This window comes from Amphibalanus amphitrite, unplaced genomic scaffold (genome assembly GCF_019059575.1).
Source record: "Amphibalanus amphitrite isolate SeventyFive unplaced genomic scaffold, NRLGWU_Aamphi_draft 001058F_arrow, whole genome shotgun sequence".
NCBI lineage: Eukaryota > Metazoa > Arthropoda > Thecostraca > Balanomorpha > Balanidae > Amphibalanus > Amphibalanus amphitrite.
This window is the reverse complement of record NW_024882552.1, coordinates 1-119,581: the sequence shown is the minus strand read 5'-3', so window position 1 is coordinate 119,581 and position 119,581 is coordinate 1. Positions and strand designations below refer to the sequence as shown.

General features: G+C 48.8%; 2 protein-coding genes and 1 long non-coding RNA gene across 6 annotated transcripts; all 3 read left to right on the top strand.

Moving 5' to 3' along the window:
- The first annotated feature begins 22,091 nt into the window (after window positions 1-22,091).
- LOC122369648 lies at window positions 22,092-24,073 on the top strand. Its single transcript, XR_006254439.1, has 2 exons — window positions 22,092-22,208; window positions 22,963-24,073. It is a non-coding gene; the product is annotated as an uncharacterized LOC122369648 (long non-coding RNA).
- A 2,708-nt stretch (window positions 24,074-26,781) lies between these two features.
- LOC122369646 (prominin-like protein) lies at window positions 26,782-97,269 on the top strand. Of its 4 annotated transcripts, XM_043344542.1 has the most exons (23): window positions 26,782-27,021; window positions 39,130-39,671; window positions 73,626-73,784; window positions 74,607-74,736; window positions 75,702-75,822; window positions 80,183-80,249; window positions 80,482-80,591; window positions 81,695-81,871; window positions 82,581-82,607; window positions 83,644-83,809; window positions 85,058-85,178; window positions 85,550-85,702; window positions 86,123-86,338; window positions 86,649-86,781; window positions 87,225-87,329; window positions 87,994-88,173; window positions 88,579-88,713; window positions 89,150-89,308; window positions 89,753-89,874; window positions 90,334-90,384; window positions 91,528-91,740; window positions 92,154-92,246; window positions 96,185-97,269. In XM_043344542.1, exons 2-23 carry the CDS (start codon window positions 39,386-39,388, stop codon window positions 96,198-96,200), a joined length of 2,940 nt encoding a protein of 979 aa, XP_043200477.1. In that variant the 5' UTR covers window positions 26,782-27,021; window positions 39,130-39,385; the 3' UTR covers window positions 96,201-97,269. The 4 variants fall into 4 exon arrangements, with proteins under 4 accessions (XP_043200477.1, XP_043200478.1, XP_043200479.1 ...); XM_043344543.1 differs by lacking the exon at window positions 82,581-82,607; XM_043344544.1 differs by lacking the exons at window positions 26,782-27,021; window positions 90,334-90,384 and having other exon boundaries at window positions 39,173-39,671.
- A 9,704-nt stretch (window positions 97,270-106,973) lies between these two features.
- LOC122369641 (structural maintenance of chromosomes protein 6-like) lies at window positions 106,974-119,556 on the top strand (the record flags this gene model as incomplete). Its single annotated transcript, XM_043344536.1, has 17 exons — window positions 106,974-107,047; window positions 108,839-108,956; window positions 109,313-109,508; window positions 109,776-109,934; window positions 110,601-110,775; window positions 112,428-112,480; window positions 113,142-113,266; window positions 113,508-113,630; window positions 115,502-115,621; window positions 115,976-116,094; window positions 116,420-116,623; window positions 116,893-117,089; window positions 117,496-117,642; window positions 118,061-118,251; window positions 118,609-118,925; window positions 119,129-119,342; window positions 119,483-119,556. Coding segments are annotated over exons 1-17 (2,606 nt in total), but the record flags the coding sequence as incomplete, so codon positions are not given.
- Between the last annotated feature and the right edge of the window lie 25 nt (window positions 119,557-119,581).

Below are 119,581 nucleotides of genomic sequence, written 5' to 3'. Positions count from 1 at the left end.
GGGAGACCTGGAACTGGTAGCGGATCTGGCAAACCTGGAACTGGTGGAGGATCCGGAGGCCCTGGAACAGGAGCTGGATCTGGAGGGCCTAGAGGTGGCGACGGACCTGGATCACCTGGTACTGGTGGGCGGCCTGGATCGCCTGGTACTGGTGGGCGGCCTGGATCGCCTGATACTGGTGGGCGGCCTGGAAGTTCCGGCAGTCTTGGAAGACCTGGCATAGTTGGAACGGCAGGAAGACCCGGAACAGGAGGAACACGCGGAAGACCTGGAACAGGTGGAACTGCAGGAAGACCTGGAACAGGATCTGGAAGACCAGGAGTTGCTGGTGGATCTGGAGGAGTTGGGGGACAGAGAGGCAGCAGCGGACCGGACGGTGGAGTAGGACCTGATGGTGGATTCCCCCAGGGAAGCCGGGGTCCAGACGGATCGCGAACTTCACCAACATATCCATCTGGCCCGTCAAGTCCCCAACGCAGACCTTTTGGATCAAGGACACCTAGCCGCAAACCTGAATCAGGAGTGGACAGAGATCCAGGAAGTCCAGGAACGGGTTCTGTTTCTGGAACACCGGGGATTGGAGGAAGTTCTAGAAGACCTGGGCTGGGTGATGACTTTGGCAGACCAGGATCAGGTGGCGGAACTGGAGCGCCTGGAACTGGTGGCGGATCTGGGAGAGGTAGCGGATCTGGCAGACCTGGAACTGGTGGCGGATCTGGAGGCCCTGGAACAGGAACTGGAGTTAGAGGGCCTGAAGGTGGCGACGGACCAGGATCATCAGGTACTGGTGAGAAGCCACAATCACCAGGTACTGGTGGACGGCCGGGATCACCAGGTACTGGTGACCGGCCTGGATCACAGGGTACTGGTGGGCGGCCTGGATCATCGGATACTGGTGGGCGGCCTGGATCGCAAGGTACTAGTAGGCGGCCTGGAAGACCTGGCAGCGCCGGCACTCTGGGAAGACCAGGGACAGGAGGAACACGCGGAAGACCTGGAACAGGTGGAACTGCAGGAAGACCCGGAATAGGAGGAACACGTGGAAGACCTGGAACAGGTGGAGTTGCAGGAAGACCTGGAACAGGGTCTGGAAGACCGGGAGCCGCTGGTGGATCTGGAGGAGTTGGAGGACAGAGAGGCACCAGCGGACCGGACGGTGGAGTAGGACCTGATAGTGGATTTCCTCAAGGAAGCCGGGGTCCAGATGGATCGCGAATTTCACCAACATATCCATCAGGTCCATCAAGCCCCCGACCTAGACCTTTCGGAGCAAGGGTTCCAAGCAGTAAACTTGAATCTGGCAGTGAAGAAGCTGACGAGGTTTCCGGAAAGCCAAGTTCTGAAGACCCCGAAAGTGGCATTGGATCTGATGCTGGGTCTGGAAGGCCTGGAACAGGCACAGGGTCAGGAAGACCTAGAACAAGCACAGGGTCTGGAAGACCTGGAACCGGAGCAGGATCTGGAAGACCTGGAATCGGTGGAGGATCTGGAAGACCTGGAGCAGGTGAAGGGTCTAGAAAGCCCGGCACAGGTGGAGGGTCTGGTAGGCCTGGAGGAAGTGGCGGAACTGGGGCATCAGGAAGCCCAGGCTCAGGCGGAAGAGTTCGAAAGCCCGGATCTGGAAGCGGATCAGGAAGGCCTGGAGTTGGTGGTGGCGTTGGGGGGCCAGGATCCGGAGGAGGATCGGGCAGACTCGGTTCCGGCGGCGGATTTGGAAGACCAGGCGCCGGGGGCGGATCTGGGAGACCGGGAGGCGCTGGTGGATCTGGAGGAGTTGGGGGACAGAGAGGCAGCAGCGGACCGGACGGTGGAGTAGGACCTGATGGTGGATTCCCCCAGGGAAGCCGGGGTCCAGACGGATCGCGAACTTCACCAACATATCCATCTGGCCCATCAAGCCCCCAACGCAGACCTTTCGGTTCTAGGCAGCCGTCAACTTCAACTTCACCGGATAGATTTGGCAGCAGCAGGCCCGACCGTGTTCGCCCCGCGGTTCGCAGACCCGACGGACTGGACCCGGACGCTTTCCAGGTCTTCGGTGGCTCACCCGGCTCTCAACTTCCTGGTTTTACCAGGCCCAACGAACCGACAGATGAGCCAGGAGTGCGGCGGCCTGGGTCTGAAAGACCTGGGAGAATAGGCGGACCTGGTCGACCTGGCAGCGGAACTGGAGCTGGTGGTCCTGGAGGGTCTGGTGCATCCGGAAGGCCTGGAGGATCTGGAAGACCAGGAGTGGGCGGATCTGGCGGGCCCAGAGGATCTGGTGGATCTGGAAAGCCTGGAAGTGGAACTGGGTCTGGTGGTCCTGGAGGCGGTGGTGGATTTGGCAGGCCAGGAGTAGGCGGGTCTGGAAGGCCTGAGAGTGGCAGCGGAGCTGGTAGTCCTGGAGGGTCTGGTAAATCTGGAAGACCTAGAGGATCTGGTAGACCTGGAAGCGGAACAGGAGCAGGTGGTCCTGGAGGACCTGGTGGGCCAGGAGGAGCAGGTGGATCTGGAAGACCAGGAGGGTCTATTGGATCTGGAAGACCTGGAACTGGAGCAGGTGGTCCTGGAAGGCCTGGAGGAGTACGCGGATCTGGAAGACCTGGAAGTGGAACTGAAGCCGGTGGTCCCGGAGGAGTAGGCGGATTTGGAAGGCCTGAAAGTGGAGCCGGAGCTGGCGGTCCTGGAGAGTCTGGTGGATCTGGAAGACCTGGAGGATCTAGTAGACCTGGAGGATCTGGTAGACCTGGAGGATCTGGCAGACCTGGAGGATCTGGCAGACCTGGAGGATCTGGCAGACCTGGAAGCGGAATAGGATCTGGTGGTCCTGGAGGATCTGGCAGGCCTGGAGGATTAGGCGGATCTGGCAGGCCTGAAAGCGGTAGCGGAGATGGTGGTCCAGGAGGGTCTGTTGTATCCGGAAGACCTGGAGGATCTAGCAGACCTGGAACCGGAACCGGAGCAGCTGGTCCTGGAGGAGTACGTGGATCTGGAAGTGGAATACCTGGAAGTGACACCGGAGCCGGTGGTCCTGGAGGGCCAGGAGGACCTGGAACTGGTACTGGAGCAGGTGGCCCTGGGGGATCTGGGAGGCCAGGAGGATCTGGTGGACCTGGAAGTGGAACAGGAGCTGGTGGTCCTGGAGGTTCTGGCAGACCTGGAGGAGTAGGCGGATCTGGCAGACTTGGAAGCGGTAGCGGAGCTGGTGGTACGGGAGGGTCTGGTGGATCTGGAAGGCCTGGAACTGGAACCGGGACAGGTGGGCCTGGGGGATCTGGTGGATCTGGTAGGCCAGGAGTGAGAGGATCTGGCAGACCTGGAAGCGGAACCGGAGCTGGCGGTCCTGGAGCATCCGGACGACCTGGGGGAAGACCTCAAGGCGGGTCTGGTGCTGTAAGACCCGGAAGCGGATCTGAGTCTGGACGACCTGGAGCGGTGAGAGGGTCGGGCCGACCGACTCCCGTATCTGGGGCTGGAAGACCGCGTCCAGTCTCCGGAGCCGGTAGACCGAAACCAGTCTCCGGCGGTCCCACATCCGGTGGGCCCGGCTCTGGCGCCGGCTCCGGCGCAGGGGTCCGCGTACCGCCCTCGAAACCGACCATCAAACGCCCGGAGGCTGGTCTGAAGATCAGCAGCGCACCGGTGGATGGTCTGATTGACCGTGACCGGGAGCCGACTCCTCCCGGAAAGCTGCTAGACTTCCTCCGCCAACATCTGTTCGGCCCGGGAGGTATCAAACGCAAGGAGGGCGAGATTGGACCGGAAATCTGCGAGAGAGCAGGTCAGTGAATCTGATGGGGTTCCGGGAAACTTTGCGATTATTTGGGATTGTTTCGACGAGTGAAAGTTCATGTGGCATGAGACCATCCTATGATTTGTGCTTGCCACCGTTTCTTTGGGTTGGTAATGTGTCATGAAACTTTCTTGACTGTGTGGGTTATGTGCATCTGGGTAAGACGCACCGGGAAAATATGGACATAACCGAAACGAATCAGCCACATCCCCGAACCATCACCAAGGCGATGAATAATTGATCACTTCCGTGGCTTTCGCAGGCATGTTCCGTCACCCGACCAACTGCAACAAGTTCTACGAGTGCTACTGGGATCCGTGGTCGGAAAAGTTCACACTGCACGTATTCAACTGCGCCGTCAGGTAAACATTGGCACGGTTGAGATTAGAGAGCTACCACGAAGTCAGGGTGCGCTTCTATGGTTGAGACTAGAGACTAGAGAGTCACCACGAAGTCAACGTGGCGCAATGCATAACTTACCATATTTCACCGCACACTAGCTATCTCTAACCCCCATTCTTTCTCTTCCACAGGCTGGTCTACGACGAACAGATCGCGGCATGCAACTGGGCCTACAGCCGAGCCGACTGCACCGATCGACCTGACGCCGAGCTGGAGAAACTGCTCCGCGAGGCCGACCGAACCCAGTTCCCCGAGGGACTTCTCAACGGGTACCCGGAAGTCCGCGACTTCCTCGGCCTCTGAGCGGCTGACGTCATTGGGCACCGATGACGTCATCTGGGTCAAATAGTCGGTGGATGGGTTGATCGGTTGGTGGTGCGCGTGGTTTGATTTTACGTCGCTGAAACGTGCATTCAGTTTTTACGACACGGAAAGACTAGCAAGAGATTTATGTTCTGAACAAAACTGAGCAGATGTCATACAATGTCAAAGGTTATCAAAAGTTTCTATTTAGCAATTATATCTTTTGCCTGTCTTGTTTTGGTTCCAAAGATACGACATCGAGCCACCCGCACGACCGACGGGCGAGTTTTGTGATAGCCGCGAAGGGCGTATTGTGGGTTGTACTGGTGTGAGGTGTGAGATGTCAGCGGGTGAGCTGGGCTCACCTGGTGTGAGCGACAAGAGTATGGTAATGTTACCAGTCGCTGGAGTGGGGGTGGGCGATGGGCGAGGTGAAGCGACGCGAGATGAACACATGTTCTTTGTTCCGCCGCTTGTGAGGGAAAGGTGGCATGTCGTGCTGTCCTCTCGTGCCTGTAAGCGACTAAAGGGTGATATGTGCGAGCACACTGTGGCCTTAGTGGACCAAATAGATACTGCCTTCATTCTATGCGAGCATGACTGCGTGGGATTCTAGACCGTCTGGAAAAAGGGTCGATATCATCCCTCATCTGCATGACAATATCGTTCCACATCTTCAGATGAATATAGCATAAGTTACATTTCTACATTCTGCGATTGTAGAAACATAGAATAATCAATATATATATCGAATTATAACAACAAAAAATCAAGATTCCTCCCTAGCGTAAGCAAACGCATTCCCTCGTAAGGTTGATCGGCAAAGATATTACTTTACTAACATCTAAGATAAGCAAGTCCATTTTCTTTTCTTGGTAAGCCAAGTATGGACAATGACGTGAAGGCTGAGACTCCTTTAAATTCGGAGATCCACGCTACAGGTATAGATTAACCTCTATTCGATGCCCGACCTCAATGATTAGATTGTAAATGACCATAGATAATCATAGAACAATTCCACAATCAGTTTCCGAAATACATCAGGCTGATTCTTAAAACTGTTTGCGATCAGAACCGAAAACTAAAACTAGAGGAGGTGATTTCCAAACCAAAGCGAGCCACACACACAAATCGACACACTGATACGTTTTCTTCACCAGCTGTATTCATGACTCTGATGATACGACTTCCATTTTATCGGCCCCCTTCACCCCATCACCCCTCGTGGAATCCTTCCCCGCTCCATCCGTCGTCGCATCCTCCGGCTCTGTCTTCCCCTCTGCCTCCTCCGTCCTCTCTCTTTTCACAGACTCTTCGGGTGGAGGGGAGGGAGCCGAGCCATCCCTTCGCTTCCTCTTCTTGCCTTGGTTTCGACTCTGTTTCGCCTGCATCGCCTCGTGTGAGATGCTGAAAGGATATAATAGCTCACGACGATGCACCGAGGTAACGATCTGTGTGGATAGTAGCGGCCCTGCAGGAAGTAGGAACTGTTTAAGCTCGGTCCCAGTTTGACATGATCGTTCAGGGATGAAAGAATAATCACCATCTAGAGAAATGCAACGCCAAATCGAAACCTGGCAGGGAGGCAAGATACACTGACTCGTAAAGAGAGATGCGTGACAGGACTGAAAGCGAAGGAACGAATAAAATCACCTTTCCTTGCTTGGTATGGGGTATACGTTACGCATTCCAACCGATATTAGGATACGCCAAACAAGGATCCATGCCAGCGTAGAACGAAATCAGACCATCGTTCAGGATCATCGGGCCATCAGCTAAAGCCATGAGAAGGGTTGCTACCAACCATGAGAACATGCCAAAAAAGCTAGCTGGAGCGTCAAAAAAAAACTGACCGATCACGAGTTCAAATATTAGTAACCCTACCACTAATACATGACGAATCAACAAAATGACCAGCCGTTTGATTGTTTTTTGTTTCATTCCTTCCCTCACATTTCTCGCAGCTTGTTTTCCATTAGTGGTAAGTTCCTCAGAATTTCATAATAGTAATAGTTTCAAAAAAGTGCTTCTTAAATGCAGGCACGAGATGAGCAAACACCACAGGCATGCCCCTCATGGCATCCAGACTGCCCATCTCCTACCTCCCTCTCCCAGCACCCCAAGTCCCCGATCCTCACCTGGTCTTGGCGCGCGCCTTGGGTCCCCAGTGCGGCTCGGGGTTCTGTTGAAACCTCCTCAGCTGCAGCTCGCGCGACTTGGGGTTCGCCTCAGGATGTCGGACGAAGCTCACGCCCTCTGGGGGAGGCTTGGCCAGCAGAGCCGCCGCCGGGCTGCCTGCGGGAATGTTCTCTCGCTTGGCGGGGTGGAGCACCTCCCAAGCGCGGATCACAGACCACACAAACTCGGCCGGCGCGTCTGTCTTGATGGCGGAGGCGTTGCAGTGGGAGCCCGAGACGCGGTGGCCGGCGTTCAGCAGAGCAGACCTGGCGGAGAAATGTGGGTCAGTTGGTCATTATATCGACCTGAAGACGATATAGTCAATATCTTTTTATCAGAATATATAACAGAAAATATTTGCTCTAGGTACGAGATAACCTAAAGAAAGTGAATTTGTACGTTACCCGGCAAAATGCTATCTATTATGTGTTCACGGAACCATTTGCCCTTCCAGTCTTATGGCCCGTCCCCATTTTTTTTTTTTCTGAGGTACAGCCCCACTCTCACATGAGGTCTACGCAGTATCCACTATCCAGTCTCACCTGAGGTCCAGCATGGGCGGCACGGAGAGTCGACACGTACTGGCCAGTCGGCCCGCGTCATAGTACAGAGGCACGTCCGGCAACTCCTCGCGGATCTGGCAACAGATGATGGCGTGGTGACGATTTTTAGAGAGAACGCACCGGCAGCCAAGAAACCGTATTGCAAAGAATGCTTTTGATTGTGAACAGGGAAAGACAGCATTTCCTTTCCTTGGCAGACATACCCTTATATAGAACTTTAGAGGTCGACGCCTAAAAAATTCAACATACCAAATAACTCGCATTACTTTAAAACACAGCACGACCAAAACATAATCATCTGCACCAGCCTTCTTGCTTGCTGGAATTTAGGGCATAGCGACGGCGAGGTCATTTCACGGCTATAACCGCACCAGCCTGCAACAGCTGCACTCACCACAGATAGGACGCCGACCATGCGTTTGTAGGTGTTAAGCTCGCCTTCCTTCAGCGACTCCAGCAGCTCGGTCACGAAGCCGACGTCGTGTAGCGGCGCGCTCCACAGCGGTCCACACAGCTGAAATAGTAGGATGGGAAGGGGTGAGATCCGGCAAGACAAAGGCCACACTCGGGATTAATTGTCTAAATTCATGATACAACGATCGCATACTGAGAACCACGCTAATATAGTACACACTACTACACATACATCCTACTACCTATCTAGGTCTGTTGAATAGTTATGGGATACAAAGCAAATTCGTTTGTTTTTACTAATGCCACACAACTTTATAATCAACATACATACAGAGGAAATACACATGATGGAAGAAAACAAATGCATGACTCAAAAAACGTAAAACGCTAACTTCGCAATCGCGCACAGTTAGCACGACCATTCTCACTAACTCACATGCGTGGCGAAGCCGCAGTGCGGACACTTGTCGCCGTCCGCCAGCGGCACGGGCAGCGAGTACTTGGCGTTGGGACCGTTCCACGTCACCCGACAGAGCGGCTGGAGACGCCACGAGTCGCAGCCGGAGCACACCAGACAGTTGGAGAGCTTACTGAAATAAGTAACGAAAATAGTTCATTGGGGAGGGCAGATCGGGTGACACTTCACTGCAAAGGAAATGAGCGAAACGGGACTGTTATCGGAGAACAAATGCAGGCGAAGCTTGCTTGGGAGTAGAACTTTGGTCGTGGGACAAGAAAGGGAGACAAACATTTGCTCAGGCTTGGCAACAAAAGGGTGAAAAATTAGGATATGCTAGCCCAAGCATAGAGCCGCATCTGTCAATACCCACCGAAAAGTAAGACACAGATGAACACACGTTCATCAATCATCATAAGTATTATCAATGAAGCAATAGATGTAACTTCACATGTTGAGTGAGTAAAAGCCTTTCAACCGTTTCAACCAAGCATTCTTCCAACCACCTCAGGGCTCTGACTCACCTGGCGGACAGCTTGACTTTGGCGGCCGACGTGTGTATCCTGACAAACAGTCTGATGTAGAAGTCGGCACTGACTGACAGCAGCGGCTCTATGTAGCGTCCGTACCGGTTGGCGTGGCTCTCCACACACTGCAGGGCGATACGCAGCGCCTGGTGGATGGAATGGACAGGAGGGTCAGGGTTGAAGCGTTGTGACTCCACACTGCAGCGCGATACGCAGCGCCTGGTGGACGAACGGGGGGGGGGGGGGGGACTCAGTCGGTACCTAGTGGCTGAGAAAGGAAAGAGGCACAAGAAGCAGTTGTTCATAGAAGGTACAAAACAGACAGGTCCAATAAAATTGCATTAACACAGATGATTATTGATCAGTTACGATTACACATAGCAATTTCAACGTCGCACTCCGAAAAGTTTCAAAACTAATGTGTAAATGATATGCCACAACAAAATGCAGCTTTCAGTTTAACCTTTGTCATCACTCACTGTTTCAAAAAATCTACCGACAGTAACAGCCAACCAAAATAGATCTTTCTCAAACAAATCGACGATAAAAAGCTACGAACGGCAATATAGAGAGCACGGTTGTCGGTTGTAGTTGGCTCTAAATTCCGTGCTCGGCCCGTCTCGGGCCCCCACTGACCAGTTCGTGGCACATTTTGCTGCGCACCGACATGGCTCCGTACTTCGCGTGGCACGTCTCCGGTGCGTTCCCACACAGGATGGCCAGGTCTGTGCACGTGACCTGAAGAACGCCGCCTGAGGGGAACAGACAGGGTGAAGTTAGACATTGATAATTCGGTAGAGTGTTAGAGGATGAGGTACTAGAGGATGAGGTGGTTATTTATTGAGACAGTGGTATAAGTCGATAAAAAGGCAAAAATTGTTCCGGAAGAAGCCCAGAAAACTGGAAAGCAGCAGAGGGCTTCATGCATGATGGAAATAATCGAAAGGTTCGCAGCCAGACAATCATAATACCTAACCACTGCTGAAACATCGAAACAAAGACAATCCGGCATATCAAGGTAATACAATGTTCATTTTATCTACCATCCCAAACGCAAGCACTCCAAAGGATAATAATTTCATAACACTGAACTCCATCTAACTTCAAGTCAACCCCCCCCCCCCCCCTCCGAATCCATACCATCAGCCACCGCCTGGACGGCTGAGTCGAGGAAGATAGCCGGCGATCCGTACGGGTCCAGGTCAATGACGTCGAACCGCTCCTTCCGCGCCCCGTACATCAACATACTGAAACATGAGTGAAGTGAAGGTCAGATCAGAAGTCAGATCTTCTTACGATTGCAGAAACTGAGAAGGACAAAAAGGAGAGGTACTTGCACTCATAGAAAACGGGTAAATATCACAAAACCGCAGAAGAAAATACTCGTGGCAGGCAGGCAGTCTGCTCCAACTCTTGCCCTTTTCCGCCCTCAATCCTTACTAACTGTGCTTTGCGATCATACCTCCTTCATATATCCCACCAATCTTCCTCTTTCCACGACCACATCCCATCGAACTTCAGTAATGATTCGCCTCTATACCTTACTTGTATGCAATCCTATTCCCGTCCCTTTCCGACATTTGATCCATTTCTCCTGCCATCCATTCTTTCCCCTCCTCTCCTCACCTGGCATCGCCCTGGTGCGGTTCCACCAGCTCCTGGACGTCATTATGTTCCACGTTCCTTCTCATCGACTCCACGGCGGCGGCGGACAGATCGTTGGCCACCACCTGACGGAGACCGCCAACCTCGCGGGCAAACCGGCAGGAGCGGAGACCGGAGGCGGCCAGGGCCTCCAGGACTCGCAGACCGCTCTGGGGGGGGGGGGGGGGCGGGGGAGGTGTTCGCTCACTGTTCATAACCTGGGCTAATGTATGACCGAAACATGAGATTAAGCATAGGTACATGAAGAGATGGATGTTGCTGAAGTGCCGAGGCTTGAATGTAGATGATTGTTTCCTTAAATACCTATTCGAATTTGCTCAAATGACTATCGAAAAATAAAAATGCTGAACGAGCAGCGTTTTTATAAAGATTAAGTCGCAATTCATGATTAGGTGGCTCTAGGCCCAAACGGAGCTTCTCACGTACTTCTATCACGGAGCTACTATCCAAGGAAAATCACGAACCCCGTTCATCGGTACGACTTCGAGCCACATGTTAGCTTGGGGTAAGAAGTTAGAAAAAAGTGAAATGCTTAATATAGATTTTACGGTTCGAACACGCAACTATTGCAAAATTCAGCAATATTTCTTCAGCAAAATCATACAATTTTCAGCAATACAATACTTATCATACAAAACAATAATACAATCCAGGAAGATCATACAAAAAAGATCATAAACGCAGCAGTGCAGCAAGAGCTCGCTACCCACCTCACATTTCACTCCCGGCTTTAGCTCCTCCGCACCGTTCTCCTGAGGACCACCATCCGCAGGACGTGCCTCCTTATCCTGACTCTCTCCTGACTCCTTCAGCTCCTCTTTTCCCACTCGTTCCTTGGCCTGCTGATCCTCAGCTGTTTTATTGGCATTTTCGGCGAGCTTTGCTTCCTTGGCTTGCCGTTTCGCTTTCTTTTCCCGAAGATTGCGCTGGTGTTGTTTAGCGAGAATTCGGATCACAGAGACACTGGAGATAATGAAAAGAGTGAAAAACCATCAGAAAGCAGGCAGTTACAATTTATAAGTTCCATCTCATGGTAAAAATTGCTATTGCATCACACCGGAAAATTGTCATGAGTGGCTCATCAAAAACGAGTGATTTCATATTATTCAAATACATCTAGCTGGAAAGTTTTCATGGATGATCTGAAAGAGACGGAGCACACGCTAAGCTTAGCTTGTAGCGTAGACCCCGCCTCTTACCGTCCGATCGGTCGATTCCGATTGAATCGGGAGACTTTGACTGCCAAAGTTCAGCATGGGTACCCATTAGACACGGACGCAGCCCGACCCACTAAGCTCCCTTTAGCTACCTGCAGCCCATCCCACAAACCGCACACCATCAACATCCCACCTGAGATCCCGGTTGAACTCCTGTACTGGGTTGTAGAACACGTCCTTCGAGCTGGGGAACAGCACCTCTGCCTGCCCCTCCTTCACCACAGTGTAGGCGTTCCTGTCCAGAACCATTTCAGAGCGGCTCACTGTGTTGGAGGCCTGCAAAAAAAGGAATGGAAATAATGCCAGCTAGCATTCTGAAGATGCTTGAAAAAGTGGGATCCATGCAAGACCATACTAGAATGATAGCAAAAAGCCTGGCAAACTCAAAAATGATATTGATTATATTCTATGAGGGTTATATGTCTGCAAGATATCATGATAAATGGCAACATTTTGGTTATTTTCTCACCTGATATGAATTTGACCATTTAGATATTCCAGCATGAAACCATCTCATAAACACTCTGGCAAAAGTGCACATGATACAAGGACACTTGAATGTCATAGCCAAGGTCGATGTAGTCTGTAATGCAGAGCGCATAATGTTCCTCAGATTCTAAGCCCTAAATTTTCTGTAAATACTTACAACAAGTCCAATTCACTTTTCAAGCAAAGATATTGCACATTCTTTATTCTTACATTACTTGACATCCTGAATCCAACTATGATACTTATATGTGACACAAATGTAAGAAAAAGAAACAATCTAGTGGCTAACCTGATCTAACCTTACCTTTTTACCTACTAACCTAAAACCTACCAACCAACAACCTACCAGCCTACAACCTACCAGCCTCAAACCAACCAGCCTGCAACCTACAACCTACCAAGGCCCTAAAATACAGCCTACAACCTACAATTTCTGCCATTGCATATCCGTGGCAACTGCACCACAATTGACAATCTGAGTTCTGACCTTTTGTAAACATGTGCCAACTTTCAAGAGAGGGACCATTTTGAGGAACACAAAAGGTAATTTAGCTTAGCTAAAAAAGGGAATTCATTAATGTAAGTGCTCCAAAAAAGGCAAAAACAGGCAACATTTAACCTCTGAAAAGATGATAAGCACAGAGTTAAGGTACTGATAGATAGGCGCATAAATTCTCAAAAGGTCCCTTGGTTTATCCAATGATGGTTTATGATTATTGGTTGTATACATGATGGTTCATTGGTTTATCAATGATCAAATGAACAAAACAATTAAAATGAATTTGTTTTTAATTGTGCATGACTAGTACTACCTGCCATGTCTGCCAGTAGCTGTGGAACACCTTCAATTAGAGGGAGGGGGGGGGGGGGCACTGCCAACTTTTGGTCCCATTCTTTCCATGCAATGCCCATAGGACTAATGTTAAAATACCACAATCAAAGGGGGGCACAGTGCTCTAGTGCCCTACCCATTCCGCCGCCTATGATGTCTGCAGTCAAACATTTGGAGTATGTCCCAGAATTGTCCCAGCATGGTGATGGTACAAAATCAGACAGTGCACACACCTTCAGCTTATCCTCTGAAGTGATGTCAGAAGCATCAGTGGTTTGTAAAACCACAGCATTCTTGCTCTGACCATCTGCGTCATCTCTGGAGTTAGCCATTCCAATTCCTGACTGCAAACCCAAAAATGCGAATGATATTCATATATAATTTATAAATATATACATTATTGTCATAGACAGTGCCAGACAACTGGTATATGATTACTGAAATGAATAATTACTAATTACTCATTGAACCAAAGAAAATGAGTAATTATTCATTTCGTAATTTCAATGAGTAATTACTCATTACTCATTGAATCAAAGAAAATGACATATTCGGCAAGTAACCCACCATATCACACAAGACACCCGCAAAACCCTGAGGGAATGTTGTTGTTGTTCTGGGTTAGGGCGCGTAGCAGCTTGGCTCTTGCGTCCAACTTCTTTTGATGGCAGTCTTTCTTCTTCTTTTCTTCTTAATGAGAAAAGGGAACTAAGCAGGGTGACTAAGCAGGGTTACGGATTTAGGATAGGTATAGCCGTGGTGTGGACTTGCTTTGGGAGGGTGTAGACATGAAGGTCTCTGCCGGAGGCAGAAACGGTTAGTTTTCGGCCGTAGTTGTGGCATCCTGGTTACACTACTGGGGTTTCAGCTAGGCTACATAGACCAAAGAGGTGGTCTGGATACGGTAGATTCTAGAACAACTACTTGGGAGAGAAAACTGACTATTGTCTAACTAAACTACAGACACAATCAATACAGAGCATCGATAACACGCACTCTAATTAGTTCACCAATAAGTCACAGCAGTGTTGGACATCACAAAATCACAGTGCTTATCACATCGTCTCACAATCTCTGAGCAACACCGCATTCAGTAAGATATGCAAACACAGCATCAGTGATCAAGGGAAATTCATTTCCCAGTAGAGATCCCACATTCATCTGGACATTGGATATGAGACATTCTATTTCCAGGTTCCGTCTTTCGGCACAGAATTTCCGACAATGCAGCAAGATGTGCGGAACGTCAAGTGCACATCGGCAACGGTCACATATCGGTGGAGGTTCGCGATCAAGAATGTGTCTGTGAGTAAGAAGAGTGTGGCCTAATCGCATCCTCGTCAGTATGATTTCTTCTCTACGATTACTGCGAGAACTCGACATCCATTGGCCGACATTTGGCTTAACCTCTTTAAGGAGCGTCGGGCGGTAATCGTGCCATATCTCAGCGAACTTATCTTTGGTACTCTTGCGTACCATGGGCAGAAACTCTCTGTACCCTGCATTAACATGTGTGACATTCGGTTTCTGGTGAGACATTCTGGCCCAATGATCGGCTCTTACATTGCCTGCTACACCACTGTGTCCTGGTATCCACAGAAAGATACATTGGCGTCGATCACGTGAGAGCTGGTAAAGAATCTCAGAAATCTCTATGACAATGCAATGTTCTCGATTGTGAGACGCTATAGCACGTATCGCGGATTGCGAGTCCGAGCAGATCATTGCTTTGTCAACCCGATGATCCGAAATGTAACGAAGCGCTTCGCGTATGGCCACCAACTCCGCAGTAAACACAGACATCCATGGCTCCAGTTTGTGGGAAAAGAAAGCATTATTCACTGTAAAAGCGCAACCAGTCGATCCATCAATCTTAGAACCGTCAGTGTAGAATCTCCGGAAACCTGGATATTGTGCAAGCACATCTTGGAACGCTAAATGTATGTCCGTTTCTGTCATGTGTCTCGTGCCATTGAGTAACATCATCGTGGTAACGTCAGGTAAGAGCCAGGGGGGTATTAGTCCACGTGGGTTCACCGTGTTTCGTGGTAATCGGAGACCAAGTTCCCTGCACATGGTGGACAACCTATGTGAAACAGGAAATCCAGAGATCCTTCTCATATAATGTTCCGACAAACCTTCATACACGTGTTGGTTGCTCTCCATATCAACCACTTTGCGACATGGATGTCGAATGTCTCCCTGTACCTTGAGATAATATCTTAGGGATAGGTCTTGCCTCCTGAGGCTAAGAGGAACCACGTTGGTTTCAACCTGCAATGATCGTACAGGGCTGGTTCGTAGTGCTCCAGTCGCAATACGTAGTGCTGTGTTCTGTACACACTCAAGTGAATCAATAATGCGACTGCCCGGCCCATCTAGTAGCACTGCAGCATAATCGAGAATAGGACGAATTAGAGCTTTATACATTCGAAGGAGAATCACTCGATCAGCGCCAAAGGATTTGCCTGATACACATTTGAGAAGAGCGATTCGTTTCTGTGCCCTCGCTTTCGTATACTCTACATGCGCTCTAAGGTTTAGTTTGCTGTCTAGCAAAACTCCCAGGTATCTAACCTGTTCAGCAAAAGGAATGGTTGCATTGTTGATCACAAGGGTGGGGTAAGACCCCAGGTCAACATGTCTTAATCCACGTCTGAACATGACCGCTGTTGATTTTTCTGCTGAGAATGAAAATCCATTGTTAAGCGCCCATTCACCAACTTTGTGCAGAGCCTGTTGACATGTGTGAAACAGTTCAGGTAGGCGTCTACCCTGTGTCCAAATCGTGCAATCATCAGCATAGATGGCATAGGAGACACCGCGAGGGATATCATTAAACATCGAGTTAATAGCAATGTTAAAAAGCATTGGCGATAACACCCCACCCTGCACAAGTCCGTATTCTTGAGAGAATGTGTCCGATAGCACACCACATCGAACCTGAAACGTTCGTCGACTTAGGTACGATTGGACAAAGTACATCAAGTGTCCTCGAAAACCCATATCATAAAGACGATGCATGAGCATAGTAGGAGACACCATGTTGTATGCCGATTTTAAATCGAGAAAAATTCCAATTGTAGTGCTATGATGGAGGAATCCATCTCGAATCTGGGACTCCAGTCGTAGCAAGTGGTCCATTGTGCTCCTGTTCTCCCGAAAGGCACACTGGAACCTAGATAGCAGGCAAAACCTCTCTAGATACCAGCTCAGTCTCTTCCCGATCATTCTTTCCATCAGTTTGCACAAAACAGAAGTTAACTGAATAGGTCGATATGATTTGACTTTGTTACAGTCCTTGCCCGGCTTCAATATAGGAACAACATACGAATGTTTCCATGTTTGTGGGAAAACATTATTTAGCCACAAAAAGTTGAAAAGTGCCAACAGTTCTCGCAATTGCCCTTCATCCATGTGCTTGAAAAATTCATAGTGCACTTTATCCGGCCCAACTGAAGTCGAACCTGATCTAGATATTGCATTAGTCAGTTCACGGAACGAAAACTCTTTATTATAGTCTTCGGTGTTCTCACTCCCAAAGTCCGGCATGGAATCAACAAGTGTCCGTTCTCGTTGTAAAAATACATCAGAGTACATAGAACGTCCACTCAGACCAGCAAAGAAACGTCCAAACGTGTTAGCCACCTCAAGAGGATCATCGATTGTTGCATCATTTTCAAACAGTACCGGGTATTGTCGGGATATGCGACCTTTGTAGTTAAATTTCCGAAGCGTCTCCCATAGCTTATTCATTGGTGTTCGGTGGTTAAACATCGATATGAGCTCCCTCCATGAAGTTACCTTTGCCTCACGGATTGTGCGATGAGCCTTTGCTTTGGCTCGACGATATTCAATTCGCAGAAACTCAGAGTGTGGGTCTCTCCTCATTCGATTCTGAGCACGCCTTCTCTCCCTAATGGCATTTCGGCATTGGTCATTCCACCATGGACATTTGTATCTAGTGTTACAGTTTCGGGTGGGAATAAATTGGGTGGCCGTTTCCAGCATCGCTGCCACCATGTTGTCACAATTCTCAACACCATTTCTGCTATCAAACTTAAAAGAAAAGTGCCTCTGAAACTCAGTCCAATCTGCTCGCTTAATATTCCAACCTGAAAATAAAGGTGGAACATTTGGTGGTGGTGTTCCTGTATCAGAACCCATTCTAATGTGTATGGGGAAATGGTCACTTGAATGGAGGTCCTTGTCAGTATTCCATTCCATCAGGGGAGCAATGTCGCTTGTTGTGACAGTTAAGTCAATTATCGGGGTTACATGAGCACAGTAAATACGTATTTAGCCGCTAATTCGAATTAGGAACGCCTTACCGACTCATGTAGCCACCTGCTAGTGCGAATCGGCGATCCGATCCGCGGTTACATGAGCAAAGCAAATACGTATCACGATCGGATTCACCGCTAATGCGAATCAGGAGCGTACTATCGACTCATGTATCCACCTGCTAATACGAATCGGCGGTCCGAACAAAATCCGCTGAGAAAGAGGCTTAGAAGCGAATAGGACCAAGATACGTATTACAGGAACTATTTCTTCGCAAAAAGAAACATTAAAATGCAAAATAATAGGTATTTTTTCATTTTCTTCTTTTGAAATAATATTTAAAAAAATATGTCGGTATTTTGCCAAGTTTTCAACAATAAATATAGTGAAAACCAAATAGTAAATATCCACATAATTTCAGTTGAAACATTTTCTGACAGCACTACAGACGAATCAAGAGAGGCAATTGCCCAATGAGTCAAAGCAAGACAACTTTATGTTCAACTTTTTTTTTGTTAAGTTAATTGAGAATGTTTTGAGCAGATTAAATGCAAAAAAGACATAAGATAATAAACTTTTAATTTAGTCACCTCTATTGCTACGGAAGTGCGCCACATTTGTATGCTATTCCGTTTGTAATGCGCATCGGGCCGAGAGCCAAACTAGATCCGTTTGACGTCACTGATACGAATTTGCTCATGTAGTCGGTGCACTGAATGCGTTCTTGGGGAGCTGATGCGAATTAGCTTAGTGCGTATTTGGAACGGATCGCTCATGTAACCGAAACGTCCGAGGCACACGATTCGGGCCGTATTTCACAAGAACTATTCTTTGCTGACTGGAAGCGTCAAAATGCAAAATACTTAACAATTTTTTTATTGGCTGCCTCGTAGAAAATAGCAAAAAAATGTTGGTATTTTGGTTTAGTCTTTGCATGTGAAATAAAATGAATGAAATATTTTGATAGATAATTTTTTCTGACCACCCTGCTGTCGCTGCATGGCGAATCAGTGCCCACTGACTTAAAACAAGAAAACTTTGTTTTCATTTTTTGATTTCATGTTAATTTTAAATGTTTTTGAGCCTATCAAATGATATAAGTATTTAAAATTTAGCTCAGTCGTCCCGGTAAATGCCGCAACTGCGCCATGACTGTACGCTAATCCTATTCCGTTTGTGATGCGAATTACCGGCCGTCGAGGAGTCAGCCCGGGTGAGCCAAACAAGATCCGTTTGACGTAGATAAAACGAATTAGTCTCATGTAACCGGTGCCGTAGATCCGTTTGTGGGGAGCTGATGCGCATTAGCGTAGTGCGTATTTGGAACGGATCGCTCATGTAACCCCGGTAAATAAATGACTCGTGGCCTGTAAAGTCGTCAATTCTAGTTGGTTGACCATCGTTCAACACGCACAAAGTATTCAAGTTGATCACATCCATCCAGATATTGCCTCGAGTGTCATTTATTTGGCTACCCCACATCATATGTTTGCTGTTGGCATCCGTGCAAATGACAAAGGGCTTAGGAAGCTCTTTGATCAACTGGTCCATCTCAGTAAAAGAGAAGGTCTCATTCGGTGGAAGATACAATGAACAGATCGCAATTCGTCTGTTTTGGACCCTTATCGAACATACCACTGCCTGTAATGTAGTGTGTACCTGTACCTGGAAGTGTGACAAGTTGTTAGACACATATATAGACACTCCTCCACCCCGTCCTCCTTGACGTGAGTATTCATGATACGCAGAAAATCCAGGTAATCGGAAAGTATACCTGTCATTCATCATGAAATGAGTCTCTTGAATACATATGAGGCTGAAGTTACCATGCATGAACATGGGTTTTGCCTCGGCCCATTTGCCAATGAGCCCTCGTGCATTCCATTGTAGGATGCTAAGACCCATTGAAAAAACTAAAGGTGTAACTTATCATCAAATAAATACATACCACTTCAAACCAAAGCTTCCACAATGGGAACATATATGCATTGTGCACACTATCTGTGTGATGTATGTAACATTCAGTGCAATGTGCACTGTCAACCAAGACACAATTCAACACTAAAAACTTGTTGATGCTCTGCACTATATACAGCCTTTCTACTGCCTGGCCTTCTACTAGGTGGGTGGGGTGCCCATCCTAGTGAGACTGGGCATTCGTTTCTTCGTCCTCTGTTCAGTGAGGGGTTCCTGTTTTCCTCTAGTCTCTTCTTGAGACGATGGATGCATTTGGGATGTTGGATGTTTGCCTTTTCCTCCACCTCTATTCCTATCTCTACTATGACGGTCCACTTTGGTCCAGTGTACTCCCTTTTTGCCAATCTCTTGGCTTTCCCCATCCTCCATGTCATCAGAGGTGTCAGTCTCTACATCGACCTGGGCATTTTGACAACTCCCATTTCCACTACCTGGAGTAGGATTGTCCTCAGCCATGCTGTCTCCCACCTCACGTGGTAGTTGTGCAGGGGTTGGGACACAGTCTCTCAGTTCAGGTTCTCGGTTTGGGATCTGGAGTGTCTCATCAGAGGTGTTAACCCCTGCCTGACTCACCAGTTTGTTGAGAAGGGACAGCATCTTATCCACCTTTGTTTCCAGTACATCAACCCGCTCCCTCAGAGAAGTATCCAGGTGGTTCTGTTGCTGTGTGGTCGGTGATGTCTGAAGTATAGTGGAATATGCCGGTGTTGTGGGTCTTTGGTGCTTTTTCTCATACTCCCTCCGAGCATGAGCGTATGAAATATCCTGTGTTACTTTGATTTCACACACCTCCTTTTCCTTTCTCCAGACTGGGCAGTCGTGGGAGTAACAAGGATGTCTGTCATCAGAAGTACAGTTAATGCATTTGGGGGAGCAGTCCCCTTCATGTTTCTCACCCCCACACTTCAGACATAAGGCAACACTTTTGCACTTGGCTTGAACATGACCATATTTGCCACACTGATTGCAGAGCAGAGGGTTAGGAATGTACCTTCGCACCTCATAGGACACATAATCAAAATGTAGTTGTGTTGGGCACGTTGGCTTGTCAAATGTCAAGATGAGCAGAGGGGTGTTTTCCCTGTGGGTTCCCACCCTCCTTGTCACCCGTTTCGCTCCAACCACTCCAAACTCCTGGAGCCATCCCACTACCTCCTGTTCGGTAAGTTCAGTCAGGTCAAAGGCATAGATAGTGCCTTTGCTCGTGTTAAGTTTCTCTGCTTTCTGAACACTGCACTCCTCACTTCCGAACATTGTCGCTTTCAGCAGTCTGTCAGATTGCCTTTCATTTTTTGTTTTCAGCAACAGACTCCCATCATTCTGAAATGTCGCCTTTGATACTCGGTCTTGTCCTCCTAAGATGCCCCTAATGCAAGTCTGAACCCAAGGCCAGCCTTTACCCTTGATCGGACTCCCTGACTTCAGGGTGACACTCAGGTATAACCCCGAGTCCTCATCACCCCAAAAGGTCTCTCTCATGTTATCTACTCTAGACCTCTTTGTAGCTCTGGGTGTCCCCATCATTTACACACCAGCCTACACTTCCGCAATGGATCCCAATCACTCATTGAGGCGATTGTGACTCACCACGTGGCCGAGCTTCTACCCGACAATTAATCAAAACGAAATGGAAGAAAAAGAAAAATGGATGCTTCTCCAAAAGAATTGAATAAACAAAAACAAATTGGACTTAAAAAGTCCTCTTCCTTCTTCCCGGCCTCGCCGATCACAATCAAGAGCTTTCCGATCACACGTCCTTCCGCTCCCGTAACTGCGAACGATCTGAAAAAAAAAAAAAGATCCTCTTCTTACACCTCGAACCCTGAGGGAAGCTGAAGGGGAAAAGTAAAAACAAACGTAGAGCGAATAACTAGCATACATTTAGTATACTGATACAGCACAGCATTTACCTACTTCACATTATATTTAGGACCTATTTATTTATAATGAAACGATTATGATCACCCAAAAACCAATCAAAATAATTTAACCCAAAAATTAACAGAATTATGCAAGGAATTATGCACGGGTGCAAAATCACATGGCGATTCTGCTTCGATTCTGCTGTAAAAGGGCCTAGACTAATGATCACGTGACTTTACAATCAGCCAGCTTTTTTCGTCAATTTTTATTTCAAAAAATTACATTTACTTATTCTGATAAGATATTTTATGTTTTTTGAACTATTATATGATACTTGAATCAATTTTATAAATTGATTCGTAGAAAAAGCAATGAAATCCGAATCAAAAGTCAGCACACTTTTAAACGCAGTTCACACATGACCGTCAGTCTGTCGGTGTCGGGCCCGTCACCGTCGACCTGACGGCCTGCAGCCCGTCAAACGAAAGTTGAGATTTGGTAGCTCCCATTGGCTGCCATATGTTGTTACAGAAATGGCGCACCATTTTCGAGATGGACGCAGATGGGGGAAGGGGAGGGGGGAGAATAGAGGCCGAGAAGTTAGAAATATTCTTTTAATTACAGAAATAAAATACCACGCTTTTACATTTTTATGTCAAATAATGCTGCAATTTTATTTTAATGAAAGACACATCGGTTCGCTGACTTAAATCAGGGATCGAATCTCAAGATATCGTGCCGTAATAAACACTTTCATCTCAACAAATGGATAGAAAATGATATAAGTTATCTTAAAAATGCATTTAAGCTTCATGCTGCATGATAACGTTCCTTTTCCTCTTCCTCCAACACGCAGATATTCAAACCGACGGGCCCGTCACCGTCAAAAGTTGAACATTGCTGAACTTTCCAAAGCGACGGCCGTCAGGTCCGGCGCCGGCGCAGTCAGCTGTTGCCGGCCGTCAAACGCTGCCGGTTCACACATGCCCGTCGACCTGACGGCCGTCGCTCCGTCGGTTTCGGCCGTTTTGACGGTGTCGGGCCCGTCACCGGCAGACCTTACGGGCAAGTGTGAACTGCGTTTTACACATGGGCCAGACAGTTATGCCTGGTTATGCCTCTTCTGCGCCGCAATCGTCTACCCCGTCTACAATAATGGCCTACACCAGTGGGCATTATTTCATTTTTTGTGCTACATTGGCGTTACAGTCATACAGTCATTATATCTTTAATACAATTTTGCGTGACAATTTTGTCAAAAGGTATTTAGCACATAATCTTGTGAATGAAAGCAATATCATTATCTGTACATTATCTGATTATGGCCTAGACAGCATGCTGAATGGATGTCTATAGAAGAGTTCATAGATAATTTTTTCATATTTTTCACTATTTTACATCCTGAATCCAAAAATGATACTCATATGTCTCGCAAATAAAAGAATAAAACATAATCAAACCTGACCTAACCTTACCTACTTACCTATAACCTACCAACCTACAACCTACAAACCTACCCTAACCTAACCTAACCTACAGACCTACCTACCTACAACCTAAAACCTACAAACCTACAACCTAACCTAACCTAAAACCTAAAATTTTTGCTGTTTCATATTCGTATCAACAGCGTCACAATTGTAGTTAGGACCTAAACTTGACATATACCATGCCTACTTTGACTTGTGATAGCCGATAGGCGATAGGTACCAATATATTTTATTCACAGCTCTTAGTAAGTGAAATAATGGAATATGTTATTCCGTAATATCAGCAATATATCATTCACCCCTGTGGGCTTTGAAAATTTTATATTGTAGTTTACTTTTGATCAGTAGGTCATCTGCTATTATGAATTATCTTTGCATGAATGACAGTCTATTTAGAGCTTTAACAGTTTTTAGAGCATAAAATTCAATGAATATTTATGCTATACATAGATTCTGCTTGCCAGCATTGGAAGTTAGAGGTATGACAGATTAGGTATGATGTCAACATCCATGACCCTGCTTCCAGTGTGAGCATCTGCATGGATCTACTTGGACTTGGACTGCCTTGAGTTGTCTATGACATTACCACATAGCGACTTTGACTATAAACATCAGGTGTGAATTTCACAGCATTTTTGGCCAAGCTATAAGTGGGCTGCTGGCATGAGTTCGCCTCTTGGTTCACCTGGTGCTGCCGCCTGGCGGCTAGAAGCCGAAGCTGTAGTCGCCGACATCGCGCCGCATGTGGCATTCGCGGCACCCTCTTCTCTTCCCGGCGACTCGTCGGGAACTTACCTCAACATCACCACACTAGAAGGCCGTCAGATGACTGTACGTGTCTCCGCGGGAGGCTTCTCCATCTGCGGTGACGGACACGATTCCTGCGGCGGAACGAGCGAGGGAGACACCCCCCTCTCTTCTCAGGATGGAGGAGTGGACGGCAAGGTGTACGAGACGCCGTACGCGCTGCTGAATGACGTCAGTCCGGCTTACACTGCAGCGTTCAGCCGAGCGCTGGTGGAGAGACTAGGTCAGCTGGCGGAGAACGGGAGTGATGATGAAGAGAGAGAGGAAGAGCGCGGGAAAGAGCAGAATGACGGTGGGGAGAGGAGTGGTGAAGTGAAAGATGGAGGGATGAACAGTGCGAAGGAGGATGGACTCACGAATATGAACAGTTCAGAAACACCTTGATATTAAGTATTGCTAGCGACAAGGCTATGCTAGCGAAGTGTTACACGTGCTTTTGGTGATGCTAAGAGCAGTGAGCGGTTTGTAATTGTAACGCTGGTTATGGAAAAAGCGTTGTCTGCGTACTTCACGTCGGCTCATTGATGTGCTCAGACTTCGGGTGTTTCATTGCTATTAAAATAGCCTGCTGAAGAAGACCAAACGAAACAGTCTTACGTACTTGAGCGCTGCACTTGCATTTGCAGTCGCTTATTGGGGTGTCTTTCTGTTGGCATGATGCGGGCCGAGTTTTTATCTAGTCATCAGCGGCTCGACATTGACATCTTTTGTTGTGTAACAGGACCATCAGTCACGTTAATTTTCCACAGCATTGTAAATAAAACAAAGCACCTTACAGAGAGGATCTGTCGGCGCTGTAGATTTGTAATACATGAAGTGCCTAATGCATAGATCTGTAAGGTGTGTGCCTCTCATTAGTACATGTTTTTCAATTCCCGGTGCCACCTATGTAACCTGTTTCCGGTTTCGTTATATCAATCACTAGTGACGTTACCTGCGTGGCGGCAATAGGTACGCTTTAGGTTTCATACAATTAATACTATTTCAACTCTGCCGAGCACGCAGTTCAGCTCCACAGTACGTCCCAACCCGCGCCTCAAGGCCGTATAGAGACCGCGCCTGGCCGGCGATGCGTCGTTTGTTATTTATGCCGCTCCACTCTCACCACTCAGCGGCCGGCGCCAGGACACTCAGCGGCCGGAGCCGGCGCTCTCTGAACATCTCAACACACGCATACCCCTCTAGGAACACTTTTAGCCCGCTAAATGTCCACTAATGGTTTTGACGTGTTTCTTGGAACTCTCCGGCGCCGGACACCTTCAGCCACGAGACCAGCGCGTGACACTAGCTACCCACGTGGCACCTCACTTCTAGAAGTCTCCAGTACGTTCGAGATACTGTGACGTACTAACGACCAATCACAAGCACTCAATTCTTGTTTAAAAAGTCTTAAGCCAATAGTAAGCCGCCACGCAGAGTGAAGGGCCACCGCCCTACAGTAGGAACTGGGCCGAAGGGAGTCGAGCTCTACCTTGGCTCTACCCGCCCGAGAGGGAGTGAGCTCAGAAGACCCCCCGGCCGTCACCGAGACCGGACGTGTTCCACCTAACAGTCTGTAATCGTGTGACCAGTGAATGCTGGTTTCTCTGTGCCGAGAAACCAGCATCTGGCGAGGGCCAACACCTGCCCGCCGTGCCCCAGCCCTGGGCCCGAGAACAGCGGCGTGCTACACTGGTGCCGCTGACCGGGATCGAGCCTGCTGCCGTAGAAGCTGTCTTCTCTTCCATCTGCTTCTTCGTACAACTCTCTGCTGCCGAAACTACGATCAGCCAGTGGTATGCCATTCCACGAATTACTGGCCGGCCTCCGTATTCACCTAGACGTGCCTATCGACCCAAAGATATATTCAAGAGACTGCATCTGCTGGCGCCTACTGGAACCAGTCTCTACATTCAGGGCCAATCTTCACGACGTGCTGCCGCGCCACTGCGGATATCACAAAGCTTTCATCCAGACCAGAATCAACGCGCCTGTCTGCCGCGACTCGTGTGATTGCCAGGACAATAGTCAGCGCAATTTCTGCCCAGAGTGCGGATTTTGTCATCGCTGTGGCAGTGATCTGTGCACCGTCTCTACAAACAGGATCCATCCGTGCAGCTGCACGCTGTGCCTGGAGCGCTGCTGCCGCCTTGAAGACGCCAACCCGGACCAGTTCAAAACCACCCAGCTGAAGCACCTCCTGCTCCGCCGGCGCCAGCTGCCGCAGCGGAGGCGCTGCTACGGGCCCATACCGCGAGCCGAGTCGCAGAGCCTGGAGGAGCTGCCACCCCTCCGTGGTTTGACACCACTTCTAGAAGTCTCCAGTACGTTCGAGATACTGTGAAGTGTGACGTACTGACGACCAATCACAAGCGTTCGATTCTTGTTAAAAAAGTCTTAAGCCAATAGTAAGCCGCCACGCAGGGTAAAGGGCCACCGCCCTACAGTAGGAACTGGGCCGAGGGGAGTCGAGCTCTGCCCACCCGAGAGGGAGTGAGCTCGGAAGACCCCCGGCTGTCACCGAGACCGGACGTGTTCTACCTAGTATGTAATCGTGTCGTGTGACCAGTGAATACATCTGTGCCGAGAAACCAGCATCTCGCGAGGGTCAACAGTCAACACCTGCCCGCCGTGCCCCAGCCCTGGGCCCAAGAACAACGGCGTGCTACAGATCAAGCTAGCATGTGGGCGTGGGTATCTTTTTTGCTGCGTGAAGGTAATACGACCAGTAGTCTAGGCATTCTTTATTCGAAAGAGAAGATTTGTATGATCGAAAATCTTGTTCCAGCGCTGACTGAAGCTTGCTAAATTGACGCCCTATCTCGAAATCCTTTGAAGCCTGACGCGAATTTGAGCCCAACTGACACATTTTCCCGCCTAGCGCCTTTGGAGAAAAAGTCGTCCGATCCTTCGTCGCATTACTCTGTTTCGCGTGAACGAAGACAGCGCGTTTCTGCTGACAGGGTACATTTTCTGGCACGTCTGACGGTCTCGGTGTGGTGCGGGGCGCCAACTTGGCATCGTGGGGGCGGACAACGCCTCGGGCGGGACACGGGAGGGGGATTGCATGGGGGGGGGGCAGGGTATTAGCGGGAAGTACGGCCGCACGGCAGTTGATACGGAACACGACCGGACATAGGGATTCACTTGGTGGGTGATATTGCGGAAAACAGATGGTTTGATTCATTCAGGAATGTTTTTACAGTGGTATGATGAATAAAGCAGCGGTTCAGTTCAGCATGAATACCCATCCACTGACTGGGTATTAGCTCATAACGTCCGAAATAGGCATCCATTTGAAGCAAAAGTTTGTCGTTAAAAGCTAGAGATCAACGTTCAGAATGTGTTTAGAAAATGGCATTCTCGTTTCCGTCTCATTGGTCAATTTTCTACGAACCCAGACACCCAGACATTATCGATGCCTCTTTACGCCAGCTTCGAACCCCGCTGCCCCAATCAAACCATGTGCCCTCCCCTCCCCTCCCCTCTTTCCTCCGCTCTGACCCTCCGATTCCCTCACCTTCCATGTCTCACACCTGTATCTTTCCGTCTGTTCCAGCTCTTCCTCACGCCGATGTCATCCGTCAACATTCGGCGCATCCTCTCCGTAAACTCCACGTCTTCATCGCCCGCCGTCGGTTTGACGACCCCCGGTCGTCGGTTTGAGAGCCACTGGCGACTCTGCGTACAATCGATGCGTCGTAGCCGACGACCGCTCGGGGCGGTGCGACGTTTGGTCGTCAGTAGTGGTGGAGCCGTGGAGAGGGCGACTACGCTCGACACAGCGCCTTGCACAAAGGTACGACTGTGCGGGCGGACGGAGGAGCTTCCTGAGTCAGGTGAGGTTACGTCAAAGGTGCGAGGGTTAGAAATCGCTGGGTTGGTTATGTGATGTGTGTTATGGTGGGGCACAGTGGGTGAGGTGGTGCGTATTGATTCGGTGATTGAAGTGCCACTTGATGCTCCCGGCGAATGCTGGGTCAGAGCTTCGGTCTCTGATGGCGATAACGCAGTCAGCTGGGATTTGATGGTGCGCGATGCGCGTGGAAAACTGTTGCATGTTTTCTGAGGGTATAACTGGGATGTGGGATTTGTATGTTTCAGTTAGGCATTGCATCTATCACCTTACTGCTACATGACTGCCCAGCTGCGTCTCAGCACGCACTTCTGTGAACATATAGTCTGAAGCAATTACCGGTAACAAGCAATTTACGCAGTCATTGATTAAATACAATTCTGTAACAATCAGATTGTACCTGAGATTATAATCTCAGGTAAGATATTAAAATTTTGAATAAAATCTCATAAAACAATGAATGAACACCCAGTATGTCCGTGCCTTCTGTAGTGCGAAAAATAATTACCGAAAACTGAGCGTCATACCGATGCCCCTGGCCCGTCATAATGCTAAGCCCGAGGGAAAAGAAATGCCCTTGTATCGATTTTTACGTGCATACGGGTACGTTGACGACGTCGGTGATATAGGACACAGCCCCAAGATCCCGACTCGAATGACGTCGGAGTTCCTGTTATTGATGGAGACGGCTTATTGCTGCTAGCGATAACGGTTCACCGGCCAATAATCAGCCTCGTCTGCGGTCCGCGGCGACGCGCAAAGGTCGCTGCTGCGGTCCTGTTTGATTAGTGGTAGCTGTAGGTATATGGGACCGGTGCGTCTTACCGGACTGTGTCCCAAGACCGAGCCGTTTTTTAGCGTCAGAAGACGAGAGGCAAGAGGATCTCCAGTCTCCACTCTCCCCTACAGAGCACTAGAAGGAATGACACATCTTCATTCATCCTCATCCTTGATGCGTTTTTTTTTTTTAAAGAGTTCAGGACCAGGGCACTAAGTCTTGATCTCTTCCATATCATCGACGACTAAATCCCTTTAGATGGAAATTAGCATGCCCTTTGTGATCTGTTTTGACGCCGTGTTTTATTAGCAAACTGCCACTTGGCCAGTTAGCTGTTTTTTCCGGCTTTTTATTAGCGGAAGAGGCCGAGAAAAGCCCGCAAGTAACTTCCACATATGGGAAAACTGGCAGCATGCTGATAAAAAGCGACACCGAACAGCAGCGCTCCGGATAGCCACCGTTCTTTCAGCCCGCCGGAAGCTTCCCTTCCACTTTAATCTCCAATCCGATTCAATCTTAATTACTTTCACCTCCACCTCCTGGGTCTAATCCCACACTTCGCTGCAGCGAACCGCTTCTCTCTCTCTCTCTCTCTCTCTCTCTCTCTCTCTCTCTCTCTCTCTCTCTCTCTCTCTCTCTCTCTCTCTCTCTCTCTCTCTCTCTCTCTCTCTCTCTCTCTCTCTCTCTCTCTCTCTCTCTCTCTCTCTCTCGCTCTCTCTCGCTCTCTCTCTCTCTCGCTCTCTCTCGCTCTCTCTCTCTCTCTCTCTCTCTCTCTCTCTCTCTCTCTCTCTCTCTCTCTCTCTCTCTCTCTCTCTCTCTCTCTCTCTCTCTCTCTCTCTCTCTCTCTCTCTCTCTCTCTCTCCCCCCTCCTTTCCCCCGGATCAGTCGCTTCATCGGCTTTCTTCTCGTGTCGCCCTTGAACTCGGGCCAAGCTGGGCATTAGCCACGAGCTTTGTGTCGCCTCGCACCTGGGAAGTGTTGTTTTGGAGTCTTGTGTCGTGTTAAGTCTCAGAGAAAGAGAAAGGCAAGGTTGACCTCTCAAATTATGGTGTTTGGGGGTGCGGTCACCTGTATGTGGTGTCCTGTTTCTCTAGTAACATAACGGGCGAGTATAGCTTTGCTGTGTTGTGTACATACATATATTCGTCCAAGATATCAGACTCCCGCGCCAGCTTGCTTCTTCATCCATTGATTCCTAGCTTTCTAGTGATACCCATTCCATGCACAATTCGGACAAACTTTTTATCATTTTGACGCCAAAATTCACTCCTTGCCCTCCCTCCATTCCTTACTTCCTCCGACTTCCCCGTATTTTCTCTATCTCCTGGCCTTGGTCGCTGATTTTTACGCGCCTCGCTGGCCGCTGCCGATCCATTACCCAAACTACAGCATCGATCGCCCTTCGGTATCGCCTCTGCATCTTGCCGCCCGCGCCACGGCATCTCGCCTCCTTTGTTTACGTCCTCACACGAAGCCAGAGCGGATCCCTTCACTACTTTCCCGGGTGGCAGAGTTTTTTATGTGTCGGCAAAGTGCCAGCTGCTTGGAGTGCTGGCATCGAAACGCTCACTTCCGAAATGTTTGCGCTTTTGAGGATCATGTTCTGCGATTTTGCTGATCTAGATATTGGCGACGAGATGGGTCAACTTTGACGGGATCATGATGGGGATCGTGATCGATATAAAATGCGGTTTAGATGTGGCGATGAAAGGGGTCACTGCTCACCTACGGCGCCTTTGTCGTAGCTTCGTAGTTCCGGTACTGGCTCTTCTTTCCACCGGTCTAATAATCAGTTATCTAAGACGTCTTTACAGGTCATCATACATTTTGTCAGTCACTTATCAATCCACCGTGGCAAAACGAGGAGAGGAGCATCTAATGAGATGACACTAATGACAGCGTTGAATCAAAGCAGAGCCAGGTGGTGATTTTGTCACCTAGCCACTTCTCGGGAGATCAATGTCATTTATCATATTTTATCTTCCCTGTCCATCCAGTCATTAGTTCAACATAATTCGTCAAACCTATCTCAGCGTTCGGCGTTGAGGTAGGTTTGACTCGGGGGCCCGTCGAGCGAAGGTATCGATTCCAGTTTCATCGGCGCCAAACCGGCAGTTTGCCGGGTAGACAACAGTCATGCCCCTCTGTGAGTCATGCTATGACATCAATGCTACCCGGTGATATTATTGACGATCAATATAACGTAGGGGACGGTGAAGGGCGCCACAAAGTCGATTGGTTGTGCTTCTGTGAATAAGTTGATGACTTAGTCACTACACAAAACAGAAGTACGGGTTCTATTCAGGCCCACAGTGTAAATGTAAACAGATGTTTTCAGGGGCTATTTTCATGACGCAATGTCGCTTGGTGTCGTCATGTTTGCGGTTTTGTGTTGACGAGTTGTAGTGATATATGGCGATTAATAACCACCCTCGACGGGATGATAGCATGGTCCTTCGCAGCCATACCACTTATCTATGATTAAATTTTTGCTTCCATTGTTGATTTGTGTTTGTTAATGACCGATACAGAAGGTTTAATTTTCACTGACATTTTGCCCCAACTCGATGCTAGTGTGATTTGCCTTCTGCATCCATCCTAGAATGGTGCTAAAAGTCGGTGCTTTTATTTACGTATGTAGTAAATGATTGAGAGATGGTTTCCATTGCCTCGTTTGTGTATGTTCATCTGTGTTATTAGACATGTTAAACATGCGACCTCGTTCTTGCTGTCTTCTATGACTTTATGTTCCAGACAGTATCGCAGTCGGAAACATTTTCCCTGAACTATCAGCACCCACAATCTTGTTTGAGTTTTGTTCATGACGCGGCATCCCGATCTTATTCTTCCCAGAATAACTTTCTTGCCGGGATAACGCGTTCTGAGATGAATCATTACCTTCGTTCATGTCATTTCAATGTTTGCTTTATCGGCGGTTTGTTCTTTTACACGCTCGAAATACGCCCTGGGACGGAAAAGCAGCTTCGAGGAGCACACCATCGCCTCGGTTCGGAATCGGCTCTTACAATGACGGGTGGCATCTGGAGCGCACAATGATCTGCCGACCGATCGGCCGGCCAGTGTGGCCCAGTAAAACCCTCCCCAAACGGCCGAGGGAAGCCAGAATGGGAACAAATCTGACGACTGGCAGACATTTCATGGAGAGCGTCGCAGTTACGACTGGGATAAATCTCGGGTTTGTCTCTGCATGGGAATGGCTGTGACGCGTATCGTCACAGACTGTCACCACGGCTTAATGCGTAAAATTATTTTTTGAGTGGCCTAGTGCGTAGATATTACGAAGGATAAAGCAAAGTTGGACGTGTTTTAGCCGACTTATTGGCATTTCGGACGCGTTTTCATGTCAGATGTGACGGGGTTTTGGGAAAAATAAATGCTACTGAAGCGACGTTAATGTAGCCTATGATGCTCAATGTAGAAAAGCTGACATTCAAGTGATCTTATAAAGATGATTATGCAATATGCATGCTCCTCTGTTTTAGAGTTTCCAGTCAGCTCTCTGATGGACATACGACTTGGCTGTGTCCATAATGATCAGCCTTCTGTAAGCGAATTTCGAGCTGGGCAATTCTACTCTGTCGGCTGTATCTTATATTACGAATTATGTATCGAGTTTTGTCCTTATATATCCAATTGACATACATCAGCTGAAGCATTTTATAACATCTTCATTCGACTTGCCGTTGTATTATTCAAAATGGCTCTTTTTTTGTTTTATAAATCAGATGTCATCCGACATGATTCAAAATCAACATGGGCTCATCGCTGACCGAACGTTCATTTTGTATGCTTGAGGGCTGAAGCATTGTGTAACTCTCCTGGCTGACTGTCAGGAAAAATAAAGTAAGCCATTTACGTGCATCGGGCATTAAGTTTTTTATAGCAGTTATAGGTATCCAGTAAATAACAGAATTGACCTGAGAAACTTAGCAGAGTTTGTCACAACTAAGGCGCTAAGATGTATAACGGCTACATCTCTTGCCTGGGCCATCTCTTTCAAATCACCCAACATATTTCTTCAGCTATTTTATATAAAGTGACAAAACTGACCCCGCCCTTTCAATCTTTGAGGCGCGTCGCTGCTAAATAACTAGTCGTAACCTCTGCACTTGCCTGTTTTCTTTAGCGAACTTTGTGCAAGAGTTCCAGTTCAAGCCAGGAGGATCGTTAGAGGGTGACTACTGAGCGTGTTTGTTCCAAGTATTCCAACTTGCGCAGCTGTTCAAACTGAGGGGAAAGTCATACCAAAACTTATCGAATCAGGTGCCGCACTCCCCACTAAGTTTGGAACAGATTGCGCAAGTTCTAAGTGTTCTTGGGGAGGGGGGAGGGTGTTAAAGGGGCGTCGTGGGTTAAATACAGCCCTGCTCTAACATTGTTTACATGTCTTTTGTGACCAAACATGCTTTCGGTATCGTTTTCTCCTTTTGGTTGAAATGTACTGAAGTCTTTTTGACTTTTCCTGCGATGTAGTTGAATGCTGTCAAGCAAACTCTGAATTTATTTATTTACCTAAAACAATGCCTATCAATATGGATGTTAGCGATGTTTTGCATTGCGCAAGACAAAAGGAAAGCGAATCAAGTGCGATTATGTTAAAACATGTTTAGTATCAGCTTACTATCCGTTGCGCTGCTATCAGCTGAGACCGCCACCCTTGCCTACCGCATGATCGCAACTTCATTGACTTACTCACCACTGGTCCTGCCCCGTGTCAGTCCCACCATTCCCCAATCACGGCACTGCTCGACCAGGCCATTCCCAGCTCAAACCAGGGCTCTGGCGGCTCCAGCGGCCCAGTCTCTAACTGAGACCGCCACTTAGCCCCCAGGTAACGGCTCTCGACACGGCTCGAGTCGTGCCGCGAGGGCGGTCCTGTGGGGCTGGTGTGGAAATTCTCCGGGGAGGGAAGGGAGATGATTGGGAAAATGATCGAGATGGGCGGATATTGGGCAGAGATTGCGGGACGGCAGACGGGGAGAAGAAGCGAATGAGAAGAAAGGAGTGACTCGATTGTTTGTTGGTATAATTAGTAAGAATGCATTGTAAGATTGTGAGAATAGAATGAAACATCCTTAGTAATGCCGTTACTATTACCTTAGGGAGAGGGTTGACGCCAATAGTCCTCTTACAAGCTACAAACCATTTCCATTTGCGAGTTTTTAGGCCTCAAGCTCCTAGTCCTAACCCTCATACTGACCTTACCTGATAGATGCATTACCCGAGCGTCATACATAACCTTTCTCTCTGTATTTTTCTTTTCTGCGCGACGACCAAGACCTCTAAAGAACCGTCGGCCCGCCTTTCGATGGGCCTCTGTAACGTGTCTGTTTGTCTCGGACGAGGGCTGGTGCCAACAACCAGAGCCTCTGAGAGACGTCGGGATATTTGGCACCCGTGGCCGAGAATGAGGGTGGAGAGAGAGAGAGAGAGAGAGAGAGAGAGAGAGAGAGAGAGAGAGAGAGAGAGAGAGAGAGAGAGAGAGAGAGAGAGAGAGAGAGAGAGAGAGAGAGAGATAGAGAGAGAGAGAGAGAGGGAGAGGGAGAGGGAGGGAGGGAGGGAGGGAGAGAGAGGGTGCTTTGGGGGATGAAAGGAGGGGTTGAACACTATGAAATGAAGATATACCTACCCGAAACAAACATCTCATCTTGTTATTTTAAGAACTGTTCAACGACTTGGGCTGGGGGGATCCATGTGATCGCAAGGCACCTCGCAGTTGCGATCAAACGTAAGTTGAATCGGAACAGATATTGGAGGGATCCATCACATCGTAGGCTAAGTAGATACGCAAGTTGTATCGCAAATGGTGAAGATACGAACTAACTTTACGAATCTTCTCGGTCGATCGGAAGGCCGATCGTAGCGAAGCTTTACCTCTTTCTCAAGAGAAAAATATAAGAAATTTTCAAAATTTTCACAAAACCGAAATATATGTTAAACAAATATGGTTGATGAACACGTGTGCAAAATTTGAAGTCGATTTCTTCAAAAATGGCTGCGCTAGAGCGTTTTAAATTTACACGTTGAAAACGGTCACTTTCACGTCATTTTTGTAATTATTTTTTTTTTCAATTTTGAAATTTACAAAATGTTTTGAGCAATTTTTCGCGTTAATTGCGAAAATCTGACCAAAACATGTATCGCACCATCAATGATCCGATACGCCATCAGAGGCCGCGCCGCGGACAGGTGGGCGCGGCGATACCTAGGCCGCGTCAGGGGTTACACTGGTGTTCGGGAAGGGCTATGTCAACGCGAGGCAGGCCGCGGGGGAGCCGGTCCGTATTTGTCGGCGCCTAGCAGTGCAGCGGTGCGTTTATGGCGGAGGGAGGGGAAGCGGTGTAGTGTCGGCAAGGCCACACACAGGAGAGGGCACACGGGCCTCCCCCCCATTCGAGTTGGGGCCCCTAATCTTTAGACCGCCGAAGACCATGTAAAATGAACTGAAATAATGATTAAAAAGACCGGGAGGGCCCATCTCGTTCCCCAGCAGGCCCATACGAGTCCATAAATGCCCAGTAGCGCAGCCAGGGGTATTGTGGTGAAGTTTCAATGGCCCTCAAAAGACCTCAAAGGGCCCACAGATGGGTTCACCGGGTCCTCAGATGGTCTCGAAGGGCCCTCGGTTAGCGTCAAATGGCCCTCATCTGGTGTCAAAGGGCCCTCAGATGGCCAAATGAAGGGCCACAAGATGGCCTCAAAGGGCCCTCAGATGGGTTCAAAGGGCTCTCAGCCAACGTTAAACCTACCTCAGAAGACCTTAAAGGGCGTCAAAGGGCCCTAAACCTGCGTCAGAGGGCCCTGAGCTTGCGTCAAACGACCCTCCGAAGGCCTTAAAGAGTCCTTAGCTTGTGTCAGAGGGCCCCCAGCTGGTGTCAGTGAGCCCTCCTCAGCTGGCGCCAAAAGTCCATCTGAAGGCCTCAAACGGTCGTCAGCTGGAGTACAACGGTCCTCAGATGCCGTCACGCGGCCCTCAAAAGCCTCAAGGAGCCCTTATAAGGTCTCAAAGGGCCCTCATTTGGCCTCAAAAGGCCCTCCGCTAGCGTTAACCGGACTTCAGAAGGCCTTAAAGGGCCCTTATCTGGTGTCAGAGGGCCCCCAGCTAGTGTCAGAGGGCCCCCAGCTAGTGTCAGAGGGTCCCCAGCTAGTGTCAGAGGGCCCCCAGCTAGTGTCAGAGGGCCCCCGGCCCTCAGTTGGCGCAAAATGGACATCAGAAGGCCTCAAACGGTCCGTAACTGGAGTCCAACCGCAACGGTCCTCAGGTGGCGTCAAGCGGCCCTCAAAAAGCCTCAAAGGCCGCTTAGAAGGCAGCAAAGGGCCCTCATATGACCCCAAAGGGTCCTCTGCTGGCGTCAAACGGACCTCAGAAGGTCTCAAAGGGCGTCAAAGGGCCCTGAGCTCGTGTCAAATATAAAAGCGCCCTTAGCTGGTGTCAGGAGGCCCCCAGTTGGTGTCAGCGTGCCCTCAGCTGGTGTCAGAGAGCCCTCAGTTGGCATCTACTGGCCATCAGAAGGCCCCAAACGGTCCTCAGATGGCGTCCAACGGTCCTCAGCTGACGTTAAGAGGCCCTCAAAAAGGCCTCAAAGACCCCTCGGCTGCTGAAGAGGCCCTTAGCCTCAAAGGAAACTCAAGAGACGTTAAACGGCCCTAAAAAGGCTTGAAAGGGCCCTCTGCTGGTGGCAAAGGGCTCGCATATGGCATCAATAACAGCTTTGTCAAAAACGGACCTGAGAGACCTTGCCGGTCCCTGGTTATAAGGGACTCCTGTCTCTTGCAGTAACCTGAGTGGCCCACGTATACTGAGGGGCCCCTGGTTATTGAAGGAGTCCCTGGTTACTGGAAGGACCCCTGGTTATCAGAGGGTTCCCTGGTCACCTGGTGGGTCCCTGATCAATTGAGACCTCCCGATCATCTGAGCGCCCCCTGATTGCCTTGGTCTTGGCGTTGGCGTACAGTTTAAAGTCGTCGGCACACTGCGGCCTCCTCTTTCTCAACAAGTCCCTCTATTTCTTCTGCAGCGAGGGCGATTTCGTCAAAATACTCCTCCATCGCGAAGCCTCGTGCGCAGACGCAGTCTTCGGGGCGCTCGCTGCGCCAACTCTTGACGCCAACTGACGGGCTCCAAATGGAACAGATTGACTCCGAAACGAACGTGGGAATGCCGACACATGATCCCTCCAAATTTACAGAGGAGGAGATGTCCCTGACAGCCTATTTGCAATAGGGGTCACTTTTACACTATAGACGTATGGGGAATTCGACCTTATCGACATGGTACTACGAGGTCAGCTGATCTGCTTGGCATTTAAATCGTAGTAAAACTGGCATTTAAACGCTGCGAAACAACTTACGTACGACGTAGCTCCGATTTGCCGCTCTTTCTTTTTCATCCCTCCGATTTTCTTCCGATCAAGAGAAGTTTCGTACCGAGAGAAGTTTCGCAGCCACGTCCGATATAACTTACGATAGCACGGATCCCCCCAGCCTTGATCTTGCATCACACCACATAAATAGTTTCACTGTCACATACAAACACCACATCATGTGGCATATGCCACAATTATCTTCTCAGAAAACTCGCTGGCCAGCACGATCGCCTCCGCGACATTTTATCAACTCGCTCTCTTTCTCTTACGGCGTCCGTAACGTATGGCAGCTTGTGACACTTTATCATTATGTTACACCTAATTTTTGACCAGATTTTACGGGCGTAACGTTCTGCCGTGACCTCGTGATCCCGTGACGCTTCTTCGTGATGGTTTCGTGACTGGCTGTAGTTAGGTCACGAAGGCGTCGCTAGCGGCCTGAGGATCACGGCTGCAAATTTATGAGGTCGTGATCTGCGAACAAATGACAGAGTGCTCGCAAAAGAGAATGATTTGTAAATCGTGAGCCCGTTTAACCCTCGCACGACCAGGCCATTTCTCATAACACGAACGACCAGGGGGGGGGGTTGTTACGACCCCCCCCTTGGCGTTTCGAAACGGAAGGTCGTAGAGCTTAGCGGAAAAAACCAACGGATTGCTCTCAACGAGATCTCGCGATTGGTGGTATATTTTTTGGTCCTAGGTCAACATTTGACCTACTTTTGACCGGTCAAAAGTCAAATTTTCGGAAAAATAGACTTTTTTCAACTTTCAGCGACGATTGCGGCAAAACGGTGGGAAATATCGACTTGAAACCTTCACTATCGTGTTCCTTGATCAATTCTCTATCGTTTGGTATGTATTTCGTTTCCCTAGCTCTAAAAATGGCGCGTTGGGAGCGCCGGAAGTCGGCAAGGTCACAGTCGGCGGCAGAAATTCGAAAAATCAAAATTTAAATTTTTGAAATCTGATTGTATTTTTGGATTTGGGAGGTCCATTTGCTCCCTATAGAAGCTAATATTGCTGCATATTCCCATTGAGGTGACAAGAATTAGCAAAATAGTGGTTCGGGCGCTTTTCAAAAATAGTACCGGACGCTGTTCCTCTTGTGACGTCATAGCTCCGTGACCTGACCTGACCCGGTCAAATTTCTTATACCATATGATAGCCAATACTTGCCCCAACATGCATGGGAAGTTTCATCACGATCCATCAACCGATGTCCGTACCACCGGCAGGAAACCTCGGGCGTTGGCACTCAGTTTGTGAAAATCCGGCCGGAGGCTGTACCTCTTATGACGTCATAACTCCGTGACCTGACATGACCCGATCAATTTTTTTTCGGCAAAAGATGCGCAAAGGTTGCCCCAGAGGGTATGGAAAATTTCAGCCCGCTACGCCAAGCCGTTTAGCGTGCATTTCGAAAAAACCTCAGGGGGGGGGGTTGATACAACCCCCCCCCCTAGGCGTTCTAGGGTTAATATTCTTCAAGGCTTGTATCCATTTATCATGAAGAAAACGGAGATACATTTGTGTTACGACTTGTGGCACGCACCCGATCTCCCAGCAGCTTAATTAAGGCTTTGACATTCGAGCAACAGCCCTGTGACATGACATTCAAATATTTCAAGGAATCCGTGAGTTTTGCCAGACTGCACCTATTGGTGTTGCGTTGTTTAGTGTAAATAAAAATTCCTTTCTCCCTGATTACGTAACCTGTGACATCCGTGAGTGAGCCAAAGATTGGTAACCGGTAAACGGTACCTATTTAACCCGGCAGTTGCTGGGGTATTTCGCCACCCACTGTTTGCTGGGGGGGGGGCGTTAAACGCCCCCAGCCGATAACTCGAGAACCAATAGGTGCAGCGAAACGCACGAGGCGGCAAACGAAAGAACGCGACGAGACGCTTCAGATGAGTACTTTTAAAGTTGAATTTTGAGGTCACAGGTCGGGTCAAGGTCAGGTCAAACACCTGAAATCGGGCTTTCAGTAGCATGGACTTCAGGACTTCGCAATGGGCGCCTCTCGTCATAAACTCTGTCAAAACGGTGCACAATCCATCATATAAGGTCTACAAGAGTGTCAGCTCCATGTAGGGGTCAGTCAAGCATTGGTCAGGGTCAAGGTCAGGTCAACCGGGTAGGCACATATCCCCGAAAATCAAAACTGATATTCGTAGCCCGTGACACATGTTTAATGGGTAATTTGGGGCGTAGAACACGATGGTGGCATTCATTTTATCATATGTGTACGTGTTTGGCTCAAAAAGTTCAAATTAAGAAATGCATGTATCATGGTCGTGAAGTAGTCACGAGAAATTGCCAAGATGCAGTTCAAGATTTTGGAAAATGCGGAACGATAATCAATAATCGAAGATAGCCATTTGATTGTTCATGGTATTGGCAGTCTAATGGCGTTTACTGCATGTCTGTATCATGTTTGTCTGTTCTGTGATTTTATATGATTTTTTGAACATATGCCGTTTTTGGTCGAAAACTCAGAAATCATGACGTCACTAAAACCTCGATATCTCAAAATTTTTCGGACCGATTTTTTTGAAACTGTCACAATAAACTCCAATAAATTCCCTACAGGTACCCAAAATTTGGCGCGCCTGCCGCGCGCCGTTTTTATGCTATGGCCCGGCGAAAAAAGTGGGGGCGTTTAACGCCCCCCCCCCCCCCCAGCAACTCGCGGGTTAAATGGCCACCTTTATAATAACGAATGTTTTTCAGATTTTCACAATAATCTCCGAGTATTCTTGATCGGTGACTAGCTCCAGGCCCTATATTTGCTTAACTTTTCCATTTTCAGCTACCACCCTGCCTTCTAGTTCTCCATCCCACCACCAGATCCCACTAACATCGCCATTTACCTACCCACAGCCTCTGCGGCCAGCCGGCCGGCTGGATCACTGTGACGTCACATCTAGTGGCGATGACGTCACATAACCGGCGGCGGCGGCGGCGGCGGTGACGTCACGAGCACCGAGGTTCAACGCTCGGGCGCCGGGCGGCGGCGGCGGCCGGCGGCGGCAGCGGCGGGCTCGCTTCGTCCAGTCCCGTCCGCTGTGGCGGCAGGCGGCAGTCCGCGCTTAGCCTCCAGCAAGGGAGGTCCGCGTTGGTGCAGTGTTCCTCCATAATGGAGGCTAGTGCGAGACTCTTCTCCAAACCGCAAGTGGTGTCGGGATTGGTGACTATGACGCCTGTGGTGGTGGTGGTGTTGGTGCTGAGTGGTGCAGCGCTCGCCCAGGATGGGGTGGAAACCCGCAGCGTGCTACCGTTCGAACCAGTGAGATATTCGTCACCGAAACTGAACGCCAGTTACCGGTCTTCGGATGAGTTCGACCCCAAGGGCATGGAGCATCTCTACTATGTGACAAATTTCTTCCTGGATCTCATTCAACGAGACGACAGTGCGGCGCTGGGTAAGTGTGAGAGCTCGCGCTAGCTTTGAACGGAGCGAGAGAGAACGAATGTGATGAGAATAACTGATGATGGGTGGATGAACCGAGAATCGCAGTCAGCAGAGCTCTTTGTTCTCCAAGTCGTCGGAAATCAAACTGTGACCATAGTCTCGCGTTACGTAATTTGCAATCTGCAATTGGTGAGTCAAACGAAGATACGCACAGAGGGAGTCCCCAGAAATGCTTACGTAAGCATCGTAAAAACCAAACAACGTCATACGTGACGAGTCCCAGTTCCCGACCTAAACATTTCCAATTTTCTGCCCACGACCTATATCCTAATCCTTACTCATCACGGTCTGCAAAGTTCGCGTCCTCCTTCGTCCCCTGCAGCAAAGTATACAGTACACGTGACCTGTATTCCCCCTCCCGACCCCCCCCCCCCGCCCGTCACCCCCCCCCCCCCCACTGGTGACCGCTCCAGCTTACCAAACAGGTGGTACCGTAACCGGTATCCCCCCTAGGGGAGGGGTAGCGGGAGGAACAGCGCCTCGCTGTGTGGGAGGCGAATCCTGCTGCCGCTAAGCCGCTATCCGCTTTCCCGCTATTCGCTGCCGCTGTGTCGCTTTAGCGACCCGCTTTGGCTACCCACCAGCTAGTCGCCGGGTCCGGCTCTTTACGAGGTTGAGCTCACCAGGCGGACTGCCGCTGGCTTGCCTACCTGCGGTGTTACGTGATGGCGCTTCGTATGGTGTTCGTGCCTGCGAAGGTTATACAACACGAAACGATGAGCGGGGCGGTCTAGCTAAACATGCGATCGGGCGATATTTTGATTTGCGGGGCTGGTTATGGGATTGTATTCCATCGTAGGTTCGTGCTGCGAGCGTTTTAGTGCATTCGACAAGTGGTCTGATTTACGGTGGGTTTAAGGTTATTTGCAGGTTACAAGTCGTGGTTTGATGGTCTGAAAGCATGGAAGTCGGAACAAACCGTGGTAATGTGTTGACCGAGCAGGCATGACGAAAAACGCCCTTTTGTCTTCCTATTTCGCTTCTTTCCGATTTCCCGTTTGTGTCAAGCATAACTGATACTCGGTTATGCTGCAATTATCTTCCGTTCATCCGAGACCGAAATTAGCATCTCTTCTTCCAAAGCCACTTTCTAGAGTCCATCTGTCTTCATCGTTGACTGAGACGGATGAACTTTGTCACGTGACGGAACCCGGCGGGCCTCAGGTCAGAGTTGGGCTGACAGGTCGGAAAAGGTCAGGTTTCGCTCGAGGCGAGCTGACGCCTGACCTCTTGTCGGAGTCGACTTCCTGATGTGGTATTTAAGAAGACGGTGGCTTGGGGTTTCCTGGAATATTGTCACGTTGAATGAACCCCGGAATATCATCTTTGCGCAGTTATATGCCATTTTTATTGTAGTTGGAGAGTAACTGTTCAAACTATTTAAAGCAACTTAGTTTTAAATGCTCGTCTTGATTGGTATTTGAACTCGCATTTCCTGTCTCCGAAGTTGAATGCGTAGTTGCTATCGCAACAAATGGCTAGGGCATTGGTAGGTATTCCTAGAATTATCGGTATCATCGCTATGTGATAATCAGTATTTACCTTACTCTCTATAGGTTTAGGTTTAGGTTTAGGTTTTACTAGTGGGCTTGGGTAGACCGGGTCTATTCAGGGCCCACATCCGGATAAGGTCAGAAATGACTCAGTGAGGATTCCTTGTGGCCCAGTGGTGGTCCAACCGGTTTTTAAAACTGTTCGTAGTCAGTGCCGATATAACTTCCTCTGGCAGAGCATTCCAGGGGGACACCACACGTTGAGAAAAGAACATCATCCTTGCATGGTGGGTCACTCGTTTCTTGGTCAGCTTGAGGCAGTGTCCTCTGGTTCTCCCCTCCTGGCTCTGCTGGAAGAAGTGCTCCGGCTTCAGCTTCGTCTTCCCCGTCAATATCTTGTAGGTCTCGATAAGGTCTCCTCTCCGTAGGCGCTGTTCTACACTTGTCATACCAAGATTGATGAGTCTCTGCTTGTATGGTACGTTCTTCATCCCCTTCACCATCTTTGTCGCCCTTCTCTGAACTTTCTCCAACGCTTTGAAGTTTTGCGCCATGTACGGTCCAACCGCTTGGGCACAGTACTCGATGTGGGGTCGGACATCTCCTTGTACTGGAACAGCAATAGATCCTGGACCGATTCATAAAACATAGCAGCATCAGAGTCATCCGGCCCCCTTACTAGTCCTGCTTCCCAATCTATTTGCCCATAGTTAAAATCTACCATCAGTAGTATACTTGAAGCTGGAAACCTTCTAGCACGCCCAACAAGGTCAATCAGTCTCTCATTGTTGTCAAATGTACTTGCCGGACTTCTGTAACATAAGCCGACAAGGATCCTGACTGCCCTTGTTGGCTTCACTATACACCAAACTGATTCTTTGTATGGCATTTCGTTAAGTTCCATACACTCAGAGACCGTTAGGCTGTCCCGAACCAACAACATGACGCCTCCTCCGAGTTGATCATCAGGTCGGTCCTTTCTAAGCAGTCCATGTGTCATCACATCTGGCAACTCTCTTCTGGCTCCTTTCCATCGCATAAATCCGTACTTCCCAGCCGCCACCCTCCGGGAATCACGCTGATACTCACCCTGGGAATCACTCACCTCCCAACTCTCCCTCCCATGGCCCGGACATCCGGTGCGGACCCGCGGGCAGCTCGTCACTGCCGTGAGAACACAGGAAGACGCTGAGCTGACGAGCCAGCGTCACCGTTCACTCGACGTTAGACCGCTTTCCTTCTGGGTGATGAACGGGAGAAAGGGCTGTTCAGGCAAACAAGTCATTGTGGGAGCTTTCTTTGCATGGCGATGAGCTGTATGTTAGTGAATGAGGGCATGGTTAATCATGGTGTATTAGGCTGGGCGACGAGATGGTAAGCAACAGGGAATATGATGGGGTTGTCTTATATAACAAATAATGAGAAACATGGAAAATGTCTTATTTCGAACTGTGCCTTGCTTTTGTGTAACATTGGGTGGGCGAAGATGTTGTTTTTCTTCAGCCGCTTTACAAATCGTTTAAACCCCAGGAATTTAACGTTATCGTGATATTTGGAAAGAAGGGAAACAAGTCCCGAAAGTTTGTGGAGATAAATCGTATTATCAGCTTCACCCTTGTCCCACGAGCTACGACTCAAACGCAAACAAGCGGCCAAGGCACATAAGATAAGCACTTGCGATAAGATAGCATTGCGTTTACTTTTCAAACAAAACCCCCTGAAATCCAGCGCCGCTCAAATTTCGTGTCAGCGACCCACAATTCTCCATTCGCCTGCGGCTGCTGGTTACAGCTTCACACAATTCTCAGCTCAGCCCGCGGTGGCCCGATTTCCGTGAGAATCACGTCAGTGCGAGGAGGCACACCGTGAGTGTGAGGCAGCTGGCGTGAGCCGTGACAGTTCGCTCGGTGCCAGGAGTGGTTCGGTGGGTGTGGGGCGCGGCCAAAGATGGCTGTGGAGATCGGTCTCACTCCTCTGTAGTTTAGGATGGGGGACGAGACTGAACTCGGGTCATTTATTTTTAGACGCTGGTGGATCCAGAAAGAGGGATGCACTGCATTGGAGGCGACGGATGTGATAGGATCTAACTATGCGATACAATGGATGATTTTTGGCGCGCTTAGTTTGATAGGATTTCTAAGTCTCCCCTCTCCCTAAAAACCGTGTATTTGACATTTCTCCAGAAACGGAAAATGCAATCGGCTAATGAGCAAGATTGCGGTCTTGGAAATGAGATTTCAAGGAACACGTTTTTATTTCAATTGCCTGAATCGCTTGACCTTAGGGATAAGCATATTTCCTACTGTTTTCCTTCCTTTGCAGACTCTTCCGTTTTAAGCCCCCATTTGGCTCCGATCCTGGATCAGCCTGTGAGGATGCTTGTCTCGTATCGAAGACGCACTTTGAAAGTCAAATGTTGTCCGTGACGAAGGCCAACTTCCCTCAATCGCCTGCTGATGGCATCGGGGCTTCCTCCTCGAGAATGTTCCGTAAATAAAGTCCGGTATCAAGAGAAATGTCGGTGCCCTCAGTCCCTTATGTTGAGACGCGGAACATGGCGTCGCTGGGTGCTACACTGGTGGTGTTCTGTCAGGGCACGGTTTGCATTATGCTGTGGAATATTAGATATTCAGATGAACGATACATCTCAGAACCTCACTTGTCGTCACCAGTTGCCAAGGCGACTGGCGACATCATTTATGTTTAGCGACTCTCTTGTGCGTATTCGTCGCGGCCATGCCGACTTTATTCCCTTCTGGTCGAAGCGATCTTGAGATGATTTCAATGCAGAGCTCAGTCCTCTCCAGTTTCCTTGCGTTGACGTTTGTCCTGAAACTGGAGCGAGCGAGTCGGTCGGTCCACAGCTCAGTGTCTCGCCATGTTAGGGAAATTGAGGACCATATCGGCCGATTTGATCTGGAGACAACTGTCCAGAACTGGAGCTGGCGGCACCGGAGAGTTGGTTTGACAGTTGTCTGGCTCGACCTGAAGTGGGTGGTGCTTTGAACGCGTGGTCACGAGCGTTAGGCGTTGCTCGCTCTCTGGACTTTCCTCTTGTCCGTTTGCAGAGTTGGTGCAGAGACAGGGAAGGTTACACCAAGGCGATCTAACTGGGCCTAACTGTTGATTTTGAGAGTATTGTGCTGGATAAACATTGATCCATTTCATCATTTCGTATAATAATCCCTAAGTAACGGACAACATTTGATCGAAGAGATTGCTTGTTATTGTGTCAACAACAGGTCCCTTTCCGTTCACGATCCCACGAATAGGTCCAAAAGCCGTTGCCTCGGTATAAAGCTAGAGGAAAGTTTGGTCATGTTCATGGTCACTGGTCAGTGGTCTGGTCTCCTGTCCATCTTGCCCACCATCACCTGCCTACTTAGTAGTTGCCCACCTTCACCTGTCACCCAATCATTTCGTCCCATTCCGTCCCTGACCCTATCCTTTATGTCCCTTCTCCCTACCCGTCTCTATCCCGTCCAGTCATCCCAGGTCGCCCTGTGGCCGGTACCGGTCCGTACCACCGCCCAGAGCCCAGTCACCTCTCGGTATGAATCACCGGCCTCCACCGGCCTCTTGAGAGGCCAGAGCACACCGCCTCCGGGCGAGTTCCGCTCCGGGTCCGGAGTTCCCGGAGTTCCGGACCACTCACCTGAACTCCGGGTCTCCGGGGCGGTCGGGTGACCTACCTAGAACGGTGGAATGACCCGTCGGAAACAGTGGGCCGAGCTCTTGAGGGTAGCAGCTTGACCTGTCGAAAACATAAATCTACTGAAAACAGCGACCTCTGGTGAACAGTGGATTGGTCTCTCAGCAATCTACACTTTCTGCTGAAAGTGGTCGAGACAGCAGACGGTAGAGGTCTGCACCGGCCGGCTGCAGCCGCGGCTGGCTGCAGCCCCACGGCTGTGGGCCGGGGCGGCTGCAAATATCTCCAAGAACACGGCTACGGCTGTGGCCACGGCTGTGAGATTTCAAGCTCAATCTTAAGTACTCAAATATGAAATTTTAAATCCTTAATCTTACATTCTGATAAGCAGTCTAGCCTGTAAAAATCATGCAAAGGATGCCCAGCAACATTGAAAGTGGTGAAGCCTTTGAAAACCTGTAATGGTTTTACCATTTGCTGTAGGGGAGTTTGCACTCTGGTACAGAATACTGATTATAGGTACCAATTGTTCCTTCATCATCAAGAGCTTGTTGTTGTTGTTGTTGAAGAGTTAGGGCGCGCATCATCAAGAGCTTGACAGTTTCAGAAAAAGCAACATGTTGCATTGTCACATCCCTCTCAAATCAATCTCACCTGGTCATTAGTTAGGAGAGCACCTTACAGCTATTGAAGACGAGCGTTCAATAATTCTTTCAGGTAATAGAAAAAGAAATCACGCCTAGGTAAAGGCAGGTAAAGGCTTCCTAAAATATTATCTAAAATAACACTCTTAGATGTATTTCTGGATTTTCGGCAAGTCCAATTACATAATATAAAACTGGCGCTTTATGTTCTAACTGGTGTGTGAGTGACCGCTAACAGAAAATGCTGATCAACGAAGCCAATGGAATTAGATTATAAGTGAGCATGAACCTTACTTACGGTTAATTCACATGATGGTGAAAACCCTGAACACGTAATTCACATGACGGTGAAAACCCTGAACACAACATTTCTTACGCGAGCTGTTGACTTTACTAATAAAATGACGTCTTCTTCTGAAAATGTTAAAATTTGATACTTAATCTTTGTTTGAGAGCAATTTTTAAACTGTAGAGCATTATTGTTTATTATTTATAGTTTTCATGGCTGTTAATGGTGACACAAAACAATTTATTGCCACTTTTTTGCTATTGACGTCATTAAAACTCAAGTAAAATTTTTGATTGAAAGAGGCAAATGTGGCTTGCACGTCCTTGGGGATTTGAGCGAAGATCATTATTTGGAAAAATCAAAATAGATGAATGTTTTTCTTTCTTGGATGCTCACTAGTGTTTTGATGCCTTGCATATCAAAATAGTTTGAGACTTGCTCAGAAGGCTGCTTCAAGCCTGGCATATCACACCCCAGAAAATATGCAAGGTAAGAAAGAAGCAAGAGGTTTGACTAGACAATCACTTTTTGACAGTCCATCAACTTCAGTTTCATTTTCCACACCTAACATTGATAATGAAAAGCATCAGGGTCTGTTGTTCTGTCCCACAACCATGCTTCAGGATTTGGCATTAGATGTCTACACTGCTAGTGCTTCTATTCTGGTTCGTTGTTTGTGTTTTCTGATGATGTAGGTACCTACCTATCCATCTTTCTTAACCCCTTGCAAGGGCTTGTGGAGGCATGCGTTGCGCATCAGGCTTCAGGCCTTCGGCCTAAAGCCAGATACACAACCACTTAACCTATGATGCTTCATGAGCTTGAGAATCTATAGCCCATTGCAATGTGCTTTTGGCTATATGTTTCAACTAAAAAACAACTTATTATATACTATTTGGTTGCATTTCATTGAAAGTATCCACGGCCGGCTGACGGCTGGCTGCCCACAGTTTGCCACGGCTGTGGGCGGCTGTGGCTGTGGAGCCACGGCTGCGGGGCGGCTAGGCTGTGGAAAATTGCAGCCGTGCAGAACTCTAGCAGACGGGCAACCGTATCCCGGTGTATGCTATATCCTGGTGTAATGGAACATCGGTTGAGCTGCGACTTGAACCACCATTGCGGATGTCTAATAGACCCTCGAGCCTGGGGAAGTAGCCAACGAGCGCTCCTCTTCCTGCTCTCAAGTTTTATAGCCGCGCTAATATTACTGAGGTGGCGAACGAGCCACTGAACAAACCGGCCCACGTCGAGCGCACAGCCCGCGCGGTCAACTAGTTTCAGAGGTCGCCGCTGCCGGGATGAGGGCAGCACCAGCGGCCCGGTTGGGTTGCCTCGGGCCGGCCGCGTCGGCAGCCATCGCTGCGTTTTGTTCCGTGTTGCACCTCGCTTTGGAGTTTGGACGCTATCGCCTACGTTGTTACATTCGCTGCGCTGAATAGATAGAGCGTGAGTCAAGAGAAGGAAGGAGAGAAGAGAGGGGGATGACTCCTGCCTGCCGACTCTGGCGCTCATTCATCCCTCCCTCCTCTCCTCTCTCCTCTCCTCTCTCCTCTCCTCTCTCCCTCTGTGGCTGCTGCCACCGCTCGCTAGTTGATCGATGTAATCCGGCGGACAACAAGGCTGCTTTTACCATCGATCTGGACGGCGGATGGACCTTACCGCCTCGGTGCTGCTCCCCTCGGTGGCTCGTGCTGCTCAAAGGAGCTCATGAGCAACAAAGACGGCTACGACATGGTGTGGGTGGAATAGGCGGGACGTTGTGGCCGTGCCGCATGCGATGGGTGCTGGGTGCATGGGTGCAGTTAGGTACTCTGGGGTTCATGACGGCACGGCATTTTCACTCTGCAGGGGGTTTTGATAAGGCGTGGTCGTAACAATGAAACCAACTGGCAATAATGGCATGTCATCGCTTTACTGAAGTTGAGCTGAAACTTTCTTTGAATTGTTCGGTAAATGCAACTGGTGTTATTCTGAATTATTTGTCTTCGTCTTTCCGTGTATATATGTTAACTTTAAAGTATCCTCTTTTTGATTCAGTAATGGACCAATAAGCTGGATGAATTCCAAGAATGCCTTTTTATGTTCTTCCGGGTTCGTGCCCCCACTCCCCCTTCCGACCCACAGCTTTTACCACCACCTGTATCCATTCCCGCCCCAAACAATGCTGCCAAATGCCCCCGGGGCATGACACGTGACTCAGGTGGTCGGCAAACAGACAGAAATCGATGCCAGCCACCGGCCGGCAGTGCAGCTCATGTAGAATGTATGCACGCCGAATAGTGGACAGACGCCTGTTGGGACAAACGGACATGGCTAGGAGAGGGGGGGGGAGCACGCTTTATGGTGGTAGTTTTGGGGAAATGTGATTGCCAATCCTCATTATGGATATGGGTCGCTGCCTAAACTGCTCAATTCTGATAAAGCCATTGCTAAAAGACGCCGGGAATGAGCAGTGAATAAAGGATGAAGGTAATATTTGTCCCTGTAATCTCGGTTTTGTCTAAGCTTCCTAAGGTCTTGAGGCATATTTTGGAGTCTCACTCTAAAATTCAAACGGGATAGTCGCGCAAATCACACAACTTTTATTGATTGACGTTTAATTACGGAGCGAGCGAAGCGAGCGGAGTCTCATACTGAATTAAGGGAAAATCCTGAGTATGAGCGGCCGGCCGGCCGTGGGGACGCTCTTCAAAAGCTAATATCTTAGGAACGGGACATCCGATTGACAAGCGGTCTTCTTTACTGAATGTCACTTGGACGTAAAAGTTCTGTGGTGTGATGGCCACCATGCGTTCTTGCCAACCACCGCACGTGGCGCGTGGTAAAGTTGGACATTTTTTAAGAACCCCCAAAATTGCAACCTCAATAACGGCACAACGACTGGGCCGATTGAATTGAAACTCGGTACACAGTTAGGTCTCCATCAGATAATTCATCTGCATGTGTTAAGGTTGGTGTCTTTAGATTTGATACAAAATATCAACTGGCTGCTCATTACCGCCATGAATTGGCCAAATTCACGGTCCACTGGTGCCAGACCTTGTGAAAACACTTGCAAGAAAATGTCCAAAAAATGACCTACGGGAATCAGGCAAATCTGTTGACGCTCAACGGTTTGCAGCAGATGCAATGTGCATTACAACAATGCCTCGTTTGTTTAAATCGGTACATTTTTACCGAAGATACAGCCTGCTAAACTTTGTCTCAATTTTTAGTGAACACCCTGTATGTTAACTTTAAAGTATCCTCTTTTTGATTCAGTAATGGACCAATAAGCTGGATGAATTCCAAGAATGCCTTTTTATGTTCTTCCGGGTTCGTGCCCCCACTCCCCCTTCCGACCCACAGCTTTTACCACCACCTGTATCCATTCCCGCCCCAAACAATGCTGCCAAATGCCCCCGGGGCATGACACGTGACTCAGGTGGTCGGCAAACAGACAGAAATCGATGCCAGCCACCGGCCGGCAGTGCAGCTCATGTAGAATGTATGCACGCCGAATAGTGGACAGACGCCTGTTGGGACAAACGGACATGGCTAGGAGAGGGGGGGGGGAGCACGCTTTATGGTGGTAGTTTTGGGGAAATGTGATTGCCAATCCTCATTATGGATATGGGTCGCTGCCTAAACTGCTCAATTCTGATAAAGCCATTGCTAAAAGACGCCGGGAATGAGCAGTGAATAAAGGATGAAGGTAATATTTGTCCCTGTAATCTCGGTTTTGTCTAAGCTTCCTAAGGTCTTGAGGCATATTTTGGAGTCTCACTCTAAAATTCAAACGGGATAGTCGCGCAAATCACACAACTTTTATTGATTGACGTTTAATTACGGAGCGAGCGAAGCGAGCGGAGTCTCATACTGAATTAAGGGAAAATCCTGAGTATGAGCGGCCGGCCGGCCGGCCGGCCGGCCGGCCGTGGGGACGCTCTTCAAAAGCTAATATCTTAGGAACGGGACATCCGATTGACAAGCGGTCTTCTTTACTGAATGTCACTTGGACGTAAAAGTTCTGTGGTGTGATGGCCACCATGCGTTCTTGCCAACCACCGCACGTGGCGCGTGGTAAAGTTGGACATTTTTTAAGAACCCCCAAAATTGCAACCTCAATAACGGCACAACGACTGGGCCGATTGAATTGAAACTCGGTACACAGTTAGGTCTCCATCAGATAATTCATCTGCATGTGTTAAGGTTGGGGTGCTGCTGCACGTGCGCACGTGCAGGGGTCGTTTCCAGATCTCGAGAACGGCTGGACCGATGGCGCTCAAATTTGGTACACGGTTAGGGACCAGTTAGTAGGGTGCCGTGCACAAGTCAGTTGGGACCCATTTTGCACGTGCGCACGTGCAGGGTGCCGCTTCCAGATCTCGAGAACGGCTGGGCCGATTGTGCTCAAATTTGGCACATCGCTAGAGACCGGTTAGTAGGGTGCCGTGCACAAGTCAGTTGGAGGTACCCCCTCGAAATTTCGCACGTGCAAGGCCCACCCTCTCGCTCGCTCCGTTAGTCGCCCCATAAGGCGTTATACTGGTCTTAGCTTTATTTATAAGTTCACGACTCTCGACTCTACAGTCTACAGTCTCCAATATCCAGACGCCGCGATTCTAGTTCGCTCGCCGTTCAGGTTCTCCTCTCTCGAGCATCCCTCTCGCGTGCACCCTCATCCCGTCTGACGCTCTGAGGCGCCGGGCACTGCGCGCTGTCAGTGTCGTTCTTGCCATGTCACTGAATTGAGGTCAGTGCGCCGGCGACGACCACACAGAAACTTCAAACTGTCACGTACCGCATGCTAGAGAGACTGTGCGAAACTGCGTGAATAGACTTGTGATTGCTGGTTCCCGGCAGATGGCTTTACTGCCAACTGACCGCTATCCTTGTTTAAAGTAACCGTTGTTGTCTCTCTTAAAGTGACTGCTGTCCTTTTCTAAAGTGACTGTTGTCTTCTCAAAATGCTGCTGTCCTCTCCTAGATGAACCGTTGTATTCTCTGCTGGTAGCTGCTCGTATCTCTGTCTGTCTTCTTTTCATTGGACTGCTTTCCCCTGCTCTTCAGTTGGTTTCTGTCCTCCCTCAGTTGTCCTCTCAGCTATATTTTGCCTTGCTCTCAGCCTTCCTCTCTTAACCCTCGCCCTGGCAGGGGGGGGGGTTGATGCGACCCCCCCCCCCCTAAGGTTTTTCGAAGATAGCGTAAAAACGGCGGCGCGCAGCGCCGCCAAATTTGGCACAGCTTATGGGGCAACCTTTTTACACATGACCTGAAAATTTCAGGTCCGGGTGACCTTGGGTCAGGTCACCAGGTCAGAAAAACCGGTACAAGGTCATGGTCAAATTTCAACTTTCTTTATGCACCTGTCCAGCTCACAGTTTTGGACTGATTTCCTTCAAACTTTCAGGGTGTGCTAAGTTCACCGAGTTGTATAACATATAGTTCGGGTTTTTTGAGGTCACTGACCTGAGGTCAGTTAGAGGTCATTACGTCGTAATGTTAAGCCTATGGGAAAATACTAAATTCGGAAAATACTGGAGATATCCGCTTCGTTCTATCACTTTTGTGCTTTGAAACCACAGTGCTTAACAGCAGGTCACTTGGTGCTTCTTTGTTTGGTGTACTTATCCATGGGTCAGGTCAAATGAGGTCAACTGAGGTCAAATGACGTTTTTGCCAATAACTTGGCACATAATGACGCTAGAGCTTAAAAATGGTGTCATTGTGTTCCTGGTGATCAGCCGAATCGAATGATATGCGATATGATGCAATTTGGTTAAGTTGAACTTAATTGATTAATTAAAGTTTACTTAAAAATTAAGAAAAACTTTAAGTACACTTAAGCAAGCTAAAAAGTATATCATTCGACGCGCCTTGACGTGCTGAGTTCACTGGTGCTTTTCTTTTTGCTCTATCTTAATTAGATCAAAAGTTATAAGCGAAAAACTTTTGACCTGTTTTTAGCGAAATTTTTACATTTATACCCCCCAAAACCCCCCTAAATATTGACCTAGAGCAACAAAATTTGCACAGGGGCGAGAACTCCGGGGGGCCCACCTACCTACCAAATTTGGTGTTTCTAGGTGCCATAGGAGCCAATCGCGAGGGGGGGTCGCATCGACCCCCCCTGCCAGGCCGTGTTATGAAAAATGCCCTGCCAGGGCGAGGGTTAAATTGACTACCGTCCTCTATACGCAACCGAAGCGTGACGTCATGACTGGTGGCTGGGGCATAATCAGCTGACGGCCCTGTGTTAAAGCAATGGGACGAAATTTTATCGGTATTTTTAGAAAAAAACTGGGCCCAGTTAGATAGTTTGGGGGCCAGTTTCTAAGTAAACTGAATATATTCTATTTTTCTACGCCCAAAAAATGCTATGTTTTTAAGCGGAAAGGGCCGAACTTCGCGAATTTGTTACGGGCGGCGAACTTGACGCACCAAATACATGACCTTGAAGACGCGAACTGCGACCACGTTGTAGGATTTTGATGCGAAAGGTTTGACAGATCTGAGTTTGAGCTGGTTAAATATTTTTCATTTGTAAAAAACAAAGGAGAAAACTTACCGTATTAGTAATTTCGTAAATATTTTTTATTTTTTATTTATGATTTTAAACCTCTTGATCGGAAATGTTTTGTATTTCTGCGTCAACTTCGCCGCAAATTAGGTTTTCACCAAATTTTGTGCTTTGCGTTCTTAGATTTTGCAATATTTCTCCATAGAAAAATAGACCATACATCGTTGTCCTAAATCCAGCTACTAAAACTATCTAACTAGGTCCAGTTTTTTTTTAGGAAAGATCGGCAAAGTATTGCCCCATTGCCTTAACACGGGGCCGTCAGCTGATTATGCCCCAGTCACTTATCGTGACGTCACGACTTCGGTTGCGTATAGCCAACAGGTCTCTTGCATCCTCTCCTTGGCTAACTCCGTATAACTCCTTAGTAGGCACTGTCCTCAGTTGAGGACAATACCAAGCTCATCAGCTGGCCTCCATCCTTCAGCTGGTGATACCGCCTGTCAGCCGATAGAACGGCCCCGCCACCTAATAGATGTTTTTGACTGCTATTCGGGTCCCTTGTTGATCGAGCTGACAGTCCAATTTGATCAGATTGCCGGGAACCATCACTATCCCGACTCGCACTCGGCCGCTTTTTGTCCCCTCCACCCCCTCGTCACCCCCCCCCCCCCCGTCCGCCCGTCGTCACAACACATTTGGCTGGTGTCAGCGGCCCGTCAAATCGCTCACGAGGGTGGAGCGTCACGTCGCCTTGCGCGATACTGCGAGGTCGAGCGGACTGCGTAGGGCCTCTACGCTAATCATTATTGAAATGAAAAAAGAAACACAATTCAGTGTTCGGACTTCGCATATTCGCATAAACGCATATTCAGATTTGAATATCACCTTTAACCTAACTTTTTTGGTTTTTATTTTAAGTTTGTCGATATTTTTTGTGCTTGAAAATGACTTCATTGGCTGGCTTAATTTTGCGTGTAACGAAGTGTTCAAGAACGCTTATGGTAATGTAAAAAATAACGAAAAAGAACGCACCAAACTGGGGTAACTCGTGCAGCGCTGCGGTGCGGATTCTCGCAAGGCCGATTCTCGCACCGTTGCGCGTGCGCGGCCGGTCGATGCTTCTTCTTCCTTGAGCGCGCCTCAGCACGTCTGTTCGCTCCGTTACGTTCGTTAACACACCATTGCGCGTCGGTGGTTCGCCTCACTGGCTGCCCCGTTAGCGTTACACCCGGCTCACTGGCTTCCCTGACAGGGTTTCCGCCGGCCGACTGGCTCATGAGCTAGTGGCCTGGTGTCAGTAGCTCGTGGGTTGGTGTTCTGGTGGTTTCAGTTGTTCACGAGCTAACATTATCGGTTGTGGCACGGTGGTTAGCGAGATCTATCATATTGGCGGGTTCGCCGGCTTACTTTGGAGGCTTTCGCGTGGATCCAATGGTTCATGATTTATAGTTTTCAGTGGTTTGTCCAAGGGCTAGAATATTCAGGGTATTGATATTTCTTCGGTGAACTGGTGCGGAGGTTGATTCTAAGCTCGTACCCATGGCAAATATTCAAGTAGACATCGGCAAATTGCAACTTTTACATAACCTACTTCGACTTGCAGGGGCCAAAATATGCAGATGTTCGATCTCACGTCCACGAACTTTAAGCAATAAGCCAACTCAAGATTGCTGTACCCAAACTAAGTTACGAGCCTCGATGAGTTTTCGTAAGGTGTCTTCATCATCCAAAGAAAACATCTCGAAACTGGATTAGCGGCACTTAACAGATCTGACCTGATTGCCGGGACAACTGGAACACTGCTCTGCAAACAGAGCGTATTTTCTGACATGTTTCCGAACACCTGCCCCTCATCGGTGCCTAACATCGCCAGCTCAGCAGTACATTCTCGCTAATCATTCCCACCTCCCCTCCCTCTCCTCCTAGCCATCTGGTGCCTGTTCCTCCTCACACGCCCGTTCCTTGTTCTTGCGTCACGGGGTCTGCGTAGTATCGTGTAGGCGGGCAGTCACCTCGGTTTGGTCTAGCGCGTGGTGTAGCTACACACGTGTATGCAGTTCATGTTAACTTACTAGCTGCAAAGACCTTACAGCACCAGATAATTTGTCTTTATCGGAGGATTTAAACAAAACTCAACTTGGCGTGAACTTCGCCATAGGGCTTGCACAGAGCGTTAGACTTTGCCATATATAGTGCAAGGAAACGGATGACAAGTCTGCGGAAGTGCCTGCGGCTATGACGAGATGACTTGGGTCTGGTCTATGGCTCTGCTCAGTGTCTTGCATAGGAGACGGATTTGTGGCTATTTATCATATCCGTGGCGTCATCTGTATACGCAATGACATCAGGGGTAACTACCGCGAAACCGCAGCGTCTGTTTTCGCAAATATCAAGTCGAGACTTCAGTCTTTATCGAAAAGTCAGAAATGCTGTAGCAATGCTTAGGAAGGCGATAGTGGTAGAGATAGAAGCGGTAGCGGTAGAAGCGCTAACGATAGTGGTTGTAGGAGGAAGGAAGTAGCGAAGTTGATGGAAACGGATGCGGTAGAAAGATCTTTGTCTGACCCTTATCATGGAATAGGTGTCCGGCCTACTGACGTCCATCCTCGAAATGGGTCTTACCGTCTTAGTGTGAGGAATTCCCTGAATGTTCTCTGTTCGCTCCGGAAGCACCGTGAGTTGGACCATGGCTAAATCTCACTCTGCTTCTCTGTCTGTGTCTTTCCCTAAAGGGGTGCTCCGACAGACTGTCGCATTAAGTCAGCTCCTCATTTCTACCCCGTGGACCCCACAAAGACCTCGCGAAACTGTCACTGCGAAGACGTCGTTTGGTTTGAGGTGGTGCCGTTTCGCAGCGTGGCCCATCGCGAGAACCTAAGCTGCCAGTGTGGCCAAGCGTTCGCCGGCAGTGGCCGAGCAGTGACATTATGCAAACCGCCGTCTCTTGTTCAGTCTGTCCAACTTCAGGCCCTCGCTGCAGCACGAAAACGCACTCAACGACTTGGCTGCCGTATGGTTCTGTAAGTTGATACGGTGTCGTAGATTTTGGACACACTGAGGAGTCTGTATCTGTCCCACGTTGTGGACATAGAAGCTTCGTCGCTCTGTCGAGCAGTCTCTCCGGCCAGAACCGGACCGGAACGTGGCCGAAACGTGACGTCATCGAGTGAATAATGACGTCACAAACCGGTACTGGGAGCCACCACAACAGGCAGTGGTCTTAGTCCAGCCATTTGGAGCGCAACAGACTCATACTGGCTTATGAATAGTGGTTTTCCATTGTGATGCATCCACGCATCCATTATGTAACCACCTATTTCGGATTCATCTGGGTGAGGAGGGAAAATGCCGGGGCTTTTTCACAAACCTTGGCAAGCAGCTCCTCCAGTCCGCTGTTACGAAACGGCATTTGACGTCATCAATGACTCACATGCGACCTGTTCCTTTTCAGCTTCGGACTGTTTGGACGGGAACTTCTTTGTGCGCTGTCTGAGGATTCAGCGTTATTCATTTTAGCATTGCATATTGCATTAGTTCGCTAGTGGTTCCCTAGGTTTTAAGCTTTACCTAGTTTTTTTTTAGCAATGCCAACACATCACCATGGAAACAAGACGTCGTTTGTGCTCAACAAACAATAAGCATGGCTATCATTTTCCTCTTTTGGTTCGCATAGTTTATCTTGCGTCACCATCATTACATAAAGCGTAGGGGAGAGCGGGGAGAGTTGTATCATGTCCAAGTTGTATCAGGGCGAATTGTGCCAAACTTATCCAATGGATGGCGCTCGCGACACGACCAGCCGACGAGGTTTCCCGGGCGCCATCTTTCCCTGTTCTGTCTTGTGACTGAGTGGACGCGTCTCGAGGTGAGAGCCGATTTTATGTTTTTTTAATGTCATTCTGAAAAAATAAGTTGCAAGAAAATGTGTGTTTTGGGCATTTAGATGTGCACGAATTTGAAAGATCTCCGTAGCGGTGGTGAGGATAGGTTCTAAGGCTGCGTGAGTGAAAACGGATTTCTCCAGCTGTCCGCTGTTTTTTTAGCACGAGGATGTTTTTCCAAGATGGCGGCTAGGTACATGTTGTATCAGAGCCGGGTGGGGTATGTTGTAACATGTATGTATGTATGTATGTATGGGTATGTTGCTTTTGATCGCGAAAGCTAAGCCCTGGCTCGCGTTTGTAGGTAGCTAGTCAATGCTCGTTCCATTTCGGCACAATGTGTTGGCTTCTTTGCTCTTAACGGGCCACTTTTGCGTCTAGTCTGTTGATGTTTCGTTCGGATTGCATTGACCTAAGTTTGGTCTAATAAAGTGAAGCCTTTGAGCATACCTATACATTGTATTAACCCCATTTAATGTTGCTGTTATGTTCAAAACCAGTAGCAAGCACACTCCCTGAAACGTGAAATAGTGATACAAATTACCCCACCATGTAATACAACTCACCCAAGCCATGGGGCAAGTTGTATCAAAAACATTGTTCTATTCGGCAGACCGTAGAAGAAAAACTGGTAGAGGTAGCGGAAAAGTTACTTTGCACAAAAAAAGCAGAAGAATCAAGGAAGGGGACAGTATGGAAATAATGAGTTTATCACGGATAGTTACGAGTTTATGGGTCTCGGAGTAAAAACTGATACAACCCACCCCACTCTCCCCTATCGCCGCATTGCCATTGTTCAATGCCGATACCCAGCCACGACATGGCCTGGCTTATTCATACCATCGAAAATAACGATCCACCCTGTATCGTCCGTCCTGGCTGTGGCAGCGAAGAACATGTCACGCAATGCGGTTCGGTAAAAACTGCTCACGGTCGGCGACCAGACGACATTCTGTCACGCCATTGTGCTGCCTGTTGTTGGCGAAGAGAACGTAGGAGCGTGGATAGTCGAGTAATTCCTTCTGGCAGACCATCGCTGTCCAGTTGCTGTGACGCACTTGATCGATATCATCACCACGCATTATCATGCAAGTGTGAAATAAAATTTCCCGGTGATTCATATTTTTGCGTTGCATTTTTACATTTCATTTATCCAAACTATGAAGCGTAGATAAGTCCATCGTCACTTTCAACCAAGTGTGGTAGTTTCCGTGTGGCTATATTACGGAAGCTGGGAATTCACGTTCCAGCAGTGTGTTTTGCGTCGCCCTCGGATAATCTTCAGGGCGGTTCTTCCTCGTGCGTACGCCATGCCAGCATCCCGTCGGCTCGACCTTGAAGCCCTAATCTGCTGCACTCAACGACCAGCGCGCCGGTCCAGTGCGAGAGTGGCCTCCCCTCCCCTCTCCCCACCACTGCAGGGCAGCCGCACCCTTCTGGTTCCGACCCCTCCCCTCCGCACTCCTCACCGCGTACTGCGCCCCTCCGCCCACGGGCAGGCAACCGCTGCCCACCTGTCGGTCTATACCTGTCCGGATAATTATGTAACGCCATGCGATGCGGCTTTGTGAATGGATGAAGTGGAGGAAATACATAATGCTGATGCGAACTTTGAAGACGTTGAAGAAAGTTATGGTTTATGCATTGTGTGTTGCGTTTGAAATTGTTTGGTAATAATTTCGCTTATCAGCCTGAGATAAGATAAAGAAAATTCATAAATCCATTAGACTATCTGGGCTCTGGCAATATATTAGTAGCTGTGAATGCTGTTGTAAAACGGATCAACCTTCTAAGCTGATTTATTCCTGGGCGTGGCCCCATTGACTCGACTGACCTGAAGATCAGCACCAGATGTAACGGAGCGGCCTCATGTTGATCACGCGAGGCTTAGAAGAGGCCTTGGGTGGGCCTGTGCGCGGCACCAACCAAAACTATCTCCCTATACGGCGATTCTGGCGCGGATGCGACGAATGTGACGATTGCGACGAGCCTGGCGGATGTGCCCGAACTCCGTCATGGGAAAGTCGACCGACCATCAGCGTCACATCCTGCTTAGGACGAGGCGTCCTTGTCGGGTTTCGTGGATGAGATCGGTTGGAACGCCCCTCGGTTCTGGTTTCGGGCAGGATAGAGGGTGTGGTTCTGTCATTTGGGTATTGGGTATGGGTGCCTGGGATGGTTATTGCTTATTAGATTATCAGCTGACTGTTCAATGATATTGTAGTATCACCCATGTGGTAGCAGGAGTTCATTGAATTACTTACTCAGGACATGCGTGCCTAATGTAATCACCGTAGTTATTTATCTACGTGATGACATGCGGTGGGGGCACAATATACTTCTAATCATACCATATTATACTTTTGGGCATAATTGTTCTACTAATCGCAGAACCATAGGAATGCGTCGAGGGATACCAGTGCAGCGATACCATAATGCACCTCCGTTTTCGCCGTGCTGTCTGGAATCACAAAGTCGTGACCTGCTCTCCATTCGGCTGTCTGTGACCCCCAACCCTTGACCTGTGGAGGTCGCAAGCACCGCAGGGCGGTGCCTTAGCCTGCACATCCGTTCAACCTCACCACGGGAGGTGGCAGCTCAGGGGAAAGAAAGCCACGATCATGACATAGGGTCGGTTTGAGGATTGAAGAGATGTAAAGATCGAGAGAGGTGTCAACGGTGTTCAACTCTCGAGCGTTTGGCGTTGATTTCTTTCTGAGTAGCAATGTTGCTTCAGTGTTTCGTCACATTATTTCATACCCGAAGTGAATTGTCAAAAATGTTTGAATAGGGCGTTTGATGTGTCACGTGCCGAGCCGTCCAAAGGCTCTTTCACAGAGAAATGACGTAACTGAATTTCGTGTATTCCTGGACGCCTGTTTCTATCCGCCAGACCTTCATGCTTTTCAAACCGAAACATCGTTTCAGAATGCATTGGTATGTGCCAATCTGCGCTAATGGCCAAACCCTTTCGAGTTCTCTGATTTCTCGGTGTAAATTGTCATTACCAGCTCGTTAAGCTGACGGCCTGACCTCTGACGTGTCTACTCACGAGGACATGGTTTCTTCGCGCTGTATTATCGTCACGACTTGCACATGACTTTGCGAACTTGGCCGTGCGAACTTGTGTTCGCTTGCAGCCCAACCGAGAACCACCCAATCGTGGCAGCCATTGTACTTTCAGCACGGTCGCCGTACAATGTATCAAAGTGGCCCCAGCCGTAACAGTCGAAGCGGACCGACCGAGTCCTAGAGTGACATTCAAGGACCGATTCTAGGTCCGCCATTGTTCGCTGGTGTTGCGGTGTCAGCATAGCGGTGTGTTAGACGGACGTCGCCCGGCCGGAGATTCAACACTACCACCGGTCCGGTAAGGTCAAAGGTCACCCTTACTTACTGGTCTTACTGGTCGAGCGGCAGCGTCGTTAGCCGGCGGAGGCCCAATAGTTGGCCCCAAGCAGCCTCTGCTCCTCCTAGCTGGAACACCCTGGTCAGCGCCGCTCGGGAGAGAGTACCAGTGGCCAGCTGGCACATCGTGTGGGCAGCGCGGCCACGGGAGGTGGATTTCGCCGCCCAACCCCGCTGCAGGCCTCTCTCGCTCATCCTCCCCTCCTCCCACGACCCGTCGTCGCGGCTGCTCAGCTGTCGATCCCGTATGATGAGTTGGATGTCCTGCGTCCCGAGCTCCAGGTAGTCGGAAGCAGAACCGCTGCCAGCCAGGTGATCGGCTCTGTCGTTCAGTTGGACTCCGGCGTGCCCTGGGCAGTATACCCAGACGACTTGTTGAGGGAGGTCGTGCCACTCCGGAGGAGCCGATCCGCTCTCTAGTTTGCGCAGGAGAGACTGAGAGTCGGTGCAGATGATGCACGCGGCTAGATCAGGGTGGGCGCTTCTGGCAAGATCCAGACCGCGGAAGATGGCCTCCAGCTCAGCCCTCATGCTAGAGAGGCGAAGGTTACAGCCTCCACGGTGGGTCTGCAGGCTGCCGTCTGACTCCCTCATCACACACCCCCATCCCGATCTTGGGGTGCTTGTGGTGACAGAACCGTCAGTGGCCAGGACGACGAGGGGCTGTGGGAGCTCACTGCTGGTGTCGGCCAGGACCTCCTCAAACATGGCGTTCACTACGTGTGGTGGTAGCTCACGGTCGGTGCGGCTGAAGAGGTCGATCTTGAAGGTCCATCGGCATCTGGTGGCGGGAGGCGTCGCAGACCACAGGTGAGATCTGCGGATCTTGTGCCGACCGCAGAGACCGCGCAGAGCTTTGGTCCCATCGCGCAGCCAGCCCGTGCGCTGCAGACGTGCCAGTGGAGCGCGTGCCAGGGCTTGGTCGACGAAGTCGTGCAAGGGATGGCCGCAGTCGGAGGCGACGATGCACACCGCTCTGGCTCGTAGGACTTCGTGTAGGTCGACGATGGAGGGCAGGTCAAACATGTACCTCAGCGCAGTGACCGGCGTCTGTCTGGGGCACCCGGTGGCGAGTCGGAGAGCGCTGTTCTGGATCCGCTCGAGCTTGTCCATCGTTGTCTTCAGCGGATTGATGATCTCGAGTCCGTAGGTGATTCGAGAGAGGACAAGCGAGCGATAGAGATGACTGATCCGTCTCAAGTCAACTCCCCTGCTGTAGGCCGCTTTCAGCGTTGACAGAGCGCGAACGCATCTGCTGCGCACTGAGTCGGCGTGGGCGTTAAAGGTGAGAGCCGGGTCCAGCGTCACGCCCAGCAGCTTTACTTGATCAGAGTAGGAGATGGGTTCACCCCCGTAGACCACCGCTTCCAACGGTTGGGTGGGGCGGCGCTTTCCAAAGACAGTGACGGATGCCTTCTGAGGGTTGATGACCTCAGACCTCAGAACCTCGGTGTCCCCGTCGGGAGGTGCTCGCTCCACAGAGACACGTGCTGAGACTTCAAAGTTTGATCTGCAGTTGGAATCTAAGCCCACGGAGTCTCCGTTCGCAGCTTTGAAGTCGTGGTCTCGTGTGGCCCATGGGCGAATCTGGGAGCTATTTTATCACGGGTTGAGCCCATGAGGCCCTGGTGTGAGCTTGTTGCTTGCCAAGTGTACACATAGGTACCACACGGTTTGGCTTTGTTCACATGTGACCTTGTGGTGATCAATGATCATGCTGGCAATTCAGTGGCAGTGCGACTTTAATTCCTTTGTGTTTGTTTTTCGCTTCTCAATGGAACCGTTTCCAGTTGCATCGACAATATTGTTAGCCACAGTTTGCCCGGTCCAGTACCGTTTGAATCCATTCCAAACGTTGACAATTGCTGTCCATATTTTCCTTTTGCAGTGCCTAGCATCCGCATCACACCGTTTGATTTATCATCCTGCATTTTTGTGATGGCTATTGGAGCAAAGCATAAGCAGCTGTGTCTGATCTGATGCCTTTGTAGTCGGGCGTATTTCCGGATGGGAAAACAGTTCGCCGGCTGACTGGCTTAGTGACAGCACCAGGTGACGGTTGCACCTGCTGGCTGATGTCATTTGCACCGACCCGCATGCCACGAATTAATGCGACATTGGTCGTGAAATCATTGGAATACAAAATGACGTGATCAAAGAAGCGCTACACTGGAGCGTCTGAAAAGAGTGCGTGAAACTTTTGGAAGCAATCTACATGAGCTATGTTTTATTTGCTTCACTTGATAATGTGCGTTCCTATGATCGATTACATAACAAAAGGGTTTCCATTCACGCACATTTCTCGAATATTTTCGCCATCAATGTAAACTAAAAACGTTTTCATCCTTTCGAATCTTTTCGATGCACTCTTGTTCGACCCGGAGCTGGCCTCGCTGGTCAGACCATATTTCTCGGCCGTCCCTGCATCATTAATACCGCCCGGACAGCCCCCATCTCTGCTGGACGTTTGAGATGGACTCTGACAGATTCAACGGTAAATAACCGACGCTCTCTGAGGAACTTTGACCAGTCCCTCCAGCCGACCGCCGCCAGTCCCAACTGCCCCGTCAGGCCCTCAGGACTGACAGTGATCAGTGGAAAGAGGAACGACCGTGCCGGCCCGAGCCGCTTTGTCTGGAATTCAGGGGCTTCGGATTTCGGGCTTCGCTGGATCGTGTTAACTTGATGCCGCGACAGCTTTTCGTGGAAGCTGCGAAAGCTTTTGCTGGAAACTGCGAAAGCTTTTGGTGCAATGCGCTTAAAAGTGGTCTCATTGAAGTGGACAATGCGCGCTAAAAAGGCGGCTCGCTACTTTATTAGTTAATTTTCACACCCCCAACTGTCCAGAGATGTGCTCCTCTTTTCCAGTTTCAAACATCTATGTGCAGCAACTAACCAAGTGAGTCTATTCGATGAATTCACCACGGTTGACCCCACACCCCTTCAGGGAAGTACCCTCATCTTCCCCTCCTCATTGCCAATGAGACGTTTCACCGTGATTCAGCTGTTAGCCGTGTCTGAACTTGGGACTCTTGTGACTCACCGTCCCCGAATCACCCCTGGTTAAGGCTGCACCACGTTAGGGTGACCATCGAACCGTGGCAACCCTCCCAGGCGAACCATGGCTCCCTTCCAGTGGTGTCACGCAATGTAACTCGCGTGGGAAGAAGGAGTTTTGCTTCATTGTTGCTGGAGTCTTCGTTGCTGTGTGACACAGGATTCATTTCATGCATTGTTAGGCATGTACGGTCGCTGTTTTGGTGTTTTCCAAGACAATGCTTGTCGCAGCTCGCATGAAAATTGGTTGGAAGAAACAGCGTATGATATTATGCAACTTTTTGCACTTGCATGTGTCATTGAAGCTTTCATATAAGTAACTGAATTTTATGCTTTGTGGCTATCTTCACCCATCTTCACGACCTGACTACCCTCATTCGACTAGCTGTCAGTTGTCCACTTTACTGCCCGCCCATGTTCTGTAGATGGTCTCGCTGATTCTGGCCAGAAAACTGCACAAATAAAACACACTAAACCCCGCTCAATGTCATTCTCACCTCCTAGAATCCCACTATCGCGTCCCGGCTGGAACTGTTCGACTCCCACACCCCATTGAAGGTCTTAGTGCTGGAGTGGCAATGGTGTGAAGTGGTGATTGCTGGCTATTAGTGGCGATAACTGCCGCCCTTTACCAGCCGTTTCCGATCGCGTTACCATTGATGACAAATCTGGTCAATGCCGGCTTGCTGCTGCCTTTGGTAATTAGCAGTGTTATGTTACCATTGAAAACTGTCACCGGTATTTCCTGGTCATAAGGTGTTCTTTATGGGAACTCTCAGCCGCTGATATCACCACTGATATATGGGCTGTTTCACTGATTGCTAAGCTAGTTACGCCTCTGTCAGCTGACATCATCCTTTATCTTCCACGAGTGCCAGTAGTCAACAGCGGGTATTCCCGTCCAATTTCGCCACTGGCCTGCCCCAGTGACCGGTGTCGACCCGTGCCCTACCGCTCTGAACTCGGAGCGGCACCGACCGACCCGGGAAGTCGGAACGGCACCAGGCCGACCCGTGTCGACCGCTAGTCGTTACCGACGATGGCCTCGTCGGCGGCGACGATTGTGGTCTGGCGGTGGCTGGAAAGGCCGTTTATGTGACTGTTTCAGCATTGCTTTCATTGCAATTGTGATCTTTTAATTCATGTGCTTGATAGGTCTTCGCTAAAGGCATATTGGAAGTATTTGATGGTCTTGTTTTCCGGATGATGATGATCATTTGTGATCTTGATGTTTTCATACATAATCGCTCATTCCATAAGTGTTCCTCTTTACAAGTCTGTGGTTTTCGCGGAGGCACTCGTGTTACTAGTTTTATGAAACCCAGGAAGCTCTTTGTTTAAAAAGCCGCCTTCTCAGTCATAACCATGAAGTGATATTGGCCCCGTCTGTGAGGCGGCATACATATTACATATCACGGAGATGGAAATGGCTGCTGGCTGAGGCTGTGACTCAATTACTCTGCCTTTGCCGAGAAATTTCCTCTCCTCTCTCTCTCTCTCTCTCTCTCTCTCTCTCTCTCTCTCTCTCTCTCTCTCTCTCTCTCTCTCTCTCTCTCTCTCTCTCTCTCTCTCTCTCTCTCTCTCTCTCTCTCTTTCGCTGCTCATCTGTGTGCACCTTGCACCTCGCTCGGTCTGTGATCGGCCTCCCACGTTCTCCCTCCCCCACCGGACTCATGCCTATTTTCGTCCCCTCCTCTCTGCCCATCGAAGAGTCACGGTGAACGCCGACTGCCGAGCCAGGAGAGCAGGAGAGAGGGGGGAGTGATACACTGCGGGAGGAACAGCTGACGAACAGCTGATTCTGACCCTCTGGGAGATGTGAAGTCACTGAGACACGTCTCAGCAAAGAGGAACATCACTCAGTAAAGAGGAACACTTGTATACGATATCGAGCTTATGAAATAATGTACCAGATGATTGATGTATTCTTATGCTTAGAACGGCCTTGTAACAAGCGGAAACAAAATGTTGTTTTTTCACCTTTGTTTGAAACGTGAATTTGAATGATATGAAACGTTTGAAATTCAATTTTAAATGTAATGCCGACCTATTTATCAGTAATGCGACACATAACACGCAGATGTGCCCGGCTGATCCCAGCTGATTCTGCTATATCCCCCGGCTCACTTTCTCTCTCCCCTCTCCCCACAGTATAGTGGGTGTGGCTCCCCTCTGCCATTTCCGGGGTGGGAGAGAGGGGGAGGGAGATAATACTCTACACTGCTACCCTCCTCCGGGGGGGGGGGGGCTGCACCGCCAGGCACGGCCAGACGAGGGGGAGAGAGCTACGCTGTCGGGAGATGATTCCTGATCATTGGTGGCAATCAGCCGTCAGCCTTGGTAGAGATCAGATGACGTCATCGGCTGCAAGTTTTGATGACGGCATAGGTGCGAAAAGGATAGGTAACGTGATACGATGCAGTGTTCTATGTGTTTCATGTCGTTTTGGGGGGCATTCCTGATAACGTCCTAACACACATATTATGCAATACTTTGCTCTGTAGGTACTTACGAAACGGCCATTAGCTGATTGCAGCCATGTCCGATGTCGAAGATCACCATCGCTTATAGCTTAGTTCATATTGTGAGATCAACTATTACACCAATTTTATTCATATCCGAGCAGTGCTGTGGCGTCGATGGATTTTCAGTTACTCTATCTTCAACCTCTGCTTCTAAAAATCGACTCTGACTCCGGTCAAAACTGTCGACTCCGACCGACTCCGACTCCGACTCTGCAGCCCTGTATCCGGATGCGGATCGCCCGACCTCGCTCTTTTTCAGACACTCCCCCGTGGTCGTTGTATCAGCCAACACATAGATTGAGAGGCCTCGTGGGCCCTCTTCGGACCACCCCACTCCCTAACCTTGGCGCGAGGAGTCGTGTGAGCGAATCTATCGATCTGGGGGAGGTCACGGGGTTCTTGGGGAGGGGGCTGATGGCCTCCCATCAGGGCCATCTCTTCTGGAGGGCGACGGGGTTCGGCAGGCGCCGTCCGGGAGACTGGGCGAATGAGAAGCCACAAGTCTGCTAGTTCTCTCTTCTCGGAAAATATGGACGACGGGGGACGAAAGGGTGGTTGAGGTTATGGATAAACTGTGGTCGCTTTTATGTGGTGTAGTTTGAAAAAATGATGCATTAGTAGATGCACAATGCACATATAGCTTGACTAACCTTATATTAGATAGAAGTGTGGTGGCTGGTGGGTAGTTATATAATCTCTTGTATCATCGTTATATAAGAATGATCGCATCAGTGCACATAAGGGTGGGTTGGCTATAATGACAATATGGTTGGAACTATAATGGTGCAGATCATATTATATCATGTGACAAAACTCTGACTGCCATCTGCACCCTGAGGTGGTCAGCGTAACGGCACCCGTCCGTCACGTTCCGTCACCTGTCCGTCACGGTGAGCGTCACGGTGAGCGTCACGCCCCATGTGACTACGCTACGAGCTCTGACTCATCAACTGGGTGGTAACCAGTGGCCCTGCACTGTCCCGTCGCATGAGCTGGGGTCATTGTCATTGGGTAGATGGGTGATGGGTGTGGGCTGTGTGGCCTTGACCGGTCAAGGTCATAGAGTGCACAAATTACAAACACGCTGTAGCAATTGAGTTGGAAGTAATTGCCAATGAAAAGTCCGTACCTTTGGTGACGTAGCGTTTTAATCAGGGACTTTGAACCCTGTGAGGCTTAGATGACGCATTGTCCACCAACCGCATTCCCACAAACAATGGTAAATACGGAACTGGTCTTTTAAACCTCCTCAACCGCGACCGCTGCCGGCGGTAGCCACCAAGGTCGCCACCTGCCTCCGGCCCCTCCCTCCTTCCCCTCCCCTCCTGGGTCAGCGACCCTGAGGTCAGGCGCCAGCTGTATGTAGCCCCCCCCCCCGCCCCGCCTCGGTTGGTGGTTACCCCTCCCCTCTCTGTGCGCACTACATGGATAGAGGAGGGGTGGTGGGTCATGCCCCGTTGGTCACGGGCTCGCGCGCGGACTCGTGATGTCTTGATGCGGGCAGGCGGTGCGCTCAGGGGAATGACCGCCCACTTCGCGGTAGGTGGCTGTGAGTCATTAGATGGAGATGGAAATTTGTGGGAGGTTACCCTTGGTGGAGATGGTAATGAAGGGGAAATATTTATTTTTTAGGTGAACAAGTTTTGCCCATGACTGTCAGTAAAAACATGTGAAAGTTATTTTTTCCTTTTTGTACCAAACAGGATTTTTAAAAGCTTGTGGCACATGCTTAGATCACATCACAATGGTTTTCATCTCAGTTGACTCATAATGCCTCCAGGTAGCATAAATGGGCTGCAAGCGCTGCAAAACATGCAATGTCATGCCTAGCTGTTCAAACAGAATGACACAGAAATTAAGAATGGCGTGGTGTTTTTATTCAGCCATGGGTCATTGCTCGGTACGACGCAGTCCCTAGGGCAGGTGTGAAAGGCTGATGCGTCTTCTTCTCGCTCTTATCGCTTCTCCTTGACTTTTGCATTTCACATGCGTGTTTAAAACACGAGAAGTACGATTCGATTATTGAGGCTGCTCGTAGTTTTGCTTCGATATATACGATCATTCGTCCCATGTTATGTCGATGTGAAAAGTTAGGTAGTATGGTTTTCAGAAGTGAATGAGGTTCAACTCTGTTCTCGGGTCCATATTTCATCGATAGCCATTCGTTCATGTCACTTTTCAATGGCTCCAACGTGGGAAACCGTCCAGACTCCGCCAACCTAATGGCGTGAAATAGCCAGCTGTGGACGCATCGGCGCGTCAGCTGGCCTTCGAAATATGACGTCAGTGGTTCACATAATGGATCGGGTGGTTAGAGTGAAACAGAGAGAGACTGAGGGTTTTTGCCCACCATGGTTCGTGTTATTTGGTCTGGGAAGAGTTTTCAATGGAATGAGCGCCTCTACGCTTAAAAAGTCTAAAAAGAATAGTTGTGTCGCTCTTTAATAAGTGAAACTGCATTCGTTTTTGAATAAACATTACCTACGATAGGTATAATTTGCTTTATTGGTGTATCGACTTCCTGTTTGGTTTACGGTTGAGCTTCGACTACTGGTAGAAAAACGTTCCCAGCCTTCACTCCGAACTTCACCCACAACTTCAGCTGTTGGTTCTTCTTTCTGTCCGTTATGGCTAAGTTTGCTTGACCCTTATTTTTCCGTCTCCACGCCATGTCTGTGCCTCTCCCGTTTCAGCCTTTAATTCCGTTGCCGGTGCTTCCTATTGTTGCAGCGACATCGTCTTTGTCGCGGGCTATGTTTAGTCTCGTGCCTGATGCTGAGTTGACGGGATTGTGGTTTGATACCGGCTATCGTATGGACCCGGGCGACTAGACATAATATCCTCTGTGGCTTTCAGTGGTGACCTTGGTTCCTTGTGGGCTCGTACCAAACACAAAGTGTTTGGTCTGCTGTGTGAAGGCCTCATTCGTTTAGTCTTTGGTAGTTAGTCTACGACAGTAAATTCATCTATCACTCGACCAACATCTCCATATCCAACGCTACGTCATTTTTCTTTGACCACTGCAGACAGATTCCCCTATCAGTGAGCCAGATTTCCCCGTAAACTGGCGCGGACGAGATATTTCCTCGATGTGATGTGTGACGTAGTGAAGTACATCAGCTGACCACACTCACACGAAACCGGAAGCGGACCGGACGTCGTAATCTCCGGCCCGCGATCAGCGTGGATGCGAAGAGACCGCATTTCCGAGACGATGAATCTTGTGGAAGAAATGACGCGCGATGCTACTAAAGCGGTCAGTCGTGTGTAGGTATATCACAGGCGTGAATTTATTGAAGGGCCTAAGGAACACATTTGTTCTCAATAATGAATTATATATTCTTATTATCCCGCGAGTTGCTGGGGGGGGGGGGGGGGGCGTTAAACGCCCCCACTTTTTTCGCCGGGCCATAGCATAAAAACGGCGCGCCAAATTTTGGGTACCTGTAGGGAATTGATTGAAGTTTATTGTGACAACGTTTCAAAAAAATCGGTCGGAAAATTTTTGAGATATCGAGGTTTTAGTGACGTCATGATTTCTGAGTTTTCGACCAAAAACGGCATATGTTCAAAAAATCATATAAAATCACAGGATAGACATATAGACATGCCGTAAACGCCATTAGACTGCCAATACCATGAAGAATCAAATGGCTATCTTCGATTATTGATTATCGTTCCGCATTTTCCAAAATCTTGATCTGAATCTTGGCAATTTCTCGTGACTACTTCACGACCATGATACATGAATTTCTTAAATTGAACTTTTTTAGCCAAACACGTACACATATGATAAAATGAATGTCACCATCGTGTTCTACGCCCCAAATTACCCATAAAACATGTGTCACAGGCTGCGAATATCAGTTTTTATTTTCGGGGATATGTGCCTGCCCGGTTGACCTGACCTTGACCCTGACCTATGCTTGACTGACCCCTGCATGGAGCTGACACTCTTGTAGGCCTTATATGATGGATTGTGCACCGTTTTGACAGAGTTTATGACGAGAGGCGCCCATTGCGAAGTCCTGAAGTCCATGCTACTGAAAGCCCGATTTCAGGTGTTTGACCTGACCTTGACCTGACCTGTGACCTCAAAATTCAACTTTAAAGTACTCATCTGAAGCGTCTCGTCGCGTTCTTTCGTTTGCCGCCTCGTGCGTTTCGCTGCGCCTATTGGTTCTCGAGTTATCGGCTGGGGGCGTTTAACGCCCCCCCCCCCCCCAAGCAAACGGTGGGTGGCGAAATACCCCAGCAACTGCCGGGTTATAAGATAGGTCTCATTTCCTGCCCTTCTAATGCTCTCATCTCTTCCGTTCCCTGTTCTCATTTCTCCCTTTCATCAGTGTGCGGCTATGGGCAATCCCAGCGGTCATCTGAGGCCACGGCTGCCGCTGATTGCCAGCCGAGGTACGGTATTGTTCCTCTCGCTCGATAGTGCTGGCACGTGGCGGAAGCCGCGTAGATACTCGCTTGTAGCGGCTTTCGTGAGTTAGAGTGACCAAGGGGACCTTTTAAATAATCGAGGCGCAATGCATGCGTTTGACGTCTGTCGTTCAGCACCAAATATCATACAATTTTCCGAATTCGACAAAAGATTGTCAAGGCCCAAACTTTACAATAACTCAGCATCAATTGATCGAGAAACGATAAACTGCTTCTACGCAGTCCTTCCGGTTTCGACCTCGCAGCCTCCGCTATTTCATCACTTCTGTGTCGTCGTTGTCTTTGTGTCAACTTTGCCGGCGTCTTTGCTCTTCAGTAAACCACGCGTCGCCGTTATCTTGGACGCACCACGCGCTGCCCGCCCCCACAGGGCTCGAGCACCGCCAGAGAAGGAGCGCCTTTGTTCCCTCTTCGACCGGCGCGTGGTGGTAACAGCTGGTCCGGTGGGTCCCCGGGGAAGGGAGGGGAAGGGGAGGGGAAGTTATGTCGGCGGTGAGCTGGTAGAACACCATGTGCCGAACACACGTGCACTGAACGTTGGGGGAGGATGGGGGAAGAGCAGGGTCTGCATCTGAATGGGAGGGGTGCTGTTTAGGGGGTGGTCACACTGGAGGAACACATTGGGCTTTACGGAGTCATGATGAACACAAAGGAAATGCGCGTGCACGTTTTGCCTGATGATCTAAGATTCTTCTTATATTGGCTTTCAAAACATTATTTTAATGGTAGCATGAAATCGATTGTATATGTTGTTCACCCAGGTGCTATTTGTTTTAAAATTACAAATATCTTTCACTATTGTTTAATTTTGCCTGCTGAATGGCATCGTCGTATGGCTAATGGCGCTGAACATCTATTTTTGATCCTCGATCTGTCTGAATTCCAGATATTGTCTTCTCAAATTCCGTCCACTTTGCGTTATTTGGAACTAGAACAGCATTGTATAACAAATCTCATCGCCTAATTTGTGTTCCAGTTGGATTGCTTTATTAGCATCGATTGAGCCTCTCGAATGGACAAATGATAGCTATTCGGATGCTCCTGCATTCGGTCTAGTTGGGCAATTTATCACAATTTGCAGCTCTATTTCGGTCTCACCAACGGCATTGGTTTTGCTATCGGATGGCTGTGACGCACGCGAAAAGGTAATTGCATTACAGAGCTCACCTGTTCTCGGCATTGTTTGCTGAAGTGCATTAACATGTTGCCAACACACTGCCTTGTCGATGTGAAACTTGAGCGGATGTCTACGTTCGAAGGATATTTGCAGGCATGTTATTCGTGTTGGTTCATCTTGTTATGCTCCGCAGTTATTTCTGTCTATGGATCTGACTTTTCTGGTCACGGATCTGACTCATTAGTACACGGATATGGTTGACCAGTTGTAGCTGATTCATAAGGCTACGCAGGTATCTGAATTCATGTGGTCACGGATTATCTCGTGATCACGGCCGATTCGCGTTTTCTGATCACGAAGTGGTCATGAGCTCCACTTCCCACTCCGTCAGTATTCATGGACCCCCAACGGGAGATCGCTCCGCTGACCTGCAGAGGTCAGCTCGTGACCCTGTCGATCAGATGGTGACCTCTGCGGACCAGGGCGTGACCTCGCAACCTCCTAGGCGTGGCGTCGAGCACCTGTTTATGCTAATGTATTCAGCTCGGCTGGGTTCGTTTCCTGGTCGTGCCGGCGGAGGTTAAACCGAGCTCAGTCAGCGCCTGCTTAAACATTCAATGGAGTTTTGAAGCTAAGACGCACTCTGTCGTTCTGAATTATACGGTATTGTGTGGAAAATGGCGGGGAAATAAATCCTTTTGACCCGGGAAATTGCACTGGAAGTGAGCTCACTGAGGGACTAATGAAATAGTCTCCGTCAACCGTCACTGCTCAGGTTTAATGAATGACGATGGTCTGCGAATGTTGTAGCTTGCGAATGATATCCGCCTTATTAATATACCCTTTCCGTTTCCACCTTTTCAAGAAATGAGTTAGTTATTTTATCAGTGAATTTATTCACTTTTTGGGATATAAAGTAACGGCAACTTTGCTATGACTGTCTAGGGAAGAATTCACTTTGGGCAGCTGAGCAGAGGACAGCTAACATTCATGAGTCTGTCTTTGTTCCGATCCTCCCTAACTATACAGAACTTGTGTTCGGATTTGGGCGGGCCGGTCGAGAATATGTGGGAAGCCACAGTCCAAACCCAGCCCTGTCGACCCGGTACGGCTTTACCCTCGTTTTTATCACCGTTCTTTTGGGCGGATCAGTTGACTGTTCCGCCGTCCGACTCTGGGGAGAGGGGGAGAGGGAGGGTCAGAGAGGAAGGGAGCGGAGAAACCGGAGGTCATGGAAGGAGGTGACGGATGACAGTCGGATATGAATGATTCTGCCACTTGTCGATTGTGGGTGGCTGCCTCGGGCCCTTGCCATGTCCCTGGACTCGGGCCCAGCCGATGCCAGTTTTTTTCACGGCGTATCTTAGATCAGCGAGCTCTATGTAAAGACGCTGTGCTTGTCTGGGCTTTGAATGTTGGTGCTGCTCTTACAAGCGAAACACCGTTGTGATCCGATCTGTGTGGATATGATTTGAATTCCACAGGCCTCTAGCTTAGGGTAAAGTACATGTTCTGAAGGTATCGGACGTCGGTCATGAAATGTCTGCTTTTCGTACGAATATCCAAATGGGATTCGGAAGCTCTTTGAATATATTTCGTTAGTTTGCTTTCATGTACCTAACCTTTTTATGTTACATCCATAGATTCTGTCTATGAACTGCCTAACATCCCTCTGGCATGGAGGCAGCTTTGGCACTCATTTGATCCCGGATCTATCCGTATACTTACATCCCGATATCTAATTTTCCACACAGACCGCGTAGGCGGTCCCATGATCCAATGGAAAGGTCGCCGGCTCGACATCCACTAATTAGTAATTACCATTGATTGGTGGATAAGCTCGGTAATTTGGTCCGTAATGGCACTCCAATTGTTTCGCATGGCTGACTCAATAGCATCAGGGCAGTCTTGACGTGAAGACTGGGTATTAGCGTTATACGGGAACGATGATTCGCTGTTTCTGCTACTATGATAAGTAACCACTTGATGTAATCATGGTGGCTTTGTGAAGATTGCCTCAAAAGACGGCTTCCATTATTGGCTGTTTGTTACATTGAATAAGTGAAAGCAGTAATAGCTAACCATCCCCAGATCTTTGAGGCAGCTGTGTTTTTCGTATTTTAGCTTCTCTTAATTATGTTTTCCTTCTTGCTCCATTTCTCGTCTTTTAATCTTCCTCCTATCTCTCCCTCCCTCCATCCCTCTCTCTCCCCTCTCTCTCTCTCTCTCACTCTCTCTCTCTCTCTCTCTCTCTCTCTCTCTCTCTCTCTCTCTCTCTCTCTCTCTCTCTCTCTCTCTCTCTCTCTCTCTCTCTCTCTCTCTCTTCTTTTGGATGTCTGCCAGTTGGGAAGCCCCCCGCGACCGTCAGTTCCCATAGCCGACGATTGAATTGTGTTGGCTGTCTGTTCCGATCGCCCAAATGGACTTGGAAATGGAAGAAAATTGAACAGGACGCTGGAGAGATATATCGAATGGAAGTTGTTTCTGATCGCCTTGTTGCTGAGTGTGTGTGAGAGAAACTGACGGGCAGTGTAATCCCTGTCTTAATCCTTCACAGAAGGTTTCTTACAGTGACCAGTGACCTTTCAGGAAGATGCCGTTCTTAAGAAACTGTCGTTGATACGGAGTTATTAACATTTGCAAATGGCTAGTGATTGTAACCTTTATGAAGCGCCACACCTGTCCTTCAACCCAATTGATCGTTAAGTATGCTGCGTTTACGAACTATCCAATGCTTAATAGCGTCCTTACAAAAGATTTACAACGCAAATTTTTATTTTTCATGTTACCGTCCACTTCTTGCATTGCTGTTTTCCACCACAAACTGTCGCTAACCACACGAGTCTGCCTCTCGCATCTCTAACCCTCTCCCTTTCTCTTCCACCAGATCGCCATCAGCTCGAGGTAGCGCGGAAGGCCAACAACCTAACGGAGACGTTCGTCCAGCTGGGTCTGCGTGACTGGCCGACACTGCTGAATCATCATCTGGGGTTCGCCATCCTGGCCGCGCTGGGTATCCTGGTGGCAGTACTCACACCGTTTGTTGGTGAGTGACGCTGGGAGGGGTTGGTGGGAGGTGAAGTTGTATGTTGGAGTTGGATACCGGATATTGGATGTTGGGTCAGATATTGGATATGAGCTATTGATGGAAGGGCTCGTAAGTTGCAGTCTTTTAATGGTGTTTGTTTTACATACATTTCATATTTCACATACACTTCGCCGGTTTCACATGGCGTACCATTTACAGTGGATATCAGTATGTTTTAGACGTCATATTAGAAGAATGTAATCGTGCATTTCTTCCCAACTTGCTGATGGCGCCTGGTGGAATCCATTAAAGTTATAATCTAATGAAATGTGCTGCCTAGCCTTGTGGCTATGGCAGTAGGCCAAGCTTAAATTATGTTGAGTTTTAGGCGGATGTGATGTTTTGGCGATTTCTCGAACTCGGCCGGATGTGTGAATCAATTAACAGGAGGTGTCTGTGTGGCCCGGCGGGTCTTTGATATTATCGGTTTGTTTATTTATGCGTGGATTATGCAAGGCTTGATTTTTTGGCCCTGTCATCTCCGTCTAGACCACGTTTGGATTCCTCTAATGACGACTGACCGCGGGCTTTCCTTCTAACCCCGCCCGTTTTTTGAAACTATCATCACCTGTGTGGTCCCTATTTGGTCTCTACATGTATTTCCCCTTGAACTGGCCCTTTGAATCCATGTCGCCTCCTATACTCCCCCGTCTGACCATGGGTGGCCCCTGTCTCTCATCATATCCCTCTTCTGGCAGTCTGCGTTCTCTGTATGACCTCTTTATTCCCCTGTCCAACCCTATATGACCCATTATTGACCCCGCTCGATATCTTTCTCAGGAATGATAGTCTGTTGCTGTCGGTGTGCCGGACGGTGTGGGGGCCGAACAGACCCCTACGAAAAGAAGAGGGACAAATGCAAACGGATATGTAACGGCGTGTTCCTGAGCCTGTTGGTGCTGCTAGTGCTGTGAGTATGACGCCACCGGGGCGTGCTTTTAACGTCACGGGAGCTCGAGTATAACTTCATGCGTTTTTTTCTGGGGTCAGCATTACGAGCTGCTTGGTTGGGTTTCGTGGGTCGTGTTGACTATGCGTAGGCTTAGGCCATAAGGTTTTAGGAACTACAGTGCATCTGTCAAGTGGCTATTGAGTTGTGATATTCTCTTGTCACCAGAATTTATGTCTAAGATGGTTGTATGTATTTTATGTTGCAATGCATGAACAAAATTATTTTGTAATCTCGCCCAATTTCTGTCATATGAGCTAACATTTCCATGACAAGCGTACATCCATTTGTTTGTTTTTGCCTCATTACGTAGCAGATTCTTTGCATAAAACAGAAATCCTTCCCCTGCCGACCGTGAAGAAAATAAATTATTCAAATTCGATAAACGGAGGAATGTTGTTTACGATCACCCGCCACTTTGAACACTGGCGTTCGCAAAGTATTACATCTTTGATGCTGTATTTTTGTTTCTGCGCCATTGCAAATGCGAGTGATTTCTTCGCAGTCCTATAGTTTGCATGTGCTTTATTTCGTTTCATTATCTGCCGAGATCGTTGATGGAAGGCCATATTGAGAGACGAAGTCATCATGTAAAATCTTTAACAGGTCGTAACTCTCGTCATAACTTTGAGCTAGTTGAATATATTGAGAAATGGGGTCAAGTAGCGTGCGTCTCGACCAAGTGTGAGAGGTCTCGGATGCGGAAAATCCATGATAGGATAGCATCTATTTAGATCACTTTGTTTCATTTGAATGTACGTGAGTCATGTGTCGTCATCTTCGATATATTTTTTTTTTTTACGCGACAATCACGATCTCAGGCATGCACGCGCTCACACGCTCGCCGAGGCTCCTCTGCTCCGGCGAACTTACTCACCCTGACCCGCCCTGATCTGACCTGACCTGGCGTTTTGTGACCTTCCCAGGTTTGGTCTGGTGGCGTCGTTCGTCGTGAACGAGTACATTGAACAGGGTGTCAAGGAGGTTCCGTCCCGGCTGAACCTGGCTGTCGACGATGTGGAACTCTACGCCCAGAACACCAAGAAGGTGGGTTAATCGGGATTATGGGTGTAGATATACACTCGTAAACGGAGTTTGCAGTAGTTAGGACGTTCGGCTTACACTTGAAGGCTCCTTGCCATTTGAAGACGAAGTTAAGCTGAAGTTTGATAAGCTCACGCAATTCAGCTATGCTATTTCTCTGGTGTCAGAACGTGTTAGCATATCATGCCGCTCGTTTCCAACGCAGGCACTGATCACTTGTCTGACCTTTTCACACATTGACGTTGACACAACCGTAGCGTCTCCACACCAATTCTTTTTACGGGTCTGCCGTCATAATTTTCACTCGTCCACCGAACTATGGACACTTGTTGGAAACGGTGCCAAAACTGCTCTTAGTTTCGGGTCGCTTGGCTGACAGTGACATTAAAGAGCTCTGTGGAGGAGTTAGACGGTGTTCTTATGGCTTGTTCACGTATTATTGAGTTGAGTTATCTGTACTAAAGGACAGTGCTGGTTTACGATTCGCTTCTCACAGAAGTGTCACTTCTTAGATATAGTATCTACCACAGTACCGATGGTTCTGACAAGCTTAGTGAAGCCACAGTGTATATAAATACAGTGGCGGCAAATGCGCTTGGTCACGTGACCAAATCTGCACGTGCGGTTGTGGCGAGGGCACTTCCCGAAACTCTGGTGCCAACGGCCTCGCGGCGCCCATAGAGAATACATGGGACCTTTTCTTTTCAGACCTATCGTGTCTAAACCAAGCCATTTAGTGCAAGGATACGTCTGGTTTGAGATTCAGTAGTCTTTTGGCTACAAGTTGGCATAAGAAACGTATTTTTATCGGCAAAATTCGCGAAGTACCAGGTGGTTTTCCGATACCCTGCACGCCTCCTTACCCCCGGCGGCCGACCGGAGGAGTCCGTAGCGCTCCACTCACGACTTTTGGCGATAGCTCAAAACACCTTACAGTTAGAGGGCTGCTATTTGGCACACCTTATCTTTGCTTCCATACGCATCTTTGGAAACCAATTGCATTTCCGTCTCAGGTCAGGTCACTGACTTATGACGTCACACGTGAACCTCTGCAATAGTCCCAAAATACCGAAATTTCGCAACGCCCTCGGTGCCAGAGGAGCTGTTACAGCGAGATGATACTTACAGGACCTAGTATCCTCTAGGAGTCTCAAAACTTGTATATCTCAGATTTCTCCTAGAGGTCACATGAGGTCAGGCCGATCGCGCGACGTCACCATTACAAGTCAATGGGGAAAATATGGAAACTGCAATTTTGACGCCGAGAATGATCTAAACTTAGCTCAAGCACATGGAATCGCAATTTCATGCAATTCTTGCAATGTCCAATGCTTCACTTTTGCATCTTTAACCTCGCGTGACGTCATTCATGACGTCACAAATGTCACAAGTTTTTTCGTCAATAACTCCTGATAAAATTGAGCTGGCAAGTCGGAAAAGTCGCCAATAGACTCGGGAAGACCTATACCGAATCGAATGATATGCGATATAACCTCCTCCGACCAAGTTCGTGACCTGAGTGCCTCTGACCTGGCTTTGATCCGATGTGAACACCTTATGTTGACCCCACCCAAACAAAAGTGTACCATTTTGACGCACCGGAGCATGACAAACATGATGGTACTAAAATAGCGACTCTGCGCCGTTTTTTTTTTGACAAAGTTATTTTTCAAAACCCGAAATCGTATTTGGCCCTCGGGGCACTTGACCTGACCCTCAGAGGGCATCAGTTGACCTGAGACTTTTAAACCGTGCATCAATCGCTGCGTCCCCGGTCCCGTAGGCCGTAACGGCACACATGCTCGTTTTTCCCGCGAGGCTAGCTCAATTATAAGGCGAGGGAGTCGTACCCGCCCACTCTCGCGGCTGGGGCGTAGGTATGTAAAAAAAAACAAAAAAACTAAGAAGCCTGGTGATGATTGATGCAAGATTCTTACAGATAATGGTAGATGAAGGTAGGGCATCAGTTATTAAAGATAGGTAAAAAACAAATTTGCAGCCCTCAGTAGCATTGATTTATGCATTAAGAGTTATAGAACCATAGGCGGCGGAACGGGGAGGGCACCGGGGCACCGTGCCCCCTATAATTTTGGCATTTTAACATTAGCCCTATGGGCGTTGCATGGAAAGAATCGGACCGAAAGTCGGCAGTGCCCCCCCCCCCCTTAATTGAAGGTGTTTCGCCGCTACTGTATAGAACAACTGTAAGCTGCAGGCTCAGCTTTTCAGTTTCTACCTATGCCTGCAAACACAATAAAATCAACGGAAGAGTAATAATAGATTAATTGCATTTTATTGATGCTATTCAAGTATGAATGGTTGAACTATGTCACCGATGATTCAATATTATTTGCACGGTATCATTTACCACCACACGCCTAAATATTTAGTATCTAAAATAATGCAGTAAAATAAGCTGCGCCACGTCTGTCGACAAAATCTGGTGCCAACTCAAGGTCACACGGAAAATGTGGTCACGTGACCAATGTCCGGCAGCTGAGTGAAGCTATCGGCTCTTCCTTTCATATCCAAACCATCCATATTCGCCCATTGTCGCTGTTCTAACCTTTGAGTAGCCAGCGCCACTCCTATCAATATGGATTTTCATCCAGCACACTAGCCAGTTCTGCAGTATTTAGTAGCCTCACAATGGGTCCAGCTGTCGCTGGTGCTCAGTGTAATGGGTGTCCGTCCGTTACCAACGTGTGCAACCATCGACCGTCGCGTAATTATCGCCGCCAATCAGGCATAATTGTCCACCGTTGACCGTGCGCCGCCGGTGGTGGGGCTGTTTGATCAATATGGTGCTATCTCCATGGAGCGTTGCGTAATTTTAGACGTGCTTTTTGTGAGGTATCCATGACACTATGACAGGTGGAACGAACGTATGAAAAGTATTAAGATTGTTTTTAATACGGGCGTTAATATCCACCCAAACGTGATAAGTATAAATCCAAAATTGTGCGGCATTGTCATGTTTTATTGCATTTTTCATCTTGTTTAAATACTTATACAGTATACGGAAAACGGACTAACAAATATAAATATGTCTATAAACCTAATTCTTTTGAAGTTTATATAACCATGGATGACTGATGGCCGCGTGTAGCTTCTACCGATGCCTGAAGGATTGATGTGAATCACTAGAAGTGATCGCGATTGTGAGAAGAACAACAGCCCGCGCGGTGGAGCAACACTGAATCACGTTCCAATAACAAACATGTGTGTCTTTCTGTCTGTTATGTTTGTTTATAAAGCAGCCCGTAATCTGCGCGAGATGATTTGGTTGGCCATGAATTTAAAGCCTCGTGGTTCATCCAGGCAGATCTCTCCGAGCTAGTTAAATACGCTGAAGAATTGGGTCGAGTGGCTCACGTATCGAGCTAGCTTTGTGTTTGATTTATCTGATGCGGGCGCCTTGCATTCGCCATGACGACTTTGTGCTGCTTAGTCTGGCATCTCCATGAGATCATCCCTATTCGGAAAATCTTTGTTGAAAACTTTACAATAGCCGATGTCCTTTGCGTTTTATCTACGCCATCACAAACGAATCCGTGCATCTACGCTTTGCACTCTGCTTTGTACTGTGCAATGTGCAATTCGTGCATGCAACATTTCAACACATCCTTTGTTTACACCCATGTCAGTATCCATGACACGACCTTCATGATGGAGCGCCATCGTATAACGGTACCCGTCTCACCAACCTCGGCGCACCGGCGGCCCCCACTGAGAGACCATCAGCGCTCGCATGGATGAACCATCGATCATTGCTCTCCTCTGAGCTGTCCATATATCTGTCAGGAGGGACTTTAGAGCCACGCCTGGTCTGAGACCGGTGATATGTGAGCACCGTCGATCGCAGAGATTTAGGAGCCCGTGATTTAGAGTTCGGAGCTTAGCATCGATGTAATAATGGAGAGCCGCGAATTTAGCGTGGATGTAATCGCCTCTAGTTTTGGGAAGGGATGTGGGGGCCACAAGTGCTAGTCATAGCTTTATTGTTAATGTTGACTTCGTGGCAATGTTTCGTTGCGATAATTGTTTGATTGTTGATAAGCGTGTCCAGTGCATCCATGAAGCCAAAATCATGAGGGCCTTAACGAATTGGTTGTTGAACATTCGCATATTAATTTAGATCTGACTAGCCTGCGAAAAGACGGCAGTGTTATTCGGCTGGTGATGGGTCGTTTTGACGTGTCAAGAGTGGTAACTGTTGACTGTCTGGTGAATAACCGATCGCTGAATGGTGATTGGTTGATGACTGAGTGACGATTGAATCGTGTCTGAATAGTGACAACATCAGTATCTACATCATCACCAGACGTCTATCTCTGACACTGCCGTGTCTCTCCGTCCCCAGGAGGTAAACCATCTGCTGCGGGACAACTACCGGGAATTGCAGTCCGTGCTCGACGAGTCGCTTGACAGTGAGTTGACTGGGCTTTGCCGCTGAAATAGAAATTCTTCGTGGTGACAGTTATCAGTTGACAGTCAACACCCAATTCCTCTGAATATGTTCTGATCACTGTGAGTGTTCTAGTTTCTAATAATTTGTCATTTTTTCTTACTCAGACAGCTGTCCGCTCGTTTGACATTAATGACCATCAATCGTTTGAACACCGTTTATCAGTCTTAAACCACTGTGCGTCGTTGTTCCAGAGTGCGGTGACCGGGTCAAGGCCAAGCTTGCCAACATCTCTCGCGCGGTGGCGGTGGACGACCTCACTGTTATAGCTGAGGGGCTTAAAGATATTCGACAGGATCTCAATGTAAGTAAACCTTCCGTTAATTCAGTGGAATGGCTGAGTGATCGATGACATGCTAGGTATCACGCTGTAATGATTTCTAGTGAGGTTAAACTTCGTAATTAATCTCCAAAGACACGGAACAGCAACATGAAATACATGACCCAGAGCTGTGAAACATTAGAGCTACCATTACTTTTTTCCGCTATAACCCTGTAACCCGCTTCGCTGAATGAAACGGCTCATCCCTTTGACTGTTGCATGCCCTTGACTCCCTTCTAAGAACAAACGATGCCATATTTCGGTCCCATCTAGCATCTCATAAAGCGTAATTAACTTTGTCATCCTGCCCGGGTATGAGACCAGCGCTCATTTCCATCCACGCTTGAGCTTCTTCTTTATTCTCGCGCCTCATTATACACAACGGGCGATGCTTGGGAGTAATTTAATGCACCGCTAAATGCCTGCTCCGGATGATATGAATGCCTTTAGAGGGCTGGATCATGTCTGGCGGTTGGATAACGTGACACGTGGGGTGCAATGAAGGGACAGAGAGAGATCGTTGTGGGTGTTGTGTTATGAGGGTTTCGTGTACGCTCAATCGATAAGGAGCTGGACACTCATACCACGATTCTATTACGAGAGCTTGTGAGTTCAACTGCATTTGCGATGTAGTGAGTATATAACCTGAGTAGTCAAAGCCACCTTTTTGCCTGATTTCTGAATATAATTGCGCTATTGAACTGGTTATCGTAAGTTTTATATTCACTCTTTTCTCTTGTCAGAGTATCGACAGTTAAAACTCAGAGGGCACGTTTTTTTCTCCACTTCCTCTTGACATTTAAACCCTCCTTCCCCATTAGGGAATCGCCAGTCAGACTAAGCGGCTGTATTGCTGTCTCTATTCCCTGCTAATCTCTAACCCTTTCTGCTCCCCCTCAAAGAACTACCAGTCAAACGCAGAGTTCTTGCTGACCATACTTTTCTCATCCCCCTCAGAGTATCACCATTCAGTTTTTACCCTGCTGACTTCTAACTCCTCCCCTCTCAGAGTATCGCCAGTCAGAAGCAGCGTCTGTAGTCATCTCTCCTTCCCCTGCTGACTTCTAACCTTTCTCCCCCCTCAGAGTATCGCCAGTCAGACGCAGCGGCTGCAGGAGCGGGCCGATCAGCTGCAGGTGGGCCTGCAGAGTGTACAGGGCGAGCTGCAGCAGCTGCTGCTGCTCTGTAACTCACCCACCTGTCAGCAGCTGGCGCGGCAGTACAACCTCTCCCAGCTGGCAGTGCAGAACGAGTTCAGACAGGTATGGAAATGAGTGGCGAAGGGGAGTGTGTTTGTATGGGGGGGCATGTGAGTGTGTTTGGTTCTTTGAATAGGGATTGGGAGTGTGTCTTGGGTACATGACGGGACAAAAAGTTGATTAAAAAGATAGGAGGGGGAGGAAGTAGACGTTCATGGATTTAAAGTACTTTGGGATAAAGTCACTGATTGGGAAGGGCGCAGAAGTAAGAGTAGGATGAATTGGAACGAGCCTTTACGTACTGGTTTTCATAAGTCGGCATCTATCGACTTTTTCCCAAAGCGGGGTTAGTTCTGGTACTTCACTAGTCTCCTCTGGAAACGACAGAACTGGAAAGGGGTGGGAATAAATATTTGTCTGTGGTGAGTGTGCTTTATGCGTGGGTTTTGTTTTACAAGTCTGCCTATCCGTTAGCTGCAATGTCAGGTCGATAACATCAGCTTTACAGGGTGGTGTGTCTGCATTCGATATCATCTTCTGTGTTATACAATCTTACTTTCTTACCATACTAATATCTGTATCTACAATTTCCAGTGTCTGTCCTCTATTCTTGGAACTAAGGGTTCTTTTCCTGTTTCTTTCCTATTTCTAACAGTGTGTGCATATTCGTAACATCCCCTAACACCATATTATATAACAATAACAATAACCTAACAGTGTGCAGTGTAGGCTCGATACAACCATTACTAACAGTGGGCCGCCATGCTTTCAGTGGCTCACTCTCGAGCTTATACCGAAGGTAACGTTCTAACAGTGTGTTCACGCCCTCTAGTTGCTAGATGTGATGTGTAGAGGTAGTGTGGATTGCACCGAATGCATGCTAGTGAAGCTTAGTGCACGATTGGTAGATTACACGTTGCTCTTGCTTGCTAGAGCAGACTGTAGAGTTTCGATGATTGGAAGACGCACAAAGTAGTTTAACATAGATGTGCGCTTTGACATGCACTCGGCACTGGCTATGTTGAGAGCATTTGGCTGTGAGTATCTAGATCATGATATTTTTCTGCGTTTTTCAACGTTTTCCTGCGCACTTCACATGAATATCTCGAGTCGAAAACCTTCTGATCTTATCGCACCGACAAGTGGCGAGAACCCAATAAGTTAGCGAACACCCGCTATAGAATTTGAAGCCATCAACTTCATGCGCGCTTTTTTTTCTTTTTGACGTTCGCACTTCACAGCTTACGTAGCTCTTGAGCTACCCACTGCTGTGAGAGCTGCAGGCACGCTACACGATTTGCCCCAATTATATTTGACATGTTATGGACGTTATGTGCATGATATCAATTTGAACGTTACAAAACCGGTCACTCTTTCACACTCCTTTTTGCATGTTAAAAATCGCGAACCCCTGGTCAAACTGTGGGCGATGTCTCGTTAAAATGTGTATTGATCAACATGACAACTTACCGAAGCTTCTACTCGTATAATGCCTGCCCTCCTCGAAAATCATTACTATCTTTGTCATCTGTGAAGTATGCCATGTAAGCGAATAATAACCGCGAATTTGGAAGACACTTGCATGACCGTGATTTAAGCGTTACCCTTACTTGTTCAAACGGCTGGCAATTTTTGATCCCAACAACTCTTGATACCTACCTGACTTGAGCAAGTATCAAGCTCCTACTTCAGACCTAACCTGAGGTGATCTTGACCTATCACTGACATGCCCTTAGTCTATGACCCTAACCGTGACTTTCGCATGATCCGACATGACCCCAGCATAACCCCACCCCGACCTTGACCCTACCGTTGACCTTTGCTGACCTCCACAGCTGCCGGACGTCACCCGCACAGCCCGTGAAATCTCCGTGCTCATTGAGAACGGCATTGAGCGCGAGGTTCGCTCCGGGAAGAGATCCTTCGACGACCTGTCGGATCGGATTCAGGCGGAGGTGGCCGCGGTGGTGCCTGAAGTGCGGAGGAGGATCGTACAGGCTGGTGAGTGGGGAGAGGGGAGGAAGGGGGAGAGGGAAATGAAGAGAGGGAGAGAGAAGGGTGGGTAAAGTAGAGGGGAGTAATGGGGATGGCGTGGGAGGGAAAGAGAAAGAAATAGAAACAATGAGGGAGATAGACACAGACACAGAGACAGAGACTGAGACTGAGTGAGTGAGTGAGTGAGTGAGTGAGTGAGTGAGTGAGTGAGTGAGTGAGTGAGTGAGTGAGTGAGTGAGTGAGTGAGTGAGTGAGTGAGTGAGTGAGTGGGTGAGTGTGTGAGTGAGTGAGTGAGTGAGTGAGTGAGTGAGTGAGTGAGTGAGTGAGTGAGTGAGTGAGTGAGTGAGTGAGTGAGTGAGTGAGTGAGTGAGTGAGTAGTGAGTGAGTGAGTGAGGGAGGGAGAAAGGGAGGGAGGGAGCGAGCGAGCGAGCGAGCGAGCGAAGAAAGAGAGAGCGAGGGAGGAACTGCGTAAGCTATTAGTCCAATAAATTTTAATGTATTCTGTTACGGTTTTAGTTTTGTAGCATTCTTTCCTTATCTCCTCCATGATTTTCCAATCGCAGAGTTTCATTTCTTTCAAATGTGTTATTTTACGACTTTGAAACGTCTTTCGGGACTAGTTCTCTTCAAAACAGCGCCATTTATTGCAAAGACACGGGACTCAGCGAACTATTGGTTCTCATCATTCTGTTTTGATGTAATAACCGAACGGCGAGCCCCAACTTCTGAGAAATTCATTTGAAATGCCGCAAACGAATGGAATCTTCTTTTGTTGTTGAGCCTCCTTCAAGCTTGGTTTGTTATTGTAAGGCTGCGCTAGCTCTGAAAATACGCACAGAGCAAGACGAAACACAATGTGGAACGTGCCTTAGGCTGTGCCTAAAAGGCTGTGATGACATTTTGCTTTCCTTCGCGTAGGTATATTTGATCGTAAGTTTAAAAGGCTGAGACTGGATGGATTTTGATGGAACTTATAGCCAAAGTGAGGGTAAGCAAACATTTCGAGGGATCAATCGACGGATCGATGTTTCGGGTCAACTGGCTAAGGGATCCAACGTTCTGACAAGCGTGTGTTTGAAGTTTGTGTTTGCATTAGCTTCTGTTTTCATTTTAATCATATTCTCATCAGTGTCCTTTACGACTCGTTCTTGACCCAGACGACCCCTCCGTGAACCCGACTATCGATTCGTGACCCCTTTACTACCGTAACCCCACGACCCCTTCCGTGACCTCTGCGACCCCGCGCGCCCCCAGGCGGTCAGCTGCGTGACATCGCGGCCAACGTATCGTCTGTGCTGGATCAGGTTCGACTGGATGACGCTCACAAGGCGCTGACGGAGGCTAATGGGTACCTGGAACAGTTTGGACCCTTTAGGTGTGTGAGGGGGAGAGAGGGAAGGGAAAGAGGAACAAAAGCGAGAATGGGATGGGTTGGGGGGGAGAGAAAGAGAACGGCAGTATTGTGAAGGTAGAATAGATCGCTGGTGCCATTAACACCTGTAATCTAACGTGTTATGTGTAATGTTGGTTTATTTTGTATTAAATCAACGGATTTCTCTTATATGTGCTCACTGCTCCGGGCTCTTTGAGTCTGGAAGTGTTAGTATTATCCAAAATAACTAGAATTGAGAATAGGTGACTATCTCACTTTTAACTCACCTGTTCCTGTGCCATTATCTCTCCTCACTAACTTTTGCAATGTGCTGCGACAATGCTTTTAATGACGTCGATCCGTGTCCGTTTCAGGTACTACCTGTACCTGATTCTGTCGTCGATGGTGCTCATCATCACCTTCTGTCTGGTCATGGGTCTGTTCTGTGGATTCTGCGGACGCAGACCGGGCAATGTGTACGGTGACGATACGTGCAACAAGGGCGCCGGAGCCAACTTCCTTCTCAGGTGAGAATAAGGGACCCTGGTGCGCGCGCACGGGCACGTGCCCGTTGTGTTCTCTGGTCTTTGATGTCTTGTTCATGTTTTCTTAGTTGGAGTTTACAACGTAGTTTTCAGGAGATTATTCTCTTTCACATAGATCGATAATTGTTTGGTCATTACTGTTACAGGCTGCTCGCGTTTTGCTCAATACAGTGTCATCTTCGCTTTATTAAAAGTGAATGACATGTTGAAATATTCTGTTGACTTGGCTTCTTATCACTCTGGCCTATCATTTGAAACATAAATTGTGTTGAATTCAAATCATTCAATTCATGACTATTGACTATGCTGTCACAGTGGATGCCACAGCTCCCAATAGCGTCATTTTAATAACCCTATGACGTCACTATACCCCGCTCTGACATCCCCTCTGTTCCCCCACAGCGGCACCTTCTTCTTCTTCCTGTTCGGCTGGATGGTACTTCTCGTTGTCACCTGTATGTTCCTGGTCGGAGGCCTGGCCCAGTTCTACCTGTGTCAGGGTCTGCGGGAGCCCGAGTCTCCTGCCAGTGGTCTGGCACTGCTGGAGGCGCTGCTACCCCCTGAACAGCTGTTCCCAGAGCTGCAGAAGACCGGGTTCGATCTGGCGGAGGTTATTGGGTAGGTGGAGCGAGAGATGTAGGGGAGTGCTAGTTTGGTCGATAATGGATGGTTTTTGGTTAACTTCGCTATAATTTATCTTGTAAAACGTGTGATTTATCAAACTTATTCTCTAATTATATTTGTTTGTATGTTCTGGTTGTGGTCACCTTGACGTGACTCGCTGTGGTGTTTTTACGCTTCTGTTACCTCTATTGTACAATTTTATTCCCCCTACGCCATTAGCGTAGATACGTTTTTTAAGTCAGGTGATCAGTAAGACCCATATGACATTTTATATCTCATAATAACCCTGTGTCCGCCCCGGCAGAAAATGTCACCGGAACCAGACCATCTACACGGTGCTGAACCTGGAGCCGCTGGTGGATCTGGGCCAGCTGACACGCTACAAGGAGGAGCTGGGGATCGACAGGCAGCTCGACTCGCTCAGGAGACAGATACAGGTGCGTATACGAGGGGAAGGGGCACACTGTCGGAAATCGGGCGAGTTTTTGAATAATACTTTTGTTTCGATCATTTATATACCGATGTGATGCGGCTGTCGGCTGATGTATCAATATTTTTCAATATGTTTGGGTAGTTATTTAAAAAAAATCAGTTATTGTCTTACGTTTTTGTCATTTCTTGCCATTTTTCATTCATTGAAATTCGATTTTTTAGACGGTTTGGGCAGCTGCCTCCCTTACATCCCACTCGATAAATCGTTTTTTTTTTTCATCTGGTGCTACGCTTAAATTTTTGTTCGAGTAAATCAATTTGGTAGTTCTCATTAAAGTAGATACAACAATTTTACATGTCATCGGCCTTCCTGCAGCCCCTTGACGACATGCTTTGGTCCGGCCTCTCCCGTGGCTCTGACGGCAGTGTTTCCCCTTTTTGCCGTCAGGTGGACACTAACGTGGAGATTCTAACGCCGCGGGCCAAGAAGCAGCTGTATGAGCTGGCGGAGTCAGATGTGGCCAAGATCAACTACACGGCATTCACACAGACGGTAAGGGTTGACAGGAGAGTGTGTGGAGTTAATGGGGAGTATTGAGTAAATGGAAGGGTGGTAGGGTGATAGCCCAGGTTTGTTTTTATGATTACCCGGCTTTACCACAAACTGTTCTTCGTCCAAGGGAGATATGGCCTGTGGAAACAACGTCCTGCTGTCATAACAGCAGTGTAACGTTGCCATGGCAACTAGGACCAATCCACTTCTGTGTAACCAGCTATTCTTCAGCGAGTGATATTCCTTAACAGCCCTTCGCTCAGGCCTACCATGACAGATTGCGTGTCCGAGTATGACTTAGCCCAACAGTTGAGTTGTGAGTGGATTGTGTGCCTGGATTTACGACAGGGTATGAGGCACGCGACAGTCGGGTTTCATGGCGGAAAATTGGTCACGTATGTGTGCATTTTGGTGACATTTTGTGACCCTCTTGACCCTCGTTGAGTTCTGACCTCCCGCCGTTAACAAACTTTACTTCCTAAGCCCTTCCCTCCCCGTCGCCAAATCTCCGTTCTGTCATGCAAAGGCAAAAACTACTATGTGAGGCCAGACTCTGACCTCAAATAGTAGTTTTTGCCTTTGCACGACAGCTTTAACCCCGACCCTTGAAGATGCCCTCCCTTTACGCCTTCATAGCTGACCCCCCCCCCCCCTCTACGATCAGCTGGAGGACCGTATCACGGCGGTGGATCTGGCGGAGATGGCCGGCTCCCTGGAGGCCGCTGCCGGCCTGCTGCCGCCGGCCGAACGTGGCGCCGCTAACCGTCTGAGGAACCAGGCCACCGTACTGGGCGCCCAGCAGGAGGTGGTCGATCAGATGGCAGCCATTGTGGTGACGCTGAGGGTGAGTTAGAGGGAGGGGAAGATGTAGGGAGGAATGGAAAGGGAAGTGGTATGTGAAAAGGATAAATGGTGGAAGGAATGGAGCGTGAAGTAGTTCATGAAGGGAAAAGGAAGGCGAGGTTTTGAGGAAGGGAAGGGTAAGAGAAGCGTCAGGTGGGAAGATAAGAGTTGGGCAAATAGGCTGTACCTATTTGTTAGGATAATTTGACTTCTGTCTTATGATTGCACCAAGCCTGTCTGTTTTCTTTTAAATTCTTTCATATTTGACACAGTTTGTCTTTAATTCTGCTGCCAAAATCATTCACCAATCAACTTCATGCCTGTGCCGTGTCAGCTCAGTGTTCGTTTTTCCGGCCCTGTATATTTACATATAACCCCTAATCACTTCTCTATGTGTCTCCAACAGAACGCCACCATATCTCTCCAAGAGCACGTGCGATTTAACCGTACCAACGTCACTGAGGCTGTGAGGGAGCTGATTGGTCAGGCCGAGTCTGCGCAGCTGTATCTGAGCACCCGCGGCAGCGCAGAGGTCATCCAGGTCAGTACCGAGGTCACGCGGGGTCAGAGGTCAGTACTGAGGTCACACGGGGTTACAGGGGTCAGAGGTCAATACCGTGAGGTCACATCATGGGTCACTTCGGGCTGATATTTGGTCATTGGAGCTGGTGAAAGTTGTAGCTTAGTGAATTGTCATACGGTGTCGATAGAACTTTTCAGATAGATCATGAGACGGCAACATTTGTTTAAAAGCCCAGGGGATATGTCATAGGTCACCTGAGATCAAAAGTCGTAAAAACCAACGAAAAGATAAAAAAATATCAAAGCCCATCAATGAGGTTTGAGACTTCTCTAATATGTAATAACTTTGACATCATAAACCGTCACCCCTTACCCCTCAGCGTCAGTGACAATGACATCCCTAAAATCCAAACTCGCCATCTGACCCCTCTCCCTCTCCCTCCCCCTCTCTCCAGCTGGCTGACGAGTACGCCGCCGAGTTCCTGGCCCACCTGGACGGCTATACGGGCCGCGTGGAGGGCGCCTTCCGGAGGACTGTGGGACAGTGCGGACCGCTCAGTAACGTCTATAACGCTACCGATGTCACACTCTGCAGTAACGTCGTCTACCCGTTCGTGAGTGATTGGGGATGGAAGGACTTGGAGTGGTAGTGGGGAGGCGAAGGGGATGGATTTTTTAAAGTGGGTTTGGCAAGGAATATGAATTTTTAGTCTTTTTGTTTCGTTTTTATGACATGATGTTATATTGTTGTCTATCGGCCTCGACTTTGGTGGTTGTCGATTTGTGTTGTAAACATTCGTCAAGTTTTGCTTTTCGGTTACGTTTGGCTTAATATACTGAAAGTATGTTGAGAGTGTCATCTATACTTGGCTTCAGGGTAGCAGATGAGGGATTGTTTTATAACTAGTGTCTATTCTCGCTGACGCACCTTTCCCGTCCTGCTATGTGCTTTGTCTAAACGACACCTTTTCCTTACCTGCCACCCGCACTGAAGCCGTAGTGGATCCCATGACGTCACAATACCACTAATGACGTCACTACATGTGTGCGTGTTTCAGAACGGCTACTGGGCGGCTCTGGGCTGGTGTATTCTCATCTTCATCCCTTGTGTGGTGGTCAGCCTGGTACTGGCCTCACTCTATCGCAAAACGGAGCCCTACTCGGAAACGTTTGTCGACAAGTGAGTGTGAGGGAGAGGGAGGGAGAGAGAGAGAGAAAGAGAGAGAGAAAGAGAGAGAGAGAGAGAGAGAGAGAGAGAGGGAGGGAGAGAGAGAGGAGATAAAACGAAATAAAGGGAAAGGGGGAGGGTGAGAGAAAGAGAGAGGATGGGAATGCGTTATGGGTGATGATAATTTCGTTGGGTAATTGGTAATGCTTTCTGTTGGTGATGGTTTTGGTAAAAGATACTGGTTTCTTATGTGTGTTGGTTACGGGGATTAAGAGTATGGTGATGGCGATAAGCTTAATTAGATTCTATCTAAATGCCTCTGTGCCTGCTGCCTAACTTCTTATTTCTTTCATAAATAATTCAGCAGGTGAACTTAAAACACTGTAAATAACAACGCATCCAAGGAGCTTTGGGAATGACTAGGTATAAAATTCATTTTGTAAGCTTTCTCTAACACTGCGCTATTTTCAGTGAATATCTTTACGACGCTTATGGTGAACACGATAATATTCCGCTGGCGAAGTAAGTGGTGTACAAAATCCGCTGTGCGGGGAGGATCAGGTGCATGACGTAGTCACTTCGTTCACTGAGCGGATCAAATTCGGAGAGCTGCATTGCATGTGTTCTTTGCGCTTTTGTAGACTGCCTCGCGTCGATGGCGCGTTTTAGATTTTGCACTGCTCTTGGAAAATTTGTCGAACTTTGTCACGGAATTTACTTATCAACTTCACGCGAAACTTGCTGATGAACTGCGACTGACTTGACGTGATTAGGTATTTTAGTTGGCTTGCTGTAAGTGCTCTTTGGCTGTTTTCAGATACGGCGTAACAGTAAGGAGGTCGCAGCTTTAGGTACACAGCTTGCTGGGTGTTTACCCCGATTCAAGCTCGCTCTAATCCATTGTATGGCTTCTGGCTGTGTCTTTTGCGCTTTGCTTAGCTGATAATATTTTTACGCTTCTAGCCGCTTTAAGCTTCCGGCTGAATGCTAATGCTTTTGTGTATTACGTATTTGTTGACGTCGCTTCCGTGCATTTTGGTAGTTGTTAGTTTTATTTTAGTGGAATGTTAAGTGCAATGTGCACGGCTCAGTGCGCACCCGATTTTGACATATCATTTGTCAGGAGGTAGCGAGTTTCCTAACTCACAGCTGATGCGAAGTTCAAACATAACCAAGGTGGTTGCCTGAACGCAGACAAAGTCTCTTCATTGCTAAAGTTATCGTTTGTTTTGAAACGTCTGCAGTCAGCAGATGTTACTGTGTGTCATCCCTGTCCCCTCGTAAGAGACCCAAATATACCCAGTGTTTGAATGCTTCATCTTGTGAACTGATCTGCCGTCCATCTTGTGTCATACCTCTTCAATAGCTAAGAGAGTTCCAGTTTTTGGGGTATAGTGACCTCGCTTTCAATACGCCCTCAAGTCCATTCAAACAATCGAAGAAGTCCCCGTTATTACATTTCTTTGCCACTGATGATCTGTGCAATGCCCATTGGCCATCCTACAAAAGCTGAGCAGTCTTAGCACTGCAAGTGCTATCATCCGTATCATCTTTTTCGGATAATTTCCTTTACACGCATAAATTGTTCAGATTGAGCTGATTGATCATGCATGGACAATTGTACTGCATTGCCCGGATTACTAACTTTCTCACTCCCTTTTTCAGCGTTCGTGACCAGCGCGGTGCGAAGCGCAGCACAACAGCGGCCTCTGGTGGCGAGCGGCGGCGCACGGGCAACATGTACGAAAACAACCGTTACCATGGTTACAGTCCGGACTCACCGCCGTACACGTCTATCCCGCCGCGCGGCCAGCAGTTCCGTCCGCTGGGCGCCAGCAGCGACCACGCGGAGGATACTGACCCCAAGGCGCCGCCCCTGTGAGTGGTGGTCACGTGACGTGATCAGGGGGACGGGGAGAGGAGAAGGAGGGGATGCCGGGGCATGGGGGATTCAGGGTATGTATGATGGCTTATTGAGGGGTAACTTGGTGGTGAACTTTTAGTGGGATCTGAGAAAGTGTCAAGTGCGCTCATTCGTTGATTTATTTTTCCGAAGCCTGAATCTGCATCCCTTCATGTGCACACGAGGCGCGCCTCAGGTGCACAAGTGTTAGTTGATGCCCCTAATAAGACACCAATATCGTCATGCCATTCACAGTGACATCTTCGCTAGCTGTTATCGTTCTTCTGTCATCATACTATAAGACTAATTTGTAGCATGGCAATGCGTTGGCGACAGAGCCTCGCACCTTGTCTCCCTCACTAACGTTAGTTCCTGCTCCGACCACCAGGTGGGACCTGAACGGTGGCCCGCCGGGGTACACGGACAACCCGGCCCCGGCCGGCTATGAGCGGCCTCCGCCCTACTTCTACCCGGGACCCGGGTGAGTGACCCGACCTCTGACCTCTGACCTCGACCTCCGACTACTGACCTCGACCTCCGACTTCTGAATCCCTGACCTGACATTTGAGCGCTGACCTCAGCTGGTCGCTGGCCTCTGGCTTCTGACGGCTGGCTACTGGAAACTGTACTGTACTTCCTGACGTCAGACTACTGATCTCGACCTGTGACGAGATCTGATCTGATCCCGTGCCTCGAAGGGGTCTTGAAGCATCCAGCAGCTCATATTGACACTTCCCATATGCCAATTTAGTTGAGAGCCAACAAATTTCTATTGCCTGTGCCCATGAGGGATAACATCTATAAATCATTGGCCAGGACGTGCCCCGATATTATTATCTGTCGCCGATTCGTCATTGGGCTTTCACTATGTCCCAGTGTGGCCGGCGATCAGGCGAAGTCCAACTGGCACTGTATGCTGCGGCGGCTGGCCGGCAACCCCGAGCAGAGCCATCTGTTGTTGGCGAGGCAAACTTCACGTTCCGCGAGCCCCGTCCAGTTGTGAGCGCCGCACAGGTGCGCGATTTGAACTGCTGCTCCGCCGTGTCACCCCGCGGCTTTCACCGGCTTTAACCGGTTTATTTCAGCCCGCGCCGGTCCATTCTGGTTTATTCCGGCTTGCGCCGGTTTTTATCGGGCAGATCATACGGCTTACCGTGGCTTATCCCAGCTTTATCCCGTTCAAAGCCGGTTATGGCTGGTTTCTTTTCGATATTATGTCCTCCCAGTGCTGCCCATCGCTGCATGGCTGCCTCTGCTGTCGACGCATGCGCAAACGCTATGATTGCGCGGCGCATGCGTGGTATGATTGTCTGAAAAGTCATGAATAACTTTTCAAAGATGCATCGCAATTTTTATGAGTTAGAGATCCAGCCAGCTTGCTAATCATGCACTGGCTTGCAGTCTGTGCGAATTGTTTTATTGGGCTTCCGCCATGGTATGGCCTTTTCTGAACTTAGGCTCAAGTGATTTAGGTACGCTTGGATAGTTGGTTAAATTGACTCATGCACTTTGAATGACATGACAGTATTCACAGCTGTATGGGTATTCATCAGGCGTATAGTGACTTAGTTTGGTTCCGTTTATTGTATAGTTTTCTGCGGTGATTGCAAGCACATACGCTTTTAGACTCTTGTTGCACACATTATGCATAATGGTATGGGCTATTTTTGTCACACAATCTAACGTTATTAAATGTGTAGTTTTGTATCGATCAGAAACCTACCTATTGCTGTTGTTGAATTAATCATTGACGTAATCTAAATGGCCCAATTTAAAACGAATCCTACTAAATGAACCTCTTTAGTTGTTAGTTATTTTTGTGCTCGATTAGAAAGAAATCGGCGAAATATTCTGTGGATGTGACCTCACAGGGCCGGAGAGCGGGCGTCCCTCTTGTCTTACGACTCGCATCCGTATCTGGCGCGTGCTCTGGCCGTCCACACTCCCGACTCCGACTCCGACTCGGACTCCGAGTCGGACTCTGAGCGAGAGCGAGATTCGGGAGTGAGCGCGTGCGCTGCGGTTTCGGGCACCTCTACTTGTCAGACGACTGGTACAGATGCTGATACAATGGCTAATGTCTCGTCAAGTGCGGACATTTGTAAGAACGTGTGCTGTGCGTAGTCGGTCCTTTTCGTGGTGTTTTGGTAGTCACTGATCTAGGTTATCTAGAAGAGTTTTGATATTGAAATGCGTTTTGCGTGGTCTTAGAAGTCAGTTCTGGCTAGCGTGTTGATATGTCAAAGTCTACTCTGTAATTAATGTTTATGTTTTTTCGGAGTTGTTCAAGAGGATAAGTACAAATATTACATTTATTCAGATATTTCGGTACTCGTTGTGGTACCTTCATCGGTGAAAATGGCGCACAAAGTTTCGGTTCGTAGTTCGACAATCACATACAATACAAAACACGCGACAACGTCATCTAAAAACCTACACTTTAAATATGCCTGAGAAGACCTAATTACCTAAACCTAATTTAGCACCAAGCATATTACAGGCAATCTACCAGCTGTTGGTGACTTTTTTTTAAAATAAAACTACAACTGTTGGGGACAAACTTGTAATGTAATGTTCACAATTGGCGTAATTGTAGGACAAAATATACGAAAAAACGATATGAGAAAAGATGGCGGCCGCTGGGTAAATACTAGAGGTTCTATAAGCTAGCGGTTTGAAGACGACGATACTATGTATGCTGCGGGTCTAGGTTAAGAGAATGTCCCATATGGGGCTCAAACGGACTCAAACTCCGAAAAACATAAACATTAATTACATATAGTCCTGAGGAAAAGTTTTTTAATCATGACACTCAAGTCATCTCAAAGTCTACTCTCCTATAATGAATTACCATGAGTGATGAAAACGCAGTTGAGCTAGAAATTCGTTTACTAACATGTTCCCAATTATGTCCCGCAGTTTAGTATGCCTGTAGCAAAATACTCTTCTAATCCAAGGACGTTTCCCCGTTTCCGATGCAACTTCTCCCAAGAATGAGAATAACGCAAGGCTTCCTAAATCGGTCGAAGCCTGGCTCTTGTCCAAACCACCTAGTTAGTGACCTTGACCCCATGTTGACCTAGCCTCCTTGACCTTGACCCGGTCGTTGGTGTCAGGTGGTCGGCGGCCTGTGATGCGGTACTGCCACCGGTGGTGACGTAATGTGACGTCATATAACGTGTGACGTCACATGGTGCGGTCAGGTTAGACTGCAGTCGCTGTCGTAGGAATGGATGTCAATCTATTGGATGGGCGTGAAAAACTGACGTATAAATTCAAATTGTTTTTACGTTATAATTTAAAAAAACGTCGAAGCTGCGTCCTGTCAAAGACAAAAGCTGTGTGATTAGGCTTTTATTTAATTTCAATTTTAGAAGCAGTAAATGATTCGCTTTTCTGTCAGTTTACACGCCCATCGTTGTGTTATATGTACCCTGATAGTACCCTCCTTTGACCATTTATTTATTTTTTATGATGGATCATTTCTATGGTGACTTGTGCGTTCGATAGATATAGATGTCCTGTGCTTCCTTATGTCACGGAGTTTGTTTCGATATCACGCTAGATATTATAATGTCCTTTCTGTAGGCGGTTGTGAAGCCTTGAAGGTTAGCCTAGCCTTTCTAACTACGACCTGTCTGTTTTCTATTAGACGGTGTTGCCTTTGAGCTGTGATAATGATCCGTGGTTACGCCATGGTGACCCATTGTGCACCTTCTTCAAATGTCGATAGTCTTTTCCCTGTGATATGCGTTACAGAAAGAAAATGCAATGGTATTCGTTATATTTACCCGATAATTATTGGAATGTAAATTTGTTTGTACGTTTGTATTTTCGATGTGTTTCCTGCAACTAGCTACTCGATGTATTCCTCGCAACCTGAGACACGTTTACAAAACTTGGGGTTACAAATGAAACCCTCTTGCTCCCCTGTATTTGGTGTGGTCATATTGCATGGTTTTCTTTCTTCTCAGTATCTAGATCCAGTCTTTCTGGAATATCTCTCGATATCTAGTCTTTTTACCCTATTCGTTACCAGTCGGTTGACTCGCTCGATCGATTATTGTAGGATCGCCATAACCTGTTGTTTTCAGAATTATTGTAGCATGCAACCAATCAATGTGTGTCAGATGTTTAGGGCTGTTGACAAGGAACATGAGGCGGCTGTGGATGCCACTATTTTTTATAGTGTCGCATTGGCATTTTGTGATTAGTACGGCGACACTGCCTCTAGCCTGCAACCGATAACGCAAAACGTCATGATTTATTCATGAATAGATTAGTTTATTCCGATGCTCATCATCCGCCTAACGTGCAAGATTTTCGAATAATGCTGTAAGCGCCCGACCCGGTGTATTTGACGCCTCGTCTGATCCTCTGACGTCACCTGTTTTGACCTTGACCCGTGTCTCCCGCCAGGCCGGAGCGCTCCTGAGCCCAAGCGGGAGCCGGCAACGCCGCTGCGTACCGTGGTGCCATCTAGGATCGGCCGGCGCAACTGCAGCTTCCGGCCGGTGACACGCCGCGCCTGGGGCGCTCGCAGTTTCGCCGTTTGATGACCGCCCGTGCCCCCGGGCGCGGCCAGTCACGTGTCTGTCACGTGACTGCCCCGACGCTGTGATACGCCATGGTTGAAGCGGACAGCGGGCGTTCTGAAACGAGTGAGAAATGCGGAACTTTAACCGTGTGTAAGCCGGGCTCCGGAAACCTTTTGGTGTTGACTAGGCGGGGCCCGATTTGGGCCTTCGTGTGGGCATAGGATGGACCTTTGTGGCCAGACGGATCTGAGAAGGCCTCTCGTGCCGACGCCTGTTTGCGGCGAGTGATGTGTGTGATCTGATGCGATCATGGATCTGTTTAACTGGTACGTACCGGAGTTATCCGGATATTCCAATATGGCGTCGGATGGAGGCCATGACCGTTCGTATGTGTTTTGTAGAACCTGTTTATATGCGTTTTGACGGCTTTGAAGACAGTGCGACTGTACCAGATGTGTCCCTGCCCAAGATGGCGGCTCGTTTTAGGTTGTTTTAGCGGCGGTCTGTTTTGTTTTACTCCACGTTTCGCCGCCGTTGTGTGAATGTTTGTGTGTTTGTGGAGCCTCGTATGTCGCGTTTGGTCAGTCTTCTCAGCAGTTGGCTAGAGTCAGCTCTTAACGCCGTTCATTGGCATCCTCGCGAATATCGGCGCTTACAAAGTAAAGTGCCTGACCATGGGTGGAAGCATCGTCCCCGGCAAAGGCATGTATTTCTGAACAAACAATTATTGGCCACATGACGAGTGCAGACCAAAACGCAAGTAGGTGTCCCGGAAAAGCTTGCACTGGGGAAGACGAAATGTGCCCGGACTTAGTAGATACGTCCCATGGCGATCAACAGCTGATGGAAGAAGTATGAGCATTTCGTTGATATTGTATTCGTATTTACGTGATCGTGCGAAATGTGTGTTATCCATTGAGAAGTGACCGTGTTTTATGTAGCGCTAATAAACCAAGCGTGTTCTAAGGCTTGTGTTTTGGACGATCTTTTTTTTTACCTCATCGTCAGCTGGATTTCGTTCAGTGGACACTGGACTGTAACTGATTCGGTTGGTTTACGCAGCTAAATTTGCGACGCCCCATGTTATGTCGACCCTAGTCACAGAAAGAGTAGAAATTGGTGCTGGCATGTCGACACAATGGCTAGCGCAGCGGTCCGGGTAAAGTTAGGGTATGAAAGCATTGAAACTGGATAGGCACTGAGGCGATGCTAAACCTTGGGGTACTGGCTCGCGACTTTCGTGACTTGTACGGCTGTGCACTCGTAAATCAAAATCCTTCCTCCCATTGATTAATACTGACTAGATGCCGGCAGCGCTCGTGCGTTGCCTTGGGCCAGAATTGGAGGATCCATAGCCCAATGAAATGTGCATTATTTTGGAGCCCTTGCCTGGGACTACCATTGAACCGATTTTGAGGTTGATAGCTTAAAATTTCTTTGAGACAGAGAACCTCACGTCAAAACGGTTTTCCGACCCCAGCACGTGCAGCCTGCACCCCTCGCAGACGGTGACCCCCCTGGAAACTGGTTCAAGGTGTTACCGATGTGGCCCGCCAGTATGGCTTTGCCCGTGACCTCGGGTTGACCTGTAGCCTTGACAAAAAAATTCGTGTCACCGAAACTTTGAAGCGGAATAGCATGTGCCACGAAGCACCGAGCGAACCGAGGCCAGCACCAAAAGTTTACCTCGCCGGAGACGAATCAAACGGTCCCACTTTCGTCCCGATCGGTCCACCCATTTTGACTCCAGGTCCAAAAAAGCTTGGACAAACTCACTCACATACTCACTGACAAACAGGTTCAGCCGAACTTTTTTTCAGCGACCCACCAATGGGAATTTCCGGATGCAAAAGCATGCTATCGCATGCTTTTGATCCTCCAATTCTGGATTAGATCACCTAGCCCACCAATAGGCGGATCAAAAAAGGAGGTCTCAGAGTAGACGCTGCGAGCAAGTCACACCCCCAAAAAGTTTATCCAAATTAAAAATATTCCTCGGATTTTGATTGCTATCGCACCGTTATGCCCTTCAAAAACAAACTTTTCCCCCAGCCATAAAAATTGTTAATTTTTTCTCTCCTAGAAAAAATGCAAATTCGCATCGATTTCGGAAGCTACGAGCTGGGGTCATTTGCTCCAAATGCACCCCTCCCCCACCCCCCCCCCCCCCCACCCCCACCCTTGGGTTGGATCCGCCAGTGAGCCCACCTGACCTCACGCTGACGCGACCCTTATGAAAAAAAAAAACGATATATAGAAGCTGACGCTGTCAGAGTTTGAGAGCTTTTTACTTCCTGTAAGTTTTAACCCCCCCCCCCTCCCCCTGCGAAAGATGAGGGCACTGAGGGCGTTAGGAAGTTGCGACATTATTGAGCCGTGCAAAGGCTCACTTATAATGTCATATGTACCGAAGTGACCTGACCAGGATCTGACCAGGATCATGACCTAAAAATGTGCTAAAAAATGTGGTTGAATCACATGAGCTCACTGAGGTCACCATATCGGAAACCGCGTTGGGTCTTTCTCCATCAATCCAGGCATGTCAATGTGTGCCTGCGCCAGGGCGTACAAAAAAAAAAAAAACGACCTGATAAATACGACACCAGTCTGGTCAAGCGTCTCCAGTGGCAATCATACCAGGACACATGGGGCTGCGGAGTGCGGACGCGGCATAGCTGGACTGTAGGCGCCCGTGTCGTCCGGAACGGTAAAGATTCGGTCGGGGCCGTAACTACACGACGGCCGCAGTCAGGCACGCGCCATCGATCCAGGCCGCACCGACCGAGGTTGCAGCGTCGATCGCACCGCGGTAACAGTGAACTTGGAGCGCGTGTTGCCCGGCGCCAGCCCAGCCAACAAACCGCCCGACCGAGCCAGCGGTACCTCCGCCGCCGTTCGGCTCTACCAGGATCCTACACGGTTATACCTACATATACAGGGTGTTTCACTAAAAGTGTCAAAAAGTAAATGCCTATTAAAGATACATAGAATATGCAAATCACGTGGCTGCGCACGTGGCTTTGTTGCAAATTTTTGGACATTTATTTTTTATCCATTTAAGATATATTTTACACTCATACGGAGCGAGGGCAGGAGGCCAAAGTTACTAGTCATTTTTTCCTTATGCAGAACAAGAACAGGTTATTTACACCGCAACAGGAGGGATGGTATTACACTTATGTACATTTGGTGCCATCAGAAACATTGAAACCGTATGCCGACTTTTCAGGAAACTTTTTACTCTCTCACCTCGCTACGTTCCAGATTATAAAAGTTCCAAAGGGCTTGTTGAGAGGTTTAAAAGGGTTCCTTCGATCCCGGTTCCAGTCCAAAAAAGGCGGGGTTGCCCCCACCTCTCGGCGGAAACCGTTGAGAAGGTCAGGGTCTTTTTGAGGGCCTTTGAAGATAACAAGAAGCTAATTCCAACATCAGAAATAGCCAGGGCCTTACAAGTTATTAAAATCAACCACTGTAACGGCTGTAGCCACCAGGAACTGACTGGACCAGAAGCTCCTGGGCCGAATAATCAGCTGCCTCGCCGCCCGCCCCTGGCCAGCGCGAAGCCCCGATCTGTCACCGCTAAGCCTCTGGTTTGGTCAGTGACTCAGAAGCCCTCGCAGAGCTGAGGAAAACTCAAGTCGCATCACTTCGGGAGCTGAAGAGCACAATTCAAGGCTTTGCCGACAGTCTGGACGCTGAAGATGAAAACGGGCTGTGAGGCACCTCCGGACACGTGCCGAAACGGTGCATCAAAAGAAGGGGCAGATGTGTGGAATAGGTTTGAGTGACGGTGATATCGTTTTTATATATTCAAATGTCCAACAATTGCGGATGAAATGATATGCAAATTTCCTTAGAAAACATTGTTATTATGTGCATTATGACCTTTTACTTTTTGACACTTTTAGTGAAACACCCTGTAGTACACATGTTCGAAGTGAAGCCGCTCGCCAGCAGTAAGCGCCCAATTCACGAATGTTCCGCGTTTGGACGCTATCCGAGCCGGAAATGCTGTGTTAGCACTTCTCCCGAATACGAAAAAACAACTACAAGCAAGGCTAAACGTAAACACCGAGATGGTTAAATAAAATTGAACGTCACATGTATATTTTCTGTCAGATTAATAGGTTCATGGGCATGGGCAATGTGAGTCTCTTCACAGACCAAAGACGGTAGGTACGCTTAGCCCAGCTGTGGATAAGCTAAGACACCCACTTTTATCCATTCAGCAAACAAATGGCTATTGGCTGGGCCGCTAACACACCGGCTACTTTATTGAGTGACCCAAATTCAAGTTTACAGTTTCATATAGGCAGGTCAAGCCAACCAACCGCTCAAACAATCCCCCATACGGGAGCATCCTCTTCCTTAACAAAGTTTGTCAGGTAAGAAAGCGACCACGCAGCCAACAACTGTTGGCTGCGCACATTGCCCCAAAAGACGGTAAATAACTTTTGAAAATACCTATCTCCAATTTTAGTGTTTTCTGGACCAAAATTTTGCAAGGAATCCGATGGTGTGGTCCCCGAGATCCGAAAAATTTCCATTTTGGAGACAGCACATATTTTTTGAAAAATAAATATTCGTCAGGCATAAAAGTCAAATAAATTGAAAATATAATGAGTTAATTTTTGTAACAACACTAGAATGTGTCGAACATGAATTAGAGATATTTTTAGCTGAGATGATACTATATCTGCGCATACATGTACATGAACTTAATGAACTAGTACATTAACCCTCGTCGGCCGAGAAGGGGTGGGGCGGGTGCCGCCTCATAGGGCTTTTCGCGATAGCTTAACCCTCGCCGGACCTATTGGTTTTCTACATACGCGCCGGCCGAGGGGGGGCGGGTACGACCCCCCCCCCTCGCCGTTTCGCCCCTGGTGGAGCTAGCGCGTCGCGGAAAAAACGAGCGTGTGCGCCGTTACGAGACGCAGATATTGGTACCCGATTTTAAGGTCCTAGGTCAACCGGTGACCTCTGAGGTCAGGTCAAGTGACCCAAGGTACGGTTCAGTTTTTGGTGAATAACTTCGCAAAAAACGGCCGCAGAGCGCCGATTTTGGCAGCATCGTGTTCGTCTCGCTCAGGCGCGTCGAATGATGTACTTTTTGTCCGGGTCAGGTCAACTTGGGGTGTTGACCTCAGGTCAAGGTCAGGTCAGCACCCCCAGGTCACGAAGTTGGTCGAAAGAGGTCATGTCGCATATCATTCGATTCGGCAGGTCTTCCTGAGTCCATTGGTGGCTTTCCCGACTCGCTAGCTCAATTTGATCGGGAGTTATTGACGAAAAACTAATATGACCTTGATGACGTCATAAATGACGTCACGCAAGGTCAACATTGCAAAAGTGACGCATCTAACCTTGCAAGGAGTGCATCAAATCACGATTCTGTGTGCTTGAGATAGTTGGAGATCGTTCCCGGCGCCAGAATAGCAGTTTTCATTTTTCCCCATTGACTTATAATGGTGAGGTCACGAAAATGACCTGACCTCATATGACCTTTAGGAAAAATCCGAGATATACAAGTTGTGGGACTCATAATGGATACTAGATCCTGCAAGTTTCATTTCCCTGTGACATCTCCTCTGGCAGTGAGGGCGTTGCGAAGTTGCGACATCTGAAGACCGTGCAGAGGTTCACTTATGACGTCATAGGTCAGTGACCTGACCTGACCCAAAAATGCGGTTGGTGTCAAAAGATGCGGCTTGGATCAAAGGTCAGGTATGCCAAGTTTCAGCTCTCTATCGCCAGCGTGTTTGGAGCTATCGCGAAAAAACCCTATGGGGGGGCGGCACCCGCCCCCCCCCCCTCGGCCGGCGAGGGTTAAAACTCGCTTAGGGTAGACAGCTGAAACTTGGTATACCTAATCTTTTATTCAAACTGGATCTTTTGACCTCAACTGCGTTTTCAGGTCAGGTCAGGTCACTGACCTATGCCGTCATAAATAAACCTCTGCGAAGTCCTCAGATGTTGCAACTTTGCAACGCCCTCAGTGCCAGAGGAACTTTCACAGGAAGATGAAAGTTACAGGACGTAGTATCCTTCTGAGGTCTCACAACTTGTTTATCTCGGATTTAACCTAAATGTCACATGAGGTCAGGTCGGTCACGTGACCTCACCATTATAAGTCAATGGGGGAAATATTGAAACTGTTATTTTGGCGCCGGAAATGATCTAAAACTATCCCAAGCACATGAAATCGTGGTTTCATGATCGGACCTTACAAAGAGTGCATGAAACCACGATTTCATGTGCTTGGGACAGTTTTTAGACAATTTCCGGCGTCAAAATAACAGTTTTCATATTTCCCTCCATTGACTTATTATGGTGAGGTCACGTGACCGAACTGACCTCATGTGACATTTGGGAAAAATCTGAGATATACAATTTGTGAGACCTCTAGGTAAAGGATACTACGTCCTGTAAGTTTCATCTTCCTGTGAAAGTTCCTCTGGCACTGAGGGCGTTGCAAAGTTGCAACTTCTGAGGACCATGCAGAGGTTCATTTATGACGTCATAGGTCAGTGACCTGACCTGACCTGAAAACGCAGTTGGTGTCAAAAGATCCAGCTTGAATAAAATATTAGGTATGCCAAGTTTCAGCTGTCTACCATAAGCGAGTTTTAACCCTCGCCGGCCGAGGGGGGGGGGGCGGGTGCCGCCCCCCCCCCATAGGGTTTTTTCGCGATAGCTCCAAACACGCTGGCGATAGAGAGCTGAACGATACCGCTGGCGATACCGTCTGTTGGAGCAATGTGTGCGTGGTCGCTTTCTTTTGGGTGATCCATGATGAGACGGGTACGTCCTTTCCTGAGAATGGAAAAGACGGACAAAGGCGGCGGAACGGGGAGGGCACCAGGGCACCGTGCCCCCCTTTGATTTTGGCATTTTAACATTAGCCCTACCTACCTATTATGGGCGTTGCATGGAAAGAATGGGACCAAAAGTCGGCAGTGCCCCCCCCCCCCCTTAAGTGAAGGTGTTCCGCCGCTACTGAAGACGGAGCATTGTTCTGCAAATAATAGGTAGGTGTAGGTACCTCAAAGTTAAAACGATCATAATTATGACAAAACAGGTCAATCGCCGCCGTAGAAGATGCAGGTGATGAATCTGTTTACGTAACATAAGGATTTTAATCAAAAACCTAATGAACAGGCCATCAAAACACATTTATGGCTCTTCGGTAATCGGTGGTACTTCGTATGCCTACCAATGATCATGTCCCCCCTCTGAATTAAAAAGTGGCGCATACATATTCTATTAGGTACATTTGACAGGAAAAAGAATACCCTCGCGATTATCAGTCTCTTATTTACTGTCCTTCCGTCCCAGCTGCCGTCGTCCCTCCGACCATCCCGCCCGGTGTCCGTCCGTGCGCCGCCCCGCCCCGCCCCGCCCCGTGCCGTGCCGTGTCGTGTCGTTAGGTCACGGCGGCGGCGACACGGCCGCGGAGCGGTGACGCCTGTTTGGCGCGGTAGCCGGGAGACGGTGGAGCGGAGCCACAACACGCCCGCTCTGTTATGGTGCTGCCCGGGTGACCCGGCCGGCGCCGCGGCGGCACCGGCCCGCGGCCCTCACACCGCCCGCCCGACCCGACCACCTCGGCCCGCGGCACCTCGGTCTGCCCGACGACAGACCCCACAGGTAAGTCAGCAGACGGCGCGACAACTGCAGGAATGGCTTGTCTACGCGTATATTGATCGAATTCAAATGCGATATGGTATTTATACCAATTCATTAACGCACGTCGTTCGTGCTTCAATTCGACCCGTTCAAAAAGCTTATCAATAAATATTTCATTATGATCCTGTATTGTAAAACTCAGCACACAAACGCAATGTCCAATTCCATAGTCCATGCAGTATGCACTAAGCACATAGATGCCCTCAAACGTAACGTCGTCAGCGATTCCCGAGCGGCGATAGTATCGGGCATCGGCGGCGCGTAGAGCCTAGACTGTGGTTAGACTGACCCGCATAGCACCCGAGCAATGCGGGTAGCCTAACGCACAGGCATCGGACAGGCGCTGCGGCGAAAGGCATTACCTACTGTTTCTTATCGCCAACATAGGCACAGGAACGAGGGGGGGGGGCAGTGGGGGCAGCTTCCCCCCCCCCCCCTCCAACTCTGGGGCCGTGGGGGCGGTGCCCCCACAACTTTGAGACCGAATACCGTACTTTTTATGCAAATGTTTCCTTTTTTGTTGAAAAAGTCAAGGGATGAAAAAATAAGTAGCCTAAAACCGTTGAGAAAGCTAGATTTGGAGGTATCCTATAGGTTGATCTCTACAATGATGTGCCCTCCCCCCCCCCAGTCTGAAAGTAGTTCCCACGCTCCTGATCGCCAATGCCATTAGTTCCGGACGTCTTTCGTAATGGCCTTTGATGCAGCATGCAAATATCGAATTACGCGTCTCCATTCCATCCCACCTTGTTTTATTTTCATCAGCATTATCCGACTAACAACAAAACGTAAAAACATGTTAATGCCGCTCGTCAATGACCGTTGGACGATGTTGGCAGTTGGCACGATTGTTAAAACTGGACACGTAGAGACTGACGTTCCTTAGATGCTTCGCCGATATTATATAGCTATAAAAAGGATCGATTTGAACACCTTTGAAAGTATTTGTTAAAAAGCATAACGATGTTCAAAGGACAAATAGACATGTAGTCTCTTCAAGATGCATATTTTTTTTTGTCGATAGAAATAGCTATATTAAAAAAATAATAGTAATGGACTGCGCCAATTATAGCGGTAGGTACGATCATCACGTCCTGGCTTATGTTTATTGCATGTTACCGATGTACTACACTCTTCAGACCGCAGGATTTAGAGTCGTAATGTGCTATTCAGGGATATCATATCGATGAAGCGCTCAGACGACGTTCAATGCTCTACTCTGCTGTTATCTGCGCAAAGGATCTATGCAATCGCACAATCGATGGTCCAGCAAGATAGCTATATGGCGATCAATCATCAAACGGTATCAAATACGATAGTAGCGGCGATCAGGTGACACTGATAAGTGACACTAGCACTGCCACGGTCTTTGAGGAGTGCGTTGAAGTGTGAAGGAAGTGGCGAAGAGGCTGTCTTTGAGAATTTAACTTAACGTGAAACTGCAGTTCCATTGCCAGGTGAGGTCGTTTCCCGTCGGCAACGTTCAACGTCAGCCGGACGGGTTTGATTCAGCCGTTCAGCTAGCGACCCGAGGTCTCCGGGTGTCAGGCGATTGAGCCGATGTCAAAACATGAAAATGGGAATATTTTTACCTTTGAATTTTGATGCTTTGACTTAGATGACATCTCCCGTGAGTAACCCGACCTGTCGGGCACCTGTCGGGTGGCTGGACTATTATGCCGGTGCTCTGCAATAATCTATTCAGGCCGAAAAACTTGCTCCCGTCTCCCAGCAGAATAAGCGGTCAAAGTCTCACCTTTTTATTATTGTCGTTTACTTTTCTGGATAAAGCATTGTCGATGCTTTCATATGAAAGCTGCAGTAAAATGTATTTAATGGCCTCAACTCAGTTTACTGGCCCTGTTTCATATGCGGCTGAACTGAGACCATACTCTGTTCTAAGCTTGCTTTGAAGAGCAGTTGCTAGGCAATTTGAAGCAATTACATCAACAGCTGTAAGTCTCATTCGCCAAACGTGCTTTTCACCACTCGTCGTCAATCTTTGTTGAACAATAACTGTACGATACATAGCTTTGCAGTTATCCCGCGCAAACATGATCATGGCAAACAAGTCGAGTCACGATTTCAATTTTTGATTACAAAATGATAACACTTGCTGTTCGATTTTGCAATTATTGGTTTTAGGGCTCCCAGTGCGTTTTGGTTGTTTTGGGTAAGTTTTGAGATAGGTACTCAATGAGGAAGATGAATTTCTCCGAATGTGAATGTAAATTTTCATTTTCATTGTCTAACTGTTGGCTGTTGCTGTGTTATTGTTATTGTTATGAGTAAAAAGGTAAATGTATAGGTGCAGTGTGGTGAAACCAAGAAACTTTGGTGTAAGCCAGCGCTACCGTTACCGAAACTTTAAAGTAATCTCACCTGACCTTACCTTACCTATAACATTGAACCTGCCAACCAACTTACAGAAGTACAGACCTACAAACTACCAACCTAAAGGCTAAAACTTGCAACCTACAGTATTCATATCAATATAGGGTATTTGTCGGTCAGACTGGGAAAAAATACACGGTATGCCGTATATGTCCGGCATAGTGGCGGGATTGCGCTGAAAATTTCAGCGCACGTCTGCCACAACTTTGCATTCGCTGAATGAATTCAGCACAGGGCGGCGGTTGATTTTTTTGGTGCAGGGCGGCCGCATAATTTTTTGCTGAAAGATGGTCACCAAATTTATTCGGTATTCTCTTAGCAGACGTCACCCGAGCTGCCATATCCAGTTAGGTAGGGTAGGTTGTAGGTTGTAGGTTGGTAGGTTAGGTTGTAGGTTGTAGGTCAGGTTAGGTCAGGTTAGATTATGTTTGTTATATATTTAACCATGAAAAGACAATTGTTGCGCACGTGAGACGTAGATATGGCAGCTCGGGTGACGTCTGCTAAGAGAGTACCATTTATTCAGCGTGCTGGTTAATTAGCAGCAGATTCACCCTGCGGCGGCTCTGGGGAGGTTTTGGAATAAGATGTCCTCGCCCCAGTCGTGTGCTCGAACTGGCGAGCCGCTCTGGTTCTACTCAGCAGAGGAGCGGCCGCCCAGGTGAGGCCTCAACCCTCGATGTGGAGACAGATACCCATAAAAGACGTTGTTGAAAATCGCCGAGCGTCGTTAAGTAATACTGCAATACCGCCCAGTGGCGGTATTGAGGGGAATGAGAGCGCGTATGACCTGGCGTAACAAGCGGCCACCCTGCCCTCAAACACCCGTTCGCTGATCAGGGCGGTTCATTGTGCGGCCTCGTATTAATGGCGTGACAACTGGTCCGAGCCACTCCTTAGGAGCACGTCACCGCTCCCTATCCCCGGAGCGGACCGAGAGGACGTCGTTTCGGTGCACCACCTGAGGGCGGGCCACTGGGGCCGCTCGCTCTTGTATGTGCACCGAATCAGCTGTCTCCACTCCGCGGCATGCCAGCAACGCCCAAACAAGCGGTGCCCCGCGGCGCTCTGCGCCGTGTGCCGAGAAGAGGCTGATGTGCTGCTCTACTGTCCGGCCCTCACTGGCTCCCGCCAGCCTCGAACACACCGCTGTTTCGGTTTCACTTAAGCTCACTCACCACGCGTTCGTAAGTTACATTACACTGATAATGCAAGCCACATTTTCCGCCGATTTTTGTGGCCCATGAACTTACGGCTCTGTCCTTGTTTCACGGCACGACGCTACATTGTGCTAAGCGTATTGAGGTATTGGGTTTCCGTGGAAATAAAAAACTTATTCGGACGCTGAACCATGGAAGAGCGTCCAAGGCCCCGGAACGCTCTGTCTGGTTGATATAGCCTTGATTGGTAGATGTGCACATATATGTGCTTTATATATAAGTGGCTTAATTTTGGCACAAATAGGCACCCAACTTTTGACGCAAACAGAAATTTCAGCGCAAAATCGCTTGCGCCGAATTTCGGCGCAAGAAGGCCTACAAACGGCGTAGTGTATGGATGTTTTCCAGTCTGGCTCGTCGGTTAGTATAACCTTTGCTATTCGACATGACTGTTTGAGTTCAGGCAAGACCTTTGATGATTCGTATAAATGCTTCTTCATTCGTTAATATCTGTTCGTCATTTACCAAACAACCCCATTCCCCATACTAATTTTAGCATTCCTCGCAATCGCAACATTTCGTCAAAAGTGAAAACAGATACACTGCTAACTATATGGAGAATTGGAGAAGGTTAAATATGGCCGCGTTTCTACAGTGCAGTGCCACTTACCAGGCATATGTGGCGAAACTCGTAGGTTATTTATTTAACAAAAGTTGGTATCTGCCCAGGAGCGCCGTACATGGACATAACTTACTGGCAATCGGCTAATTGAACAATTAACAGGCACCAGAGCGTCTGATAAGTCAACCCCGCCTCAAACACCAAGGTGTCCGGCCGTCCGGGCCCGGCTCGCCAACTGTCAGTCATTCGCCTGTGGGTACGACCGGCCCCCGGAGGCGTTGTCCCATGACATCGCTCGGGCAGTGACGCGATTATGACGGCCGGCTTCGTGGTTTGTACCGAACCTAAACCTAAACGGTAGGTAGGTTTAGGTTGAGGTTTAGGTTGAAGTCCTGGAGGTTCTGCAGAGCTGATGAACTTTAGGTGACTGATTTTGTTTTCAGCATCGAAAAGTTGACTGTGACTCCAGGTAGCACTGGTAACTGTAGACTCTGACTGATTATGACCTCATAGCCCTGCTACCAAGGGTCCTAACACTGATCAGAGGGTGCCAAGCAACACAAATACTTTTCATCGCTTGGCATCATTTCGTCCATCAATGGGACATATGTATATGAATAAATTTGTTTCCACAGCTCATCTAGTAACAGTGCTGTCCCTCTGGCACTAGCGGCACCAAGATGCCGAAGGTTGTGCCCAAGGTGGTGCGTCGCAGCACCAGCTCTGACTCTGGTGCGCCGGCGCGCAAACGGAGCCGCAGCAGCTACGATGAGCCTAAGGAGACACTGGTGAGTTGGAATTAAGGTGGAATCACTGCACCGCGGGTGACTCGGGACTTTAAGTTGGGCTAGAGATGGGAGAGGACCAAACACCATGCATTCTCCCTGTCTCAATTCTTCTGCGATAGCGTTGTTACCTATTTGTGCATTCTAGCTACTCGTAAATACTGAAATAGAATACCTAGGTATGCTAAGCTTTCAACTGTGGACCATTAATTATCTGTAAGCCATCGCTAGCTCCATGTCGTAAGGTGTGGTACTGAATTATGAATGTGTCATCACAGCTGTAGAAACAACCATAGCCCACTACAGAGTAGACAGTGAACTACTTGTGATATCCTAACGCGCCTTCTATCTCCTCGCAGCCCCAGGGTCCCGGCTTTCTTCGTAGCATCACGCTCAAGAACTTCATGTGCCACGAGCACCTCAACTTCAAACTGAATGAAAGGATAAATTTCATCAAAGGCCAGAATGGCAGCGGGAAGAGCGCCGTGCTGACGGCAGTGATGGTGGGACTGGGGGCTCGCGCAGCAACCACCGACCGCGGCAGCAACATCAAAGGTCAGTTGTGCACAGCGCGGCCCACAACACTGCACTAACACATCGTTCCGTGCGTGTGCCAGGACTTCAGCTCCTCGCCCAGAGCCCCCAACCAAGACTTTGACTCAGGTTGACTCGTAGTCTGCTTCCACTGCGTCAGTTGTAGCTGAAGTCATAATTTTAGTGTATTGGAAACAAAGTCTAACATTACTGGCGCCAATGACCCCGGAAGTTCGGAAACCCTGAATTCACAGATTATCATATTTCGACCGTCTTTTTCGTCGCCAGGTCTGATCCGCACTGGTCAGAAGTCCGCTGTGATATCTCTGACTCTGGACAACAGCGGCTACGACGCCTTCAGTCCGGAGAAGTACGGCGGCCACATCACGATCGAGAGAAGTCTGAAAGACAGCGGCGGCAGCACTTACCGCATCTCCAGCGAAAAGGGTGAGTGTCTCCGGCGGAAACTGGGTGAGCTCAGGAAAACAGAGGCCACATATCTACAGCCGTATGCCGAGGTCTATTCTACAGCAGTGACATGCTTTTTAGCCAGTGACATGCTTTCCGATCGCCGAGCCTTTTGGCGCAACATCAGGGACTTCGCTTTCCGTCCTTCCCGTGGTGGAGCTGGTGCTGGCGAGGGGGTACCACCGGGTCAAGAGGACACTTTTAACGCCCATTTCGCAGCTGTTGGGCCGCGAATCGCTGCTGAGCTGTCCGCCAGTGACCCCTCCCCACTCCCGCCGCGGCCGCCGTGTGTTACGTCGGCGGGGCTGCGTCTGCAGCCTGCCACGCTGCCGGAGCTGTCGCTGGCTCTGAGCCGGTTGTCTTCGTCCCGCGCAGTCGGGCATGATGGTGTACCGCTGCAGGCTATAAGATCGTGTTTTACTGTCATAGGCTCTCATATTTTACACATTGTGAACGCGTCCATCATTTCTTGTACTTTTCCCGATACATGGAAGCTCGCTACAGTCGTGCCTTTGCACAAGTCCGGTGCCAAAGATCTACCAGGCAATTTTAGGCCAATCTCTATTTTACCTGTGTTATCAAAAGTGTGTGAAAAAATTGTTTGTACTCAGCTGTCATCTTATCTCGCTCGCTGTCACCTTTTAGCTCCGTCACAGTATGCTTACCGATCTAGACACTCAACGGAGGACGCGCTGATCGACGCGGTGGAGTGGATGACGCGGCATGTCGACGATGGCGATGTTGTCGCCGTCACGTCCATCGACTTGAGCCGGGCGTTTGACAGTGTTGACCATGACGTTCTGCTTAGAAAGCTGTGCTGGTATGGTATTGATCCTAGATGGTTTCGTAGCTACCTGACTGGTCGACGGCAGGTGGTGAGAGGTGGTTCCTTGTTCTTGCCTCTTTCCCATGGGGTTCCGCAAGGTTCCCTAGTCGGTCCCATCCTCTTCAGCATCTTCACAAATGACCTTCCATCCTATCTTCCTCACGGTCGCCTCATCTCCTACGCCGACGACACCCAATTACTTGATTCGGCCCGTCCTAAAGATCTATCCATCCTTAAATCCCGACAGGAGGATACCCTCCGTGCTGTCCTCTCCTACTTCACATCCAACTCCTTAAAAATGAACCCATCCAAGACCACTCTGCTCCTTGTCGGCACTGCCCAAAACCTTAACCCTCGCCCGTATTGGTGTTTTTCCAGCCGCGAACGTATAAGGGGGGGGGGGGGGTCCGTTGGACCCCCCCCTTGCCGTTTCGCCCCTGATCGAGCTAGAGCTTCGTGGAAAAAGCGAGCGTGTTGCTCGTGACGAGAGGAAGCCGATGATACCCAATTTTAAGGTCCTAGGTCATTGGTTGACCTTGCAGGTCAGGTCAATGACCCTAAAGGCGGGAAAATCGGGACCTGTTAGAACGTCGTAAAGTGTGGCTGCTATGGGGTTTTTCGGGGTGCTGATCACGAATATCATGTTAGTTTTGATCACAGATGATGTCTTCATGTATTTAGGCCAGGTCGGGTCAGGTCAGGTCAGGTCAACCAGTAAGGGTATTCGTAGTAGGTGGCAACCGCCTCTGACAGCTTCGTAACATGTTACGAAGGCACCAAAACTACTTCGTAAATGTTCATATGGTTGCTAAATTCGAATTCAGCTCCAAAAACTGGCCTAGAAACATGTAAAACTCGAAAAAGTGTACCGAGGTCATCAAAGGTCAATGACCTGACCTGACCTTCAGGTGACCTTGACACCCAACCTAATGCATGGGGGCAACATCATATCACATGTTTGAACGCTTGAAACCACGAAAAGACTGCAAACGCGCGGCTAATGCGAGCCGACATACGCCGAATCGCGATTCCAGCCAAACATGGTCTCGAAAAGTAGGTCACAGGTCAAAGGTCATTCGGGTCAGGGTCATGAAATTTTCAGGGTAGGTGTGAAATTGATGAACGCGAGGGTACTGAAAGTTTCGTCGCGATCGGCCGCTTTTTACGCGAGTTATTCGCGAAAAACCATGGGGGGGGTCCGTTCGACCCCCCCCCCCCTATACGGGCGAGGGTTAAGAAAACCTCATCCTTCCACCTTAACCTGCCAGACTACTTCCTAACACCCTCGCCATTCGTGAAGATGCTGGGAGTGACCCTAGACCCCACCTTATCCTGGGAAAAGCACATCTCCAACGTTGTCAAAAAGTGCAATTCCATCCTTATATGTCTGTATAAAATTCGCCATCATCTTAGTCCCGACATCCTTATCCAGTGTCATACCTTTCCTCACATCCTGTACTGCCTCTCTGTCTGGGGTGGCGCCGCTGCATGCCACCTTCACCGTGTGCAGAAGGCGATGAATTTTGGTGCGAGGGTTGTCTCTGGCGTGCGCAGGCATGACCATATATATCGCCGATCCTAGCTGCGCTGGGCTGGTGTGACGTGCGCGAGCTGGTTGAGCGCCGTGACTGCCTCGGCGTCTACAGGGCGCTGAGGGACCCGCACGCTCCCCCGGCGATCCGCTCCCTGTTCGTCCCTCGTACAGCGGTTTCCCGGCGCAGCACCAGGTCGACTGAGGCAGGCGCTCTCGAGCTGCCTCCATACCGCCTGTCCGCGTCGCGCCGCGCGTTTTCTTACCGAGCGGCCGCGGCGTGGAACCGCCTGTCGCCGGCTGTCACCGGCTCTGTAACCCGCGCCGAGTTTCTGCGCCGGCTGTCGAACTAGTCGAGGGTCTGGTTTGTCAGACTTTGGACCGTGTTTTTATATACATATCTCTTGATTGTGATTTACTGTGATATTGACTGTGTCATGTTTTTATCTATGTACTCTGACTCGGACTAAATATTAAGCCACTATGTGGAAATGTCCTCAATACACCGAACTTGAACTTGAACTTGAACTACAGCAAAAAGCTAAGCTCAGATAACTAGGGTTACTATACGCGTTTCTTCAGGAAAAGAGCGGTGTATAATTGTCAGGGGTTTCGTATTAGTGTTGGTTAGTGTTGTCTGGTAAGTGTTGAAAATACGTCACCACTCCTGACTCAGGTCCTCTGCTTTTTACACTACTCTTTCTATGATGTAGGTAAGTTTGATACATAAAGCATCTGGTCATCAGCCCAAACTCTCTTAATCACTCTCTTCACCGACCCACCACTCTTTCCTCCAATACTCTGACCACTCTATCCCGTTTCATTACAGAGTCGCGGCTCCGTCCGATGCAGAAAGGCGAGCTGGCGACAATAACCGACGGCCTCGGCGTACAGGTGGACAACCCGCTGGTCATTCTCACTCAGGAAACGTCCAAGAACTTCCTCCGTGGGGAGGTAAGCGATCACAAAATTGATCACAAGTGACTCTGTGTTTGTTTTGCTCGATGGCTGATTTTTTTTCCTCAGCCAAAAGACTGGCGATATATTCATTTATCACTGAACCATCCAACGTGTGCATGTGTGTCTGCTACTTTTTATATTAAACTCATAAAACGCTGTTGGTCTGACCATGTTTTTCGCTGATCGCTAGCTCCCCACACGATGAACTTTCTGTCACCGAACTGCTTTCCAACAGGATCCGAAGAAGAAATATCGGCTGTTCTTAGACGCCACCCGTCTCACCACCATCGAACGATGGTACGAAAAGGCGAGACGAAACGAGAAGATCACGAGGCAGGCGATAGAGTCCAAACAGAAGGTAAGGAGTGCCAACAGGGCGCGGTGGTCAAGGCTCTATAAACGGGCTCTCTGTAGGACGTGGTATAAGGACTAAGTATGATATGGAATGGGTCTGCCGAACGTGTGTTAAGCATGCCAGCAGTGTATTGTTTTTGTTAAATTGCATTACATTATGATTACGTTTTTTTATGCATTGTTCATAAAGTTAATTGTTCATTGCCTCACATTTAATTTTATTGTGACGTCATGGCATCGACAATGTTTCATTCACCTTTTTTTCTTTGAGACCCTTTTGAGTGTTTTCCTATAACTGATGTGTTTGATTCTTCTGCATTGCTGTGACATTTTATTACGGAGCGAGCGAAGCGAGCGGAGTCTTTACTTAGATTAACGGAAATTTCTGAGTATGAGCGGCCGGCCGGCCGGCCGGCCGTGCGGACGCTTTTGCGAGGCTTATATCTCAGCAACCACTTGACCGATTTACACGCGGTAATTTTTGTAGGGTAGCTTCATTCCTTCTACCAAGTATTGGACTATTCCCGATGCATGTGGGTGACCCCTTATGCACGTGCCACGTGCAAAACGAAGAGGTGTCAGTTTTGTAATTGTTGCAATATCTCGGTAACTACTTGGCCGATTGCGCTGAAAGTTGGCATGTAGGTAGGCACCCACTAGGCACTGCATATCCATGTGCCAGAGTTGGGGTGCTGCTGCACGTGCGCACGTGCAGGGGTCGTTTCTAGATCTCGAGAACGGCTGGACCGATGGCGCTCAAATTTGGTACACGGTTAGGGACCAGTTAGTAGGGTGCCGTGCACAAGTCAGTTGGGACCCATTTTGCACGTGCGCACGTGCAGGGTGCCGCTTCCAGATCTCGAGAACGGCTGGGCCGATTGTACTCAAATTTGGCACATCGCTAGAGACCGGTTAGTAGGGTGCCGTGCACAAGTCAGCTGGAGGTACCCCCTCGAAATTTCGCACGTGCAAGGCTCACCCTCTCGCTCGCTCCGTTAGTCGCCCCAAAAGGCGCTATACTGGTTCGCTAAGACCATGCAGTTTCATGTAGGCTGATCGTAAACTAATCACATGGTTGTTACGGAGCGAGCGAAGCGAGCGTAGTCTTTCCTTAGAGTAACGGAAATTTCTGAGTATGAGCGGCCGGCCGGCCGGCCGGCCGGCCGGCCGTGGTCACGCTTTTGCGAGGCTTATATCTCAGCAACCACTTGACCGATTTACACGCGGTAATTTTTGTAGGGTAGCTTCATTCCTTCTACCAAGTATTGGACTATTCCCGATGCATGTGGGTGACCCCTTATGCACGTGCCACGTGCAAAACGAAGAGGTGTCACTTTTGTAATTGTTGCAATATCTCGGTAACTACTTGGCCGATTGCGCTGAAAGTTGGCATGTAGGTAGGCACCCACTAGGCACTGCATATACATGTGCCAGAGTTGGGGTGCTGCTGCACGTGCGCACGTGCAGGGGTCGTTTCCAGATCTCGAGAACGGCTGGACCGATTGCGCTCAAATTTGGTACACGGTTAGGGACCGGTTAGTAGGGTGCCGTGCACAAGTCCGTTGGGACCCATTTTGCACGTGCGCACGTGCAGGGTGCCGCTTCCAGATCTCGAGAACGGCTGGGCCGATTGTGCCCAAATTTGGCACATCGCTAGAGACCAGTTAGTAGGGTGCCGTGCACAAGTCAGTTGGAGGTACCCCCTCGCAATTTCGCACGTGCAAGGCCCACCCTCTCGCTCGCTCCGTCAGTCGCCCCAAAAGGCGTTTTACTGGTGAATCACATATGCCATATTTTCATAAACTTTGCCCAGTGGCCAGTTTGTGTGATCTCTGAATGAGGCGTTACCGTCTCCGTCCAATATTTTCCCGGTAGAGTCTGGTCGCTCTGAAGGAGGAGGTGAAGAAGTGGGAACGCGAGGCGAACCTGCACAAGAACCGCGCGGATATGAAGCGAAAAATCGCGACCCTGAAGGCGAACCTGCTCTGGGCCAAGGTGGGTGCCATCCACGCTTGCCTGTCATGCTCTGTGCCTGTGTAGTTGAATGGTTACACTCGGAAATATTGCCGGATAATGGGCGGGTAACTTCTCATAGTCAAGCCTCACTTGATAAACGATAGGCTGTCGCATGACCGAAGCGAGCATGAAGATCAGCTCAACCATGTAGAAAACCATTCCTTGTTCAGGGTCTTATATGTCTGGTATTTCCTTGGAGACTTCTCAAGCTCATATTTTCATATAGTATCGTACATACTGTATCGATGTCTCGTACCGATTCTGGTTACCATATTGAACCAAAGCCGTTAAATACATCTTAAATCATTGACAGTATCTTTGCTTCCACTCTAGGTGATAGAAGAGGAGAAAAAACTGGATCTGGTGAATCAAGAAAAAGAAAAGAAGGAGAACGAAGTAGTGCGCTTTCGTACGGAAAAGGAGCGTCTCACGAGAAAAGTGGAGGAGAAGGGGTTCGTAGTGTACTCTAAAATTAAGGGCAGCTTTTGTTGTTTGCGAGTTTAACCTATTTGATGAGTTTCTGCATGCCCCGTTTTCAAATGCAGTGCTTTTTCACTAGCTCATTTTTACAACGAGCTTAACCTAAGAAAGTTACCCTTAATTTCGCTACCCATCGAATTTAACTTCGTTACGAATCGTTGTCGCCAGTTTATCTCCACATATCGTCTTTTTATCCTTTTTATGTAGCTATCCGTAGGTATGCCCTCATTTTGACTGACCACCACCCAACTTTTCCCTCTCAAATAAAGCCCGCAACTGTTTTTTTTCTTTCGTTAGTGAGCTACGAGACCTGCTCGCTCAGCTGGACCGGGAGCGCGCGGAACAAACGGCACGTGCTGATCAGCTGACTGCACAGCTGCGCGAACTGGCTGCGCAGAAGCGTGACACTGGACTGCAGATTCGGCGCGCCGAAGATATGGCGCGAGTGAGCGCGGAGGAGCGGGACACACTGCGCGCGGAAATCGAACGCCAGAGGAGAGAGTGAGTTGTGGTCACGTGACGGGAGAGAGGAGGGGAGAGGGGTAGATAGAGGGCTGGATGTTGGTCACAGGTTGGATGTGATGTTGGATATCCTTTTCTGGATGATGAAGCTGGTTGGATGTCTTTTTTATGCCGGTAGCTCTTTTACCGATTGGGAAGTTGATAAGTTGTTTTAATTGTAGACTCAGGGTCAACAGGAAACGTTTTTAAGCAGCTAAATAAATCGAGTCTCGATTCTTAGTTTCCCCTTCACCCCCCCTCCCCCTCAGAACCCAGCCCGACTACGAGGCGGAGGCCGCCCAGCGGCGCCGGGAGCGTGACGAGCTTACCGACCAGCTGAAGGAGCTGCAGGCCACGGAGAAGACGCGCGCGGCGCACCTGCAGCAGGTCACCGGGTCGGTCAAACAGCAGAGGGAGGAGCTGCGACAGAGTGAGGCAGAGCTGCAGGAGATGGAGAGAAAACTACGTGAGCAGGAGTGGGAATGAAGGGAGGGGGGAGGGAGGGTGACAGGAGATATTGATTGTTGGGTAGGTTTGATAACGCAACAGTCGGCGCCTGAGGATGATGACTGTTTGGCTATATATCAAGGTAATGATGAACTCAGGATGAAACTGGTGTTATTGTCGTTACTCGCCAAATGGATAGTGTTCACTGTTCCGAGACGAAAATAAGTTGCGCTTGCTACGCTTGGTTTAAACAAAATACGTCATGCCTATTTACTTTGGTTGTGTATTGTATTGTAATCTGTTTTTAATTGGGTTAAGCATGCATCATTCTTTGGTAAAATTGATATATTTTTTCAATGAAAATAATGTCTAAATCTGATGCTTTTTGGCCCATTTGTGTGAGACCGGTGAGCCACTGTGCGCAGGTGAGCTGGAGCTGCAGCAGCGCCAGTACCGCTCCAGCCAGGCGGACCCTCGCGCCGTGTTCGGTCCCTGGGTGGCCGCCGTGGAGCGCGACATCGAGACAGCCGTCCAGCAGCGTCGGCTCAGAAAGAAACCCATCGGACCTGTCGGTGAGTGAGGCTCCGTGGTGGAGGCGAGCTTAGTGTAGTTTGTGCCAGATGAACGACATTTGCAACCCAATTACAGAATATGAAGTGACATAAAATATTGCATGACTGAAGAGCAAGCAGTCACGAAGTTGATTATCTTTAATGGTCGTGAAATTGATAATAGTTTACCGTAGGTAGTTGGCCAGTTTTACAGCTGAGATGAGTCGTGGTGTAGTCGACGGTCGTGAAAGCGTGTAGCAACGGAACCGTAAACCTGTCTCGCCGAGTTCAATTGGATGGAGTTAATAACAGTCTCCTTCTCACTCACTCGCGCACACACGCACGCACTCACTTGCTCACCCACCCACTCACTCACTCACTCACTCACTCACTCACTCACTCACTCACTCACCCACGTTTCCACCCTTCCTCTCTCCAGGTGCGTTCGTCCGCGTAAAAGCCGGCTACGAGGAGTGGAAGCCCCTGGTTGAGACGTGTCTCGCCGGCCTCCTGCGTGCTTATCTTGTGGACGACAAAGGCGATCTGCCTCTGGTAGCCGCCATCCTGAAGAAGCACACGCAGAATGAACGAGACCGTCCGCGCGCCATCGCCTCTAAGTTCCTGGCGGAGGTGAGAACTGAGGGCGGCTTGTGGGAGGAAATGTTTGGAGATGTGCTCAGTGATAGAGAGACGTTCGTACGAGTTTTGATAGTGCTTATCTGGTGCCGATGGGATGCGTTGGGCTGTTACTGGGTCTCAGAAATGCAGGTGAAGTTTTGTAGGGGTTCCATTGTGGGTATCCGACCATTTTCACGAGTTAAAATGCGGTTATGTGTACATACCTGGTATATTATGGTTTGGAGCTTAAAGTATGTTCGCCCTGAGCTGGCCTCACCTTTGATCTGAACGAGCGGTAAGGTAAATGTATCTCCTCGTATCTGACGTCGCCATTCTCCCCCTTTCTCCCGGCTTCCCCCTCCCCCTCAGGTTCACGACATCAGCACGAAGGGCATCAACACCAGCTCTGGCCAGCACGTCTCGGTCTGGTCCGTGCTCGAAATCGACAACCCAGTCGTGGCCAACGCGGTGATCGACCAGGCGCGCGCCGAGTCGGTGCTCCTGCTGAGAACTGAGGCGGAGGCTCGTGCCCAGATGGCGGACCGGCAGCGGGTGCCCCGCGGCTGTGCCCAGGCGCTCACCCAGGCGGGGTTCCGGTACTTCCCCGATCCCAACTACCGGACGTACCCTGTGAATGTGCCGCGACAGGCGCGCTACCTGCAGGTGTCCATGGAGGAGGTGATTAGGTGAGAAACTGGAGACAGAAGATGGATTTTGGGAGTTATGCAGGGGTTGATCATAGGCCCATAGGTAGTTTTTAGTTTGGTTTCCATAACACCTCATCATTTTTCGCTGTGGCCTTAATTGCCATAAAATCACCAGGATCATAGTCGCGCCCCACCACTGATGCCCACTCTCACTGACCCCCCCCCCCTCCCCCCGCCAACAGCGACCTGGCCCTCCAGCTCCAGGAGCTACGTCCAAGGCGCAGACGACACCAACCACCTGGAGCCGGCCCAGGCGGCTCTCCGAGAGTCCCAGCGGCTGGAGTCCGAGTCCAAGCGACTCCTGACGACGCGCGCAGGCGTCAGGGCGAGCTGCGCAGGAAGATCAGAGAGCTGGAGTCCCACGAGGACCCCGAGCCGGTCAACCTGCAGGCGCTGGTAGGTGGGGATGCTGTTTAAGCAGTAAAAAAATGAAATGAAACCAAAACTAAAATGAATTAAGCACACCGTGTACACACTAGCACCTAGAACCGGGTGCATGTGTCTTATTTCTGAATATTTTGCCCTTATTTTCACAGGAAGAGGAGGTGAACGTCCTCGATCGCAAAATTGAGGAACACAAGGCAGAGGTACCCGCTCTGATGGAGAAAAGGTCCAACATCATGGAGAAGATCAAC

Excerpts from the sequence above, each read along its gene's own strand:
- LOC122369646 (XM_043344542.1), top strand. The coding sequence starts at position 39,386 with ATGGAGGCTAGTGCGAGACTCTTCTCCAAACCGCAAGTGGTGTCGGGA. Across the intron at positions 87,330-87,993 it reads ACACGGCATTCACACAGACG|CTGGAGGACCGTATCACGGC; the intron begins GTAAGGGTTGAC and ends CTCTACGATCAG. Across the intron at positions 88,714-89,149 it reads GCAGCGCAGAGGTCATCCAG|CTGGCTGACGAGTACGCCGC; the intron begins GTCAGTACCGAG and ends CCCTCTCTCCAG.